General features: G+C 43.1%; 1 protein-coding gene across 1 annotated transcript; it reads right to left on the bottom strand.

The window, feature by feature from the left end:
* Positions 1-30,726: 30,726 nt before the first annotated feature.
* On the bottom strand, positions 30,727-138,632 carry LOC147669106 (kelch-like protein 33). The gene is made up of 5 exons (XM_086948224.1): positions 138,495-138,632; positions 71,170-71,721; positions 40,219-41,164; positions 32,307-32,483; positions 30,727-31,723 (listed from the first exon to the last, which is right to left on the bottom strand). The coding sequence occupies exons 2-5, from the start codon at positions 71,681-71,683 to the stop codon at positions 31,132-31,134; spliced, it is 2,229 nt and encodes a 742-aa protein (XP_086804350.1). The 5' UTR covers positions 71,684-71,721; positions 138,495-138,632; the 3' UTR covers positions 30,727-31,131.
* Between the last annotated feature and the right edge of the window lie 5,547 nt (positions 138,633-144,179).

Below are 144,179 nucleotides of genomic sequence, written 5' to 3'. Positions count from 1 at the left end.
TCCACCCTTCCCCTCTTCATCCATCCATCCACCCTTTCCCTTATCATCCATCCTTTCACCCACCCCCTCATCAACCATCCATCCATCCCCTCATCCATCCATCCATCCTTCCCCTCATCCATCCATCCTTCCCCTCATCCATCCATCCTTCCCCTCCATCCATCCATCCTTCTCCTCATCCATCATCCTTCCCCTCATCCATCTTTCCCCTCATCCATCATCCAGCTACCCTTCCACCCATACATCCAGCTATTTACATTTTCTCTCCATCCGTCCCCTCTCATCAATCCATCCATACTCTCTCATTGTCCATTTATTCAATCTTTCATTCATCCATTCACCCTTTCACTAATTCATCCAGCCATTCACCCATCCCTTCACTTACTTACTCACCGACCTTTCCATATTAATCTTGAGCTGAGCCCTTTTGAGAAGAGGCCCATCAAGAACTTCACCCTCGCTGCAGGGGCCGTTCCAGGACTGGGACAGAAGCCACCCAGGGCGGAGACAGGATCCACCACAGGGGGGGACAAGAGCCATCACAGGTGTAGGTGGACTGGAGCCACAACATGGGGGGACAGGAGCCATCACAGGCAGGGGATGGACTGGAGCCACCACATGGGGGGACAGGAGCCATCACTGAGGGGAGGGCAGGAGCCATCACAAGAGAGGGAACAGGATCCAACAGGGTGGGCACAGGGGTGGGCATGCAGTATTCTAGTATCATCTTGGGCTCCTCACCCCCTCCTGCACAAGACAACGAGAAGACAGGCTCTCTGTCCAAAATGCCATCCCCCACTGTGATGTACAGTACTTACAGGAGATACTCTAAGAGAACTGATTGAACTGATTGTCCACCATACTTTGTTAATCAGTGTGGGTGCGATTGTGCCATTTCTTTATTTTCTTACATTATAGACTGCATGTTGAAGAACCGAGGTTTGCTTACAATTTAGTGACAGAAATTACGCTCTGTGAAGAGAACCACGTGCTGCCTCGGTGTAATCAGGGGTGTAATCTGTCCGAGCCTCGGATGTTTGGGGCCCTGGGTAGAAATGGAATGTGCGAGCCCCCTCCAAATAGCAGAGACATGATGCATTCAGGGCTGTTTGCATGTGAATAGATGTCGCTGCTCCTGAGCCTGCAGCCCCTCCCTCTCAGTCACCTTCGCAGCGCCTCTTAACAGGTCAGCAAGGGCTGGAGGTGTCAGGACTGCCCCCCCCCCTCTTCTCAGTCACCTTCGAAGCACCTCTTAACAGGTCATCAAGGGCTGGAGGTGTGAGGGTTGCCACCCCGCTGTGCCTCTCCAATGCTGCTGAGTATCTTGGCTGCTAGCCCAATTCACAGGCGATAGCCACATAAAGCAGACCCCCCCAGGATATAGCGAAAAATGCCGCGATTTCTACAAAAAATGCCGATTTCGCGGGCATGTTTGTAAAAATCGCGGCATTTTTTAAAAAGGGCCGATTTCGCGGCAAATCGCGAAATCGCGAAATCGCGATATCCTGGAGGGTCTGACTGAGCAATACGGATTAACTTAGGAGACAGGCATGAAAAGCATTTAAAACCACCAATACAGTAACTAAGTAAGACAAAACACAAAAAAATCCAACATCATTTATGAAAATAGGAAATATTTTAATTTTTTAAATGACACTAAAAGAACCAGACTCGTATGTAGGGAATGAGAGATATTAATTTTGAAAGAATAAACACTTTTTAATGCTTAGAAATCAATAGCTCCACTTCTGGACCGCTGGCCGTGCTTGACCGGGACAAAGTCAAAGTTTGAGGCTGACTGCAATGAAGCCCTGCTTGGATTCTCTACGCAGGAGGCTTCGGTCAAAAATGTAACATCGCACTTAAAAACATTTCTGGAGCTTCTTGCGCTGAGGGCTCTGGCTGCTCTCCACCAGTCCAGATTCCCTAAGGGTTCACCGGTTTGACTTTCAGGGAGCTCCCTGTCAAATTCTGGAAGTGGGAACTCCAGAGCTCATCAGTGGGATGAACCTGGAATCTGGGCCAGTTCGCGGTTGAAGGTAGCCTTTTTTGATTTCGAGGTCAGGTCGGGCACTGTATGAAACCTTTCCAAAAAAGTTTCCCAAACTTCTCGAGGTTCTTCCAGAAGGTCTCCTGGGGGGTTACAAGTGTCCAAAACACAAAGCCACATGTTTGGAATCTCCTAGATGGTCCTTGGCAGGCCGGGACTTCACTTCCCACCGTGTACTGGGTCAATCCCTTAAAACTCCACTTGACACACTCCAGGAGGTGGACTATGGATGGAGGAGGGTTAGCTAGGCTCTGTTAACCTGTAGGCTGCAGGGAGTCCACTCCTTACTCCTTCTAGAATAAGGCCAAGTCCTGTGAGGTGTAGCACTAGATAGTGCAGCAGGTGAAGTCTTCACCAGACTGGCTTATGGTTGCGTGTTATAACTTCTTTTTGGTACAAGTTATGATAAATTCAACAAGAGCAATCTGTTTGATTGATCAATACCATTCTGTTAAGTCTTTGAATTATATTTATACTTTCTTAGCAATAGTTTGCGTCCATAGCATATCGCCATGTTAGCCTATGAGGCCATGTATCTACAATGAGGACATTGAAATGTGCAATTCCTCCCTCACCAGGGTTTATGGAACATCTTGTATAAGGGGCCTGTCCATAATTACAGGACCCCCCAGCCCCCTGGGACACCTAGGGGAGACCTGGGGGTTGCCTAATATCAAAAAATGATGTAGATTGATACTTCACAGTGCCCACAGTACCAAAGCCGACTTTCCACTGGGTTTCCTACAAGTGGAGAAAAATAAATTAGGCAGTTTTCCCTCACCAGGGTTTATAAAACATCTGTTATAGGTACCCTGCCCCCCACCCCTGGAACACCTAGGGGAGACTTGGGGGTACTTGATATGTAACAATAATGTAAATTAGCACTTTTATAGTACCCCTGCCACCAAAGTCGAGCTTGTAGTGAATTTACTTTTGAAAAGCAGTGCTGCCTCAGGCTCGCAGCGCACACATGCAAGTGCAAAAAAGGATGCTGGCCCTTAAACTGCCGGGCCCTATTATATACCATGGACTAATAATAAGTTTCATCCCCTTACCCTATCATCTACCTGGGACCAATAGGGTAGGTCATGCCAGTTATAAGTGTGCATCAATGCAAATGTGTGTTTAACAGAGCATTGGCCATGGCCCTAACTGGCAGGTCTCGGGGCTTGGGGCTCAGGACACAGTCAGAGTCAGGTGCCATTAGTAACAGTCAGCACACAAAAAGATGGGCTGAACAGGCTAAAAGGGTGTTTTTCTAACATATAGGCATGTCTGTGCAGTGCTGTTGTTTTTACCCTTAATCTGGTGCTGCTTTTTGGTATCCTTTATAGGTATTAAAACGCACGCTGATAAGGAAGGCCACTGTGTCATGGTCGAAAGTATGTTGAGCATGTGGATACACTATTAGTAAGGCACCAGCCCTTAGATTCATATTTTCTGTCTGTTATGGCAGGGTCATCACATATGAGGCATTATAATAGTCTTGTGATGTGATGAGTACAAGTTTTAAAAACTATCTCACTCCTCTGGATTGGCTGATTCTTGCAGATTATGTTACTGTGCTGATAGGGACTATTCATATTTATCTTAAGTACATGATTTTCATATAAGCCTAGTTAAATGTTCTGCACTGAACATTTAAGTACATTGTCATATTTGCAAAACATTCTTGTAAAAGCATTTCAGATCACAGTTGGATGTGTCTCTCTCTACAGGGCCACCCTCAAACCTTTTTTTTGGTACATCTGCTTCTTGTATCTTGAGGATAATGGTTGGATGCCAGTTGCTGGGCACACGCGTGGAAATGCAAATTATAGAGCACAAACACACATTTGGGGGCCAGTTATGATGTAGCCCGGAAAGGCTCCAACTTCAGGTCAGAGCCCTCTGTGTGGCATCATAAATAGCCCCTCGGCCGCCGCATTTCAATTCTGGCGGTCGGAAACTAAAATGGCCGGTCAGTCCAGCTGGCTTCCAACGGGCTCAAGGAACCAGTCGGCCGGTTCGGAATCAGCTCGTATTCTCGTAATCCCAAGGGGTGGACCTTTCCGCCCTTGGGATTACCATACATGGTTTCCGGCACGGTTTCCATGCCTGCCTGGAGCATGTGTTATGGCCTGTTTATTGCCTTAATGTATGCTCCCATAGGGAAATGTAAGAATGCAACCAAACCGTGTGCGGTTGCATCCTAATTCGGCGGTCGGGACCGTTGACCAGAGGTCGGTCGGTCCCAGGACCAAGACGGGGTCATGCGGATTGACCTCGTAATTTGACCCTTAAGGTTTATATATGAAACTAAATTATGTATTTTTATTGTTTTTAAAATCAAAGTTTATTACACTGCAGAGTTTGGTAAAGTATTATGGTAGAACATTGCTTGCAGTGTGAGGTAATCGTTGAAAGCTTGAAAATGTTTGGATGGTATTACCTTAAAATCCATCACTGTTAAAGATATTTGGCTAATTTCTGTACTTTTCCATTTTCATGATGTCAAGCAATGTCTTAAAACATGATATTATAATTGTGTCTTCAGATTGATGGTATAAAAAGTGTTTTGTGAGCGGGCCATTTTTGTATTAGAATAGCAGGCTTTTGGAGCTTGTCAGACGCACTGTTAATGCATAATAGCGTGCAACAGCTTTTTCTTGAATTAAACGTCTTTTCAAAATATCACAAAACGTTCAATGTAATGTATTCAATAGAACATATTAAGGTCTGATATCTGGGTGGGTAAATCAACATTGATAAACACTCTATAGCTCCTGCAGTCAGTAGGATTTTGAAGGCAGACAAAAATACGTGGGGCTGTATTTCAAAATAGGAGGCACCATTTATAAGGCTTTGTAGTTTGGATAGTTGGCTTTTGGGGCACAATAGAAGCATTCTAAATATTCTCTGTGTGCCATATGCTTTCATTCAAGTATTTTGGGTTTGCAAAATAGCATTCAAAGAGACTATGCAATGTATTGAATTGAAGATGATAAGGCCTGCTTCCTGTGCCACCAAGACAGAGTTGTAAATCTGTTTCACTATTGGGGCTGTCAATAAAATAGAATGACACCTATTTTAGCCGCTATGGTCAGCAAGATCGTGAAGCAAGATTACATTCTTTGGACATGTGCTTCCAACATGGAGCACTGGAGTGTGTCAAAGGGACTCTAAACATATTTATTGCTTTGGGCAGTTTTTTTTGTTTCTTCCTAGACTCCTTAACAATGCAAGAAGTGTTGGAATATCGTGTCTGTAATCAGGTAGAAAATAAGATGTATAACTTAAAAAAAATGCTGAATATAATTGATAACAAAGATGCAGAGACATGGTTTTCACACCATTTATGCATTGCTAGAATATAATTTGTGCCCCTGCAGGAAGCGTTTCTGGGTGCTTCTTTAATTATGAATCACCTTTTTAAAATAGGTTAAATGATAAATATAAGTTGGAAAAATAAAGCTGAAACAGCACTTCTTATGTTAGTGAGTCACTTGTTTGAAACATTTCACAGTTTTTGTTTAAGAAAAAAATCATTTTAAGAGCTATCGGATATTAAAGATGCAATTAGGGGTGGGTGATATATTCTGCTCTGAGTTTTTGCCTCTCCGCATTACAAGTTTTTTTAACATACTTTATTAATGACCGTAATATCAAAGTCAGTGCACGGACCATCATGAAGAGACAGTCGTTTTGTACTTACAGTAATTACAGCATTTACATATCATGAATCCGCCCTAATCCTTTCGTAATGTTTAACAGGAAATGGAGGATAAATGGTATCAATAGGCAATGTAATTAGCCAGCCATTGCAGATATGACGGATAAATGCACAGCATAAAGTAGTTACATTTCCAGTCAATATGAACAACAGATTCAACCCTGTTCCCACCCCCCCTAACCCACCCCATCCCTGGTCCTGGTTGGTCGATGTCTTCATTGGTCATTAGGATCTGAAAGGGGATGCCATCAACACAGTGCTAGGGGAGTTCGCAGTGAACGAGTCGTATTCTGACTCTGTGTGTTATGGAGTCGGGGCATCCCCTGGGGGCAGTAAATCAAGTGATTGAAACTCATTTAGCATGATCTCCCAGTCCATGGAACTGGGTTGTTTTCGAAGGCCCCTTACTTCTTCGCTCCGGAGGGCTGCACCTTCGGCCTTTCTCCATTGTATCATGTCATCTTGCCAGCTGGATAATGCTGGGCATCTAGGGTGTTTCCACCTCATGGTGAGGGCTCCAATTGCTAATATGAGGGCCAGGTCTGTGACCTTCTGGACCTTCAAACGTCTGCGGAGGCCCACGAGGTAGGACAGGGCGTCCTCCGATATAGGAATATGTGTGACTTCAGACAGGGATTGACAAACCCCCTCCCAGTAATCCTAGAGGCGAGGGAAGAACCACAGCATGTGGAGGAAGTCAGCCTCCTCTCCTTGACATCGGGGACAACGGTGTGAGGCTTCAGGGAACATGCAGTGAATCCGCTTGAGGGTGAGATACGATCTGTGAAGAACCATAGTCTGGATGTATTTTAGTTTGGCATTACGGGAAACTCCTCTAGGGTGCTCGAGCATGGTCTGCTATTTTCTGTCTGTAATTTCCGTAGCGGGGCCCTAAAACCACTGTCCTCCAAGTGAGGTAAGTGTAATAGCGGCGGATAACCAATGTACCAGGCCCCCCCTACCCATGTAGTATAAGAGATGTACCAGGTCATGCTGTGGGGGGTTCACTGCGTTGTGGGGCCCATGTGTTTTTTATGTAGTAGGATACAGTAGCGTGTAGTAAGTATAGTCGTGCTGGTGCGCCCGTACTCTGCAGGAAGGAGTCGTGGTCTAACAGGCCACCATCACCAAAGAACGCCCCCATGTCCTCCACCCCTACCTCTAACCAGTCAAGTATCTGGGCCTTCGTGAGTCTACCTTGCAGGGTGGGTATGCCTAGAAGGGGGATATCCTACGAGTAGGGGACTACCTGGGATTTATAACACAGTGCCTTCTTCCAGCATTGCAGGGCCGTCTGTAATAAGGGGGACTGTCCCTGGGAATTTTGACCTTGGGTAAAAGCAAGGAGTGCAGTGCGCTGTGGTCCAGATCCCTAGGTGTGAGCCCAACCTCTTGTAAGTTTCTCCCCGCAGTCCAGAAAGACAGCCATTGGAGTTAACTAGCATAGTTATAGGCTATGAAGTCAGGTACTCCGAGTCCACCACTGCCCGCCCCTAGTTGAAGTTTCCGTAGGCTTATTTCTCTCCGGCCCTTTCGCCAGATAAGATCTACCAGCATTGTATCCAATGTTTTAAAGATAGACTGTGGGATCACAACCGCTAGGATCACAAAGGAACATTACCATCTTTGAGATGGCGATACAGCCCATCACAGTCAACGGCAGGGAGGACCAGAAGGCCGCACTAGCACGGAGGGCCGTTATGGCTCAAACTATGTTACCTTCGATTTGATCCCCCTATGTTCTGTAGATTTGAATCCCTAAGTATTTGAAGGTGATAGGAGCCACTGGCAAGGCCTATTCGCCAAACCATAAATTATTTGGGTAGTGTGCATCCTGGAAAAAGAATGTCACAGATTTCCCTGGGTTTATGGCCAGACCAGAGAAGCGCTCAAAGGTGTTGAAAATATCGAGAAGAGGAGCATTATCGGCCGCCAAGTCCCGTAAATACAATAGAATGTCGTCAGCATATATAGACATTAAGTGAGTCGCACCATCGATAGGTTTGTCCAGCAATTATGCCGACTCTCTGAGCGCTATTGCCAAGGGTTTCAGTGCAAGAACAAACAAAAGTGGGGATAACTGGCATCCCCGTCGCATGCCCCTATGGATTGTGTATTGCTTAGAGATGTACCCTCCTGTTCGGGTTCTGGCTGTGCGGGATGTATATAATAGGCGTACCCATTTGAGAAATGTTCCTGGAAACCCAAAATGTTGTAGAGCTGTGAGCATATAGTCCCATGAGAGGGAATCAATGGCCTGTCGGAGGTAAAGTGCTTTGCAACCCGCGGACTGATAAGCCCTCGGTGTGGCCTTCATTACATGATGTAATTGCCTGGTGTTGAGACATGTGCTTTGGTGCAACAGAAATCTGCACTGGTCAGTGTGTATGAGTGTAGTGAGGTAGAGCTGTATGTGATTGGGGAGAGCCTTACTTAAAATTTTGTATTCGGTAGCCAGTAGGGGGAGGGGTCTGTAATTAGGCAAGTCCTGGCTGTCACGGCCCGGCTTAGGTATGGATGTGAGCAGTGCTTGCATGGTGGTGTGTGGAAGATGTCCAGCCTCAAAAGCAGCTTTATATACTAATTGTAGCGTGTGTACCAGGGTCTCCGAGTATGTGTGGTAGAACTCAATGGGTAGCCCATGTATCCCAGGTGCTTTATTAAGATTTAGCCCTTTTATCGCAGCTCGGATTTCTGGTTGAGTTATAGGACCGTCCAACCCTTTTTGTATCTCATCAGGAAGTACCGGAATGGGTAAATTCGGCAAGAATTCCGTAATGGAGGAGTGTTCCACCGGTGTAGGCACAGCATAGAGTGTATTAAGGTAATCGTGGAAGGCCAAGTTTATTTCTTGGTGAGTATGGACTATATGTCCGTTAGGTGTACGAATGCTAAGGATCCGGTGGATTGGGCATATCCCGGAAGATGCGGGCTAGCAGCGTGCCGGACCTGTCTGCCTCAGTGTGTTTGTGTTGCAGGAATGCCCTATAATCAATTGTTCTCAGTGTTTCCAGCATTTCGGTGTGTTCAAATAGGGCGGTCCGCAGCTCTTCTGCTTTGCCTGGGTTCACCACTACTTCCTGTTCTAGTGTGGTCAGCCGCTGTTCGACTCTGAGTAATTTATGGTGTGTTTCCTGCTGTGCCCCCACTAATTGACCTATAGATGCTCCCATAACCACCAACTTCAGTGCATCCCATTCGATCAGGTTAGAAGAGGTCGTGTTCCAATTTTCGGCTATGTAAGTAGTGATAGTATTATAGAGGGCTGTCCGAAATGGGGTATCCTCTAATAATTGCCGGTGCAACTTCCAAGTGGGCACTGGAGTAGGTACCTTCCCCCAATCAAGTGTGAGCTCTAAGGGGCCGTGGTCGGTGAAAGTTTTAGCTAGGTATGTGGATTGGCAGGCCTGTGGTATACAGGATCAGGAGCAAAGGAATCTGTAAATTCATGTATGAAGACCATGTACTGGGGAGTAGAAGGAGTATTCTTTGTGAGTAGGGTGGAGATATCACCACGCATCAGACAGCACCCAACCATCAGCCCAGGTAGCAAATATTTCAGTCAGTTTACTGGCAGTCATGCCATGAAGGGGGGATGAGATCTGTCTAGGGTGATGTCCGTTACAGCATTCCAGTCTCCTCCCAACACCCAGGGGATACCCTCCCAGTCTACCAGCACCTCACCTAACCATTGCAAGAAGCGGTCCTGTTCAAAGTTAGGGACATAAACACTGCCCAGGATCACCAGGTATCCATCCAGTGTGCCTTTTAACAGTATGTACTTCCCCTGATCATCAACCCGGCATTCCAGTTCAACAAAGGGGACCCTGTGATGTATTCAAATAGTTGTTCCTTTGGCGAATCCTGAATAATTAAAGGAATTTATCTGACCCCACCATTTTTTGCGAGTTTTTTATGTCACCGATTCAGTTAGGTCGGAGTCCTGCAAGAATACTATGTGTGCCCTATGCCTAAGAAGGAAGGAATGCATGTACGCGATGATGCTTCTGGACTGCACCCAACCTACAAACCTTCCATGTGTTTAGGTTGTAAGACTCTAAGGTGAGATTAGTACTTGGCATGGCCCTGCATATATAAAGCAGCTCCCAGGTGTATGGAGCTGAAATATCGATACCGACCTGGAGTCCCATTCCCCATTAACATAAACAATACATGGCTCAGCGCCTGAACTACACTTGGCCCAACAACAAGTCACAAGAATCATAGAACTAATAACAGTGCATACGCTTTTAGGGGGGTTGTCGCCATTTTTCATAGTCCCATATACATTAAGGTCGGCTGCCTGGTGGCTCTGTGGGACCCGCAGAGGAGGGGTGTTATTAGATATGTCAGAGACAGCTTTCCCATAGTTATTGATTCTATATACTCTAGTCTCTGAGCTCCTGCAACTCTAAGTCTACATGTCTGCCGAGAAAGGCAGTCCAGGTATACAATCTTAACTATGCCCTCGACTCACCACATCCCAACAATGGTTAGAAACATGACATTGCTCAAATGTAGACATACAGAGTAAAAGGATATGAGGAATGCAGGGGACTGCAGTCCATGCCATCTGCATTAGCACTTCTCTAAACTCAGTTCTGGAAGTGTGCCAAGCTCGCCGGTTGGTCCTGCCATCTTTCAATTATCGATTATATCGTCTGCCGCCCAGGGAGTAATCATTGGGAAAAGCGTTATACTATGTTCAGAATCTGAGTTCAGGGTGCTGTCCTCCGAATCAGTTGGCATTTTGTTGGAGTCTTCACGAAAGGCCCCCGCAACGGCAAGAGCTCCCTCCTGGTCCCATCGTTGTTGTTCATCTGATGGTCCTGTGCCTCCTTTTCCCCGAGAAGAAGTCTGGAATTGGCTGGATCCTGGATTCGAGGGCCCGCCGGAGCTCTGAGAGGAGAGGTCTCAGTGGCTGCGCTGGCTGGTTCCAAGGCACATAACTTCAAGCCATTCCTCAGCATCCGCGGGGCTCTCGAAGAAGAGAGTTTCCTTGTCATAAATAACCTTCAGCCTGGCCGGAAACAGGAGCGCATATTTGAGTTGCGACTTCTGGAGTTTCTTCTTGACAGCTTGGTTGAACGATCTTTGCCTCTGAACCATGCTGGTGTAGTCAGGGTACAACGAGATGTGGTGGTTCTCAAACTGGATCAGTGATTTTCCTTTGCCTTCTGTAGCAGCGTGTCACGGTCCCTATAATTCACGATTTTCACTATTAACAGACGAGTTGGTGCCCCTTGGTTTAAATGGTCCGGTTGGTATCCTGTGGGCCCGTTCGATACAAAAGTATGGGGAGAGTCCCTCTGGTGCCACATTGTCCCTGAGCCAAGCCTCCATGAAGTCTACCGCCTTGGCACCCTCACTGCATTCCAGCAAACCAATGACGCAGATGGTGTTGCGTCTATTTCTGCCTTCCGCATCTTCCACTCTATCAAGGAGGCCAGTCACCTGTTGCTGCAGTTGACCTATCGTCGCTGAGTTCGCTAAGACTCGAGGATCCAGGTCCGTGAGGGACTGTCCGTGGTCTTTGACTGTGTCGGCCAATTTCCCGTGGTCCACTCTGAGTAGGGTAAGGTCAGTGGTGAGCAAGCCAATTTATAGTTCAAGTGCCGCCCTGGAATCTCAAATTTCTTTGAGAATTTGGTCCAATTTATCGGGAGCGCCCTCCAGAACCCCTGAAGATACAGCCCCGGATGAGGATGGCTGACCGGAGAGGCCCATCGGGGCGGAGGGAGGTCCCATGCCCTGTTGGCCCTCCAGTGTTTTGGCCCTGTTTCTGCCCATGGCGCAGGTCACCGTGTTGGGGCTGGGTGCTTTCTCCTAGGTAGGTGGTTAGTCGGGTGTTGGTGGAATTCCGAGTGGTTATGGGGAGAGGTTTGAGCCGGCCACTGGTAGGTCGAGACCAGGTGCCGCCGCCGGAATTGCGCCGCTGAGAGCGGGGTCGTCAACTGGAGGGTCCCACGCTGTTGTCGGTGAAGATGTAGAACAATGAGAGACCCTAGCACAGCAGATGATGCAAATTCCTCTATTTATTTACACAGCATTCTACAGACAAAACATAAGGCATTGTTACATGGCCTCAATTGCAAGATTGGCAAACTGATTAGTGGGCCCTATTATCAAACCAAAAAGTTGGCCTTATTTCACAAAGGTAAATTTACAATTCTTAATTTACTCAAATATAAATTGACCCTTGCACTTAGATACTATTCATTATTTCTGAGTACAGATTTACACATCTAAGAGTAAAATTAATAATAGTAACTTTTCACACGTAGGTAAAGTCTTCAACCACTGTGGTGGAGTCCTCCCTATGGGAAAGTACAGGGACAATCATTAAAGATACTGTTCTTTAACAGCACGTTAACAGCATGTCACCTCATTAAACGTTAACTCATTAAATTAAATAAATTAAATACATTTTGTACTAAAACATCAATATTTAAATGTGTTAAATATTTAAATTAGGGGTGGGCGGAATTTGCGTAATCGCGTTACGCAAATCTCTGCTAAACGGTAAAAAATGTCTGCGAACACGCAGAGATTCTGCGAACATGCAGAATTTCTTGTTCGTGATGCTTTATTACTGTTCACAATCACTGTTTGCATGCTTGGGGGAAAAAACACGCGAACACGCTTTTTGAGAACACGAGAAAGCAAAAAATTTCGCGAAGTCGCGGAACGCTGAATTATGGGCAATTTCGCATTCTCCGTGGAGCGCAAAATTACACAAACTCCGCAAATTCCGTGAACGGAATAGATTTTTCCGCCCAGGCCTAATTTAAATACTATTTCTTAAAGGATAATTTAAAAATCCCAACACAGTAACATTTTATTTTTATATACGGCATATTCATGTTTTTCAAAGGTTGTGACAAATTAATTCACAGATTTAAAAGTGTTTTCAACAGTTTGATTTGATTTTTTTAATTAGGTTGATTGCATTTTAAAATAGTGAAATAATTGTTTGCTTAATAATTTTGTAGCTTTACAGATTAGCATTAAACTATAGATAGATAGATAGATAGATAGATAGATAGATAGATAGATAGATAGATAGATAGATAGATAGATAGATAGATAGATAGATAGATAGATAGAATTCATAATATTTTACAACAATATTTCCTAAGAAATGTTACTTTAAGTCCCTACCTCCATGTTTGCTATAGGTGTGAGGCCTTGTGTGATGCTTAACTTACTCCAAGGCTGGGCTGGCATGCTTTTACTACTGGTTTGGCACCACTAGGGCCGTACGAAATTTGGAAGTGTAGTTTGTGACTAACACTGTACTTGTTTGCAGGTAGGTGATTGATGTAGCCTGCCTACACTCCTCCCATTTAGTAGTAAGTGTGCCCCATTTCCCCCCCCCAGTCCCTCCTACATTTACTTCAAAGAAGTAAACGTACATGTGTGGAGATCCCCCCATAGAAAAGGTAGGAGAGGTAGAGGGGACAATTTCCACTCATATGTTTGATAATAGCTTTTTTTCAGTTAAGTAGTATTAGTGTTGTGCTACTTATTGCAATAGAAATTGTAGTATGTATTTTGTGGCCTGTGCGTCTATGTGCTTGTCCACACCAGGGACCCTTAATCACTGTAAGCTCCACCCCCCCCCCAAAACAACACTTCTAGTAAAAGAATCGTGATATATTGATGTAGTTCATATCACCCTCAGATTCTATGATTATATCTAGAAGGATTCAGGAACAGACATGTATGACGTTGCCACAAACCAGAGCACCCCAGTAGCCTAAACCACATGCTGAGGAAACAATTAATGGATGAATCCATTGCAGGACCTCCACAAAGAAATGTTCTTCACACACTGATAAACCATTTGTGCTTTATGAATTGTAACATTAATAAATTCCTTCATATAAGCAATTCATTTTCTTCCCAAGAATTAAAATGTTTCTATTCATTAAGCATGTTAATAAAAAGAGAAACATGTTATCAAGCATTTTCATGAATTTATATGTTCTGGTTGTTTAAACCCTAGTTCATGTCCATGTACACACTGACGGTGCAATGGTACAGAATAATCTGAAGACGTCATCAAGCTGAAAGGGCAAGATGACAGTGCTCCAAAACCAAAAACAACCACTGATCTCCAGTTCTGGGCCTATAAAAGGCGGTCTATTAACTCCAAAAATTGTAATAGACATCACATGCATTTTTCAACTCTTGGAAGAGGTCTGTGATCCTAATCCAAATTCCATATATATTACCCTGAACCTTAGCCCTGACTTGTGTTGTGATGTAGACTTCAAGATGTACTTAGCAATTGTCACTATTTCCCCTCTTAACCTATGCACAGAAATACAGCTCTTAGGGCTAGATGCAGGTCGCCCAATACTGGTCAATCACGGCCAAAATTACCGAATTTTGGCCGTTACGAAACGGTATTTGGCATTTGGAATGTAGGTGGCATGATTGTAGGATTCTGTATCTTACCGAATCAGTAACTTAAGGAATCGGTAAATTACTGAATTCTTAACATATTGATTCGGTAAATTACCGAATCCGTAATGTAGGGAGCACTCAAGTTAGTGCTTTTCTGAGTTAAGGATTCGTTATTTACCACCTACTACAAGTTGGCGGTAAATATCGGAAACCTTAGAAAAAGCACATTCTTTGCTTTTACAACAGTGTGATGTAGCAAACATATATGCCCTTAGGTCATGTATGTGTGCCACATGTGCACACATGCACGATTCAGGGGTGCAACAGGTTGTCAATATGACACCCTGCCACCCCGAATCGGTAATAGTGAATGGGAATTACCGAATCGGTAAATACTGATTCTTAAATACCGAATTGTACTGATTCAGTAATATTTACTGATTTTTTTCCTACATACCATTTACTGATTCTGAAATACCGAATCAGTAAAATTCGGTATTCAAGAATTGGTAAATAGAGATTACCTACATATGGCCCCTAATAACTTAAAATCTGAGGGGCATATTTACAAAAAAGTCGTGAAGCGTATTTTGTTAAGCCAAATAAGCTAATGACATGCTCAGTCACTTTAGAAACCCATGGCTGCATCATATTTACATGAACATGGTTCAGCCATGCATTTCCCCCTGTGATTGTGGTACATTTAGCAGCCTTGCGCCAACGCATTGCAACATAGGGCAAGGGTGTCTGCATTGAGGGGAATATTGTTTATGTGCAAGAAGATCTCCCTTGACTTTTTGTAACTTTTATATGTGCTGTTTAATGCAGCACATGCAGAAGTTGCAAAATATCAATTTTCAAAATGATTGTTTATATGTAGGAAGGGAGACCTTCAGGCACATAAACAATCATTGGCATGTTGCTGTTTCCATGTGTGCTGCATCACACATGGAAAAACCACAGCGTCACTAAAAGTGACGCTGTGGTGGCGAAAGGGGCTTGTAAATATGCCCCTGGGTTTTGATGTAGCCCTCAAAAATCACTCAGAACCATTCACCCTCTAAACCTTTACATTAAACCAGATTTTACTAATCAATCTCTTGCTTTTGCTTCTTTGTTTAGAGCCTCTGTTTTTCTTGATGATCTAGGTGTGGTCACAGCAATATCTTGAGATTATCTTGAGAAATTCCCATAAATCCGGCTTTAGATGTAGATCGCGAAGATCTCCCAGAACCCTACCCTGACCCAAAACTATCTGATTTGTCTTCTCTTTTGGCTGAGCAGATAATGTGTGCTAGAAGCCATATCTGCTCATGACCCATACACTCTTCCCCATGATTTCAACTTGTGATGTAGATTTTAAGGCTTTACCTGAACCACATAAGAACACTACTGTGACATCTGAGAGCAAAACCATATGAAATATCGGATTTAAGCCACATTTACAAACAGAATGTCCCAAAAGGGTTAGCTTAGCAATTGGATAAAGCACCTCAAACACTTCTGCAAAAGGTGCAGGAGAAGATGACTAGCCAATGGATAGGCCCCTGAACGATAATATTGAGGGTGGGATGAGAGCAGCTCTCAGTTAGGTTGTAGCACATATACACCCAACTCCGTTCCCAGTCACAATGTCCAATAAGGTGCTAGTAAATTGGTACAAATTGTGCAACCAGTTTGTAAACAGGCAAACATGTTAACTTCTCGTGTTTTAGCCTTCTGATGCTTAGATGCATCAGGAAGGTAGAATCAAACTGCATACCTGTACTCGAAAAGAAACATAGTAATGAGAACTTCCCCCCTTACCACAAAAAGTCATTAAATGGTTAGAACATTACACAATAGTTTAGATGCGATTTTAAATGCTGCCTTATCATCAGCCCCAGCTTGGAATGATATTGCAGACTGATGCCAAAAAAGCATTCCCCTCTTGAGCAGGGTCAAGGGATATAAAAAGACTGTTAATCAGCACCTGGCTATACCTTTACAATATGACCGACAAGGAAACACTACATCACCCCCTGACCCCCAACCTACAGATTCAGAGGTTGTGCTAAAAGAGAGCATAACAAGGTTCCAGAGAATTGTTTAAGATTTTGTACAACAGAGTTTATGAAGAATTTACGGTTTGTCAACTTGGTGTGCATAAGATCTAGGGATCACCCCCTTATAACTATTCCTCAAGCCCTACATGGTCTTATAAAGCACATTTAAGGGATGCAGTGTAAAATTATACGGCTCATTTTCAATGTGCAGGGTCTTGACAGACCTTTGTTCACAAGACGTTCCCCAGGAGAGGTTTTTGATGCTTGGGATTTTTGTTAAACCTTTACAAAGTAAAGTAAAAGTCAGTACAATGCCACCTTCAGAATAATGTCTCTCTTTGTTTGTGAAAGCATACAATTTACAGATAAATCATTACACAAAACAGCGCTGGTTACTTAACTTTAACCATAGCGAGACTAACATATGTCTTTCAGCAAGCATCAGTGGACTGGCCGCAAAATGTAGCACCACTGTTGCGCTTGTACTAACCATTGCATCCCAAGTCCACATCGATCTTGAAATACCCCCAACCAACTTATAGACCTTGAGGAACTGGGCATCTTCCTTGAAAATTGATTTGGTGTACCCATTACAGTTCTGTACAACAGGACAGCCCTTCATGGATTTGTTTTATATACAGAAAAAAATATATAAAAACTAAGCTTGTTACATTGTGCACAACAGCAACAATTTGTACAGCATCTTAAACCTAAAGGAGTTTTTTTAGGGATGAAATATGTTTGCACCCATTGCAACAATTCATTCAACGCAAAATCTGTTCATTAATGCATTAGACAGACTGGTACATTGTAGACCCTGACCGCAAAGTGAAATGGCTATGCCGTAATCTATTCTGCATTCACAAAACTGTTCAATGAAATAAAGACAGATAACACGCACGGGTTTTGAGTTCATCCCTGGAACTGATTGTTTATTATGCGTCTGATACAACAGTACTGCCCACGACTGGAAAGCGATGAAATGCCTACATTATAGCATGCATTTTCCTGCAAGAAAAGAACATAAATGTTACTTGACTAAAGACCAGAATGAGACAAAAACAGGAAAATATATTGTTAGAATGCTATGTAAATAAACTTTAATTGAAAGGCTGTACAGTGTTGGCACATAACCTATACTGTTGATGAAACCTGGCTTTCATATTGGTAAAAAAAACTTGCTATTCTACCCTTCCACTCAATGGAAACATTTTTATTCAGCAAACCTTTTAGGCTGGGGAATTTTGGGTGGTGCTATGTTTCTTAGACAGACACTTTTTAGCACACCGCTAACTGCCTTTGAAAACAATGAGTATTTCTCTCATGGTTATACCCCGTGCTACATACCATATCAGTTTATTTAGTTTGTCATGTACCAAACATGAGCCTCAGCCCACCAGACTGTTAAAGCATCATTATGTTGAGAACCACAGTATCTTTATGAAATCTTTACTGGAGCATGAGGGATTAGTCATTGTAAAATCAAATAAAGTACTTTTGTCATGCATGAAGGATGTGGATTTGCCTGATACTCATGAGTTCCACAGTACCTTTTTTAGAAGTGTACTAATCCTATGAAGCTATACAAGACCCTGTATCTATATGCGAACAAGATTAAACTGTACCCCCACGATGACTGAGCAGCTGTATAGGGAATTTAAAGACCTTAACATATATTTTTGATTGATTAAATGTGAGTACTACATATCAGGAGGCTTTATCTTTCCACACAGAGTTGAGGGATGATCAATGTTTAGTCTAGGCCAAACCTGCACTGACAGCAAGCAGACTAGCTAGTCCAGACACTTGATGAGTAAAGGCAAACCACTTGGCACATTGTATACCACAGAGGTACAAAATAACTTGAGGAAGGCTCAAGATTTGAAAATTACATATGTGCCACTTCGAGCCAAATCGGATTGAATAATTTTGTAAGTATAATAAATTATTTATCAGAGATAATGTGGATGCATCAGGCTTTCTGGAATGGTTGCAAAGCAACATTATATTGATGATTACCACATTTACAAATGGAAGCGAGACAGGAATGCATAAAAGTTAACCCTGCCAGACTTAGCTTAACTCCACCTCAGTTCTATTCAGCTGACAAACTTACCGAATGCTAAAATCATCACACATCTTGATCATGAGTAGAAAAAGAATTGGAGAGGAATAAGGAGGGATTTAGGGAGGGTTAGGTGGTTGTTTAGGGAGGGACATGCATCCACGCACAAGAGTAAACCCATTGCTAGTCACAAACTGCACATCTAAAGTTTCTGCTGCGATAAAGTATCCGAAACAGTAGTAAATATACTCCATCTCACCTCTGGAGTAGGCACAGCACCAACCACCAGTACTTCAACACCCTCTATAGAATATAATGGAGCTTAGGACTTAAAACAAAACCCTATAGGAAATAGTGTTAAATAAAATTGCATTATTTAAACTAGTTACAAATATAAATAATAAATGTAATTTAATTTTAAAATGTAATGGTAAAAACATTATCTAGATGTAATATATATTCTTTTGTTTTGAAATATTCCAATTACCTTTTTGAATTTTAATACTGATGTAACTTTTTTATTAAAACATAAATAAATTGTAATTAACTATATATTTCTCTTTAAATAATATTAATAGATAATAACAAAATATAATGTGTTTACTTTAGGTGGGATTTTTAATTTAATCTATTCAAATTTAATACATTTTATATTAAAGTTAAGGTAATAGTGCTGTCTGTAGATTTTTCTTTTGTTATATATTCAACATAAATATAAAAAATACATTGAAACATAGTACCCTAAATGTAATAACACAAAAATAAGGTGAACAATCTCAAGGGTCACATGATTTCCAAGGAGTCTCTTTCTTTATATATAAACACTATCCCTGACATTTTGCGGCATGCTTCTGTATAGGGTTAGTATCTCATCCTCAATATTTTCAACTAGAATGGGCCCAATCACAATGGGCGAGCTCTTCATAGCATATACTGGAATTGAAAATCATAAAAAAGAAATAAGATTGTCTTGAGATATATACACTGTTTTCTTGATTGGATACATTTTTAGCAAATAACAATATTCCCTTACATTTGGGGAATAGATCAGATGTAGCAAGTGTAATTTTACACAAAAAATGTCACCAGTTTTTGACACCTCATTCACAGTACAGTAGGGAAAGTTTAGGGTAAAATTGCTTTGCATCCTCCTGATGGAAGCAATTGACCAAAATGTGGCAGGCATATATGGCTGAAACAAAATCAGATGCAGGGACGACTACATTCTCATTGTCTCACTTTCTATTTTTAATCTTGTCTAAAGTATGCAATCTGGTGTTAAATGTACAAGAAAAAGCAATACTATGTGTAGATAGTCCAAAAAGAGTGCATGTAAAGTTATTGTGTTTGTTAATTGTTCATGCTGCAAAATGTAATACTTTCATTGTGCTTTTAGAAATACTGATAAGTCTAGACATGATTTTTACATGTAATAGTAATTTTTACATTTAGTTTTACCTTACAGTAAATGCTTTTTCACGAGCAACATGTGTCCTCACGTAATGCATCTGGTGCTATGTAAAGCAGTCTGATACCTGATTCGGGTTCAAGTTCGGGCTATGTAAATCTGTTGAAAAAACAACAAAAAAACATTGTTCTGCTTTTTTGCCTGAGGACCTACAAATTTTTTTCATACACCATTCCATAACTTATGTAAGCTGTACAGTCTACCATTCCCTCATCACAACAAATGTGTTAAATATTCATAGGCTTTGAATCCTCCAACAAAGGAGGATACTGCTCAGCTTTGAATATGCCAGTTCCACCCCAAATAAAGCCCTACTTTCAATGATGAAGTGTTATGGCCTTACTGATCATGTCAGATTTATCAAAAGGGTGTTCTGACCTATTGCCAGTGTCTTGGACCATCAGATATAACAGTTGTGATGTTCTGACCCACTGCCAGTGATTGTGGCTATTATCTTTAATGACACAGAGAGGCATATTTACAAGAGACTGGCAGAAGGCGGTGTTGCATCAAAATTGGTAACGCTGTGCTGCGAATGCATTACCCCTAGCGCTGGCACTAAAAAAGCTGCCTAGTGCCATTTTGCTAGGTTGCCGCACTGCATGGACAATTGTTTATGTGCAGGAAGGGACAGCTTCCTGCACATAAATGATCTTTACAGGCGATTTGCTCTATGTATGTGTGCACACTTGGAAAGAGCAAAATACGAGAAGAAATATAATATTTCTCCTCGCATCCCCTGCTTAAGAACAGGTATTCCCTGATGGTATTTTGGGAGCTGCCCCATACCTTTGAAATATGGGGCAGCATCAAAAAGAAATTGGTGTTGCAGCGGAAAACCCCCTGCAACACCCACTACATGTCCCTTTCACTCTATGTGCTGCCTGAATAGGGGCGTTATATACAAGATCACTTATGCCACTTAACGTGGCTTAGTGCCAGCTTGTAAATAAGGCAACGGAGTTAACACCACCAGAACATTGGAAAAGGTGATGTAATGGTGGCAAAAACTCCTTCCAAACATTCCCCAGAGTTCATACTGCTCCCAGTTTGTGGGACCCTCACGTTTTAAGTAGAAGTGTATTGGTCCCATGCCAATAAATGCACCTATAGAGTTAATGAGTGTGGGATTCTGGAGTTCTCTTATGGTCTAGAGCTCTGAAGAGGTGTTGTGTAGTCACTCCACAGGAGGAATCAAATACCCATGAACCTAGTGCCTGCAGGGCCATATGATACTCCAGAGGCTGTGGGAGTTTCTAGATGAAAGGGCAATGAAGCAAGTTGCTCGCCAGAATTCCAGTCAAGCCAAGCCCTAGATGTTTCAAACTTGAACCGGTGAGGCTAAAAGCAATATTGCTGTCAGCCCCCTGACTTGCATTCTTATACAGAATGTGAGCCGGGAGCTTATTTTTTCACAAATTAAGCTCTAACAAAGTTAGAGGCAAGATATTTTGATCAGGATTTGGATTTGTAAATATAACAGTGCAATTGATGGAGCGAGGTGGCAAACACAACATTTTATGTACCCCTCATGAAATCAATGTCCCATAACTATAATGTTTAATAATTGCATGTGTTGTGAAAATAACCAACCATAGAATAAGATGCACACGTTATTTTTATTTTTGTTTTAAATTACACACGGGAAATACTAATATTGCTTATATGCTGCAATAATACTAGCTATAATGTATTGTTGTTGTGTTGTGGATTAATGCATAGATTTAGTATAAATAAAATGCTATTTAAATGTGCTTTTGTATATGTTTTGTGAAAGGAGAGGGTCGATTATGTAAGTATAAAATGCATTTGTGTGGCATATTGCTAGGTAACGACTAAAGGGAAACATTAGCATGGGGGGAGGTAAACAGAATGGGTTTCATTATTAAAATTAACATGGATTTCTGTTTGTTTTATGATAGTTCCGAATGTGGCCTGTGAGGCCTAGTGAGAAAATGGTCGTTCTGAGCTACTGCGAGTGGGTATTGGTCTGCGCAGGCGCGCCACAGATTTCTGCCAGCGCAAGTGAGCTGACTGTGCTTGAGGGAGAAGTGCACGGTTTCAGTACCCAGAACCTAGGATGGGTGCCAAGCATGAATAAGAGCATAACCAAGCCATGGGAAAGAAGGGCAATGTTGCTAAAATGCAATGTGCCTAGGCCACGGACTTCTTAAACAATGGACGGTGAGACAGGTGAGAATGTTCCTGGGAATGGTAGCCTATTGCAGACAGACAGTGGATAAGTGGATTGTCATTAATTGCAAAACCATTGCAGAGACTGACAAAGGCAGATATCAGAGACCCACTTGTTCTGACCAAGACAGAGATGGAAGCATTTGAGCAATTAAAAAACAAACTGTGTGAAGCACCAACATTAGGAATGCCTGATTATGAAAAAGAGTTTGAACTGTACTGCAGTGAGCGGGAAGGATGTGCTTTGTCAGTATTGATCCAAAGACATGGGAGAATGAGAAAACCGATTGGGTATTTCTCAGCTGTTTTGGACCCTGTTGCAAAAGCTTTGCCAGGATGTCTGAAAGCAGTAGCAGCTACAAGTGTAAGTCTGGAACAAAGTGAAGGAATTGTGATGGGATTTCCTGTGAGGGTGTATGTACCTCATTCAGTAGAGATTCTCCTCACAAGAGCGAAAACACAGTACATGACTAACAGCAGATTGACACATTTTGAGAAAGTGATTTTAGGAGCTGAAAATGTGACAATTGCAAGATGTGTGAATGTAAACCCATCTACATTGTTACCTGCAACCATTGAAGCAGAAGTGAAAGGTGAGCTTGATCACAAGTGTTTGGACATTTTCGAATACTGTACCAAACCTCGCCCTGATATTAAGGATGAGCCCTTGATTGAATCAGATTATGTAATGTTTGTGGATGGATCATGTTTAAGAACAGAAAGTGATGTTCTAAGCGCTGCATATGCTGTTTGTACAGTAGCAGAAGTGTTGGAAGCATCTTGTCTGAAAGGAATTCATTCTGCTCAGATAGCGGAATTGATTGCTTTGATACGAGCATGTGAGTTGGGAAAAGAGGTGAGAGTAACCAAAGTGACAGATAGTCAATATGGTTACGGAGTTGTTCATGATTATGGGCAGCTCTGGTCCCAAATAGGCATGAGCGGATTTTGCGGATTGGCAATCCGCGAATTTGCGGATTTGCGAACTCGCAATCCGCAAAATCCGCGAATTCCCGCGAATTTGCGGATTTTTTTTTTTTTTTGTGTTCGCCCGTGTTTCTGCCAGTTCGCGAGGGTTTTTACAATTTCGCAATTTGCGAACTTACCTGTCGGGTCGCAAGTTTTGCGAACTTGTTGTTTCTACGTGTCCAACCTGTTTGGGACACTCTTCTTCATCACTGCCACTCTCTGTCACCACTGCCACTCTCTGACTACTCATGCCACCCTCTGGCCCACCCATGCCACCCTCTGTTTCATCACCACACCCTCTGGTTGTCCAGTGTACATTATTTTCGGCAAAGCAAAGCACACCTTCCCTGCCTCAAGTGACCTGAATTAATTTGGGGCTGATTAATGTGTCACAGAATATTTTTTTAGCTGGCACCTGCTTCCTTAGTGCGCCCTGATTAGTGATCTTTTGCACTTGCTAAGTGCTTTCATTGTTGCAAAATTAGTTACAACACCTGCCCTGCCCCAACTGACAATAATGAATTAGGGGCTGATTAATGGATTTTAACTTCCAGCCTGGCTCCTGCTTGTCTCCCTTAGCTGTAATTCATGACCTTTGTGGCATATGTGTAACTATTCTGAGGTTCAGAGCAGGGTCACATAATAGTTTCAACTGGCAACTGAACTCTGGAGGGGCCCCTCAGGAAGCACTACAGGAAATGGCTACTAATGATGTGCCTGAACTTTTGAACCTGGTAAGTAGTTACTTTCAGTTTTGCTTAGATCGTATTTCTGCAATTTCGCACTTATTCGCGGGGCGCGAACTCACGCGAACAGTGCGAGCAGTGCGAGCAAAATCCGCTGCTCGCGGATTTGCGGATTTTGCAGGAAATTCGCAAATCTCGCGGATTGCGGATTTCCCGAAAATCCGCAAAATCCGCGAGCGGAACGGATTTTCCGCCCATGCCTAGTCCCAAAGAGGTTATTTGACCTCTGCAGGAACACCAATACGGAATGCAGAATGTGTGAAGACATTGATAGATGTGATTCAATTGCCTAAGAAACTGGCTGTGGTAAAATGTTCTGCTCATAAAAAGGTGATGATTATATAACCCGAGGAAACAACTACGCAGATGCAATTGGCTGAAGAACATGTTCCAAGTCCTTTGATGCTAACCACTGTAGTTGAGACCTGGCAGGAAGTGAAACAGATGCAGGAAGAGGCAGGAATAGAGGAGAAAGATGTCTGGATAAAATCAGGATGGGGACAGAGGGAAGAAGATGAAATTTGGGTTTACAAAGATGAAAGACCAGTAATGCCCGATAGCATGATTTCAGATATGGCCCGAATGTCCCATGGTCAGGCCCATATTGGAAGAGATGACATGATTCATCTTTTTAGACAGACTTAGTATAATCCCAAATTTAGAATGATTGCTGAAAGTTTGTGCCAAAGGTGTTTAGTATGCCAACAATTTAACCCAAACAGAAAAACTGTTGTAAGTCTGGGAACCATAGGACGGGAGGGTGGCCCATTCACAAGAGTTCAGATGAATTTTATTGAGCTACCTCCATGTAACAGACTCCGATATGTTCTTGTGATAATCTGTTTGTTTTCACGATGGATTGAAGCTTTTCCTACACGGAGAAATGATGGAATTACTGTTGCAAAACTGTTCTTACGCGAGATAATACCACGGTTCGGGTTTCCGGTCACAATTGACAGAGGCCCGCATTTCCAGAATGAACTTCTGCAGATGATCTGTGAAGCTGTGGATATTCGCCAGAAACTGCATTGTGCATATAGACCTGAGGCTTCAGGGGTAGTTGAGCAAGTGAATGGAACAGTTAAGAATAGAATTGCAAAAATGTGTTTGGCAACAGGAATGAAATGGCCAGACGCATTGCCGCTTGTTTTGATGACATTGAGGAGCATACCTGACAGAAAAACTGGATTAAGCCAAGAATCTATCTGATGTGGTAACTTCTGTGCTCCAGCAGGTGGGAACTGAAGCACATTCCAAAAAGAAAATGGGTAAGAGTGAAAGTTCACCGTAGGAGGAATTGTTTGGTACCAAGGTGGCAAAGACCACTTCAAGTTATCTTGGTCAGTACTACTGCAGTCAAGTGTGCTGGACTGAAGAGGTGGGTTCATGCGAGTCACACAATCTGTGTGCCAGAACCTGAATACCCATACAACGGTGAAAGTACAACTGATTCTGAAGGTGAACCAGACAAGGATCCAGATACTGAAGATCGAAAAGAACGTCGAAATCTAGAAGTATCAGAAGCCAGTTCTGCGTCTGAAGGTGAAGGTGACAGGGAGATTGTTGAAATACCAGATTCAGAAGATCAACTTGAAAATCGAGAATTGGTAAAAGCAAGCACCAGTAAAGATGCAACAGAAAGTGAAAAGAAAGTTGCTGAATAGGAGAAAACTGAACCGCAAACTGAAGACTCAGGAAGCAGGAACGAAAATCCTGAAACAGGGGAAGAGGAATAACTCCTGATGAAAATGAGATTCCAAGTACCAGTTATGAAGGTGTTCCTAACAGAGTAACAGTAGAGAAAACTAAATCTAATGAAGATCAAGACATTGTGAAAATCATAATTAATGATACAGTAAAAGACACTGAAAGTGAAATTGATGACTGTGCAGACGAGTCTCCATTAAGAAAAAGCACAAGAAAAAGAGCTTGGAGAGTGGAGCATAATATAACAGAGCCGAAAACTAAGAAAGTCTGCAAAGGAGACAACTGGCCTAAAGGAGCTGGAGGATTGAGATTCAAAATAGTGAATACAGCAAAAGACCAAGAAGATCAAGTGAACAAGATTACCAGTCAAAAAGAAACACTGGGAAAGAAAATAGAGACTATTCAAAGGCCAAAAAGAGTGAGACGTCCAAATCAGAAGTACAAATCAGCTGAGTGGACATACATTGTCCTGCCACCAATTGTTGAAGTAAATAGTAGTCAAGAAATCTGTACGACCCAAAGTCAATTGGGAAAAGTGAGTATAAAGGTTGGTTAAGAAATAAAATTATAGATGCTCAAAGTATATGATATTAAAGTAAAAAGCCTGAAGTCCTGTGAGACGGATTTGTAAATAATAGAAAGGGTCAGAGTTGACACAAGGTCGAAGAAAAACTTGTTAGAAAACTTAAATATAACTTAGTTTGGAATAAGAACTGACACAAGGTCGAAGAAAATTTGTTAGAGTGCTGAGTAGTGTGAAACTTATAGGTGACATAAGGTCGAAGAAACGTTGTTAGGGAAAATTGCAATGAATAACCACCGTACGAAATGTTCTATTTTTAGAAAATGGTGTAGGTGTTTTACTATTTGTATGAGTTTGTTAGTGGTAATATGGACAATATTAGCTATTGTGATTCCTTTTCAAACTAATTTGACAAAATTAAAACCGAATGCAAGCTCAAGTAAGCAAGTTGAGAAAGAAAAGGTACCTGAGACTCATGTATACAATCCAGAATTGCATCAAGATAGATCTATTAGTGATTATAGTAAAAACAGTTTTTCGGAATTACTGCTTGAATATATTAAAACTATGAATGTAGATGACTGCTATGTGTGTGTAAAATTACCAGCATCAGTGTCAGAAGGGGTGACCTATCACCATCTTCCTCTTACATATGGAGTAACTTGTAGTGTAATTGCAAGCTTGTTTTATAAAACTGGAAAGCTGTAATATCAACATTCCAATGTGGATGAAATATTTGCAAAGTTAAAGATTGATAATAAATTGAATAAGGGAAAGAATGCAGAGGTGATGGGAGAATATTTCCTAGAAGTAGATGAATTAACACATGAATATGCTTTTGCTCATAATTTAACATGTAAAATGAGAGTTGAAGAGAACTTTTTTAGGCATGGTTGAGGAAAAAAGAATTGCTTATAAACGAAAAGAGAAAATGGAGCATGAAAAATCAAAATATTACATGTTTGATGAGGAGAATATTGAGGATAAAAATGTGAATGTAGCAATAAATATAGATGCGCCAATGATGGGAACATTTTGTATCAGAAGAGATAACACCATGTATGACAATTATTTTGTGGGTGCAAGTCAATGTGAAGACACTTATAGAATTTTAGGGGGTTGGGGATTTAAAGGAGGAAATGATCCTTTTTTTCCTGGAATTTATTGTATTTGTGGGAACAGAGCCTATTATAGGTTGCCTAACCACTGGTATGGGACATGTTATGTGGGTTTGGTCTTTCCTAAACTTTTTCAAGTAGATAGAGGTACTAACGGAAAGCATGAGATAGGTAAAGTTCTAAGTCGAAAAAGAAGAGAAACTGTGTTAGAAATAATAGGTGATGTGTTTGGAGCACTGACACCAGCAGTGGGAATTTCGTTCAATGCAAATAGAGTTAGAAAATTGTCCACAATTGTTGATCGTTTATCAACAGACACTACAGGAGGATTCCTGATGGTGAATACTGAAATGATTGCTATGAGAACTATGGTTTTGCAAAATAGACTTGCTATTGATATAATTTTAGCAAAAGAAGGAGGAGTCTGTGGGATTTTGAAAGTTCAACATTGTTGTACTTATATCCAAGATAAAAGTCAGAATATTGAAAAATATATTTTGAACATTACAGATTTGCATGGAGAAATCGAACCACTGGAGGTTGAGGGTGTCCTTGAAAAACTGGGTAAAAGTTTAACAGCAATCAAACATTGGTTTCAAGAAATAGGTAGTTCAATTATAGGTTAAATACTAATTCCAATAACAGTCATAGTAATAGTGATTTCTATGATAAGATTGTGCTGTATATATAAAGGTAGACAAGATTTTAGAAGGTCAATAAAGAAAAGAAATGAAGCACAGCAGGCAAGAATGAGAGAAAAGAACTAAATAGAAATGGAAGAAATAAAGGAAAGGTTTTTCAAAGATTCAAAAGAGAAAGAGACAAAAGTATAGATGATATTAACAAGAAAGGCAACTGAAACATGTTCAAGTAAATTTTACAACATTTTGGGAGGTATTTGGTGATAAAATCACCAGATGAGGGAATTGATGGAGCAAGGTGGCAAACACAAAATTTTGTGTATCCCTCATGAAATCAATGTCCCATAACTATAATGTTTACTAATTGCATGTGTTATGAAAATAAACAACCATAGAATAAGGTGCACACGTTATTTTTATTTTTGTTTTAAATTACACACAGGAAATACTAATTTTGCTTATATGTTGCAATAATACTAGCTAATAATGTATTGTTGTTGTGTTGTAGATTAACCCCTCCCCTGCGGATGACGGAACCGCTCCGTCATCAGCCGCGGTGGCGCTGTGCTGATGACGGAGCGGTTCCGTCATGGCCCGCCCGACGCTCCTGTGTGGCGCGAATTCCGTGCCTGCGCTGAGCGTTCTATTGAGCGGGCGGGGCCATGACGGAACCGCTCCGTCCTAAGCACAGCGCAACCGACGCTGGTGACGGAGCGGTTCCGTCACCAGCATGCGCCCGCTGCATTTCCGCTCCGCCCCCTTAGCACTGCGGCGGAATATCCGCCGCAGTGAAGGGGTTAATGCATAGCTTTTTTTAAATAAAATGCTATTTAAATGTGCTTTTTTATATGTTTTGTGAAAGGAGAGGATCGATTATGTAAGTATAAAACGCATTTGTGTGGCATATTGCTAGGTAACGACTAATGGGAAACATTAGCATGGGGGAGGTAAACAGAATGGGTTTCATTATTAAAATTAACATCTATTTCTGTTTGTTTTATGAAAGTTCCGAATGTGGCCTGTGAGGCCTAGTGAGAAAATGGCCGTTATGAGCTACTGCGAATGGGTATTGGTCTGCGCAGGCGCGCCAAAGATTTCTGCCAGCGCAAGTGAGCTGACTGTGCTTGAGGGAGAAGTTCAAGGGTTAAGTATCTGGAACCTAGGATGGGTGCCAAGCATGAATAAGAGCATAACCAAGCCATGGGAAAGAAGGGCAATGTTGCTAAAATGCAATGTGCCTAGGCCACGGACTGCTTAAACAATGGACGCTTATTTAATTGTCTGAATCATGTGAATAACAAATGCTGTAATGGTGAGGAAGTGCACATCCACTCGAATATATCCAATCAGAACACAAGATGGTGATGTTAGTTACTTTTCTAGATAGATTAAGTTGAGAATTAGGGTATAAAAACCCCTGGAATTGTAAGATTGGGGTCGCTTTTTCCATTTCTATCGGAGATGCTGCCCGTTTGCTGACCGATTCCTGGATGTAAGAACTTTCATGAATTTCTTATTTGTTTGCTTTGCAGGACTGTTAGGATAAGATGAGGGTGTTAGTCAGGGATGTTAGGAGAGACTGAATTTGGAACTATCTGGTCTTTGCTAAACTTTACTGAATTCTATAATAAAGCGATTGTCTGAGCTCTTAATAAAATGATCATGTTTTGAAATAAAGTCTAAGAAATATTGAATAAAGAATAAATAAATGCATAATGTCGGACATACTAAAAGTTTGCTTTGAATAAAAATTAGATAAATGAAAAATTAAAAGCTGGTCTTATTTTCTTCCTACGCCTAATTTTCGTTCTAGCAGATCCATTGCCATTATGGTGGTGTGTCTGAATATAAATGTTTAATATGAAACCATGGTAAACTGTTTTGAACTTTTAGTGTAAATATTAAATAGGTTTTTAGACGCTCCACTAAATGTTACATCATTTCTCCATTGCGATTCGCCAGAAGCCTTGAAGCCAAGTGTAAGTGAGCAGGGTAAATGCGCAGTGTTATGGGCCCCACTGGTGCATGTTATGAGTGTTTAAAGGTTTCAGGGAAATGGTGAGGAAAATGATTTGAAATAATTTCTGGAGCCGCGCTGTAGCACAAATTAAACTGAAAGGAACTCTAAACTTTACATTTAAAAAATATCCTCTAAAATGTACTGCTCTTATCTTTTTAAGCCTTGATCTAATCTTGCCCTTTTCGTATGTGCAAGCTGTTGCTGGGGCAGTTTCATGATGTTGAGGTAATCTAATTGATATTTGGGCTCTGACTGACTGTAGAGTTTCCTACTCCCTCTCAGGTTTGTTTGTTCTCTGCAAAGAAAAGCCACATGCATTTCTTTACTAATAATTTCCCTTACAGACAACTTCACTTGAAAGTATTTCTAATGAAAACAAGCTTGCGTGAGGCATGATTCCTTTGACGTCTGCTGATGTTTAATGACTTATCAAGTGAAACTCGAGGGATGGTGGTAAATAAGGCATATACCTGCTGCAAAGGGTAATACCCCCGAAGGTGCTGAAAAAATGGAAGGATTTAGAAACATTGGTCCTTATTTACAAGGCCCTTCCGCCACCTTTGCATCATTTTTAACTTGGGAAAGGTGACGCAAAAGTAGCGCAAGGGGTATGTAAATAATCCCCATTGTGTGAAGTAAGAGATTAATATCCCAAACTACAAAGGCATACAGTATATTATCACAGAATCTTCTTGCTAAGAAAATCAGGAAGGAAGGTTAGGTCTAAAGGCATACAGTATATTATCACAGAAACTTCTTGCTAAGAAAATCAGGAAGGAAGGTTAGGTCTAAAGGGAGGCAAGATAGGAGCTAGATCTTTGCATTATGACATTGAAAATCCTCAAAATGGCTTCAATCATGGTTAGACCACAAATTGAGAAAGACGAGTCTGGAAATGTCTTGTAAGGGTTATAATGTGCAGACAAACTGATGATGTTTTGTTGTCACTGCTGCACTTCACTGGTAAATTTTCATCTGAAGTAATAATGCCCTGCAGATCTTTTCCTAAGGGTGTATCACAAATCTAAAAGCATAAAGACAGATGAAGACACTCAACTGCGGCAAGAAAAAGGCAACATGGTTTATTGTAGAATCCATTTAAAAAGAAATGCTAGATGAAAGCATTCATACAGTAGAAGAACAGAGGCATAGCCTGCATATAATAGAGGCAGTCACATACTACAAGATGCAAGAGATTTTATGTGGCCCAGAACTCCTGTACTGGTAGTTCATCTCTGACGACAGAAGAAAGTGCGGGGAAGCTCAATTCATACATTACGAATTCTTTGCTCACAAAAATTGCAGTTAATGCACAGAAATGACTCCCAAGAAAAGTGCTGAACCAAAATATGTATGAAGAAGTGAAGAAACAGATGTAGAAGTGCCGGCTCTCCGTGTCCAGAGTAGGCTGTTGGGTAGGCAGACATGATGGCCATTTATGTTTCTATGGAAACCCTTGTTATCATGTAGCCGAACAAGCATATGAAGCAACTGTTGGATCTGCTCGTGCAGTAATTGGAGGGTGGACAGTGCTTGTCTGCCTCTGGTGATAAGGAACGGAGAGGACACAAGCTTTGATGTCAGCAGAGGCATATGGCATTGTGCCCAGGTTGACCCACCTGTCAGTTACAGGGTTATAACAGTGGACCATGTGGGAATCTTGGTAGGTTTCTTGGGAGTAGCCACCAAGGATATACAGCTCGTCATGTAACACAGCTGAAGCAGCAACAACATGAGGCTGTGTGAGACGTGCAAACTGGGTCCAGCAGTCTGTAGCGGGGCTGTACACTTCACACATGTACTGATCGTCAAAACCCCACACACCTTGTCCAAGCCCCCCTGCCACATATAACTTCTCTCTGATGGTTTCCATTACATGGCCAGCTCTGATCGCATTCATTGCTGAGAGATATGTTGCATTCTTCACCGGGTGATAGAGATAGAAAGAATTAAGGCATTGGTAGCTGCTGTCACAGCCTCCAGAAACATAAATCTTGCCATCGCAAACAGCTGCACCATGCCCACAAAGAGGCTGAGGAAGTGGGTGTGCATACCTGCAATCATAAAAAAGTAGTTAGTGACAAGAGTCAAGTGCAGACAAACAATAACACCACAGACTTCTGCAATGCTATTCTCCGGCTTCAGATATCTTGTAGTGGCACCATTTAATTTAGTTTTGGTTGATTTTTGACTTTCTGATGGTAGAGGGCTTCCTCAGATAGAATACAACTGCCTTCATATTTCATCAAGTTTAGGTTTGGCTTTAATTGCATACTTATAACAGGGGTTACATTAAGGTGGCTGTAGTCACCATGACTGAAATAAATGGCCCACAAATAGCCTATTGCTAAAGTGGGGCATACCAAAAACTAAAATATTTCCTTTGATAGATGCTCCAAAAATCCTTGCCCTGGACTTGGGGGTACTAGTGCCATTCAGGGCAAATTCGTTCTCTTTGAAAGTAAATCACGAATGGGCTTCTCAGAAATGGAAAATGATTTAAATCCTCTTTCTGTTCAGATCGGCGTATTGCATGGTGGCTTTTTGACGGGTGGAATTAGATAGTGGACATGCAACTAACAGAAATTTCCCAAGTCTACAGGTCACTACTTGAGAGGAAGAGTCTCCATAACTTACTTCCAGGTGTTATTGGCTGGATTGTAGCACTCCACAGAATCCAGGCACTCTGTATTAGTGATGTCTGTATTTCCCCCAAGAATATATATCAGGCCATCTAGGCACACTAAAGGGAAGTAGCTGTGGCATTCTTTCATTTCCGCTAAAGTGTCCCATGTATTCATCTGAGGGTTGTACCTAGCGAGAGAAGAGAAAAACACCTCAAAGTCAAGAAATACAGACAGTACCAAGATCCTCAGTTCGGCTCACATGCACCCATTTCTACTAATGATGCCTTCTAAAACTACAACTGGCTATTTTGTAAACCTTCTAAAACATTGGATTTCCAAGTTTATTGCAAGTCTATTAGCTCATCTCTGATGAGACCGAGAAACGCATTGCTAGAATTACAACCGCTCGACGAGCTTTTGGTGAATGATGTTCCTAGTCATAAAAGTAAACCAAATTTCCTCTTTTTTTGTATTCCAGTTATTCACAACGGGATTTACGGTAGGCACAAGTCCATTTATTAAGGCTGAAATTATTTATGATTGAAGAGAACTCTGTACTTGTGATCCCACTCAAGGGGTAGGAAGTCGACATTTAAGTTATGTGGTTTGCCAAGGACATTTCGGAACACCCACCCACATAAGTCTATGGGCATTCCAAAACTCAGTTTTCTCCCCTTTCCTAGAAAAGTTTGTAAATGTACTACTGAACAAGATTCTATTTCCTCTGTTCAGAGTTTGAACTATGGAGAACACCACAAAGCGCAAATAGTATTTTCTGCAGACTTGTCCGCAAACTTTTTGCCTTCCTCCTGAATTTTTTGGTCCCTCTTTTTTTGGCGTTAGGACTCTGAGCACTTTACCACTGATATTCAGTGCTAAAGTGCATGTTCTCTCTCCTTCAAACATGGCTCCTTGTGAGCTTGCAGAGCTGTTTGCACCTCCAGCAAAAGTAGCCTTTCAAACCTCTCTCAGGCCTGGCACTACAAGGCCTGCATGCTTTGTTTACTGCCACATTGACTTGGCATTTAAAGTTACTTGCCAAGCCTGAAGCTCCCATTTAACTACATATAGGTCACCCCTAAACTAGGCCCAAGGTAACCCTATGGTATGTTTGGAATAGTGGTGATAAATCCTGTTATTGGTGTGTGTAGACTTTTCATTACTAGTGCAAAAATACAATTTTGAGAAAGTCGAAATGTCTCTATACTTATGACTTTTTGTGCATTGCAGCCCAACTCCAATCCACATCTAGTGTATAACAACAGCTACACTTTGTGCATAGTTTCCAGACAGTCATCACACAGGGATGGTTGGGGTGTAACAGGGTTATATCTGCATGCTGAATGGTCTTCCTGGGCTGGGAGAGAGGGAGGCAGGGCATGCTTACATTTGTTTAGGATGTGTCTGGCCCTCACACAAATGACTCTTTTTCCCCCTACTGTACTCCTGGAGCAAGGGCTAAGTTGAAAAGGGGTGTTGTGCACTTCTAAGGCTTCTCTTGAAGTTGGCTCCACATCAAAGACATTTTGAGAGTAAGTACACATCTTGAGACAATGCATGTGACTTGCAACCAGACATTGCTGGCTCTGCATCCTGCAGGAGAGGACTGCTGTGCTGCCAGAGAAGATCACCACTTGGACTATTTTTGTTCTGTTGTGCTGACCTGCTTGCCTGCTTGGCTGCTAGAGACTTTGCTAAAGCCAGTGCTGGTCTGTTACCTATCTGCTTGTGCCTCGTGTGCCTCATTGTTCTCAAGGGTTCTAGTAGCAGCCCTCATCTGGCCCTGGGACGTGGAGTCCAGCCGCCTAAAATCTTCAAGCTCAGCACGTGGAAAGTGATGCATGAGGCCCTGTGCTTTCCCACGGCGTGTGGGTAGTGCCTATCTCAGGGATACCAGCTCTTGTTGCTGAACTGTGCCATTAGGGCATGTCACGAGCTTTCCCTTTGTTGTCCCAGGATCTTTGATGTACTTGTTGTTTCCATGCATCACAGCTTCAATGAGAGAGAGCCGTTGATAGTGAAGGAAGACCCCAGGGAGGAGCACCTTGGTCAAGGCTGAAGCACTGTGCAGAAACCCCACCTACCCCTGTTAGCCACTTATCAGTGCAACTCCTATTATAGCAATGCAGGTGTTAAACAAGCAGGTGACTGATTTCTACCTCAGCGCAGTCAGGAGAGACCGAGGCAGGTCTCTTGCGCTGGCAGCATGCCCAAATCCTTGCAACCCTGAGTCATTACCACCCGCGACCAGTAGAGGTCATGACCTACATCCGCAAGGACTCAAAGAAGTCCCAGACATCTGAGGTGGTCAGAGGGGCTTCAAAGGTCAGCCCGTTGCCTTGATTTTGTCAGCAGCACCACATGTTTGTGGGCAGGCATTTTTCACTGTTTCGTGCGCAGGGGGTCCAGCGAGGATTCCCTGCCTGAAGTCAGCAGTGTTCTACCTTTGTACCTCTTCCCCACATTAAATACATACCTTGGGAGATTTGCCCACCATGCTGGTGGTCGGAGGGGATGAGCCCTCGAAGAAGGCCCCCCTAGGGATTTGCTCTGATCAGGAATTCGGAGATTACTGTAATCAATCTCATAGGTGTGCAGGTGTTCCTGTGCCCTACGCTTAGGAAGATTTACTGTATTACACCAGAAAGGAGGGCAGATGCGCTGAAGCCTTCGGGTTTATGGTGAGAGCTGGTGATTTCTGTGCTTCACACTAGCCTGATCTACATTCTATGCCCTAAAGTAATTACCACAGTTACTGAGGTGTTTATGAGGTACAGAATGGATTCATGTGTTTGTTTCATTACATGCTGCATGTTATGTTCACGGTGATATGTTGATTTATGCCTTGCACTGTCAGTGTAACGAGTAACATAGAATGTGACTGTATAATGTGCACAGTAATGGCATTTTGGTGACTTGCAAGTGCAACCTGAAAATCTTTCTTTCATTGCACGCATTGTGATGTTTTTTCACTTGCCTAGTTGGCAACACTGATTTATGATGTTTTTGTCTATGGTTTATGTATATTATATCTGCCTTCTCCTCACTGTCTACGATTCAGTAGTTGCTGCAGTGATGCCTGGTTTTATCCTGAGAGAGCTGACACCACCCCCCCCCCCCCCCCGCCCCCCCCCATCCTTGGAGGTAGAGTACGTCATGGCCCTACAATAGAGTTTGAGCCACGATTGGCGCAGCACAGCAACCTGCAGTTTTATGCACGGTCCTGCCTCTAACTTACTAGCAATTTCCTGTTTGCCTCAATTAGTCATTAATCCAAAGAAGCGCTGGCAAAGCCGATAAATCAGGAATTTACTGAACACATTTGGCTTGATCAGCGCTTGTTTTGTCATTTTTTTGTAAAACTTCATTGTTGGGGGTATTGCTTAGTCCTTACCAGTACAAAAAAGATAACATTGACTTAAAGCAAACGTTTTTTTGCCTCAAATTGCCACAGTGCCATAGTATTTCCTGGCACTTAATCAAACGACTTCATCTGCGGATGTGCTCCTTATGAAAGAGCTGAATGTTGTCATTACAGTGAAGTTTTCCACTGACTGAAGTAGGTTGACAGATTGCAGAATGCTGAATGCTGTTGTGAATTAAAAACAATAAGATGGATGAAGAGGGCTGGCTGAAAGGCCCTTTATGTAAATAATGTACATATATAAAATGAAAAGGTCTTCTTGGCTAACCCTAGACCTTCGAATCATTTTGTAAATGGGCTTGTTTGAAGAGCATGGAAAGGAATGTTCATCTATACTGTGTGAATGTTCTGTCTATGTTCCCATTTCACCTTATTTATGTTTGTCTTGACCAAAGATGACATAGCCGACAATCGGCCCCATGACATGTTTGAAACTTTTACAAAGTCAGGCTTTTCAGTCAACATCACTTTAAAATCTAGTTTTTTTTGGTCAATATTTACAATGTTAAGTTTTTAATTACAATTCCAAAAATGCCACATTTTGCTAAAAAGCTAGGATTGGCTGAATGGGAAGCTAAAGACATCTGGCCAGCCACATGGCAACAATGGTGGATCTTACTGTGCCACTACCCTGCTTTGTCCCTATCAAGTTTGGGTGGCACAACATTACCCTCGAGCTATATGCTGAGTAGCTGGCATAAGTATTGTCTCCACAGATATATCCTCTCCACCAGAATAGATGTAGAGTTATATGTGATGTTAATAAAGACTCCTGGCAGCATTAGCACTGACAATGGGTTATGGACTCTTAAGAAAAATGGTGGACCCTGAGAAACCATCTTGAAGCTAATTTGAAAATATGACTTGAGAAGTAAACCTCTAAAGAGATATCTGGATTTCCAGATCTGATCTTTCAAACCCCCAGCTTATCTAAGGTATGCCTGTGCTTGTTCCTCTTTTCGTAGCATTGCTTCTTATGTATACACACCTCTCATTTCAGAAATTTCAGAAAAAAATAATATGGAATGTTGGGTGAACCCTTCTCTTCTGCCGGCCATCTTTAATCCGGTATTGCTAATTTTTATTGCAAGAATTTACAGCAGTGTCTTTACTCTCACTTTCTGCATACAACTTCTTTACCAACAATTAGCAGTTACAATTTCCAATCATGCATATGATGCATAATGCTCGTAGTCGACACTAAGCATCAACCGCAAATCACAAATGTAACAAAAATGTGCTACACAACCCTTAAACTCTCAGTATGGATTAGGACCCCTTTTCGAGAGAGTTCCAGCAAAACCTAAATTGTTGTGGTACCTCAATGGTTTGCCTTATTACAACAACTAAGGGGAGCCAAGTTTCTGAGTGGGGTAAATCTACATCTACACTACTATTATAAAGAGAGAACTGTGTCGTTTGAGCCAGGTAAACTCGAAAAGTACACCACCAATTGCAACACCCAATACACCGTTGGAAAGTGGAGGTCCAGTAGATGGACATAGGCTATAAATAAAAAAAATATATACGTTATTTAAAAAATTTACAATACAAAAAATGTAGTCCCTTCGAAGTAGCGCCGGCCGTGTGCGCTAACCACGTACGTGCTGACATTATCATCGGAGGACAGGAGCGCGAGGAGGAGCGGCGGACAGGACCGCAGGGAGGAGCGGCGGACAACAGCGAGGGGAGGAGCGGAGAACTTAGCCACACTGGAGCGGCCTGAGGTACGTGAACCACAGGGAGGAGCGGTAAGTAAGGAGGACTGGACTGCAGTGGTGGCGGACAACAGCGCGGGGAGGAGCGGAGAACTTAGCCACACTGGAGCGGCCTGAGGTACGTGAACCGCGGGGAGGAGAGGTGAAGTAAGGCGGACTGGAGCGGGATGACAGGTAAAGTTTAGCGCTGCATCGGGGCGTGTATACTGGCTTTGTTCTTTTGCAGCCTCGGATGCGTGGCCACAGTGTTAGGGAGCAGGGCGTGTGCGGATGATTGGGGGCACTGAAGGTGGCGGTGAACTTGGGCTGAGGAGTTGGTTGGGGGCCTGGGTTTCGGTGACTGCGAGCAAGCCTGATTGCCCCCGGACAACGTGGGAATGGAAGTGAGCCTGGAGTTAAGCAGAGTTAAGAATAAGTACCAGCGCCCAAAAGTCTGCTTAAAAGTACGGGACCAGTGCAATTACATGTCGGCGGGTGGAATACCAGCAAGCCTGATTGCCCCCGGACAACGTCGTAGCGGGCTGCTAGTGGATAAATATTTGTATGTGCAACTGCCTTAATGACAGCATATTAAGGAGGTAAACATAATTCTTTTCTCTTAAAGGAGATTTGATACCCTGGCTTGCCTTATACTTTGGGAAACGTGCAAACTTCTACTGCCTTACAGTTTCACCATCTACCGAATCGCCCATTCACCAAAAACCTGCAGGTTGCTTGCTGCTTGGAACAGTGGCTAGTAAGGTTTGTGTGAAATTGGGTAAACAACACCTCGTTTCTCATGGGACAGGCTGTAGGATTATGCATCCTCCAGTGGTTAGTGTGTAAACCTGCTCTCATATGTACACATGTTTTTTCGCTTGCTACTCTTAGATAACTAGGAACATGTGTTTATGCCAATATTACAGGAGTATCTTCACAGCTAGCTTCCTCTTTTAAAACCCCATTGGCGCTATGTACAGACAGATTATTTTTTAGGTCTGGTGAAACTAGTTTATTGTGTTTAATACACAGAGAGTGGCATTTGGGTCACCCTTTCTTTGAACCGTTAGTCTTGCTTGGGTGAAACCCCCTCAGCTACTGGATTGAGACATTGTAAACCACCTCATGGATGAAGACAGGACGTATTTTAGTCTCAGTGTCAACCTACAGGCTATTTGGGTGTCTCCTTCTATCTACCTCATGGGATGTTTTCCATTGTAATTTATAAGGGACTGTTTGATATCTGAGAGCACGCAGTCATCACATTTTTGTCACATTCAGTTCTTTATCTCATGAATACATTTTACAGAACATCAATCCTTTCTTGGCATGTTTCACCGCAAGAAAACATTAATTTTGCAGCACACAAATTAGTTTCTGTGAACGTTCCACTCATGGTTTCCATTAGACGAACAAACGTTTTCTGTCCCTTGCAAAATCCGGCGGCAACTAGGCCACTGGAAAGATTCGGCGTGCCCAGCACCTCCACTGCTTCTACCTCTGTCCTGTTGGTGACTTACAAACACAGTGCGTCTAGTGGCTTTGGCAAAGCCTATATGTTTGGCTTGGAATACAAAATGCAAAGCTAAGTTAGTGGCTTTGCCAGTGATGTTATGTTTGTATTGCATGTTGCGGTTAACAATAGCATTGGTGCTACTGTAGGGTAGGCACATACACAAAGCTTCAGATTTGTTGCATACTCACAGAGTGCACCCATTGTTACGCATTATGTCACAGTGGAGTATGAAACGTGCACTGAACTGGGCAATAGCGAATGCACTAATGGTGCTATGAATGCAACTAGTTATTACATTAAGGACTATAACCTGATATAAGTTCAACTATTAACTAGCCTAGACTAGCAGGCAAAGATTTAAAAAAAATATATATGTAAGAACAGAAAAAATATAACGCTGACCAACACATGCAATTTTGCGATTCCTTAAATGCTATGTATGTAGCATTTTAGAATTGCGAATTTTGGTTAAGAAATCGCAAATTACCACCAACTTGTAGTTGATGTTAATTTGCGAATTCTTTTAAAAATGCACAATTTGGCATTTTTGAAGGTGGCATGTGACGCACACACATGGCCATAGGGCATGTATGTGTGCCATATGCACACACATGTAGATTTCAGGGGTGCAGCAGGGTGTCTTTGAGACACCCCTGCACCCTTGAAGTTATTCTCAATTTGAGGTTAGCAAATTGCAAATCGCAAATTGAGAATATTTTCACAATCATTCCTATGGCCTCCTGGCCCATAGGAATGCATGGGAAATTATTCCTTAATTGCGAATTCTCAAAAAGCTAATTCGCAAATAAGGAAGACTAAGAAATCGCTAAAATATAGCGATTTTCTACATACATTCCATTTTGCGATTTCTAAATAGCGATTCCTTAGAAATCGCTATTTAGAAATCGCAAAATGGAATCTTGATACATCTGCCCCCTGGTTTCAACCCATTTGTGGTAACCTGTTTGTGGCTTTCATGTCTTTAGTACCACAGAGGCAGGGTAGCTCTCGAGTCCAATACAAATTCTGAAAACAACTTGTACCCTTTGTAATAAATTCCATTCTGGTACTAAAGCAAAGAAAGGAATTATTTTCCATACTTTCAAAGAGACATTGATACCTGATTGTTTACCATAAATGTTCAACCATCTGGCTGATCACATAGAGAGAGAGAGAATTTCTAGACTGTAGCAAACTATATCTCACTTTCAGTCAGTGCTACAGTGTGACAGGCACAGGTCCTTGGGGGCTGGTGGCCATCTGTAACCTCACAAGTTTGGCTTACCTGATAGCTGTCTTCAGGACATCTTGTTGGCCATAGTAAAAATTGCCCCCAAAAACATAGATATTATTATTCAGCGTAACCACCCCATGCCGAAAACGTGGCATTTCGGGAAGAGAAATCAGCTTGCGCCACTCAATGTACTTCACAAGACCAATTCCCGTGATGAACTTGTGTGCAAACCATAATTCCTTGTTGGGTTTTCTATTGGAGAGATCATCATTGAGGCTATCCCCTCCAATAATGACCAGAACCTTGTCTGGGAACCGTACGCGGCAAGGAAGCTGACTCATCAAAGAGGGTCCTCTGGGGACACTCAGAAGGGAGGCCTCCAGGACTCGATAGCACCTTCCTGATGGGGCCATCAAATCAATAGCTAGTATCTGCTTCAGCTCCTTGTTGGTCATTAGCGGAAACCTCACACACTTCATGACCCGTGCCGCTTGGGACAGGCGCTGCATGCGGTCTGTGTTGATCCACTGGACCACTGATAAGAAGACCTCCAGCTCTGTGGTTGTGTAAAGAGCATCTTTGCTGAGGAAGGTCACAAGCTGATCAGCTGTAAGGTCCTGGTATTTTGGCACTGCCCCCACCTGCTTGAAGTTCCTCAGGATGAACTCCTCTGTGAAGCACTTGAGATCTTGCAAACCATACGCTTCAGCCAGGGACATCACGTCCAAGCTAAACTCAGGACTCATCTCTTCTCGCAGGAATTGGAAGCACAGGTTTAGTATGCTTTGCATCTGATATTTCATGGCAGCTTCTGTAGTTTCAAAGATACTGTCCCAGTTTACCTGAATGAGACCAGAATAGATAAAGTCAATGAACAGACGAAGTTCTGCAACAGAGAGAGTCTTCAGCTCAATTGTTTCCTGCTTTGCTTCTCTCATTTCACTGGTCAACATGCCATGGAAGAAGTCACTCCCAGCCGCTAGAGCTGCACGGTGCACTGGAAAAATACAGGGAAAGAATTAGAAATCATTTTGATCAAACTAAAATGGTAAACTTGAAATAAGGCTCATACAGCACTTAGATGAAATATGGTTACATGCTCGAGTTGAGGACAGTCAGCTTGAGACAATGGGGTGAGGAGTGAAAGGGGATTCAATTGATTAATGTCTTGACACTGAATTGAGTGGTAGACTGTAACAGGAAAAGCCTGTTCAACAGACTCATTTTAGGAGAGCATATAATAGGATGCCATTTCAAGGTATCACACTTTAACCTTTAAATAAAAGTCAATGAATTAATTGTGAATCAGAATGTGTCTTGCAATATAAAAAGATTTTTCTGAAGGTTTAGGGCTGGGATGCAGCATGGTATGTGACTGCAATATACTGTCATTTGAAATAGAGTGGTGTGTGCAGTAAGACTGTGTGCACAGTGCATTATTCTTTGTGGGTCACACAAACTAATAGTACACTAATAGTGCAACGGAAAGAGTGTTATCCACTAACTCTAGACGTAAGCCCATCCTCTGAGTCATACTATCATTTCACATTTTTACACTGGTGAAACTCTGTGCACCAGTATTGTGGGAAAGAACTCTATGTTGCTGCCCTCCCTTGAGAGTCAAGGATAGATTCTTAAGCTGACAAAGAAATCTTGATTTTGGAGAGTACTGAATGAAATGAGGAAGGCTGGCCTGTATGCAAATGGCCTGTTCTAACTCAATTCAAGATGTGTAGACTGAGCAGCTTCCATCTCTGCTTTGATGACCAACCTTCCCAAGCATCATATCTGCTGCTGCTATGGAGCCTACACTATCTGACTTGTTCCAAGATGGAGAATTCTTTTCTGATCCCCTCTCTTCGCTTTACCTGCAAGTGAAAGGCAGCTCATGTGTTGAAAACCAGAAGTAGAAAAGAAACATTTTGATAACCTCTAAGGTAATCCAATACCTCTGGCGGGTTTCTTCAAAGCTCTGTACTTCCCTTTTGGTTTGTTCCACATTTTGTTTCAGCTGCTCTGGTGTGCATTGGTCATACAACACTGTGCATTTGCCACAGCTATCACTCAGCCTGACCAGGACGGTCTCATCGTGCCACACCAGAATCCGTAAACTGTGACCCTCCCCTTTTCATGACTCAGTTGTCATGTCACCAGACTTGCTAAGAATATGACCGTGAGCCACAGCTGAGACTGTTATGTATATTCTTTGTAGCATTATTCCAGTCGAGAATAACGTCCTCAGATGCACATTGCACAATGAAATTTCCTTTATACTTTGTACTTTCAAATAAAGTTTTATTGAAACATTCAATTTAGTTGCTTTTCAACGTTATTTTTCACAATGTCATTCTGTTCAAATATCCAAATTATACTTGGCCCAATGCATTTCGGGCATTATGCCCTTCGTCAGGGGAATTAACTCACTGTCAAGGGAAATAAACACAACTGGCATATATTCATTAACATATCTACACTTGATTTGATTTTCAAAATGAAGTACATTTACGAAAAAGCCTTATATCCCTTTTTAAGTCATTCTGAATTATAGTGCAAGAAGCTCCATGGCACGTAAAAAATCTATTGAATCACCCATTTTATGAATTCATGTGATTTAAACTAGAAAAACAAACACACAATTATTGTGTGTACATTTTAACCTCCATTCTTGAAAAACACCGCATTTCATCATTTAATAAATTATAGGTCATACCTTCTAAAACTGTCCAGTCTTAGAAAGAACACTTGATATTGCCAATTTGGATGAGTTTGAAAACACGAGTTTGATCTGAAAAAAATGTTTATCGCAATCTTAGTTTACTGCGTTCTAGTTTGTATACAGTGATGAAAATTACCGATATGGTGATTACAAGCATACCTGGTGTTTTAAAAGCCTGTGCCAGGTCAAAAGAGGTTTGCGGTGTTATCCGGGTTCACAGACCGCATTCTGAACCAAGAAAGAACCCAGCTGTAACTAAGTGTCGATTTCAAACCGTGTGGACTCAAATTAATCGAAAACGGCGTTCTCAGCGAAGTATCGTCAAAGACGAGATTGCACTGACCGAGGTCGGTCGGTATCATCGGGCGGCAGCACGAATCACTGTGCCGCTACTCCGGAAAAGTGGTGTGCGGAGTTTTCGAGGGTGCCCGGTCTTAACGCTACTGACCCGGAAGTAATGTGCAAGGTTCCGAATGGATGGTGTGACGTGTGAAAGTAAGGGTAAAAATGAAAGAGATACTATGTGTTGATACATCACTTCAGAAATCGGATGAACTCGAGCGAACTCGAGTAAACCCTTGTGGAAAAATTACTTAAAAAACGATGAATGAGCGATACTACGGAAATTAATTAACTCGTGTGGTTTCTTTTTAAAAAATGTGCCTGAAGCCTGTGTTATTTGTATAAATTTTCCTTGTATGTCAAATACACATAGTCAATTAGAAAACAATTCAAAAGCATATCAAAAACACTCCCAGTACAAATGTTATTTAAAGTTGATATAGGCTGAAGGGTACACGAGAGATGTTCAAAACGTCATAAAGTGTGACTGTGTTCACAATTATTCATACAATTCTCAATTTTCCTTGACAGTGAGTTAATTCCCCTGACGAAGGGCATACTGCCCGAAATGCATTGGGCCAAGTATAATTTGGATATTTGAAAAGAATGACATTGTGAAAAATAACGACGAAAAGCAACTAAATTGAATTTTTCACTAAAACTTTATTTGAAAGTACAAAGTATAAAGGAAATTTCATTGTGCAGTGTGCATCTGAGGACGTTATTCCCGACTGGAATTTTAGCAACCAAGTGTATTATCGATTAGTCTTCAGCATACCACTATATTTTGTTAAAGGAGGAGAGCAAACAATTTACTGAATTTGTCACCCCAGTGGGCTGTTTCCAATATAAAAGAATGCCCTTTGGTTTATCATCAGTGGCAGTAATTTTTCAGAGGCGCATGCACCAACTTTTGGGAAGCACTCTAAGGTGTTGTGTTTTCAAGATGACATTTTGGTTTTTGGAAAAGGTAAAGCTGAACATGATAATGGATTATAGGAGGTCCTGGGCATTTTAGAGGAGAGAGGTTTAACAGTAGATCATTCAAAGTGTAAGTTTTGGTAGAAATCTGTGACTTATTTGGGGGCATGTTTTGTGCAGTGAGGATGTTGCCATCAAGCCACAGTTGGTTGATGTCATTAAGAATGCCCTTCATCCTACCAATAAATATGAAGGTAGGTAATTTCTTGGCATAGTAGAGTTCTATGCCAGGTTTGTTGAGGGGTTTTCAAGCAAGGTATTTAACATCAGACAGTTATTAAAAAACAATGTTAAATTCGATTGGTCAGACCTATGCAAAAGAGAATTTGCGTACATTAAGGGAGGTAATTATTCATACTCCTGTTTTGAGTTGTTTTGATGTCGGAAGTAAGTATGTGGTCACCGTGGACGCAAGCAATAAGGGTTTGGGGGGTGTGTTGTCCCAAATAAATGAGTGTGGCAAAGAATCTATCATTGCCTATGCTTCGAGAGCATTATCCCCAGCTGAAGGTGAATTCTCAGTTATTGAGAAGGAGACTTTAGCCTGCGTTTATGCTTTAGAGCATTTTCAAATTTTTGTGTGGAGAAGGGAGTGTGCTGTTAGAAGCCACCACAAACCCCTTGTCAAATTACTTTCCACTGAAGGTCTGTATAAAACTTCAGCCAGGATCGCAAGGATGTCCATGCGATTGAAGGACTCCACCTGTAGCGTGGAGTACATACCTGGCAAAAGCAACGTTTTGGCAGATTTTCTTTCTTGTATGCCGTTAGATTTACAAGAGTGCAAGATGAATGAATGGGATACCTTGCAGGTGACTCTGATTCATGATGAAGGATCCTCTTCTATGGAGGAAAAGAAGAGGAAGGAGGAATATTTAAAGGAGGAGAATTTACAATACCTCATTACGTATGTGGTTCACGGCAGGTCTGAGAAGACTAAGTTGTCATTTAAATTGAAAACATTTTAGGAAATAAAGAATGAGTTAGCTAAAGCCATGGAACTGTTTTTCGGTGGGATAAAGCCGTACAGCCCACTTCTTTGAGAGAACCAATCATGAAGATGTGCCACGACCACCATTGCGATATAGTAAAGACTAAGCAAAGCGTTAAAAGATGGTACTGGTGGCCCGGTATGGATGTTTGTGTTGAAAGGAATTTAAGGGATTGTGTTGTCTATGCCAATTCAGACAAATCTCTGAAAACATTTAGACCTGATATGTATGAACCCATCATTCCGGAAGGTCCATTGCACACAGGAGCCATAGACATCATGGGTCCTATTGGTACCCCGGGAAAGTAAATAATCTCCATGATTGTTGTGTTTTCCAGGTGGCCAATTATCAAGGTTGTAGATAAAATCGACTCTGGCGCTGTGTTGAAATTTATTGACAGAGTTTTTGTGGATGAGGGTATACCGGTTCAAATTTTAAGTGAAGATGGTGTACAATTCATGTCAAATTTAGCCCAAAGCTATTTTGAGAGGATTGGAGTGTGACACAGAACCACATCCCTTTACAATCCCAGTTTTAATGGTATGTGTGAATGATTTAATAGAGTTTTGAAAAACATCATTCAAATTGCTGATATGAAGATTTAACAATGGGAATTACAGGTATATACAACGTTGTGAACCTATAGGACAAATGTACATGAGACTTTAACCGCATCGCTGCTGCGGTGATTTTTGCGCTGTGCAGCTTTTTTCTGAAAACCGCGTTACATGACGAGCTCAGCTCGTCATCCGCACACGTCACCCGTGGCTGATGACGAGCTGAGCTCGTCATCAGCATCGAAGGGGTTGAAGATGTCCCTGCTTGAACTCCAGAGATGGCGCACTGCTAGAACCAAATGCAACCCTGAATAGCTGGTTAACGATGCTGGTGTAGATATTTCCACTAAACGGTTAGGAAGAGTATTTTTGAAAAGCATCTACAGTACAAACACATTTTTGGTTATAAGTTTTGATTGGGTAAAGCGGATATTAAAGTTCGTATGTGGGTGAAGGTTAAAAAACCTTGGAAATTCTGGAAAGGTGAGAATCAGTATTCGGAGCCCCTACGGGTCAGCAAACTGTTATGCAATGCTGTGCTTCTGAGTGATAGAAAGGTTTGGAATATTAGAAGAATTGCGATCCTTAAAGGTAACTATGATTTAACCAAGAATGATGAGGAGACCTTCTTTTCTTCTTCCTCTGGTCTTGAAAATGTGGAGGAGATCCCATTGGTGTGGATAATGGCTGTGGCATTAGCCCCAATCCAGATAGCCACAGACTGGATGGTGTGCATGAGTTTGGTGCAGAGGGGGAGATTGAACACTGTGAGTAAGGATGTGGTATTGAAGGGGAACAGGTGGTGGGAGATTTCACTGATAATGACGTTTCTGACGGGTCTGGGAAGGAAGAAGAGTGGAAGGAGGACGTCAGGCAAGATAGAAAACCAGTTGTGTAAATTGAAGTGCATAACAAAAGAGTGAGCGTCAAGCCTAATTGGATTACAGATTTTCTATGCCACATAGTTGAGTTTTGCAATGCCATTTTTTTGAGCAAATGTAATTGTGTTTTATTCTTTCATGTGTATTCAGGATTTTTTGTAATTTGTGTTTTTTTTTTTACGGGGGTAGATCTGTTATGTATCTTGACATGCTTTATTATTTTTTGTTCACCCTTAAAACCCTTTCCTTCTTGAGCTCTCTAGTGTAGGGTTCCAGATTCCTTTCTGGAGCCTTGGGAAGGAGCTGTTGCCTGGAGGAGACCTGTACAAGTTGCTTCCTCCTGTAGTTCCCTGCTCTCTTGGTGTTTCAACAATAAAGCTATTAACTTAAAAGTGAAGCCTTCTACTTTACAGAGACCCATCCCAATAACATCCATTCCTGCTCTGGAACATCAGCCAGGTTCCACTAATTCTTCCATCTGGCTCTCAGAATGTAAGTGCCTGAAACTTAGCAACATGGCCACTGGGTCTCGGATTGCTAGATGGCAACAACAAATCACAGTTAAAAGAGCATGCTGATAATTAATCTACACCTGAAAAAGAGAGTGCAGAGCTATCAAGAAACGTTGAGCTACCACATCCTACTGAAGAACTGAGTTTTATTTCTTAAAAAATGTTAATTTCATTTTTGGGCTAACTGTGAGTATAGTTCATACTGATACCTATAGAAAACCCCATTAATTGTCTCCCAAATGTCCTGAATTGCTCCGTCTTTATTCAGTATATATATTACACTTTTCTGCTTGATGTCCCTCTTCAGCAGCCAAACTAAAAATGTTCCTGGTGTATTATCCTTTGTATTGAGTCTTTCTGTTTATGACTTGTATGAATAAATGGCGGGTCGTGTACACAAATCACCTAGGTGGCATTTCAGGGCTCTAACTGCAGAACCGTTTCTTGGGCCCATAACAGCGTCACTGTTTCTTGGGACCTGTAGCAAACCTCTTTTCAGCTGAACTATCTTCTTGTGGCATAATGTATTACTGTATTTGATAGCTCACTCCATAAGTTTTGCCTAGTGCAGGACCAGCACACTGAATCCATCCCATACTGTTGCTTTGCTGTTAGTCGAGTCCCAGTTCGTGTCAAAATATCCATTGCGTGTTTCTGTAATGGATTGCTGGAACAACTATCCCTGAAGAAGAAGGTGAGGCCATGAGGAATACGTCATAAGGGCAGTGGTCACGGCTGGCTCCAAAGGTAATTGGATGTCCTTTCAATAAACTATAACACTGAGTAGACATACAATCGATTGTACAGTGCTCCTATCTGGAGGTATGTATGGCAACGGACACATTTGGACTAACATGGTTAAAAATAGGGTGTTTGTGATGGAAAGTAGCATGACAGCTATCACTAAAGTTGTCAAGAAACTGGGCAGAATACCTATAAAGGTTGTAAGAGTATATGTAATGTTAAGACAATCCGAGCCACTACTTATGGAGCAGAGGTTTAAGGGATGTCTCCAATTAAGCAGTTACAGAACCTGGAGGATACATTTTTAAAGCAGTGCTTTCTCTCCCGGCATCATGTTCCAATTTTAAATGTCAATTTGTTGGCGATTCAGTAAGGTTTGCGCAAATAGCATTATGGCACTCAATTTGGAGGAAGAACACTGTATTTTTAACCCAATCCATTATAAAGGATTGCCTTAAATTAGACAATGTACAAACAATAAAATGGCTGCATCATGTTCATCAATCATCAGTTAATATGTAAAGCGCACTACTCACCCGTTAGGGTCTCAAGGCGCTGGGGGGTGGGGGGGGGGGGCTGCAGCTAGTGGTCGAAGAGCCAGGTCTTGAGTAGTCTCCTGAAGGCCGGGAGGTCTGTGGTCTGTCGTAGGTGTAAGGGGAGAGCGTTCCAGGTGACAGCGGCGCGGTGGGAGAAGGATCTGCCCCCGGAGGTGGCTCTGTGGATGCGTGGGACGGTGGCCAGGGATAGGTCGGCGGAGCGGAGCCTCCTGTTGGGTATGTATAGGGAGAGTCTGCTGTTGAGGTAGGCTGGGCCGGCCTTGTGGAGTGCTTTGTGTGCATGGATCATGAGTTTTAAAGTGATTCTTTTGTCGACGGGGAGCCAGTGCAGGTCTCTCAGGTGCGGGGTGATGTGGTCTCTGCTTGGGACGTCTAGGACCAGGTGTGCAGAGGCGTTCTGGATTCTTTGGAGTCTGCTGATGAGTTTTGACGGAGCTCCGTCGTTGAGGGCGTTTCCGTAGTCGAATCGGCTGCTGATGAGGGCGTGGGTGACTGTTTTCCACGTGTTAGTTGGGATCCATCTGTAGATCTTGCGGAGCATATGGAGGGTGTGGAAGCATGACGAGGAGACTGCGTTGACTTGGTTGGTCATGCTGAGCTTGGAGTCAAGGATGACCCCCAGGTTGCGTGCGTAGTTGGTTGGTGCCGGGGGGTTCCCAGGGATTGAGGCCACCAGGAGTCGTCCCACAACAAGGGGTTGGACCCGAGGATGAGGATCTCCGTCTTATCCGTCTTCAGCTTGAGCCGACTTGCCTCCATCCAGTCGGCGACCGCCGTCATACCCAGGTGAAGGTTGGATTTGGCGGTGAGGGAGTCCTTGGTGAGGGAGAGGATCAGCTGGGTGTCGTCGGCGTAGGAGATTATGTTGAGGTCGTGTAGTCTAGCGATGCGTGCGAGGGGAGCCATGTAGACATTGAACAGCGTCGGGCTAAGGGAGGATCCCTGCGGGACGCCGCAGAAGGTTTTGGTGGTTCCAGATTGGAACGGGGGGAGGCGGACTCTCTGGGTTCTGTCGGTGAGGAAGGAGGTGGTCCAGTCCAGGGCCTTTTTTTCAGATCCCTGCGTCGTAGAGGCGTGTGCGAAGTGTGTGGTGGCAGACGGTGTCAAAGGCGGCGGAGAGGTCCAAGAGGATGAGGGCGGCTGTCTCGCCGTTGTCGAGTAGGATTCTGATGTCGTCTGTGGCGGCTATGAGGGCAGTCTCGGTGCTGAGGTTGCTGCGGAAACCAGACTGGGAGGTGTCCAGGATGCCGTTGTCTTCTAGGTTTTGGGTGAGCTGGGTGTTGACGGTCTTTTCGATGACTTTTGCTGGGAACGGAAGCAGGGAGATGGGCTGGAAGTTCTTGAGGACACTCGGGTCCACCTTGGGCTTTTTTAGTAGGGCCTTGATCTCGGCGTGCTTCCAGCTCTCAGGAAAGGTGGCGGTTTCGAAGGAGAGGTTGATGATGTTGCACAGGTGGGGTGCGATGAGGCTATTGGCTTTGTTGGCGATGTGGTGGAGGAGAGGGTCCGATGGGGAGCCTGAGTGGATGGTGCTCATGGTCTTGATTATGTCTTCGGTGCTCACGTTGGTCCATGTGGTCAGAAGGTCGTGGTCGGTGGGGTTGGATGAGTTCGTCATAGTGGGGTCCGTTGGGTTCATCCGGGAGTTGAAGCTGTTGTGGATGTTGGTGATTTTGTGGTGGAAGAAGGAGACGAGGGCGTCGCACAGGGGTTGCGACGGCGGGATGTCGATGGTGCAGAAGCTGGGACTGGAGAGTTCCTTTACGATGTTGAAGAGATCAACTTTGAATTATTTAGGATAGGAGGACTTGTTTAGAAATCAAATCCTAGCGCATGCCATCAATTATCCAATAAGGACTTAAAGGAAAATATTTTGGCAAAGGTGGCGCATGATCGAATAGAGATAAATAAAGACAAATCAACAGTAAGGATATACCATCGCCTCCCGGCTTTAGCAGAGAGAGAATATCTTTACCTAGAGGAAATTCAAAATTCACAGCATCGATATATTTAGTAAGGTTTCGCATGAATTTGATCCCTCTGATGGTGGGCTATCCGGGGAAAATTTGAGCCCTCTTACTTGACTGTTTGCCCTTGTGATGGTGGCTTGGAACAATCAGAACTTCATATCATCTTATTTTGTGATTTATACAAAATGGAAAGAGCAAGATATATTTTACCGATTCAAAGACATTATAATTTTAGACAATGTAGAGTGGCTTTTAGTTTTCTTTAAAAATGTAGTAATCAGTTTATTAGCTTTGCAATAGCTAGTTTCCTTTGGCCTTGTATGAGAAAAACGAAAATTATTCTCTGGTCACTTTAAGCATGAATATGATGAAAATTTGATATTTGTATTTCACTTCCCTTTCCCCCGTTTTTCCTTCCATATACTTGGAGTTTAGGCAGCAGTTTGAGGATTGTACCATGTGGTATGTTCAAGTTTGGTTAAGACGCTCCAGGTATATGTTTTGTAAGGTATGCAGCCATGTGGGGTAGATCATTTTTTAACATTAGTGATGTTATCTTTTAAGTATTAAATATTTGTAATATAGTTTGAGTGAAATTACTGCTTGCTTAACCTGCAAATTTTAAGGAAATGTTATGCTCTGTGATATCGATGTACAGTACTTTTAATATCTTTTTCATTTAAGATCAAATACAGTTTTTATGATGATGATGGTTGCACAGTGCTGATGTGGTAACTATGTATTAGATTCAAAACATTAACCACCTGAAAGAGGAAGGGATTTTTTTTATTGAGCAGAAGAATTAAAAACATCGACTAGTTGCTTTAAATAAAACAAACAAATTACATGGATCATATACGTATACCAATTCATGCCAATTGATCTTGATTGTTTAACCCTTTAGAGTCTAATAACCGCAGGGCATTGACATGGCGCGTAGTTATGGGAAATGGCTGTACTATTAAGAAAATCTATGAGCTCTATGTAAAGCTTATGTCTCCTTTAGTTGATGGTAACACTAACAGCACTCCCTTTTTAGAGGTGCATGAAAAACTGATACGGGGGCTCAGTGAAATAATCACCAAAGTAATCAAACGGGCATGCACCGGGTAAAGTATCCCCTCAAAGGATGGAATATGGTATGATAAAGCATGCCGTCAGGCTAAAGAGGAACTGATAACAGCTGTAAAAGGGAAGGACATACTAACTGTAAGAGAAAAAATGAAGCAATACAATAGACCAATAGTAATGGCAAAAAAGGGTTGGGATGAAAAAGTTTGGTCAGAATTACTAGAAGCATGCAAACTAAAAGATGAGTCTACGTTTTTGGGTCTTTTAGCCAGGGGAAAGAAAGAAGAGACACCGTCCAAGGACTCGTTCATAGAGGCAAATGTTTGGGTAAAACATTTTTCCACGTTATATTCATGTGGTGGACACGAGCAAAGGTGTATTGAAGAAGATTCAGGATTGAATTTAAGTACGACACCCTTATCATTTAGTAAGATAGCCACTGAAACAGCCATCAATGCAATCAAATTGGGGAAAGCACCAGGTCCAGATAAAATTCCTGGGGACCTTTGGAAGCTCGAGAACATGTTGTGGCCCGTATATCAACCTTCTTAGTAATGAAATTGCAAGTGGTGCCTCAATTCCCGAGACCTGGAGGGGTGCTGAAATTGTGACTATTTTTAAAAAGGGAGACAGACTTAACCCAGCACATTACAGACCTATCAGTCTGATGGATTTTCTTCAAAAGGTCTTTGCTCGTCAAGTGCTTAGCAAGTTAAATGCTTGGATTGAAGAAAATTCTATTTTAACTAAATACCAGGCTGGTTTTAGAGGGAAAATTAGCACTGTCGATCAAGTTTTTAGATTTTTATGTTTAACATGGAAATACATTATTATTAGGAATTCTCACCTTTACGTGGCTTTTGTGGACCTCAGAGCGGCCTTTGATCTTGTCCCTAGGGGAAAGTTGTGGATAAGACTAAGGGATCAGAGTATCCCGGGGAAATCCTCCAACAAATCATTAGGCTGCACGAGGATAACTACGCAAGGGTGAGGTGGGGTCATAACGGAGAGCTTTCGGAATGTATAGATATAAAGAGAGGCGTCAGGCAAGGATGCGGGCTGGCGCAGACTCTTTTCTCTTTGGTCAAGCAGTGCCGGCTCTGCTATTTGCAGACGATACCATTTTAATCTCCCAGACCCCAAGAGGACTATAGAACTTGTTTAATAAATTCCAATCTTACTGTGTGGATAAGAAGCTGGAGATTAATTAGTCTAAAACAAAATATATGACAATTAGTCCCCACAAGAGTTCTAATAAAGTAATTACTGTTAATAATGAAATGATCGAGCATGTGCATAGTTTTAAATACCTGGGCATTACACTTGATACAAAAATGAACTGTAAGCCACAAATTGAAAAATCCAAATTAATTTTAACTCAAAACCTAGCACCTATAGCCAGAAGGCACAGAAATAGTTATACCAGAGCCGTATAGCCCGCAATTGAGCTGTTTAAGTATAAAGCTCAATCCGCCACACTTTACGGGGCAGAACTGTGGGGCCATGTTGCTAAACATGCTTTTTCAGTACATGAAAATAGATTTTTTAGACAACTACTAGCAGTACCACATTGCACCCCCTTAATCCCTTTTTTCTTAGACTTGAACATACATCGTTCCGATGACCATGCTATTCTACGTCCATTGCTATATTGGATTCGTCTGTGGTCAACGGACGAATTAGTGGACTATAGAGAAGCATTAAAAGAAACTATGGATATAAGGAACACAACTCGGTTGGCATGGCTGACCCACATTGAAAACTGGCTCCTTAAGTTGGGATTATACCATTACTGGACAGACCCCGGCTCTCTGACCCTATCTTGTAAAAAACTATTGTGGGAAAGGTTCTGGGAATCTGTCCTAAATTCCACAATACAGAACCCAAAAATTGGAACTCTTACTCTTAAATTCTTTGATGTGAAAGTAGAAAGTAAATTTGAGAGTTTCTTGGAGGAAATCTTACCAAACATAGCAAAATCATTGTATCTAAAGTTTCGTTATGACGTTCTACAAGTAAAGGCTAACACATCAAAATGGGCATGTAATAAGGGTCCTACAGAGAATGTCTTGTTAGAGAGTTGCGAACTGTGTGATATTGGCGCAAGGGAGGATGAGGCTCATGTTCTATTCTTATGCCTGGCATATCTTCATATTAGGAAAAAGTAGCTAAAGCCTATTTGCCGCCTCTTAGGCTTCAGACATGTTAAGGAAGCAGAAAGAGTGTTTAAAGGTGACACAACAGAGACCATCGTATTCAGTTTAAGTCGATTCCTCCTTGCAGTGGCAATAGTACGAAGAAGGCGAGGTTTAAAATTGTAATTGTATGTACTTGCCCAGTAAGGATGCAATATTAGGCACTTCAACAATTTTGAAGGAAAAAGGTTATGTGTTGAGTGGCGGGCTCAGTATCGAAAAATCACTCTAGTTCGCTATATGTAATGGATGTAATACCCTCTAAATTGTACATGATTTTATCGTTTAAAAAAAATTCTAGCGAGATTAATTATTAACAGCACCTATTACTTACTATTATCATTATTTATTACTATTTATTGTCCCACATTTTTTAATATTGCATTCTTTCTTGCACTATATAAATTAGAATGGACCAACTGTAATAGTGCGCTTGTAACTGAAAATGTCTGGCACTACCCTCTCTTTTAGAGAAATTGTTGTATTGATGTCCATGGCTTTCTATGATCTGTTTTTATTTGGAAATTGATATTGTTTGAGCTTGGTGGTTGTTGTTAGGAGATTGTATTGTTTTTATGCTTATGACTCTTTTATGGTTTGTTTTAACCAAAATAAAGATTTTGAATTTGAATTGAATTGACTGTTTAAATATGATGATAAAGAAAGTGCTTTGAGTGCATAAAAAGTGGAATGATTATTAAAGTGCAACCATACTACTCAAACATATTTTGAATTACTGAATGTTTTCTCAATAAAGTACATTAATTCTTAACGGAAAGTGCCTTGTGCATAAAGTGCATTAGTGTATAGAAGGTACACAGCAGAGTGCTTAGCAGATAAGATAAAACCAGATTCTGATTTTTTTTAATATAGCACTACCCCCAATTTTCCTAGACTCTTGTCTGATGTTCTTTCATTGATGGTCTAAACTAGTATCCCGACTTACTATATTAATGAAGGGGTCCATGGTAAATGGCAGAGCTTTAACAATAACCATGATCTTATTTTAGATATTGCCAAATGGCCTTAAACCTTTTGAGTTCCCCCACATGCTTTTTGTATGGCTCCTCAAATTTCATAGTACGACAAGGAAAGCTCTTTCAGCAATCTGTACCAATTCCCTTTTCCAAGCAATATGTTCTTCAACAGAGCTACAGAGCTCTACTGAATGAATGAGGGTCATTATTCACTTTTTAGTGTGACCTTCAGAAAATATTTGATCTGGTTAAAACTTAGAAAATTTTGCGTACATTGTGAACCACTCCTTGCTACTAGTTCTACCCAGGAGATAGATTTGCCTTTGACAAAAAAGTTGGCATAGGTCTTGAAGCCTATGGAGATCCAGAATCTCACCTCACCATCTGCTAAAAGGAGCCCCAGGTATCTACCCTCCTGCAGCAACAAAGTCAATCCATCAAAGGCATCATAAGGTTTTCTTAGGGCACTCGTCTGCCCATAAATATCCTGTAAAAATGTGTGTCTGCTCTTTTTCGGTAGTTTAGCGACTTTAATGAAAAGTTGTTAACTGATTTCTGATTCCTGAATCATCTTGTTGATAAAAAATGTATCTAATGATCTGCACCCATTTAAATACTGGAGAGAATATTCATCAAAGCGGCCTGATAATAACTTTGCATATTGTGCAATGCCAATCCTCCTTGCAACTTCTGAAGTTGTAGTATCCCCAACGTCCCCTAGATGATTTTTTTATTCCAGTTAAAGCTTCTAAAAAGCGTGTGTAGTTTTTGAAGAAAACTGTTTAGGATTTTTATTGGAATATTAGAAAAAAGAAATGTTATCAATGGTAGCATAAACATTTTTATCATAGAAACACGCCCTGTTATTGCAAAGGGGAGCAGTGACCAGCTATTGAGCATTGCCTCTATCTTTTGCAGCATTTTTTCATATTTCAGATGCAACAGACTTGAGAAATTTGTCACTGATATCCCCAGGTATGTTATTTGAGGCTGCATCCTTGCTTGAGGTTGTAATAAGATCAAAAGGTCGGCAGCTGTTAGGTTAAAAAGCAATAGTTTGGTTTTGGTATGATTAATCTTATATCTTCCTTTTTAGGTCTCGTAGAGAGACCTATTGGGGTGAAACCAAAAAGCTAAACCAGCGGATTTCTAGAAGTGCACGTCCTCGTGCATGAGCTTGCCCGAGCCTTCCAGCAGCATTTCTCCTCCCCTTACCATTTGCTCCTGCCTCTGAGAGCTTCAAAAGGATACGCTTCCCCGCCCACTGCTTCACACTTCACGGCCACAGGCCATGACTTGCATTTCTCCTTCCTTCGTGCCCAGCCCCCCTCCCAGCGCTGCCTTGAAGGCTTTCCCCACCCTTCATCCTTACCTCCAAAAAGTTATAACGAAGTTATAACTGTGTGTGAGCTCAGTTTCACTCTTATCACATTGCCCTTTGAACTTTTACTGGGCACTTGTATAATATGTACATGCAATCATACCCATGGCACAAACTCACCTGATGTCACCTACCAGTAAAGTTCTACTAATTTTGCATGAATTACCCATACAGCATTTAGACGTTTTTTTCGCTTTGTGTATTTCTGCTACCTCAAACGCGCCTTACACACATGTGCATTAGTGCAATGTTTCACGAATAGGGCTTAAAATGTATCTGAAGCTTCCCCCAGCGTGCGCTCTGCCTCAGGCTGGCATTTCTCCTCCCCTAATTATTCATTGCCCACGGCCGGCCGGCACATCAAAGGCTGCTGCTCCCCGTGCTACCTCACATGCGCCTTACACACATGTGCATTAGTGCAATGTTTCACCAATGGGGCTTAAAATGTTGAAACATGGAGTTAGTTTCATTTGGTGAACATTGCATTTGATATTTAGTCCAGTCTCTGCCGCCCTCTTGCGGTGAAAGACTGGCAGTGAACTTTTCATACTAATTCAACCTGAGAAATCCATAGGTACAAAGGCTTTAAGTAAAGCACACGACATTCCCGGCTGCCCACTAATGTTGTTTAGTGAGATATACGTTTTGTGGCAGCAGGTTGAATAAAATAGGTTCCTTAATTCATCCCAGCTATTATCATAAACCAGCAGAGCAAGCACTTGGGAGGAGGACTTTGCAAAAATGTTAATGCCTGCTCCGCCCTCTCACCCGGGTCTCTATTTAACCCGATATAAGGTTTGTCAATGTACAAGCGAATCAACTAATTTATGTTTTCTAGTAGATTGCAAGAACATACTTTGCGGTAGAAGTAATCTGCCTAAAACCTTTTCTCTGAATAGCTGTCCTTACTCTCACCACTCTCCACTCCCTCTCTCACCTCCCTCTCACCTCAATCTCCCCTCTCCTCACTATCCTCACTATCTCCACTCTCCCCTCTCACCACTCTCCTCTCACCACTCTCCCCTCTCTCCCCCTCAGTCCCCTCTCCCCTCCCTCTCCCCTCTCCTCACTCTCCAATCCCTCTCTCCCCTCCCTCTCTTTCCCCTCGCTCCCCACTCCCTCTGTCCTCACTACCCTGTCTCTTCACTCCCCTTTCTCCTCACTCCCTCTCTCCTCTCCATCTCCCCTCTCCTCACTCTCCCCTCTCCTCAATCAACCCTCTCCTCACTCAACCCTCTCCTCACTCTCCTCTCTCCTTACTCTCCTCTCTCCCCTCTCTTATTCTTTCTCACCTCTCTTCTCCTATCTACTCTCTACCCTCCTACCTCTCTCCTCTCCATCTCCCCTCTCCTCACTCTCCCCTCTCCTCAATCAACCCTCTGCTCACTCAACCCTCTCCTCACTCTCCTCTCTCCTTACTCTCCTCTCTCCCCTCTCTTATTCTTTCTCACCTCTCTTCTCCTATCTACTCTCTACCCTCTTACCTCTCTCCTCTCATCCCGCTCCCCTCTCCTCTCTCTCCTCACCCTCCCCTCTCACCACTCGCCCCTCTCACGACTCTCCCCTCTCACCACTCTCCTCTCACCGCAACCACAGCATCACTCAGCGCAACCACAACATCACTCAGCGCAACCACAGCATCACTCAGCACCACCACAGCATCACTGGTTCAAATATGTTCTTTCAATGTTTCATTCTGTTTTCAAGCTTTCAAACGTTATTACAAATCACAAAAAGATGTTAATATTTCACTTCTGTTTTTGGATTTTCGTCACAATAAAAAACCCTGAACATAATCTTCCCAAAAGTTATTTACAAAAGTTTAAGCTATTGCCATTACAAATTAAATACATTATTTAAGTATTCATTATTTAAAAAAATTAAAATCTATTGTTATTTGTAATATCAATACATCTAAGTCTGTTAAACTCGTTTTCCCTTGTTTTTCTGCCCTTCTGCCCTCTGTTAGCCTCGTTAGTTGTGACTTTCTGGCCTCTGCATCACCACATCATCACTCAGCGCTACCCCAGCATCACTCAGCACCACCACATTATCACTCAGCACCACCACAGCCCCACTCAGCACCACCACATTATCAGTCAGCACCACCACATTATCACTCAGCACCACCACAGCACCACCACATTATCACTCAGCACCACCACAGTACCACTCAGCACCACCACAGCACCACTCAGCACCACCACAGCACCACTCAGCACCACCACAACATCACTCAGCACCACCACAACATCACCACCACAGCACCACCACAGTACCACTCAGCACCACCACAGCACCACTCAGCACCACCACAGCACCACTCAGCGCAACCACAGCATCACTCAGCACCACCACAGCATCACTGGTTCAAATATGTTCTTTCAATGTTTCATGCTGTTTTCAAGCTTTCAAACGTTATTACAAATCACAAAAAGATGTTAATATTTCACTTCTGTTTTTGGATTTTCGTCACAATAAAAAACCCTGAACATAATCTTCCCAAAAGTTATTTACAAAAGTTTAAGCTATTGCCATTACAAATTAAATACATTATTTAAGTATTCATTATTTAAAAAAATTAAAATCTATTGTTATTTGTAATATCAATACATCTAAGTCTGTTAAACTCGTTTTCCCTTGTTTTTCTGCCCTTCTGCCCTCTGTTAGCCTCGTTAGTTGTGACTTTCTGGCCTCTGCATCACCACATCATCACTCAGCGCTACCCCAGCATCACTCAGCACCACCACATTATCACTCAGCACCACCACAGCCCCACTCAGCACCACCACATTATCAGTCAGCACCACCACATTATCACTCAGCACCACCACAGCACCACCACATTATCACTCAGCACCACCACAGTACCACTCAGCACCACCACAGCACCACCACAGCACCACTCAGCACCACCACAACATCACTCAGCACCACCACAACATCACCACCACAGCACCACCACAGTACCACTCAGCACCACCACAGCACCACTCAGCACCACCACAGCACCACTCAGCACAACCACAGCATCACTCAGCGTAACCACAGCATAACTCAGCGCAACCACAGCATCACTCAACGCAACCACAGCATCACTAAGCACCACTACAGCATCACTGGTTCAAATATGTTCTCTCAATGTTTCAAGCTTTATTACAAATGTCACAAAAAGATGTTAATATTTCACTTCTGTTCTTGGATTTTCGTCACTGAACATAATCTTCACAAAAGTTATATACAAAAGTTTAAGCTATTGCCATTATAAATTACAATCATTTTTATTTAAGTATTAATTATTTAAAAAAATTAAAAGCCATTGTTATTTGTAATATCAATACATCTAAGTCACGTCAATACAAAACATGTTGCATTACAAATGCTATAGCTGTCATATTTGCGAAAGTTATAACTATTGGCGTTGTAAATGACAAAGCTATTAATTTAGCTATTTTCAAAAACAACCCATTAATAACAAAATTGTCATTTACAAAACCAATAGCTCAAACTTTCCTAATACGAGACCTATTGCATTGCAAATGCTTGTTTAGTAACGTCAGTTACTGTCTGCATTACACTGCTAATGTTGACCCGTTCAGGCTGAAGATACCAGACAATATTGCATGCAAATAATCTGAGCCTAGCCATCCCTTCTATGGGTGCCCTTATTGTGTCTTTGTGGAGTTCTACCGCTAAGGGTTCAATAAAAAATTTAAATGAGATGGGGGAAAGGGTACACTCTTGCTGGGTACCCCATTTGATTGTTATTGAACCAGCCATCTCAGAATTGACCATCACCTTAGCTTGCACCCCGTTATATAAATTCAAAGAGAATTCCAATAAACTGAGGAGGAAAATGACATTTTTGAAAACTATAAAACAATGCAACGCAGTTCACCAAAATGAATGTCTTTTCTGCATCGATCGTCATAATTAGGGCTTTTGTGTTATTCGTAGAGAGGTAATCTATTGCCTGATTTAAAGAATTTTTATTAGCCATCATTAAGCGGCCCACCACAAAGACACTTTGTTCTTCATGGATTTACTGTTATTCTGTTGGCTTTATATGGGTCGTCCAGGTTTTCATCAATAATTTATAGTCTGTATTAACCCCTTCGGGGCTGATGACGAGCTGGGCTCATCATGGCGTAGCCTCCTCGCACGCTGATGACGAGCCCAGCTCGTCACATAACATGCGATTTAGAAAATCTCCGTGTAGGAGCGGAATTGCGCTAGCGCGCATGTGGTTAAGTAGCCTAATCGGTCTATATGAGTGAACCGATTTTTATTCTCCTTTAAAAATTAAACAACCATGTATTCTTGAAAGAATCTCCTTCAATATAGCTAAAAAGATCCACTAAAGATGGCATGAGTTCACCGGAGAAAGTCTTAAAACGTCTGTGGGTAGGCCACCATCTCCACATGCAGTTGCATTTGGCATTTTTGAGTTCCAGTTGACTGTCAGTGCACATTATAGGCTTCAGTAAGGATTGAGAAAGGGAATTATATAGACTGAGAAGTTGAATAGTAGCAGAATATTACCCATCTCAGACCCTCTGCTGTGTGGTTTACGGAGGATCTTCAGCTGGCTAAGAGGGCATGCAAGCGCTTGGAATGCAATTGGCAAGAGTTATTGCTCTCTAGACAAAGAGATCTACCAGCTTGCGCTAAAGGAATATCATTAGCAGGTCACGTTTTTGCAGACTCAATTCTTTACACAAAAGATGGATGAGGCAAAAAATGCTCCTTGTGAGATTTTTAGAATAGTTAAATCTTTAACATCACAGGACGCAGTGTCAGCTGTTATAGCACCTAGTCCGAGTAGCTGCAATGATATTGACCACTTTTTCTTGGACAAAATCTCATCCCTCTATGCCTTCTTTCCTGAATCGGCTAATAATAATGGTTTCCCCCAGCTATTTAGGAGAATCCCTCCCTAGTAGTTCCTTTATGATTAAGAGCATCTTAGTGGATAACCTTTGCTCCCTGGTGGCTAAAATTAAATCTTGCTCTCTGTTAGACCCGGCACCCCTGGCTATTGTGCAAAATGGTATCGCTCTTGCTCCCACACTATGCACCGTGCTTAATTTATCTTTTGAAGCTGGTCTGTTCTGAGCTGAGAGAAAACACACAATGGCGATTCCCCTCCAAAAAAACGTACTCTCAACCCTTTTAAACTAGAGAACTTTCACCAAATCTCTCTGCTTTAACTCATAGCGAAAATGGCTCAAAAGCATGTCAAATCTCAGCTGATGGAGTTAATTGGGGAGCCCAGCATCCTTCATGAGACTCAATTTGGATTTCGGCCACATTATTGCACGGAATCCGCCTTGCTTCTAGCCTCTGAGACACTGCGAAGAGTGGCTGATGAAGGGGATACAACTGCTCTTGTTATGCTGGACCTAAGTGCAGCATTTGACAGTCTTGCATGCTGTGCTGTTAGAACTGCTGTGAAAATTGCAAAAAACACAGTTGATGGAAACTGTGTTTTTTGCAATTTTCACTCCGAGTGTGCTGGGTATACTCAGACGTGAGTCCCAGGCTCTCCACACCACTGGGGTCAAGCTATCCAGGCTGATGAAGGCTGATAGCCAGAAACCGGTCCTTGGATGCTTGATTCCGGTCTGGGAAAGACATGGCTTGGTAGTTCGGACTGGACTGTTCCCATGAGGCACAGGGTCAGAGCTGATTTGCATATAGCCAGTGTCTAACCCAGGGTGGTGTGGAGTGCAAAAAAAACGATGGATTTAGGCCCAGATCCTTGTACTGGGGTGAATGTATGACATTGTTCTACATTCTGTCCATCAACTGTGTTTTTTGCAATTTTCATCCCGAGTGTGCTGGGTATACTCAGACGTGAGTCCCAGGCTCTCCAAACCACTGGAGTCACGCTATCCAGGCTGATGAAGGCTGATAGCCAGAAACCGGTCCTTGGATGCTTGATTCTGGTCTGGGAAAGACATGGCTTGGTAGTTCGGACTGGACTGTTCCCATGAGGCACAGGGTCAGAGCTGATTTGCATATAGCCAGTGTCTAACCCAGGGTGGTGTGGAGTGCAAAAAAAACGATGGATTTAGGCCCAGATCCTTGTACTGGGGTGAATGTATGACATTGTTCTACATTCTGTCCATCAACTGTGTTTTTTGCAATTTTCTCTCTGATGTCTGACATCAGCGCCCACACCTCGAGTCGAAACCCCTCCACACCTCCCAGTTCATCAAGATCCAGCCTCTTCTTCTCTGCTCCCCAGCTGCTACATGGGGGCATGGGGGAAGACGACTACTGTATAGAATTTGGTGAGGGGCAGCTCTGTGTTTGGGGGACCTAAGCGACACTGCCAGAGGTCCAGTTTGACCGTACAGAGAGGCAGCACATCAAGCAGCCGCTGAGATGTCAGCAGCCTGTTCTCACATATTTCTATCTTTGCTTATTAGTGAGTATAATAGGGCTCTTGGCTTCTTTAATGCAAGCAGTTAATCCTGTAACGCTTCAGAGGATAAAAATCTGACATATTAGGAAAGGTCTAATGTATTCATATTTTGTTCATTTAGATGCGGAGAAGAAGCAAGTTGGTGGTTAGATGATCCCCATGCTTGGAATGGATTATTAAGGTTCCATTTTACTCCAGATATGTGCATAATTATTTAGAATTTCTTGCAGGCTGTTTTGGAATTTAGACTTTTTCAAAACATGATGCTAATTGTTCAGTTCTTCTCAGAATGGACAAACTAACAGTGGTGAGATACATTAGTCATCTGGGAGACACTCATTCCAAATTTCTTCCAATATACAGTGAGACAATTTAGAGAATTCTGCCTTCAGCACCAAATTTCAATCACAGCAGAATATCTCACCAATCACCTGAACTCAGTAGAAGATTGGCATTCTCATCGTCTCAGAGACTCCTGACATTGGATTCTTCACACTCAGATTTTCAACTTCTTCAGACATTGTGGGGCCCATTCTTGATAGACATGTTCATATCCAGCCTGAATGTCCATCTTCCTCAAATTTAAAGCTTGACAGCAGATCCTGTGGAACTAGAACAGACACATTCCTGCAACCTTGGACTAAAGGCTTTCACGAATCCTTTCCCCCATTTCTCCTGATTTCCCATTGTCTATCCAAAGTCAGAAAGGAATCGTTTCAGTTAGTTAACTCATTTTCCTAAATCTGGTTCATGAACTCTTTCCATCCGAAATCTGGATTCCTAATAGCTTTCAGATGTAAATTCCCACAATCGAGACAAGACCAATTGAGTCATATTTACAATCTGTTTCTTTCAAGCAGTCTACAATTATGGGCCAGTTTAGAAGATATTAAAAGAGTGGCTTGTTGCTCTTCAGTCTCCACTTTCAGAGCATTTTTATTGAAAACACAGTGTGCATGTTTCACTGACTGTTGCAAATCCCTTCAAACAACTATATTAGTTCCCAGTTTTAAGATAAAATATAATTTTCCAATTGTTAATAAAGGACGGTCCTAATTTTATTAAAGACACGGAGGTATTATCCCACCACTAATGCAGAGAATAATTTTTATTTTATATTTCATATTTGTTTTTCTTCCCTTCATGAGATTAAATATTATTATTTTAGCTCTTCCGTGGCTCCAGCAACAGTTTATTAATCATCCAGAGTGACTGTGAGATGATGAGCAGTGGATTGTGGAAATATTCAGATCATCTTCTGCATTTTTCTCATCATTCTGCTATTTCTTCATCATTTCAACTGAGTCACAATAAATATGAAGAAATGCTAGTTGTCTTGGGGGACTATTTATAGATCACTGATAAAACACCTGGGGACTTACATTTGAAGTTCTTTGGCAAGGTCTTTCCTGCAGTGTAGTTTTCTGTCTTTGATTACTCGTGTTTTTCCTGTAGTTACTAACGGGCTCCTACATAAAAAATAAACAGCAGTAGGACGCTGAATGCTCGCCTGTGTATCTTTAATAAAATGAGGGCTTTACTACATTAACTTTTAGAAAATGTGCATTCCTTTCTAAGATAATGAAAACGAATGTTTCTGAGCAAAACACTCATGATCCACAACAGTGAGAAACTCTTAGTTAAACCCACACAGTCCACCACGCACAGACTCTCACAACTTGGTGAGTTCTAAAAATTCCCAAGCCCTCTATTCTTTGAGGTGCCAACCCAGATATACCAGCAAAACGTAAACATTTCTACATCACACAAATAGTCTTTCTTCTTTCCTTCTTCCGTTATCCTCTGAATCTTGCTTCTGTTGTTAGCAGTTATCCATATTTTTGCATATATAATCTAACCCACATGAATGTCATGGGGGTCACCAGGGTTACAGTTGCAACCCCGTGGGGTTTCCTTGTGACCTCTCGCACTTCCTTAGCCATTCCTGGCCTCAGAGGAGGCAAAATCAGGGAAAAGGATACAGGGCAAACTCCACATTCATCATTAGTTTTATTAATTGTAAACAATATTATATTGTTCACTATTATTGTAATAAAAATGGAGCTCATTTAGGACCTTTGGTAGCAGCGGTGGTAAGTTAAAAAATGTTAAATGTATATTCTATGCAGGCTTATGGGTGACAGTGTGTTTAAGTGTTAAATTGAGCGTTTGTGTGAACAAGCGTGTCTGTGTTTGTAAGCATTTATTTATTTTTATTTGTTTAATAATATGAAAAGTTTTATATAGCACTGGCTAGACCCGGAGGTATCAGAGCGCTTTACATGAGGATGTACAAATGCTTCAAAACATAGTTATATAGTTACAACAGTTTCAGGTACATAGTTACGGGGATACATGAGTGACAAAGGCATTGCTCAGGTATGGGGAAGGGAAAGCAGGCCAGGAGAGAGAGAGAGAAGGAATAGAAGAGGACGATGAAGAGTGAGGGAGGAAAGAGGTGAGTGGGAGAAGGGAACACAATAGGGCGAATGTCTGACAAAATATCGAAATCAAAAATATCGAAATACAAAAATATCGGAACAAAAATATCGAAGTCAAAAATATAGGAATCCTATCCCTAACAAGGTAAGTACAAAAATATCGAAAAAATAATATCGTAGTACAAAAATATCGAAATTAAAAATATCGTTTTTTTAAATGTATTAATAATAATGTAAAAATAATTATAAAATACATATAATGTTACAAATATTAAATAAAAATATTAAAACATAATTAAAAAATTAAAACTAATACATATACATTTAAAATAAATTAAAAACTTAATAATTTAATGTAATTTTATATTTTTTTATTTCATTTAATTGATTTAATTTAAATTTATTTTATTTTTACCCTGTACGACTGTACCCCAAAAACCCAAAACTGACCCTGAACCCTAAAAATACCCCTTTACCCAAAAACCCAAAACTGACCCTGAACCCTAAAAATATCCCTGTACCCCAAAACCCCAAAACTGACCCTAAACCCTAAAAATACCCCTTTACCCAAAAACTGAAAACTGACCCTGAACCCTAAAAATACCCCTTTACCCAAAAACTGAAAACTGACCCTGAACCCTAAAAATACCCCTTTACCCATGAACTGAAAACTGACCCTGAGCCCTAAAAATACCCCTGTACCCATGAACTGAAAACTGACCCTGAACCCTAAAAATACCCCTTTACCCAAAAACTGAAAACTGACCCTTAACCCTAAAAATACCCCTTTACCCAAAAACTGAAAACTGACCCTGAACCCTAAAAATACCCCTGTACCCATGAACTGAAAACTGACCCTGAACCCTAAAAATACCCCTGTACCCATGAACTGAAAACTGACCCTGAACCCTAAAAATATCCCTGTACCCATGAACTGAAAACTGACCCTGAACCCTAAAAATACCCCTTTACCCAAAAACTGAAAACTGACCCTGAACCCTAAAAATACCCCTGTACCCATGAACTGAAATCTGACCCTGAACCCTAAAAATACCCCTGTACCCAAAATTAATTAATATTATTTAATTACCAATTAATTATTAATTAACAATAACAATAAAGTAAATATATTAGCACATTTGCTGTAATTAATTTAATTTAATAATTAATATTATTTTGCACAATTACTTAATTAAGAATTACAATAAATTATATATATAAAAAAATTACTATAATTAATGTAATTAAATAATTAATAATAATTAATTACCAACTAATTAATAATTATAAATATGTAAAAAATTATAATAATTAGTTAACTAATTAATAGAAATTAATTACTAATTAATTATTAATTAAAATATGTACAAACATATATCAATTAAGTAATTATTATTAAATTACTTACCACCCTATTCCCCTATAAACCCATAACCCGCTACAGAACATATTTATCAATTAATAAATTAATTAAAAATATTTAAAAATTAATTCTCAATTAATTAATTAATAATTCCTACTATTTAATAATTAATTTAACATAATTAAATTACTTCCCACCCTATTCCCCTATAAACCCACAACCCGCTACAGTAGTAAAAGACAATATTTAATAAAATAACATTAAAAATAAATAATAAAACATAATAAATACAATATAATATACACTAAATTTATTTAAAAATTGATATTAGTAACATCAAAGTTATTAATTTCGATATTATTAACATCGATATTTACAACTTCGATATTACTGATATCATACCAATATCGATATTTAGACTGTCGATATTACTTACCTTCGATATTTTTGTATTTCGATATTTAAACTTCGATATTTTTGCATATCGATATTTAAAAATCGATATTTTGTCTGTGTACCCAATAGGGCAATGAGAAAAGAAACAGTGGCTGACGATCGGTGGGTAGGTGAGGGCAAGGGGGGAAATCAGAGCAAAACTCCTCAATAGCTACATAGGGCAACTCCATCGGTCATCGGCCAAAGGTTGTTCGGTCACCAAGGGTTAAAGTGTCAGCCTAGGGGAGATCATCAAAAGGTTTCAAAGAGAGCGCCTTTAACGGTGTACGGTGCTGAGTTCCCAGCGATAATGGGAACATTCCCGAACCTCTGATATGTGTGAAACCCTTAACACTCTGGACTCTTTCAGAGGGATATCTAAGACTCCAGGCCATACATGCTGGATCCCTCCCCAAAAAGGGGAGAAGGAGTGCTTTGGCAAGGGGCACATTAAAGCAGGTCATTTAAGGCCATTTTCCGCTATGTGTGAATCCTTTAACACAGTGGACTCTCTCAGAGGGGAATCTGAGACTCCGGGGCAAAAATGCTGGATCACTCCCCAACAAGGGGATAGGGAGTGCTTTGGCAAAGGGCGTAAACAAGGAGGCAGTTACGGGACGGTGGAGTGGTAGGGTAGGACCTACACAGTAGAATGGGGGTAAGAGAGTAGGTACGCTGGTACAGACACCTACTGCCCTAGAGCAACTAACGTTGAAGGTAGTAGGAAAAAGCAAAGAAAATAAAGTGAGTAGTCGGCAAAGAGAACGTAACTAATCAAAATTAGTTACACTAATGGTCAAAAAAGGGAGGGCTAGCTGTAAAAAGCGAGTTAAAGGGTGAAGAGAGCATAGGCATAATATGGAGATCGCAGGAACATTGGGAACAAATGATTGCGGAGGGAAAGGGAAGAAGTGTCCCAGGAGGAGAGTTTGGCCGCCATTTTAAGGTCAGGCGGTTACTGGCAGAATCACATATTAAGGTCAGGCCAGTACAGGGATGGTCACCGGGGGTGCTGGAACAGTACAGAGTTACTACATAACATCTGATTCAAAAACAAAGACAAGGCAAAACTAAACATAGAAACAGTCCTACGGAGCATCGAAGGAAGTGGGCAAGGCGAAGAGGCGGCAGCATGAGGGGTAAAGAGGGAATGGGGAAGGATAAGTAATGGGGGAAAGGGGAGCAGATCAGGACAGAAACATGACTTGCAGAGGATCAATAGTCATTGTATCCCAAGAAATAGGTGAGAGGGATGAAAGAGGGAGGGGTGTAGGGAGTTGGGGTCATTGGTCTCAACAACCAGTAAACTGAGACCGTAGAAGGTGAGAGGGGATTAGAAGACCTAGGGGGTAAAAAAGAGAGCGTCAATCCATTGTGGTGGAGCAGTTCAACGGAGGAGGCAGCATTTAAGATGGCATCCAGAGGAAAGGAGGAACAGACAATGGATGCAAAAATGGCGGATCTGGGTCCTGGGCACTGAAAATAACTAAATAAAGTAAACCAAAATGGTGAGGTGCGTACAAACATCCCAAGTCCAAAGACCATATTAGTTGGATCCACAGGAGGTGCAGGTAGGGGGAAGCAGCCAGGGTGTCAAGGGGGAGGCGGACTGGAGATCATGGAAACAAGAGGAAATGCCAGCCGCGATCATAGGCGCATGGCTGAGGGGTCAGCAGTGACGCCGATCAGTTCTCTTCCTCGATTAGGGGAACTCGGTCGGACCAGGGTCCGAGGTCGCGATTTGAAGGCCACAGACCTGGGATCGGTTGTAGTGTGGAGCAAATCATTGGTTTGGAATTTAGACAGCAAAAAAGCTAAGAGGTAGTTAATGCCGGTGGTCGAGCTTTGGGCTGGAAAGCAGGTCAGCAAAGCAAGACTGCAAAATGGCATTGCAATACAAAATGGTGCTACAGATCAAATTCCAACCAATGTCACTATGTTGGTTCCAAGGGAAGGCTCCGGGTGAGCGACAAGGGCATCCAGACTTGCACCGCGATGCGGGACAGCGCAGGGCAGCTGAGCTCCGGACCTGAAAGGCTGTGTTATTGCGTTGAGTGGTACCATCAATTTAACTGCAACCGACCTTGCAATGATAGTTCCGGAGGGCAGGCTCTGGCCGAATGGAGAATCCGGGGTACCCGGGTCAATTGAGCCAGCAATTACTGCCGGGCAGCCGAGTTCCGGGCCTGACCAAAGAGCAGTGAGTGGGTGCCAGAGACGGGACAGTGAATCACAGCCCCTCCGCAGGAGAGAGGGGGGCACGGCAAAGCTCCGGAGATCAGGTGTTGGATGCAGGACTCCATTCATGCCTTTGGGACAAGGGACGAAGGCAGCAGGGGTCTACAACTCGCCACTGGGCTCTAAGGGCAGGCAGCCCCTGAGCTCCTCAGGTCAGCAGGCGAGTTCCTTATAATGTCGATTGCACAATGTGTAACTCCCCAGTGCCGGGAGATCTCGACAAACCGGCCAGGCATGGGAGCCGGGAGAGCCACCACAGTTAATCCAGGTCTTGCTAGCATGGCAGCCGTCTTCCTGCATCAGATCAGCAAGGGAGCTGGCTGCTGAGATCCGTTTCAGTGGTCTGGTTCGGAGGGGTCCGCCATCTGGTCCAGGAGGCAGGCGGGTGGGGGGCCGGAGAGGTGGTTTTTGTGGGTATAACTACCAATTGATAATCCTCAAACCGGGAGCTCACCCTGGAAGCTCCTAATCGGCAGCCATCTTGTCAGACTTGCCCTGTGTGTGTGATAGATAGTCAAGTGGCAGTGAGTGATAGTTGGTCCAGATATTCTATTCTTTGATGCAAAGCAACACTGCACAAATGTTGATGTGCTGCCCTGCATCAAAGAGAGAGAGAAAACATTAGTGGATATCTAATAAGATATGGCAATCTGTTTTCTCTCACCATGTACTAGTGCACTTTTAGCAGCCATGCGCCAATGGCACACACCCATGGATCACTGTGCAATGGAGTGTGCATTCTCTGAAGCATATGTTTTGCACTGAAAGTGGTGCCTTGCAGTACAAAAACTATGGTGTAAGGCTTACTCCAATGTTTTTGGGCTGTGCAATGCAGCATACATGAAAAGTTGTAATGATTAAGAGAAATTTAAAAATTCTTCTTGTCACGCCTACCTCGAAGAGGAGCAAGATTTGTGTGTAAATTCCTGTCTATCAATGTTTGTAGTTAGGAATTTACACCAAAAACCATGAGTATTGCCTGGGAACACCCACACACCATTCATGGTACACCCCTTGATCCAAAATAATGCAATGCAGCTCATAGCACAACTCTGCGTTACTCTGGGATACTATCCAATGCAAATCCGTAATTGTTCTGATGTTAGGGTCACTATGTGACACATCTTCCTGATGAAAGATCGGTGTCAGGGTTCATATGATATCATTTCCTCAGATGCCATTAAGGTCAAAGCGTATGTGATGTCAGTCCACTACCCCAGGAAATTTGGTGAATCGACATCCATGCTAACTAAATATAAATGTGCTTCTCATATCACCATCTCAAAATAGATAATTCAACCTATGTCAGGTCGGTATTGTTTTAGGTGTCTAATTAGCAAACACCCAAAATCTAATTTCCTCTGAATCTAGTCACACAACTCCTTACTCTGAATTATGCATAATTGTGTGAGAAGCCTAATCCAGCATTTAGCGTTATTTTCTTAGGTCAAAATGCACTGGCACTGCAAAAATGAGAGAGAAGAGGCATTTTTGTGCTAGGAATTTGGCAGTAAATGCTATAGAAAACTAAAAACAGTAGCCAGGAGTCACTTACCCTCTTTTAGTTATTTGTTCCTGTGCTCCTGCAGTAGGATATTTGCCCCAAATTACTCTTAAATACTCAAGCTGGAATAATCACAAAATGTGGGTAATTTCACATCACCAATTACTCTAACGTAATTAAAATTTCGACCAGGCCTAGTATCTGCACAGAGGAATAGATGTTGAGGGAATATTGAATGTCCCATATCTTTCCTTCCACTTAAAAGCAATGTTTTCAGTGGAATTTGACTCTACCCATGTGTGTTCTGTCATGACCTTAGGACATTTTTATCTCTGCTTTGCACAATGGGCTCATTGTCTTTTGGAAATAAATCCCTGAGGTCTTACCTGCTTGAGAAATGTACATGTTATGGCACACATAGCACCAGTGTCTTGTGAGTAACATGTCTACCTGTTTCCCATTTATTGACCATGTTATGAGAAGAAAGGATTTTTTCTTCATTCCGCATATAAGACACTTCTCATTATGCTTCACACAGCATAGTCTTGTCTATTATGGAATGACTTTCCATTGTTCAGGCCCTTAAATACACCATCTGGATCTTATGTATATGACTACCTGAGGTACAGAACAGACTCCTGTATACCTTTGCTGGACATATGATGGGTATGATTTAGTCACAGTTAGAGTTTGCAAGGGGAAAAAAATCACCTACCCCAAAATGTGTTGTCATTCACCTGAAGATGAACATCACAACAAATTCCCTTTTTGTAGAGGTCCTGTATGCAGCACAAGGTCTCATATTTCTCATCATCAGCTGCTGTGGTCATGTGCTGTGTCTTTGGAGGTGAAGGATTCTGAAACCTCTGGCAGGCAGCTACCAAGCGAGGCACTTGCAGAAACTCAGCTGCCAGAAGGATCTCATCAGTTGATGTCTTGTGGAGTTGGACAGTTCCATAGTAAGCAAAGTCCAGAATGGCTTCCCAGCCCCTCACAGTGATTTTCCCATCTAAGTTCGCAGTGTACAATGGCTTCTTCTCTTCCATAAGTGAGTAGAAGTATGAACTAACAGCTGCCAGGATGAAGCTGTGGAGATCATACAGTGTTCCGCCCACGGTCACAGATAGATCAATTAGGAGCCCATCTTCTCTGAGCTTGGACAAATTGTTGAAGAAGGTATCAGGGTACTCCTTGTTTTGCAGCTTCTTGTCTGCGTCATTGGACTCCATCTTAGTCGCCTTCAGTTTTTTAAGCAATCACATTTGATCTGAAAGCAAATTTCAAAGATTTACATTATTGGCTAGGATACATAAACGTACACACAGGACACATGAACAAGATACAATTCTGGCTAATAAGTAAAAACGCACAAACATGACAGTCAGGGAAGGAAAGAAACATAGTTCCATTTTAAAAGATTTATGTATCAGAACATTCTTCACCACTATAACATTTTTGAAAAACAGTGTCTTTGTTGCAATATAAATATCTTCTATTGTTTTTTAACCTCTTCGGTGCTCAGGATGAGCCTAACTCGTGATGAGTCACAATGAACCTGCGCTCATGATGAGCCGGGCTTGTCATAACGGCTCTGTGCCGCCAACGCGCAATTGATTCCCCACCTGTGCGGGCGAATTAATCAGTGGGCGGGGTTGTGACGAGCCCAGCTCGTCATGAGCACAGCTCCAATGTGACTCATGAAGAGCTGCGCTCATCAAGTGCACTGTGGCGACGTGCTCACCCCCTGCCCCCCGCACCGTGGGCGACTTACCCCCGCAGCGAAGGGGTTAAATAGGCATAGGTATTGATGTAAACATGGCAACAGATCACTTGATAAACATCTGTTTGCATGTGTTAGCACATTATAACCAGAATAGCTAGCTTTGCTAATGCTTGTTGTATTAACCATGCAGAGATCACCCATTACTCAAATCACTCTCAAAGCTCACACTACAAGTGGCAGTGCTGTATAAAAATATGCCATGTAATCACACCCCAGCAATTGTCATTGTCTAAGAGTAGCCACCAATTTAGCCATAAAAGTTCATGTGTGAGTGCACCATCCCAAACATAAAACACATACACTCACCACAAACACCAGCAAGTTATGGAACGCAAAAACACATAAAAACACACACTAAATAATGTATAGAGTACTACGTAGGTTTGAGGAGCCACTTCAAAGGTACACATCTATATTCAGATACACAATGCAGTCACACAATGCCAGAGATCACCATCATCACCCCCATTAAATCTCTTAAGAATTCATTATCATCACCACATCTGCTTCAAACATGCAGCCCACACATCTCCATGTTTCATGTGCTCCCAAATGATTGGACCTCAAGGGCACCAGGGAGATCAATCAAGATGTTCCCAGTTTTATGTCGAGTAGACCTGAACCTGAGACTTTAGCAGTAGAGCTGGACCCTACTGCAATAGATGACTCACATTAGATTGACTGCCTATAAGAGGTTTGGCTCCTAAATTACCTAAATACATTGATGTGTGCACAAATATTTGAATCAATGCCCGACTACATTTCATATTTGCTAGTGTGGAATCCAGATGCTTGTGATTTGTCCCATTCTCCAGAATTCAGGTCTTCTAAACAACACCACAATTAGCCTCAGGAATGTGGATCCAGATATTTTTGGCGAAGAACTGTAATTCCTAGCAGGAGGAATTGCTGAATTACAGCAGCCACCTCGTTTTTTGCCAGATATAGTATTTCACTGAATACTGCTGTAGCATGTTTGAATTCCTGTTCTGATATCAAATAAATAAATAAATCCAGGATTTGTAAACCACAGCAAATCGTGTGAGGGTCTCAAGGCACTGAATTGGAGGCATGAGAAATCGGCAGCTCTGGCAATTTTGCCACATCCTCCCCCATAATAAAAACAAGAGAACCCTGGGTGTTTGGTTCAGTTGTTTGATCATCGACAGCTCCAGATTCCTAAATAATATGTCCAGCCAAAAAGTTTACAATCACCTCAGCATTTCTTGTGTTCTCTTTCAAAAACAGGAAATCTAAGGCAGGTGGTATGACAATTACATTTCATTGTAAGTAAATGTTTAGTCTTTACCACAGGCGATAGATAGTAGAATGTCTCATGCAGGAGATAGTCAAGACCTGTGGCTTAGATTTGTGGAGAAAGCCCCTCAGCCCTGAAACTTAAGAATCCTCAAACATGAACAAGGAATAGTCTTGCATACTCTAGTTTCGAGCACTCATAGGTAAACTAAACAAGCATTGTCATAGCCAATAGGTCTTGCTTTTGGGACCTTATAAGTATTTAGTTATGCAGCACAATATCCTTGGTGCAACAACATCAACTATTGCATGGCTAAGCACTTATAAGGTCCCAAAGGCGAGACCTATTGGCTATGCCAGTGCTTGTTTCTGTTCTCCATGAACACATAGGGGCAGATTTATGTTAACTGGCGCATCCCCAGGGACGCGCCAGTTAACATGCGTCACAGTGCGCCACAGCTCCGCCAGCCATGGTGCGCCGCATTTATAATGCGGCGCACCATGGTGCAAAAACGGCACAGATGCGTGACGCATCTGTGCCGGAAATGTGTCGCATTGCTGGAGTTGCGTCGCAAGCGCGACGCAGCTCCAGCAAGGCTCGGGGGTGCCCCATTTTAACAATGCTGGGTCAAGACCTACGCCTGCTTCTAGCAGGCGCAGGTTTTTGACGCAGCATCGGCTTAAAAGTGACTGAGTGAAATCTCATAGATTTCACTCAGCCACTTTTGCGAGGCGCACCTGCCCCGGAATGCCCACCCTGCGCCGGAACGCCCACAAGCGGCGCAGGGATTTACAACGTGACGCATCTGCCTAGATGCGTCACGTTGTAAATCGTTCGTAGGGATGTGCCACGTTTACGCCGCCTTGCGTGACGCAACAGCGGCGTAAACGTGGCGCAAGGGCCTCATAAATCTGCCCCTAAGTCTGTAGGCTATTTTCTATTTGCACCTCACTTCTCAACAGTATGATCCCATGCATGACATCATTGACCTATGTAAATGTTTACATATCAAAGCCTTTGTCATACAAGCCTAGCTAAATGAGGCAACTATGGTCACAATAACCTAACAAACAAACGTTCTACTGCACAGGCACACTGGCCAAGTAGTTCTTGTGTTTTATGTTGATGACACTTCACAAGACGACCTTTGGAATGATCAGAGATGATGCAGTAGTTTACTCTTGTGGATCTTTTACAGGTTATAAATAGATGATGCTATTTGGGATTACATTTCTTGTTGAATTAAGGCCTAAAATATGCCTATTACTTTGAAATAAAATGTTTATGAATCTGGTGGTTTTGTTGGGACATTTTAGCTAACTATACAGTACTCCTGAGCTGGAGTGTGCCAAAAAAGTGCACAATCAAGCATCCTAGGTCTAAAGCACTGACAGGAACCCCAGGTTGGATCAATGTTCGACTGACATGTTGATTCACAAAACATGCATCGTCCATGCCGTTCACCTGGTGTAGTGATTCACATGGTCTGTGCATTATTTCCGAGTGCAACCTGGTAATTCCACTGTGCTCAGGAAGGGAAGGATGGACAGGACAGGAGGATCTGTAGATGGACCAGAACGAGCGCGCCCAAGCACCAAAAAGCAGCCCGAGTCAGAATCTAGCGGCCGTTTGCTGTCTGTGTGCAGAAGCTCTAGTTGTGCCAGAACCACATGCCTCATTAGGTCATTAAAATTAAAAGAACTCTGGTAGTCAACACGCACCGCGTTCCAAACAACACCCAAGACTAGTGAGGGAGAACTCATGTGCATGCCTCCTCCAAGTCACCCGCCTCTGATAACAATGCATCCTAGTCTGCCAAGGCCTTCTCTGCGTGAGGGAGCACTCTCACAGAGGCAAAGGAAGGCACCCTGGAGCGTGCGTGGGTCACGCATGGTAACTTGCTGAGCAGACTCCACAACGCTGTGTTCAAGTTCGTTTGAAAAATCGTGCAACGTGTCTTCATGCGACCCTCTGTGGCAATGGAAGTTTCTGTGGTCGGAGTTTGTGTAACAAGGACCCTTTAAGTGCTGCATCAAACTGATGCGCAAGGAACAGCACCTCTATCACACAGAAAAACTGTAATGGAAGCTGGAATAGACTCGAAGAGAGGGCAGCGTGGGTTCTGCTCTACTGTAAACGGAAAGGAACCCAATTGCCGTAATGTCCTCGAGTCAGCAGCTCCCATCAAGGTAGTTTTTTTTTAATATTTTATTTTTAACTAGCAGTTCTGAAGAAAAGATAGATGGCGGTATAATGCAAAACGTGAATATACCAGGCTCAAGTGGCAATACTATTCATTATTGCCAGACACACTTTAAATGCACTAACCTCACAAGTAATATACACACACGTTTTTCTTGTACACATATAAAACAAGAGTACACAATTAGAAGTACATATTGACACATATTCAACAACACACATTTTCGTAAATCCAAGTAGACATTTTCCCACGCCCATCTGATGCACTCGACCATGTTGTTGTCATCTCTAGGCGCCCTGTTTGGGGCATATAGAGCTCAATTTAAGGGCCATACGTCTGCTCTATCCTATTCTATCACCACATGAGGCTGAAAGGGGGTTGGATGGATCTAGAATTGTAGGAATTGTGCTTCGCACAGAAGTCATAAAGAGTCATGTCTGGTGCTCCCATCCCACTCGGTGCAAGCAGTTGTGTGAGTATTTCCCATGAAATTAGGGGCTGTTTCAATGACCATACGAAGGATATCAAATTGGAGCAGATCCGTCACAGAAAAGCGCCCGTTAGTGGCAAAGGAAGGTTTGGGAAATATAGAAATGTAGGTAGCACTATCATTTTGGCTATAGCAATGCGGCTTGCCATTGAGAGAAGTATCTGGTTTCCTGTCCTACAGCCACTCCATCGCCTGGCTGATATTCGCCGACCACAATTCTTGCATATCCCGACTTAGCCATATTCAAAAGTAATGCACTGGGCAGGTCGCCCACCTCAAAGGGTATCCAGTATGGAGTTTGTGGGTTTGGTCTGGAAGGGTGAGAGCGTGGATTATGACCAGTTAATAGTTATGCCTGGAGGCATCCGAAGTGCACCACATCCCATATTATCTGGTTTAGGTTAGAGAACTGATCTTTTATATATAGTGTAACATCATCGGTATAAAGGGAGATTATTAGCCCCCTGGAAGAGAACCCAGGGGCATATTATCAAGGGGGTTTATCTCCGCTTTTTTGGCTTTAAAAGCCAAGAAAGCGGAGATAAAATTATCTCCCTATTACCTAGCTGCCGCTAACACCAGTTAGCAACAGCTAGTAGGAGATAGCGACCATCTTGGGCCCCACTTTGCATGTCAGTGATATTTATCACTAATGAGATGCAAAGTGGGCGTGCCAAGATGTTAGCGACTGAAAACAGTCGCTAACATCGCTATCTCCTATTACCAACTTTTGGAGATATTCGAGCTAGGCGGGAATATCTCCAAAAGCTAACACCTGCCCTGAGCAGTTCTTAGCCATGTTATCCAATGGGAGGTGGATAACATGGCTAAGAGCATTAGCTCGCTAATGCATGAATATCGCGGACTTTTCAGCGATATTCATGCTTTGCGACGATTTTTACCGCATTTGCGTTAAACCTTGGTAATACCAAGGTTTATTTGCGGTAAAATCGCCGCAGCGCTGCGGTAAATTTTTGTCTCTAACCAAGCAATAGCGATAATTATCGCTATTGCTTGGTAATATGCCCCCCAATTCCTTGCCGTGTATGGTGCAGCCTAAGTCTGGCAGCCAGGAGTTTCTATTGCTATCGCAAACAATAGCAGCAAAATTGGGCATCCCTGTTGTGTGCCTCGAGTAATTGGTATAGACTTAGAGATGAGCCCATTCATATATATGCTTGCTGTGGGGAGCGTGTATAACACTTTTATGTATCAAAGAAAAGTGGAACTGAGGCCCAGTTGTTGGAGCAGTGGGGAGAAAATTACACTCCAGGGAGTCGAACCCCTTAGTGGCATCCAACCGGGTGGCCATTGCCTGCACATGTGGGTCTAGATGATCCATGACTGTGAAGAGTGTTCGGAGGATGTGGGAGGTTGAGTGACCTGGAATAATCCTGCCTGGTCTGGCCGCATCATCCTGTCAGAAATGGTAGTGTGCGATTTGCCAGGGTTTTGGCCAATATTTTTTTGTCTGTTTTTTACGTTATGGTTTATTGCCTATATGAATCACAATGAGTGGCAGGTTTATTTGGCTTCAGGATGAAAATGATTACTGCCTGGCTAAGCCTGGGATGGAGAACTCCCGCCTTAAGAGAGTCCTCAAACATGGCCAGCCAATAGGGGGGCTAGAGGAGTGGCAAATTCCTATTAGAAGGAGGTGCCTAGTCTGTCTAGGCCCGGTGCCTTGTCACCTGGAAGGGAGCTAAAGGTCCGTGTAATTTCCTGTCATAATGAGCATATCTAGGAACTCCCTGTGTGCATTTTCCAGCCAGATTAATTGCAATGTGTCTAAGTCTCCTTTTAGGGATGAGGAGGAGGTTTAGAGCTTGACATAAAACTTTGACATGGTGTCCAAGATCCCTGTGGGTGTATCCTGAATATGATCGCCTTCATCCAGTAGTTCCAGTATGTAAGTTGAGGAACGCGATATTCTAAGAAGATTTGCCAGTGTCTTTCCAAGTCTATCCTCTGTGTATTCAGCTATTTTCTCATGAATGACTTCCAGTATGTTTGGGTCATTAGACCAATGATAATCTGACTCAGAATTTTGTATTGTTCCTTCAAGTTTAGTTAATTGTGTGCAAATTGCTCTGAGTACCCCTGTCTGTTTAGAGATACATGCACCGCATATTACTGCCTTAAACGCATCTCAGCGAGTCGAAGATTTCACCATCCCCTTGAATTGTTCAAAATAAGCAATGATGTCTTCTCAAATCTCCCCCCAGAACAGAACATTCAGCAATGCCCCTGAGGGCAAGCATCATGAGAACGCATCCAAGGGGACCTGAGGGATTGCGAGTTCCAAAGGAATGGGGGTATAGTCCGACAGCGTGCGAGCTAAGTGTGTAGGCTTTTGCATCCCTCTTTTTTTAACTCTTGAGATATGAGCCAATAGTCTATTCTTGACCACGTGATGTGATGAGTGGAGGCACACTTACCTTCCCTTTGCTCTCCCTGTGACCATCTCCATATGTCTAGCAGGTAGTTGTCCTTTATATTCATGTTGAGTGTGGATGCTGTGCCGGGGTGTGGATGATGAGATAGACCAGACCTACAGTAGCTGGCATCTAGGACCACATTGAAGTCCCCACCCCAAAGTGTCACACCATGTCCTCTCCTCCCTATCAATCTCCACAGCTCAGCAAAGAAACCGGGATCATCAGTTTTTAGGTCCATATACAACCACACATATTGCCCCTTTTTTACAAGCTTTTTATATTGGCTCTAGGGTGGCAATATATTTTCTCACATGTAATCCATGTCAAGTTGCTAACTAGCTGCTAGAAGATGGCCCACACACTTTAGGTGATATCTGCAGGAATCAGTCCTCTCTTTCTTTAGTTCTACCTGCAATATCTCTTTACTGATTTTTAGCACTCCATGTTAAAACTGTCCCATTCTTTATTTATATGTGAGTGGTTGGTGCATACTTGAGTAGTTGTATGGTTTTTACCCCCCCCCCCAGTTTGTAGTACGATCCTTGGTACACATTAGTCGCTTCAAGATGGCCACCGCACTTTATTTGGTATTGTGATCTGGAGGGGGTCAATCCCACACCAACCTCCATGCATTCAATAGCAATTGTGGGAGCAGTTTAGGAGCGAGTGTACAGTTGTGGATTAGTAAGTACACTGACACACGAAAGCTTTGCAGGTTGTACCATTTGTTACTATGGCATTATTGTTTATAGAGGCTGTGGTTTACTTTTTTCAGATTGATTTAACTGACTGACAGAGCTTATTGGGTAAGTGATGGATAATTTTTTGCATGTATCAATATATATATATTCACTGTAAAAACCAAAGGTTACAGGGACGTTATAGTTAGGAAATTTAATAAAATAGACCTTAGAAATTCACTGAAAGAAATAAAGGTTATAGGGATGTTATAGTTAGGCTCAGGTGTTATTCATACAAAACCAGTGAGACTCAGCAGTTATAGTTAGCTGAGCTAACTATAACTCACGTCCCCACAATGCACTGCTTATAATCTCACATATTACATCACTCATGACATTGTCAATGACATAACTGATGACATCACTCATGATATCTCAAATGACATCACTGATGACATCATCTGTGACTGTGAGTGTTTTAAAAAAGCTTATGAGTGTTAAATATATATATACAATCAACAAGAGAGAAAGGGCTCACAAGGCCACTCTTATACCCCTTATGAGTACTGAATAAGAATCAACAAAAGAGTGACAAAAAAGATAGTCGGTTGCCATTTGTCTTCATTGGGTTCTTTTTAGAAAGTAGTGATTTAGTGAGTTAAAAGAAGTGTGGACTACTCCCCAAATTTCAGAAAAATTATTTTATTAAGTGGGTAGCTCTAACTTTGTTAAAATCTAAGTGAAAAGTTGGACAGATTGGTGAATATGTTAATTTGAACCACCCAGTCCTAAACGGGCCGCGGACGTGGCAAAAATCAGGTTTAAACCCGGAGAGCTGACGGGAGTCTGATTTCCAGGCGTGAAGAATTTTCCTCTGCCGTGAGCCTATGGTGCACTGCTCACTAGAGGCACATACAAAAATCCCTCACATACAGGAGGAGAAGCACTAGGGAGTTCCAGTGCTGTGGATACACACATGGTCGTAATCCTTTTACTTTCTTCTACCTCAGGTGGCAGTGATGCCTTAGTGTGCTTCACCCATGTGACGTAGTTTTGTATGGCCCTGATGAACGCTGAGCCGATCTTTGGCTCTTAACAGCAGAAACATGTCGACCTATATTGTTCTATGTTTAGGACTCAGGCTGTGCACCAAATGTTTAGAGATCATGGCTTAACTGATGTATGGGGAGCGCTTAAATATCCAGATCCTAGATTAACATTTTTCTCTTATACCCCATAATAAGCTGGTTCACCTGGATCGTAATAATTTAATCTTTCTTGAGGTTCTTTTCAGACCACAATCCACTAGTACTCAGCTGTGCATTAGCGGGGCTGAAAAGGCAATCTAGAGCCTGGAAATTTAATTGAATTGATTGAATTAAATTTATTATCGGACACGTATGTGTAAGTGGCTGAGGGATTTTTTGTTGTTGGTAAACCAGGAAACTTCAGCTCCTGGAATGGCCTGGGATTTTCTAAAAGCAGAAGTAAGAGGGAAGACGATAAACTTCAATATTTTTAAACAAAGCAAAATCGTGTTCAGCTGCAGGAAATTTATGAAGGGCTTTCAAACAATGAGGCTGAGTTAGCTAATACAATAAAGCAAGGGTTGGATAGTGGAGACATTATACAGAAAATAGTGGTAAATAAAGTAGAATCAACGAACAATACAATAAGGTGGTGGCCACTAAATATCAAAGCTGAAGGGCGGTGTGTTAAAAATATGGAGAGAATACTAGCAGGATGCTGGCACACTGCACACGGAAAAAGGAGGTTGAAAGAGGGGTCGAGGCTATCTGTGATAAACTGGGGAGGAGGATAAATGTCCCTGCCAAGATAGTGGAAGTATTCCATAAATACTATTTAGAATTATATGCAGAGGATTTTTTTCCACAACCAAATTGCTATAGTGATTTCCTTTGCCCAGTCAAGGGGAGTATATTGAATGAGGAAGAGGCAGCTTCCCTAGATCAACCTATGGGCTCTGACGAGGTGGCAATGGCAGTGAAAGCTTTGCCAAGCGGCAAGGCTGCATGACCAGATAAAATTCCATTGGAATTTTTGCGGTATTTCTCCCTGAGCTCTTAGAAAGCCATGTCCTTCCCCTTTTTGACTGCACAGTTAGAGGGTGAGGGGGATACCCTATCATTGGAAAATACTAATATCGTAGTATTTAAGCCCGGGTCATATAGGCCCATCTCGCTGATAAACGCAGATGCCAAAATTTATTTGAAGATTTTAGCAAGTAGAATGGGGAAGGGTATTACTAAGTATAACTAAGCTTCTTTCAACTTGTCAACATGACTTGATCCCAGACCGGCACACTACTGATCATGTCCGCAGGGTAATCGTGCTCTTGGATATAGCAGTGGTTACTAAATCACCTATGGGCTTGGGGCTAGATGCACGACCCTACCAATTTGCAATTTCCAAATTGTGTTGTTTTGCGACTCCAAGTAGAAATGTTCAACAGTGTCTCAGACACTGTTGGTGATTCCTAATGGGGTCACAAATTGCCTGCCTCATTATTATTCATGAGGCAGGTGAAATTTGTGACCCCATTGGAAATAGTTAAGACTCCCAAGGATGGTGGACTGCTGGGGTCAGCAGACCACCATGTCTCCGACTGATTTTGAAATAAAGCATTTTTTTTAATTAAATGCCTGTTTTCTTTAAAAGAAAACGGGATTAATTTATAAAAGAAAAATGAAACATTACTGTTTCCTTTTTTGAGACTAGGCAGTGGTCCGTGGGTATGAATGTGAGTGTGGGTGCACCAGAGGGGGGAGATATGGGAGAGGTGGTGGTGGGAAATAGGGAAAAAAAGAAATAATAACAGTGAAAATGGTAGTAGTGCTGAGGGTGAGGCGGGGAGTACCAAAGCAAAGCTAAGTACGGGGAATTATTAAAATGTGTAGATATTGCAAGTGGAAAAGGGAGAAGGAGAGAAGATCGAGGAGAGAGTGTATCAAAAGGGTGAAAATGAGAGTGAGGGGCATATTATGGTGGCTTCTAGAGCACCTGTGGCACGCAATGCATTCAATCACCAGAGAATGTTGTGGACACATCTCCATCCATGTCTGGCACCTCTATGCTCAGAAAGGGTATCCATACCTCCAGGAAAGTCTCTGACTGATCCTCTCGTGTGAGGCCTCATGAATCATAACTGTCAGTCAGGACTCTTGTGTCTGGCGTTCACAGCCCTCCATTAGCGCAGTATGCAGAGTTTGCCCATGACCAAAGCTGTATGAAAGAGGCGGAGTTGCGGTCTGGATAGGTCCGGGAACCTTAGCAAGTCATGCAGTAGAACATCAGGGGGGTAAGCGGTAGGCAAAGTGGCATGGTGGTACTCGGGGTCTGTCCCATGTACTCCCAAAAAGCCTGCACTGAGGGGCATTCACAGATGATATGTGCTATGTCACATCAGGAGTTGGGACACCTCCAGCAAATGGCATGGGGGAGGAGACCCGCTCTGTGCAATTTCTTCGGCATCCAGTACAAGCCTTGCAGATCTTTAAAGAGGCAGAACTTCATCCTCGCCTCCCTTGCGCCTTTGTCCAGGGCTTCTACTATATCCGACCAGTCGCCTTCTTCGTATGTGGTCGCCAACCGTTCGAGAAGCGGTGTGTCAATAGCACCCCATGCAGACCAGACATGACCCCTTTGGCCCTTCCCTAGACGAGAAGAAATGACAGCACCAGAGATGAAGCCAGGCTCCAGGGGGTAGGCCTTAAACACTGCCGCAAACAGTGTTGTAGCTGGGTATATCTCCAGGACTGCGATGCGGGGAGACTGTACTCCTCCCCTAGCAGTGCCAGCAGTTTCACACCTGCCACCTCAAGTTCTTCCCCTATACGGATAGCTTTGTTTCCCCAAAGTGGAGTATTCTTATGCAGACGTGAATGTGCCCCCAGCAGCTTCTGTGCCCGGTGCCAAGCCATGCGCGTGGCGGATATGATCGGGTGTGCTGTACAGCTGTCCCCCGGCTTCGTTATATATAGGGTTGATAGTCCACCCACAGCTGAGAGTAGGCCGAATTCTAGAGAATGCCATAGTGGCGGGTCAGGGAAGTCTGGTAGGAAGCATGAGATTTGGGAGAGATGCAATACCAGTGCATTGAGTTCCACCGATGGGAGGCCAAGTCCCCTGTGGTTGCGGCGAGCTTGTATCTTGGACACAGCTATTCGCGGCTTTACATACAAACATCTTTATCTTGGAGTTTATCTGTCACAAGTTTGTGAGAAGCGCTTGCATCGGCAGCATCCCCAGGGTGTAATTGAAGGGTGTTAGCAATACCATGCGAACTGCCTGCACCCTACCCCACAGCGAAAGTCCCAAGGCCTTCCATTTTTTGAAGTCTCACTGAATCTGGGTGATAAGTGGGTTCAGGTTGTCCTGGATCACCTGTTCTAAGCATTTATTAACAAGAACCCCCAGATACTTAATGCGCAAGTGTTGCCATCTGAAAGGGAATCCATGTATAGCAGCTTTCATGGTACATCTGAAAGGGGAAGTACTTCACTTTTGCCCCAGCTGATCTTATACCCAAGAGGAAGGAAAAATCGTCAATAATTTGGAGCAGGGACAGCAGAGAGTGGGGCAGGTCCATGAGGGTTAACAAGATGTAATCCACGTAGGGATGCAGTTTGGATTCGCCTGGTGGAAGCGGAACTCCTGCGATAGCAGCTGAAGTGTGCATGGTGGCGGCCAGTGGCTCCATGGCCAGGAGGAATAGAAGTGAAGAGAGGGGACATCCCTTGCACGTCCCCCTACATATGGGCAGCAGCGGCCGCTCCCTGCTTTCTCGCAAAGCGTGAAACAGAGAATAAAATGGTATTTTAAATACCATTTAATTTCTGCATCTCGAGCTGCAAGAAAGCAGACAACAGGGGTGTGTCTGGTTGAGGGTGGGTGGGAGCGTGTGCCTGGTTGGGGGCCGTCGGGTGGGTGGGTCTTAAGAACCGGGTTATAGAACCCAGCGGCACCAGGGATAACGCCCGATGTCTTCGGATTCCCCTGCCTTGGCAAACAGAGACACAGGACACTTCTTGATGACGTCAAAGACCAAGTTTTATTGGCTGCAACCAGGAACAGAGGTCTACGAAGCACAACACGGGTGATTCGCTAGAGACTGCACAAATTCATGGAGCAGAGCATCGTCTTTTATGCTAAAAATCACATTCCTGGCTAGCATCAATTACATACAAACTGACCAATAGTAGGGTGACATTTCAAACATATCGCATGACAACAATCCCACTTTCCGTTTTCCAGCCCATCAGAAATGACCAGGCAAAATCCAACATTCCTGTTTGAACAGGCCGGAGAAACCCATCGTAAAGACCTCAACCCAAATCAATGATTAAGCCATAAAGGAAGGAACAGAAGCAGATGAGAAGCAAGAAAGAAGGGTGTGTGCATGTACCATAAACTCAGCAATGTCCTGCTCTTTGATCTCTATCTGACCAGCTGCTTAACAAGGAACTGGCTCAGCGAGGTCAGCCTTGGGCAAGGTAGTGAGTTTGGCCAGGTCACACAGAAGTCAGCTAAAGGTGTACGTGTCCCAAAGACTCGTTCGGCCATAGTCATCGGCCTAAGTGAGGGCAACCACACAAAATGGCTGCCGCACACAAAATGGAACCTGAGGGTTCAAACGAAATCCCTGAATACGTAGTGTTCTCATTGATCGATTATGGCGAAAACACTTGTACACACCGCACTCGTCATTTGCGGTCCGCTGATACCAAAATCGTCTTTATCCGACGACTTTCATTGAACAGGTTCGGAATCTCTGAACCTCAGTACCGCAGAACCACAGAACCACAGAACCACAGAGCCTTCTTTCGCCCTTACATAGGCAATAAACCCAAACCAATGTCAGTCTGAATCCAGGTCTTTATTCATCAGATCATCAAGATGTTGCTGTAGCATCATCCTAGTACTTAGCAACTCTCTCTGGACAGGTCTCCTCGCACACGAAGTAGCACAAAGGCCACATATAGGAGGAGCACACTGTACACAGAGACAGAACAGGAAAAGGATAGCTAAGACCATCCCAATGACCATCAGAATTTTCCATCCCCATGTGGATAACAATCCCCAAAACCATCCCATCAACGACCAATCTCCCTCGTCTATATGTACAGACTCGGAGATCTTATGTAGCTTGGAAATGGCCTGGAAAACTGTCGGAGCGTTGTCTGGAATGAAAATGCAGCAGCTCGATTGAATCAGCTTACACACTCCACCTCTATCTGCAAGTATGACATCAAGCGCAACTCTGTTCTGAAGAGTCATAAGTCGATCCGACTGGAGCTTAGCAGTCAAGTTACTAAGGGCACCAGCAGTTTCAACTATGGTGGACTCAACCACTCTCGTCAACAGTCGAATGTTCCTGCTGTTAGCCATAGGTCCCCAGAACGGCAGAAAACCCTGAAAGAAATCTCCCAATTCCTGCCCTGCGGTATCTTCCTTACTGAAGACACCTCTAGCAACTCTGGTCTTATGGTAATCTGCCGCAGCTGTAAAAGTGGGAGGCAACAGGAACAAAACAAAACATGTGCCCGAGAAGTCAGGGGGCAACCATGTGTATGCTTTATCATAGCAGATGAAATAGGTACCCTTAGCTGCTAGGAACGCCGGGGAAGTCTGAGACGCAAATACATATGTCTCAGTACAGACACTCTTCCCCAACTGAGCTCTCGGATTCTTGCCATTACCTTGCAGACAATACTGACCCTGATGGGGCACTATCCAAATCGGTGGAGAACTTTTCACTCACTGGTTAACACTCAGATTAACTCCATATCCAGTAACGTTCCAACCAATGCATGCTTGTGTCTCATCTCTTGGGATAGTCTCATAGGAACAAATTCCTCTAATCATATCGACTATACCCTTGACCAGAGCACTAGTCTTCGGACTATCTTTCACAGAACGTTGGGGATAGACTCCATGAGCATAAATGAACATCGTTCTGCATGCCCAAATAGAACCATTGTAGCTAAAAAGGCAAATCCAGGTAAGGAATACCTTTATCGGTCGTATGGGGCATAAGGCCACAAACCCAACAATTAGTCGTGTTCATTACTAGCTGGTGTTGATGCAGGAGTTGAATAAAGGAATTATTAGCAAATTCCAATCTTCTGACAATTTCATGTTCGGGCAGAGGGTGAAAAGAATGAGAAGAAACAGTAGGAGGAGGTATAGGTTGCATAGTGGGCATGAACATCACTTGAAAAGAAAATGTCACATATCCAATTAAAAACATCATTAATCTAAGCAACATAAACAAACACAATATTAAAAAACATTTTCGGCTCATCAATTTACAAATTGTGCTCTTAAAGCTTATTCTTTCAACAGGTCTCTCCATCTCAAAAAACTCCATCCTCTCTAATTTGCTGCTCGCGGTGGTAGGGTGTTCTATGCTAAGGAATGCTTCTTTCAGTCCAGGACAACTCCCTTAGACCAACCAGAACCGTCGACCTAACGTCTTTGGCTTGCACTCCAAAGACGTGGCAACCGCGACCCTACAGCTGAACCCAGATGGCGGTTCGAAAAACAAAAATCAAAGTAGTTCCTCGGAGGAGCGTTAACCTTAGAAAATAAGTAAAAGAAAACGTTTGTTTTTTATTCGTCCCGCGACTCTCGGTCGCAAATTATAACACTCTTTGCCAGGCAATGTCTGTTCACGGAAAAGTAAATCAGGTTCAACAGTGTTCAAACGGTTCAATGGAGGCACAGCTTCTTGAAGAAGATCGTCACTTTCTTGCTCAGTGTTCATTCCAATCAAACGGGCATCGTTGAAAGGCAGAAAACGAGGCACGGTCTCAGTCTCAGAATCAGGAAGTCCTGTCTGGACCCGCCGGTCGTACGGCAGAGGCAAAGGAGCCCTCTTACAATGTACGCCGTGGATCCAGTTCTTTTTACCAAGCACTTGCACTGCAGAACGGGTAGACAATAACACTAGATATGGTGCCGTCCAGCGGGGCTGCTCGTTCTTGGTCCGCTGAAAGTTCTTGACGAGGACCCAGGATCCAGGTTCAATGGCGTGTCCTGGATCTTCAGAAGCTTGTGGCAATGTATTGTGAACCTGTTGATGCAAAACACGCAATTTAACCGTCAATTCATACAGGTAGTCAAGCAACACAGGATGTTCTACTTCGCTAAACTTTGTCGGCCGCGGTACTCCCCAAACGTTTGCCGGGCGACCAAAAATTACCACGTATGGACTCAAACCGATTCGTGAATGCACAGTCATTCTAGTAGACAAAAGGGCTAGAGGCAAGGCATCTGGCCATTGTAAACCAGAGCTCGCTTGAATTTTGACTAATTTCAGTTTAAGAGTGCCATTGGAGCACTCGACTAGACCAGCTGATTGGGGGTGATTTGCAGCGTGAAACTTCTGCCGAATTCCTAACCCATCACATACTCTCTTCATCACTTGACCCACAAATTCACTTCCATTGTCACTCCAGATCATTCTCGGCAAACCATACCTAGGGAAGAATTCCTTAATAAGGGCTTTCGCTGTGGACAAGGCAGTGTTGTCCTTCAAAGGGTAGGATTTCACCCATCTAGAAAAAGAGCAAACAACCACTAACCCGTACTTTAGGTTGTTGCACCTCTCCATGTGGATGAAATCTAGCTGCAAAGCCTCAAACTGATACGTTGGAGGAGCAAAATAACCAGCTGGAGTTGGAATTCCCTTACCAGGATTGTACATCAAGCACACCATACAGCCAAACAGGAGCCAACAACTTACAAATCCCTTTCACGCTAATATGAGCCAATCCATGAGCCATTGTAACCACTGGAAGTACATACACATTAGGTAACAACCATCTCTGATTCTCTGACAAATCAATCCAACAACCATTCGAATCCAATTTACCCTTGCTCTCTCTCCATTCATTCAACTCTTTCTCTGTAGCTTCAGCTTGGATGGATTTCACACTCTCAATCGTATCTTCACACATACTTCCATCTGGAACCCATCTCGCCGGACCTGCAACATACATTTGACTCATCACATCTCTCGCAGTTTCTTTCGCAACTTCATCTGCAAACGCATTACCACGACCAACATCATCCGTAACTTTCTTATGCACACTGCATTTCACAATTGCTACTTGCAATGGCAAAGTGAGAGATTCAAGAAGTTCATTCACTAACTGACCATGCTGGATCTTTGTTCCATGCGAAGTCAGGAACCCACGCTCTCTCCACAAACGTCCAAAACTATGAGCCACACCGAATGCATACTGCCTATCGGTATACACAGTCACTCGTTTTCCTTTCGCAAACACACACGCTCTCGTTAATGCAATCAACTCTGCTGCTTGCACTGAATTATGTGGGATACGTGCAGCTTCAACAATCATATGCAAAGTCGTAACAGGATATGCCGCAGTCGTATCACCATTCAGAAGCTTAAAGCACGAACCATCAACCCATAAGGTACCATCACATTCTGAAAGAGGAGTATCCCTAACATCTATCCTCCCTTTCGTTTCTTCCTCAGTCCTAAGGAAACAATCATGCAGTTCAGTAACATCTATCTCAGTTGAAATCGGCAACAACGTAGCTGGATTCAAGGTGTTGCATCTCTTTATAAGCACATGACTCGCTAACAAGGTCAATTCGTAACCCGACAACCGAGCACTAGTTAAGTGCTGTGTCTTGGTACAATTCAACAAGGTATCCACTGCATGTGGAACCATCACAAACAGTGTATTGTCCATCACTAAGCCAGCAGACTGTCAGATCGAGACAGCCGCTGCAGCTGTAGCTCTCAAACAACTCGGCAATGCTCTAGCTACCAGATCCAAAGTCGACGAAAAATAAGCACATGGACGCTGCTTATCACCAAACTGTTGAGTCAAAACTGACAATGCACATCCCTCTCTCTCGTCGACATACAATGTGAAAGGCTTGCTGTAGTCGGGGCTACACAACACAGGAGCCGAACACAACGCATCACGTAATTCTGAAAAGCTCTTCTGACATTCGTCAGTCCAAGGAATAGGATTAGGAGTATCCTTAACAGTAAGAGCTATCAAAGGCTTCGCAAGCAATGAAAAATTAGGGATCCACTGTCTACAGTATGATGTAATACCTAGAAAAGCACGTACTTCTCTCTGTGTCGTAGGCACACTCATTTTCGCAATTGCTTGCATTCTTTCTGGGGTTAGTTTCCTTCCCTCCTTCGATAAGAGGTAACCTAAGTAGGTAACTTCTTGTCGACAATATTGCAATTTCGAAAGAGAAACCTTATGATGGAATTCAGACAAGTGACGTAACAAGGATAAAGTAGCCTCTTTACAGATCTCTTCATTATCAGCAGCAACTAACAGATCGTCAACATACTGAATAAGAGCAGCACCATCAGGTGAAACCAACAAATCAAGTTGCGTCTTCAAAGCTTGACTATAGATCGATGGACTCTCACAATAGCCTTGAGGAGCACGCTTAAACCGGAAACTTCGTCCTCCTAAAGAGAAGCCAAAGATATCTCTACTCTCCACGGCAATTGGGATGCTGAAGAAAGCATTCTTCAAGTCAATCACCGAAAACCATGTGGCTGTAGCCGGGATCAAAGTCAGTAAAATGGTGATATCAGGTACAACAGGAACTACAATCTTATTCACCTCGCGGAGATCGATCACAAACCTATATACAGGAGGTTTTGAAGAATCAGTTCTCTTCAAGACAGGCAAAACAGGACTATTGCACACATTACCTCTCGTTTCCTCAATCACACCTTTCTCAATCAGATCATAGATGATCGCCAAAAGTGCTCTTTCACCATCACTGGAAATGCGATGTTGCGGAATGCGTGGCAATCTAGCATTCGCTTTCAATGTCACAACATATGGCGGAACCTCTAGGAGACCCACATCGTTAGGACCAGTAGCTCAAAGAGAATCAGGGAGAGAAGACAATTCAGGTGGAAGCCGATCTTTAGATAAATACATCGGAGAGATCACTCTCTTACCCAATGTAAGGTGTACTCCTGACGGAGAACAATATAGCATCGCATACAATCTCTTTAACAAGTCCAGTCCCAACAAGTTCTCACCACAACCAGTCGTCAGAATGAGGGGTGCTTCGAACTCACAAGGTCCAACAGAAATAGACAACGGACTAGAAATCGGATTCGTAACCGGGGCGCCAATAAAACCTACTGAAACATTCTTTAAGCCAGACAAAGGTGCACCAGGGAGTTTAGAGTGCTTGACAGAACTCTTTGCAGCACCAGTATCCAACAGAAAAGGCTCTGACACACTTGATAAAATCACTTCAACATAGGGTCCACTCTGATCCACTGGAACTGAAACAACTTCCTCTCTTTGGCCATGGCTGTCCTAGCAATCATTACCATCCACATTCTCACCTTCGGCGTAGTAATCGTCCGCATAGTACTGTGCCCTCCTACCAGACACAATATTCTGCTGATCAAAGCTATTCATAGAATTCTGTGGAGTCAAAAGACGCGCATTTTTACCACAACGTCCACCTCTAGGAGCTTGTTGAACACCTCGACCTCTCACATAAGAACCACCATTCGTGCGCTGTAACAAAACCGGACAATTACATTTGAAATGACCCTCTTCCTTGCAATACGCACATTGGTTAGGGCCTACGGGAAAACACGGTTGAGAAGACTCAAACCTTTGCGAGTTTCTCTGATATTGCTGAGGCTGCTGATAATCGCGCTGATTATTACGAGGCGGATAAGCTTGCTGTAGAAGAACTTTAGTCTTCAATTCCTTAGTCTTCCTATCCGCTTTCTCTATCTCATCCTTGTTCCTATTCTCATAGTACTGGGCAGTAGCCAAAATCTGCGCTGACTTAGAAACAGCCCAAGCACTCTCTGAATCCTTCAGCTTATTGCACAATTCTGGAAGCAAATTATGAACAAATTTGTCAACGAACAACCGTTGACCACCTTCTGTACTCATGTCCTGAGCACTGTGGTCTACAAAGGTCTCTTCAAATCTAGTGAAAAAGTCGGACACAGTTTTGTCTTTCTTCTGCTTGCATGCAGACAATTTGTCCAAATTAACACACAAAGCAGGCATCAAAGTCTTCATACAATCAATAATCCTACCAGGTAGTTCAGTAATCACATCCTCAGGTTTAGCACCACCTACTTGTCTAGTATCTGCAGCTCTAAGATTATCCCATGTATCACCTAATTCATGCGCATGATCCGTGTAACAAATCTTTCCCCATATAGGCTGTGGAACAACATTCCCAAACAACATACCTATATCGGCTAGATTCATAATACATGAATCCGCAGTTTGAGATAGCTCCTTATAAAACCCTGCTGGATTTTTACGCGGATCAGGCAAAGTCTGCTTAAGAGCTAAAACTTCAGCACGCTTCCATGGAACATGTACCCAGACTCGCTGAAAGTGTGGAAGAATAGGTGGTTGAGCAGCTGCATCACCAGGTCTCCAAACTGGGGGAACTTCATGCATCGGATATTGACGTGCCTTTCTCCTAACTGAAGAAACAGGCTCAAACAATCGCTGAGAAGGAGATTCACTCCTAAACGACAAGAATGTCGCAACTGCTTTCTAAACTCCAAGACCCACAACAGTCCCTTTCGCAAACTCAGAATGTATACGATACAACTCAGGCGGAGTTTGAACTACTTCACCATCTTCCCATTGTTCACGAAGGAAAGAACACATCATATCGAAAACATATCTTTATTTCAGTGCTTCCCATTGATGGAAAACATCCATAACACCCTTGAGATCATAAAGCGAAGGATACGTAACCCATTTACGCGCTAAGTGATCTAACACTGTACGTTCATCAGGACTAGGCAACTGACTACGCAATTTCTTACGCTCTACAACAGGAGGCATACCCAATGAGCCAAAAAAAGGAGAAATGAGACCAGCAACAGCATCGGTCATTCTCTGTCGAGCAAAAGGAGAAGTTGACAGAAGAACAGGAGACGGAGCAGAATGAGAGGAAACCAAAGTCGGAACAGTAACAGAAGGAACAGACAACACAGGTGTAGGAGTAGCAGACGAGGGAGGTAGCAAAGTCGGCGGCCCTTGAGAAGGCTGCGCCAAAAGAATAGGAGCCAACGGAGGAAGAGCTGGCTGTTGAGGAATCACAGGTGGCAAAGCAACCGGAGGTTGCGCAACTACAGGTGGTGGTGGTGCTGTAAGGGGGTCGCGAACTCAATGAATGCGACATTAAAGGATCTTTCACAAGATCTATCTTCTCTTCTTGCTGTTGAAGTGGCAAAGCTGGATTGCACTTGTCTACCGCAAGTTTACGTTGCCTAAGTATCTGTTCGCTTTCTTGTTCTTTTTCATTATCCCTAAACTGCATAGCAGCTTGCACTATTGATATACCTCGTTCTCGTTTATTTTTCTTCGCTAACTTAATTTCTTACTGTTTGGCTTCCTTTCGCCATAAGCGGAAAGAGTCAAACATCACGGCCGGGCTTTCTTCTTAAACAGTTTAACTTCGAGATTGTCTAAAATCTCAGTTTCAAAGCTACCATAATGGGGCAACTGTAGGACACCGCCTTTCCTAGTATATTTAACCCATATTTCATTATACGCAATGGGGCCCACTCCATGTTTCACGTAGAGCTCATAGGTCGGAGTTCCAATCGGAGGAACCGGACACGAATCCTCCAATCGGGAATCCCTAGTACAACCACAACCAAATATCTTTCCAAGTCTGCTGAGACCAGGCATCTTCGCTCACTAGTCTAGCTTCAAACTTCAAGGGAAATCTCAAAACGATAGTTTCGTGAATACACAAGTCCCTCGGCTGTGGGGCCTGCAGGTACCAAATCGAAGCGATCCCGAAGGATACCAAAACAAAACTAAGGACTGGGAGACGCTCCACTCATACTTAACTGAAATGTCGATGGCGTCACCAGAAGACCCGCCAATTGTCTCGCTCTACAAATCGTCTAATGGCTCCAAGACAGGGCGACAGTCAGGGCAGCAGTCCTTCGTAGCTGTTGGAAAGCGGGGAAACTCGCAGCAAAGACTTTCGGACCACCACGACATACAGGGGTCAATGAAGTGGCAGGCCTTCCTCCAGAATTGTCACACAAAGCTCCTCACGATCTTCAGGCTTGGACCGGTACCGCTGAAGTCGCCCGACGTTGGGCGCCAACTGAAGAACCGGGTTATAGAACCCAACGGCGCCAGGGATAACGCATGATGTCTTTGGATTCCCCTGCCTTGGCAAACAGAGACACAGGACACTTCTTGATGACGTCAAAGACCAAGTTTTATTGGCTGCAACCAGGAACAGAGTTCTACGAAGCACAATACGGGTGGTTCACTAGAGACTGCACAAATTCATGGAGCGGAGCATCATCTTTTATGCTAAAAATCACATTCCTGGCTAGCATCAATTACATACAAACTGACCAATAGAAGGGTGACATTTCAAACATATCGCATGACGACAATCCCACTTTCCGGTGTCCAGCCCACCAGAAATGACCAGGCAAAATCCAACATTCCTGTTTGAACAGGCCGGACAAACCCATCGTAAAGACCTCAACCCAAATCAATGATTAAGCCATAAAGGAAGGAACAGAAGCAGATGAGAAGAAAGATTGAAGGGTGTGTGCATGTACCAGAAACTCAGCAATGTCCTGCTCTTTGATCTCTATCTGACCAGCTGCTTAACAAGGAACTGGCTCAGCAAGGTCAGCCTCGGGCAAGGGAGTCAGTTCGGCCAGGTCACACAGAAGTCAGCTAAAGGTGTACGTGTCCCAAAGACTCGTTCGGCCATAGTCATCAGCCTATGTGAGGGCAACCACACAAAATGGCTGCCGCACACAAAATGGAACCCGAGGGTTCAAACGAAATCCCTGAATACGTAGTGTTCTCATTGATCGATTATGACGAAAACACTCGTACACACCTCACTCGTCATTTGCGGTCCGCTGATACCAAAATCGTCTATATCTGACGACTTTCATTGAACAGGTTCGGAATCTCGGAACCTCAGTACCGCAGAACCACAGAACCACAGAACCACAGAACCACAGAACCCCAGGTCGGGGAGGAGTGGCTTTCACCACTCTGAGTGCTGTGGCTGCTTGGTCGGCCCTGGGGGCCGACCAAAGCAGTCATGCACTCTCTACATTTTCTCTATGTAGGCTGCTGCAGCCTACATAGAGAAAATGGCGTCCCTGCTAATGCCCGGCTGGGCACCGCCCGGGCGTTTGCAACGTGGTGATTGGTCACAGACATAAAGGAGGGGAGGGAGCTTCCTGTTCAGGAGCAGCGCAGGACCCGACCGGAGTAAAGGTGGTACGAACCTTTTCATATAAGTTTAAAATGTATCATTATTTAAACATTGTCAACCCCCGCCTCCCCGGTAACCCACCCACGAATCCCTCCCGCAAACACCCCCCCCCAAACCCCCCAACCCCCATGTGTATTGCGAGCTGTGATTCAGTTTGCCATTTATAATCGGTTCCTTATCCCGTAATTGCACTCAGAAAGAAAGACAAGACCCTCTGGAACTGTCTAAAGAAGAACAATTAAGAAACGAAAACAGCTTTGTTTACTGGCTTTGCTAAAAATATCATTGGTAAGAGGCCACTTTTGCTGTGTACTTTCTGGTTTGTTTCATGCATCGTGCACATTGGAAGATTTGAACTACTTGTGTGGTTTGGTCGTCCCGAAAAAGGAATGCAATTACACCGACTGCGCCTCCCCATTTTCACTTAACTGTATTTAGAGCATGAGTTCTGGGGAGACGCGGTTTCTTGATCTCAGAGAAATTAACAAGGAACTGCTGGGGGGTGTGGCTTGCGCGCCGACACAGATGGCGGCGTGAAACCGGAACTCCGGAGCCGACCCTTCTTTGAACGCGATTTACGGCGTTCTTTCAAACAAATGAGCCCAGCCATACACTTCATTTGTCACCGGAATGTGAGGTGAGCCCAGCGCCCCCACTCCCGTGCCTTTTCATGCCATTTTGACAGAGTTGCTCGTTCCGGCCGGAGGATTTGCTCCGACCGCCATTTTGAGAGCGTCGCGCACTTTCCTGCCTGCAATGACAGCGTTCTTCCTCATGCTTCTCAACCTTCTATGTGACTGAAACAGCGCATTTCTTCTATCGGTGTGTCTCCCAGGCTGGTGGCTGTGTGGTATGTGCCTCATGTTCTCCTCTTTTGATGTCAAATCTACACATGCTTCGACAACCGCCATTTTGTGACGCGCTGATGCCTTATGTCTTAACAATGCATCTCTCTCTTGGTCTCTTTGGCTTGGACCTCCTACCTAGGTTCCAGTGTTAAATGATGATTTGCGCTTCTACATGTACCTATACTTGCGTGCTTTTGAACTTTTCTTCACCTCAACCATATTTCACGCAGTCCTGTCATCCTTCCTCTCAGCATTTGTTCCTGCTCTTGCCAATTTGACTACATGGTTTTTGGAATTTCCACTCATGTCTTGAATTTATACCAGCAATTTTTCTCCTGGTGTCACAGGGTGGCTGATATGGCAGGCGCTTTCATGTCTTTTTGCTTCCCCCAGATTTTCTTCTGGATTGCAGTGCTTTCCGCATAAGAGTAAGACTTGTTGGGATATCGGCTGAGTCACTTTTGTCCTTTTGAGACCTTCATTGGGGTGCTTACTTCTAGTTTGCCCCGCTCACGTTCCTTGCATATTAAACTGAACTATCATTTTCATTCAGGCACTTCCTGTCTCATTTCACTGCTGTGTTGACCTCATCTTCTATGGGGACAATTCGCAACTTGAAAGTTGCTACATTAACTAAGTTACCATCTGGTTCGGACTCTGACTCTCCTCTTCAGGATTTCGACACAGCCACAATGTCAAAATCTGATGCACCAACTGGGGCCATCCCCAAGACACAGAAGGGCGGGAAAACGCCCTCTGCTTTAGTATCTTCCAAACGTCTCAAGAAAGATCCACCATCTCCCGATAATGGCTCCTCTCCTTCGTCCATGGATATTATCTTAGAGGAGATTCGTGCTCTCAAACCCTTCATGGAGGCTACCACTCAGAACATGCAGGCTATGCAAGATAAATGGACTTCTCTAAATTCCCATGTTCTCCTCTTGGAACAGTCTTCAGAATCACTTCACTCCTCCTGCTCTTGTATCTCTTCATTGGAGCTGAGGTTCTTCTCCTTAAAAAAACAACAGAGGATTTGGAAAATAGGAACCGTAGGAACAACCTTCGCCTTTACGGACTTCCTGAACTAACGGAGGGGCCCAACCATACTTCTCTTCTTTCAAACTTTCCTCTCAAAAGTCCTAGACGCCCGGGCCCTGGCCTCCATCAATATAGAGAGAGCTCACAGCCTCGGTCCTAGAGTCTCTTCAAACCTAAAGGGGTTATCAGGCTGTTCCTTCAGTATACTGATCTTCTGCAAGTTCTCTCAGCTGCAAAAGTTAAAAAACAAATCATTTGGCAAGGTCACCGCCTCTATTTGTCTCAAGATGTCTCCAAGGCCACTGCAGACAGACGGAAAAAGTTCCTGGATATGCGCCCGCAACTCAGATCTCTCAATGCTTGTTATGGTCTTCTTCATCCATGTCTTTTCAAGGTCACCTATAAGGACAAAACTACCACCTATGAAGATCCTGCTGTCCTTCAAGAATTCCTTCGTCAGGACAGCACTGATGTCATGGGCGTCTCCAGGCCGCCTTGAATGAACTTTTTATCTTATGTGTTACTCCATTCTGATATTGTTCTTTGTTCATTGTATTCTATGACTCTTTGATTGTGTCATTTACCCCCTTGTATATTTACATTTGTTTATTTCTACTCTACATCATGTTTTCCTCAGATCTTATCCATTTACTCCGTTTTCTTCTCTTATATTTACGGATGTCGCTTTCTTCCTCTCCTCCTTCCCGATGTACCCATCCTGTTTGTATACCACCCTTCGAATATGTGGTTTTTGTGGTCTGGCATCAATTCCTGGTGTTACCGACGTCATCTCCTCGACACCTCCACCCCCATCTCCGTTTGCGTTTTTGTTTTCGTAGGTATGCCTTACAGTTGTTCGCTATTGACGTGTACTGTCTTTTTGATTCTTCTTCTCCCTGTCCCTTTTCTCCTTTTCTCCTTTTCTGATTTTCTTTCTTTGACTCCTTCCTTCTTTCTTCTTTTCTTATCCACTATTTCTCTTTTCTGCGCCTTCTGGACTAATTTTTCCTCTCTTAGTCTTTCTCTATTATCTATTTTATCTTTTCCTTACATCATTCTACCAGTTTCTTTCTCAATTTCCTTAATTTATTTCTTCTGCATTAATAAGCATGTTGTTGCTAGTTGTTTTTCTCTATTGTTCCACTATCTTTATAACAATCTCTCTAATTTTTTCTCACATCTTTATTTCTCCTCTTCATTTTCTCTCCTTCTTCTTTCTTCATCACTATTTTTCAATTTTCTCCAATGTATTTCTTATGCATTCATAAGCATGTTGCGCTTAGTTATTTTTCTAAACTGTTCCGTTCTGTGTAACGACATGGAATGTTAAGGGATTAAATAATCCCATTGAAAGACAGAGGGTTCTCTCACATTTGGCAAGACCTAAAACTGACGTTGCCCTCCTCCAGGAGTCTAATCTTGCTGAGCCGGATGCCTTAAAACTTAAGCGTTGTTGGGTGGGTCATGTTATTTGCTCTCCTATGACCTCTAGGAAGAATGGTGTTGTAATTTTGTTGCATAAAAATTTAAATGTTTCCTCAAATACTCATGAATGTGATGATGATGGTCGTGGGCTTATTGTTACTTGTCTCATCGATAACATCCCACTCACTCTTTTTAATGTATATGCTCCTACTGGGATTGATAGATCCTTTTGGCCTTCTATCTCTACCAAGTTGTCCTCTCTCTCTGGAGATTATATACTGCTCGGTGGAGACTGTAATCAGATTGTTGACCCCTTCCTTGACCGCCATTCAAAAGTCACTTTTGTTCCCTCTAGAAAGCACACTCAGTTTGTGAACTCTTTTCAAAACAATGCCATAGTAGATATGTGGAGATTGTGCAATCCTGATGTTAGAGAATATAGGGCCAGATGTAGGTAAATCACATTTACCGATTTTGAAATACCGAATATTACCGAATTTTACCGATTCGGTATTTCAAAATCGGTAAATGGGATGTAGGTACCAACATCTGGATTTATTACCGATTCCTTAAAAATTCGGTATTTACCGATTCGGTAAATACCGAATTGGTATTTGCTATTGAATCCTATGGGCCTTGAAGCCCATAGGATTCAATTCAATTCAATACCGAATTTGTCAAGGGTGCAGGGGGTGTCACTTTGACACCCTCTAGCACCCCCAAAACGGGCATGTGTGCAATGTGGCACACAGACATGCCCTAAGGGCACGTCTGTCTGTCACATGGCACATGTGTAGATGCACAGATGTGCATGTACACAGGAACCAGTATTTTACCATGGATTTGTATTCCATGGTAAAATACCGATTCTGAAAGCCATGTGCCAATGGAAAATTGGCTACCCACATTTCAATCTTGCATTTTCGGTAAAATTACTGAATCGGTAAAATTACCGATTCGGTGAAATTACCGATTCGGTAAAATTACCGAAAATGCAACATTTAAGGGCCCCTACATGTCAATGGCCATTTACCGGTCGGTAACGGCCGAATTCGGCGGTTACCGATCGGTAAATGGCTATTTTTGGCCACCTACATCTGGCCCAATGTTTTTTCTCTCCTCCTCACCAATTCCAATCTCACATTGAGCATATTTTTCTCAGTAAATCTTTGTCCCAAAACGCTATCCATTCTGAAATTGTCTCCATCTTACTTTCCGACCATGCTCCAGTTTTTGTAGATCTTGACCTACTCCGATTCTCTCCCCACTCTGGCAGATAGCAATTTAAAAATGCTTTGCTTTTGGAAGCCACCTTCTCTACCGAATTCACTGCCTTTGCCAAGGAATTTTTCCTATTGAATCAATCCCGACTCCCCTTTTGTTACGGTTTAGGATTCATTTAAAACAGCCTCTAGAGGTTTTATTCTTAACTTTGTGTCTCGACGGAAGAAACTTCGAGAGGCCAAGTCGGAGAACATTTTGGCTGACATTAAAGCTTTAGAACTTGCCTATTATACTTCTAAATCTGATTCTTCTCTTAAGGCACTTATTGAAGTGAAAATCTCCTTTAATAAATTCACAACCAACGCTGCCTCTAATATTCTGTTAAAATGTAATTCCCGATATTCTGGAGGTAAGAATAAAATGGGGAAGCTTTGGCCAATTATTTAAAGATTCATGAGGAATGCACAAAAATTCAATCTATTAAAACTTCTTCTGGCAAATCCACATTTAAAGATAAAGATATCCTCACTGAATTTGTCAAATTTTACGATACCCTTTATACACCAGAACAGGTTCCGACGTCTGATGATCTCATCTCTTACTTTCATTCTCTCCCATCTCCCCCGATTTCACTTGTTGACATCCATTCCCTGGAACAGGATATATCACTCTCTGAAATCTCCCATGCTGTATCTAAACTTCGTCATGGCAATTCTCCAGGCCCTTATAGGTTTACTATCGAATTTTACAGCCATTTCGCTTCTCTCCTTCTTCCTAAACTTTTTCTCTTATTTCAATCTTTCTCTGATGCTGGTTCCTCTAGCGGTTCTTTTCAACAAGCCTTAATTTGCCTAATTCCCAAGGAGGACAAGGATCACTCCTTATGCAAAAATTATAGACCAATATCTTTGGTTAACACTGATTATAAAATCCTAGCAAAGATATTAGCACTACGCATGGACCCACTTTTACCAGAACTAATTGGCCCAGAACAATACGGTTTTGTCAAGGGGCGCTTTTCCTCCGATAACTCCCGAGTTTTTCTTAAGGCATCTTCTTTGACTCTTCCTTTCGCAGCTATCTCCCTAGATGCGGAGAAAGCTTTTGATAGGATTGGGTGGGATTTTATGTTTCAGGCTTTACGTTGGATTGGTATACCTCCCAAATTCATTTCTATTGTTTCTTTACTTTATTCCGATCCTCCAGCTTCTATTTTTGTTAACGGGATGTCCTTGGACTATTTTTCTTTACATAGAGCGGTTAGACAAGGTTGCCCCTTATCTCCATTACTTTTTGTTTTAGCCTTAGAACCCTTCCTTACTAAAATTCGCTTAGATGACACTATCTCTGGTTTTCAATTTGGTCCCCAACAAGTCAAAATCTCGGTTTATGCCAATGATATTCTTTTTTTACTGCTCCTATCCTATTACCTCTATTCCTTCTTTTCTTCAACAGGTCTCCTACTTCTCTGCAGTTTCTGGCTATCGCTTCAACGCCGACAAATGTGAAATCTTGCCTCCGAATTCTCTTTGCCAGAAATATATTTTTTCTTCTACGGGTTTCTCTTGGCAACCATCTAAAATCAAATACCTAGGGGTTTGGTTTGCACCTCTACTATCTGATACTCTCAAACTAAACTTTGATTATATTTACAAGAAAATGGACACGGCTATTACTCGTTGGCATCCGCTCTTTTTGTCCTGGTGGGGTAGACTTCACTCTATAAAGATGATATACTATTCCATGCTTCCTCTACACATTCCTCTTTCTTTCTTTAAAAAGATTGACTCTTTAATATTGAAATTTTTATGGAACAGTAAGCGTCCTCAAATCGCTCTTGCCTCTCTGCGTAGGGACAAGGCTCAATCAGGAGTACGTTTTCCTGATTTTAAACAATACCACCGTGCTTTTTCCTTGAAACAATCAATTTGCGGGTTTTCGTCTAATTTACCTCATTATCCTCCAGTCTGGCTAAGTATGGAATCCTCTTTTATTTCCCCTTTTACCTTCCAGAATTCTTATCCTTCTCGTCTTCTTTAACTCGTGTTCGCATGCCCATTAGTTCACCTTCTCGTAATCTTCTTTCTCCCTACTTATCTTCATCTTATCCCTCTCTCCTTTCCACTCATGAACAACCGATCTGGAATAACCCCCTTCTCAAAATCCGTAATTGTACCATTTATTGGAAAACTTGGCACTCCAGAGGATTATGTTGGATTTCTCAACTACTTTCTGAGGATACCCCTCTCTCCGTCCAGGAACTTCAATCTCTTTTCTCTTTGTCTGCCCCTGCCCGATCGCAATACACTGCTCTTTATCCAGTCTTGGTCTCCTATCTTTAATCTCTTTCACCTTCCAACGATATTCCTTTAGAATGCAGATCCGCTTCCATCTTACTGGAGACTTCTCCTTCTGCATCCCCTTTGTATAATTCTTTTCGTTTTACCAATGACAGACTGAAGTCGCGCATTGAGCTTGCTTGGGAGTTGGCCTGTAGTTTTTTGGGATAAAATTTGGACTAAACTTCATAAAACCTCTAGAGCTGCTAACACTACCCAAACTTTATACTTCATTTATCACAGAACTTTATTTACTCCACTTGCTTTATCCCGTTTTTCACTAGATACCCCCTCTACCTGCTGGTCTTGTCCTTGCCCCTCTGCTGATCTCAAACATATGCTGTTTGATTGTTCCTCTACTGCCCAGTTCTGGCGGATGGTTTGGCGGCAAATACAAAAAATCTTCCAGTTTCAGGTCCCCTTCTCACCCTCACTAGTTTTTCTAGGCTCCCTTTCATCAGACCTCCCTCATTCTTCCAGCCATTACCCATTACTTGACCTTTTCATTGCTGTAGCTTTTCATATCATCACTTCTAACTGGAAACAGGCGGCAAATATTTCATATCAGTCCTGGTGGAATGCAGTCTGCTTTAATCACTGCCTAGATACCAATTATGTATCCCCCATCTCCCTAGCTATCAAACGTGACCTGATTTGGCTTCCTTTGGTAACGTACCTTTCTTCCTATGCCCCTGCACATCCCTCTCCTGATTTTGCAACAGTTGAAGTACGCAAGCCTCCGTGATCTCTTATTACCTGTTCTTTCTTTATATTTAAATGCTATAATTAGTACGTCTCAATACAATGTATTTCATTTATTGTATTTATATATAATGTATTTCACTTATTGTATTTAGATTCATATGATGTGTTCATAATTCTTCATGCTTGCAATGCCTACTTTTTATGAACCTACTATTGTATTGCTTTTTTCATTCATCTGTTCATTGTCACTCTTCTACCCCTCCCCCCCTTTTCTATTCCTAAATAAATCAAACTTTAAAAAAAACAAGGAACTGCTGCTGGGAACCTCGCAAATATGTGTGCTTGACATCACCATTTTGAACCTGAGTGACATCAGTATCGTCTCTGAAGGGAAAAAGCAGTTCTTCCAGTAAATATGAAAAACGGTTTGCTACTGATTGCAGATCATATTGAAGGGGAGGACATGTGCGAGAAGATCTCTGTTTGCAACTTACATTTAAATTCTGTGATTGACAACGCTCTGAAAATGCACAGCCTGGAGATAGCTGTAATGGATAGAAATGGAAATTAGCCTGCCTTTCTTGAAAACGAAACACGTTTTCACATTATGAAGCCAGCCGTGACTCAAATCATATTTCTATTTAATTAAATGTTAAAGTCTTGTGTTGGTGTAGTGTCAGCCTTTACAAACCCCTTGATATCTCTGCGGAGTGAATCCAATGTTTATAATCAAGCATATAAAAAGCAGTGTCCTAAAAGTGCTCTACTAACATTCCCATATAATGATTCACGTCCGGGCTGCTTCGAGATTTATAAACAGGAAGATTCATGTTAAAATAAGCAACCACTCATCACACGTTGGCAACATTTATGTATGTTTCCCCTTTTGCTCGCTGCTTGTCATACCTCATTTGTTATTTATGTTATATATTGACTTGCATGGAAGAAACCTTTTATGAATTGTATAGACCAGTGCATCAAATGGAAAAATAAAGGTGCAGGTACTCTGTACCAGAGTACCCGCTTGTTTCTGAGAAGTGCCCGGTACTCTCCAATTAAAGGTATTGCATTTCTCTTGAGAAGTGCCGGTACTCTCCTCCTCAAAATAAAAAAGTGCAGGTATTCGGTACTGGATAGTACTGGCCAATTTAAAGCACTGGTATAGCCTACAATTCAAAAGTAAATAACAATCAATTTATATACACGCCAGATTAGAGCTGCCCCACTTATCAAAGGAGTTGTGCAAGAATACTTCAAATAAGCAGGCTGCAGCTCGAATAAGCGAGCACTGAAAGGGGACGCTGAGGGGATCTCTGGAAAATCCTGCTTTCGGTGCGGGAAGGGCAAGGTATGTGTGCTCCCTTTAGGAGGCGCACTTGAGGTACTTGGTTGATACTAAGGTGGGATTAGTGTTGGTACATACATACATAGCAGAATCCGGTGAATGTGAGGTGCAGGGCAGAAGGGCAGAGAGATGCAGAAAGGAGAGAGGTAAAAAAGTTAGCCGGGAAAGTGCACCATTTACCCATTTTTTTTTTCAAAATGTTCCCCTTAAGATGTTCAGGCTCGCTCACTTGCTGCGCTTGCTCCCCATGGTGCACTCCGACAGAAAGTTTACACCTCACCACTTTCAAATGTCACCAGCCACCACTGCATATGGGGAAGGGGTAAGATAGGAATCCGCCACAGTTCACTTACGCAGTGGGGTTCCCGTATAGAAGGTCTTTTTAGCCATAAATTGAGCCCCAATTTCATAATGTTCTATCACTCGGAAGAGGTATTCCCACTCAACCCCGGTCGCATGCCTTTTCCACATCAAGGGAGAGGGCAATGTTGTCTGCAGGGGGACTCTTGGATGACCACAGGGCATGGGCGAGAGTACGCAGATGATTCCTGGAGGGTTGGCATGGTACGAAGCCCACCTGTGAGGCGTGTACAAGGGATGGCATGACTTTGCGGAGGCATGCGGCTAGTATACTTGCCAGTATCTTTATATTGCACTTCAATAGCGAAATAGGCTGATAGCTCTAGCATTCCAGGGGTCCTTCCTGGGTTTGGATATAACAGCTATGACAGTGTTATTGGAAATAATCCCCAGGGAAGCTGACTGTTCTGCTTCACAAAACGCGGCCTGCAGTGTAGTAACCGCTGGGTAGCTATCTTCATCTGAGGCTTTATGGTAGGGCAGTTTCGCTAATGCTGAGGAGATTTCCTCATTGCTTATCTCCCCTTCTAATAGCTCCATTCCTTTGTCTAAGAGGCAGGTGTGTTTCGCTTGCCGCAGGAATTAAGTCAATCTTTCTACCTCTATCAGCGGGCCTGGGGTGTACAGGGTCTTATAGAAGGAGGTGAATTTGTTTGGTATGTCCTGGGGCCAGGCAAGAGTATCACCAATCGTTGATCTGATGGCTGGAATAGCCATTGACGCCTCATGTTGGTGGGGTTTACCTGCCAATAGCCTCCCCATGATCATAGTGCCTCCCCTTCATTCTCTGCAAAGCGTATTCCACTTTGGTAGTGAAAAGGCTATTTAAAGCCATCTTTTCCTGCTCTAGAGATTTGCGATGTTTTGGCGTCGGAAGTACAGAATAGAGGCGAGTATACCTCCTGATGTCGACTTCCAGCGCTCTTTGGTTGTCTCTGTTTTGCTTGTTAGCTTGAGCCGAATCTCTCATGAGTCTGCCACGGATAGTGGCCTTTCCGCCGCCCATAGAGTTCAGCTGCAGTTGACAGATCTCTGATTGTCCGTTAGGAACTCTGTGACATGTTTCCGAAAGGGGGATTTACCAGTGGGGCCCGGTAGCACTGGATATTCAGTTGCCAGGGCTTATGGCCAAGACTTGACAGTCCTAGTTCCAGTGTGAGAAGGACAGGGGAGAGGTCCGAGAAGGCCACCTCTAAAACTTGGGACTCTTGGGTGAGCTGTACTACCCTGCGGGAAGTAAGAAAATAATCCATGCGGGATAGTGTGCCGTGCACCTGAGAGGCAAATGTGTATTCCGTGTCTGTGGGGTGACTCAAGCACCAGAGATCTATCAGGCCGTTATCTTGCATCACGTCCTTCAGTAATGCTCTAACAGCTGCATTTCTCCTGTTCAGCAGGGAGGTCCTATCTAGAATTGTGTTTCTCGCTAGGTTCCAATCCCTGCTTATGAGGAATTGGCGGGCGCCTATTTCTGACAGGACTCTACTTAACTGCAAGAAGAACGATTTTTTCGCCCCTGATGGAGCGTAGACCGACCCCACACATATATAATGATCACCTAACTTGAGCTGTGCGAAAATGTACCGTCCATCAGAATCCGTCCATGTCTTTGTCACTGTTGCCAGAAGGGATTTCCGGAGGAGAATTGCTACCCCACACTTGCGGGCTGGGAACTCAATTGCAGGAACCCCAGCCTGCACAGTGCTATGTATCACTTTCCATACCCAGTCTCGCTGCAGCTTATCTGATTCTACTGCATCTAGGTGTGTTTCCTGCAGCAAAGCTACAATTGCCGTTTGGATTGCAGGTACGCCAAGATCTTTTTCTGTTTTATGTAGTGCATTTGGCCGTGAACGTTCCATGTGACCACTCACAGTGAGCATGGGGAGGTCATAATGCTTAACGCAGTAAGTGCAGATCAGGGGGGCCGGCGCTATGCAGTGAATAGTGAACCCTGCGGGGATTGGATGCAATGTGTAGGATTCAGATAAGTGGGAGTGGGGGGGGTCGTCGATCTTCCCAAAAGATTACAAAGTTTGCTAGGTAGAATTATGGGCAAGGTTGCGTTTTAAAAAGGAAGGGAGAGACAGCCTGATTAAAGGGGCTCAAGGGAAAGAGAATGAGAGTGGGAACAAAAGAGAGGAGAAAAGAAGAGAAAAAATAGGAGGTGAGACGGGAAACAGATAAAGGAGAGGGGGGGCTTGGGTACCCTCTAGCACTCCCTTGATGGTTTGGGTCAGTTAGGTCTCTAGGGCTGTCGCTGGGCAATAAGGGGTCCTTTATAGCAGAGTGTGCTGTAAGGGCGTCTCAGTCAGTGGGGAGGTGCAGTAGAAAGGTGCTTAGCTTCTCGCAGTGAGTGTGCGTGGTTTCTGACTGAAATGTGCCGTAAGGAAGGGGGAAATGGCAGAAATGGAAGGGGAAGGGTAAGGAAAGAACAATGGTACACCGGAGGTAGGGGTTACCTTCTCGACCTTCACTCACTGTGATCACTAATATGCTACCGCAGGTCTACACTCAGCAGATTGGCACTCAGAGGGGGCACCGATCTCCCGCAGCGGGATGAGCCACTGCTGTGGAGAGTATCTTAAATATATATAGTGAACGGGTCCAAGAAAAAGAAAGCGATTGGCGGCCCAAGGTGTGGGATGAGGAGGTATGACCCCTGTTTCGCGGTGGGACACTACGTGGCTCCTACATGTGGTGATGTTGCGGAGGCAGAGAGGCTTGCAATCCGCATGAGACCCTGTTGGACATGAATATGGAAGCTGAGGTAATAAGGGCGCATCCTCATAAGGAACCGTCTGTATCAGGTGTGGGGCTGCAAACGCTTGCGATGTGCATGGGAGAGGGAGGCGGAGTGGTAAAAAAAAAACAACATCAGTGGATGGAAGCGGCCCTACTTAAAAACGCTATTACACATACAGTGAAAACTACAATCTTTGAGGTGCAATACAAAGACACAGCTATAAACTTCCGTAACTCAGGTATAAAATGTAAGTGAGTGAGGTGGAATAGTGTAATCTTCCAGGGCCTAAGATGCCCTGCAATACAGTAGAGTGTATCTAATACTGAGCTGTCTGTTGGTTAGATATCTTCCCACTGCGCCGTAGGCCGCATAACCAGCTGTAGTAGGGCTCATCATCCTGGGCCCTCCAGGATGGGCCCTCTGCGCCCCTGATCTTGCTCAGTTCTTGGTTTCAAAGGCGATCGAGATTTGTTCCTCTGAGGCTCATGGGCAAAGGTGGCCATATCATTTAGCGTGGAGGCTCTATTCTCACGCATACTTGCTGTTCTGTACAGGCCTCTCCCACATTGCCATATGTTTCCCTGGGATCGTCTCCTGTTCCCCATTGACTTGGATAGGCCAGATGATTGGGAAAGTTCTGAGTCACCGGTGTGAGTGCCCATGTCCTGACTTGTTGCATTGTCGAGAAACACGTAGAGGTCCTCTGGGTCTTAAAGTCCTTGCAATTACCATCCTTGGTGATACGGAGTCTCGCTGGTTCAAAGAGGCCATAATTAATGTTCAGCTGGTGGGGCCTAAAAGATAGGAAGGATTTGGGGTGGTCGTTCATTTATTTAGAGAAATCAGCGGCCAATCCAAAGATGCGGACATTATCCCTCTGTCTGTGGTCCTCCAAGTCAACAAGCTTGCTGCAGAGGAAGAGGATTTCTTGATCCCGTTCTGGTATGGTGTTCAGCTGGCCCTCCACTGCCGTCAGCCTCTGTTCCAGTGCCTCCGCACAAGAGTGGAACCCAGCCAGGTCTGCCCGTATTGATTTGGCTTCATCCGCCAGTTTGAAAATATTAGAGTCCATTCCCTCCAATTTGCGACTAACTGAGGAGATCTCTGGTAAAATGCAGTCTATAGTGACTTGCTCTGCCGGGGCGGCGAGGGGGGCTGGGGCACTTGCTGTTGTGTCGTGTCGCCAGTTTACTTGGCCATTGTATGTGGTTGTTGCTTCAGCACCTCCATGAAAAAGAGCTACCTGGTGGTCTTGCTCCCTTGTTTTGTCATGGTCATTCATGCCCCTGTACCGCGTTTTGCTATCATCAGCCTGAGGGGGGGTGGCAAGGTGGGGGTGTTCATCCCCATCCACAGGGATATGCAGGTGCTTCTTAGGGGGTCCTCCTCTCTAATATGGGGAGCTTTGGTTTTACCTCCAGAAGCTCATAGGTGCAGCCCCAGGGCATCAGGATCACGTTGCTGTAGTGGGAAGTGAGGCTGGGCAGTCACGCACTGGACTGAAACAGTGTTCTGGGGGCCACCTCTGCTATAGCCGTCGAGATGTGTCCCTCTTCAGAGAGGTATTCCTCTCCCTCTGGTAGGCAGTCCACCACAGATCTCATAACTTCTTTGCCCTACACAGCAAAGCACTGCGAAGAGAAGATCCCTGTGCCTGTGCCAGATGGGGACATGGGACTATGGTGCACTCTCTTTGGCTGGTGTAGCAGACATCTGTAAGTGCAAATGGCACCTGTCACTCATGCCGGGGGGAGGCCATCCGTGCTGTGGTGTAAGGAAGGTGCTCCTGCATCTCTGTTAGGTGTTCACCACCATTCTCCCTCTTTTTATACCCTCCATCAAAAGAAAAAGAGACCACTGTACCAGATGGGGGCCGGGGGTATTGTGGCGCAGACACTGTTTCAGGCAGGAGGGTGCTTCAAAGCATGAGAGGCGCCTGTCTCTTGCCAGTGAGGAGGAGGTAATCTATGTAGTAGTGTGGCATAGAGTGTGCCGGGTGCCAGAATCAGTCTCAGCTCAGCAGGGTCCCATTGCTGAAATGGGAGGTGGGGCTGGGCACCCACTTAAGACCGAGGCTGCAGGTCTGCTTCTAGGCCCAGGAATCGTTCGGAGCTCCACCACCCCATACGAACGCTCCCCAGACGTGGTGATGGGATCAGAGCGGAGGGGAAAGGTGCCCTCCGCGGCTGCGGAGGGCATTGCCAGGTTCAGGGAGCAGCCCCGGACCCTCAGGGCCTCACAGTTAAGTCAAGAGGCAGGGCCAGGTAGCAACTCGGGCCGAGGCTAAGCGCACGTCACAAGGCCCGTGAATCCTCTGCATAGGTGCTGTCCCCACCCCCAACTCCCCAGATGTGGTGATCCTACCAGAATGGAAGGGAGACCGTTTATGCAGCAGCAGAGGGGGCCTCCAGGCTCAGGGAGTATCCCTGGCTCTTCCAAATCCCACAGCAAGGAAAGGAGGCGGGGTTGAGCAATCACTCGAGGCCGAGGCTGATGACATGCCTCCAGGCACGAGAGTCTTCAGCGACGACGACACCAGAGCATCCAGGAGGGCATCCACGTCTAAAGGAGTGGTATCAGGGTGCCACCTCCAGAATGCTGCATTCCCTGCCCAGAGTCATCCTCATAGCGGAGCTCATCTCCTAGGTGACCAACTTCCTCTGCTGCCCAAACCACGCCCCCAACCCTGCAGCTCAGTTTTTTAAATTGCTTTCCCCTTGTCTCAATGTTCCCCTGAACCAGATCTGGAATCCCTCCCTGGCAATTGGTATCTGCCCAGCTGCATGGCAGCAGGTGAACCCACTGCCAATCCTTAAGAAACCAGATGCTGACCTAGCAGAACAAAAACACTTTAGGCCCATTTCCCTTTTACCCTCACCAGCTAAAAGTCTTGAGAAGGAAATACAGATACAACTTTCTGAATTCCTTGAATCAAACAATCGGTTCCATGATTCTCAATCTGGGTTTAGAACGGGATATAGCACGGATACAGCACTTCTGGAAGTTGCCGAAACCATGTGAGAGGCTGTAGTCCAGGAAAGCGCAGCAATGCTGGTGCTGCTGGACCTGTCTGCAACATTCGACAGTTTAGTCCAATCGATTCTCGTGGAGAGACTGAAACACCTAGGAGTTTGGGGTACTACTTTGTCCTGGCTCCAATCGTTCTTGGAGAACGCTCACAATGAGTGTTTCTACGCCCTTATGTTTCCTCCCAGAAACCTCTTGTGTGCAGGGCCCCTTACTGTTTAATGTATATATTGTTTCCCTTGCGACATTGGTCGAGACATCGAGTGTGAGTGATCTCCCAAGCTGATGACACTCAGCTGGTGTTCTCGTTCATAGAACACTCAGAGGCGGCCTTTGCCAATTGTAAGCAATGCCTGAATAACATCTCGGCCTGGATGACTGAGAATTGTTTAAAACTTAACACTTAACCAAGTGACTCCTCCACCATCTAAGCTTTGGTGGCGTTCAGAGCTGAACCCTGCACCAAGTCCTGTGGATTTGGCCAGAAATCTAAGGATTACATTTGATGATGACCACTCCGACAAGACCCAGATCTGTCAGGTCTCCTCCTCATGCTTTTGAAAGCTGCAAACTTTGAGGAAAGTCCTTCACTTTAGTCTGATGGATTGCAGGAAGACAGTGGTCCACGCATTGGTAACATCCTGCCTGGACTATTCGAATAGTCTCTATCTAGGACTATCAGCCTACCTGGTCCGCAGTCTGCAAATAATTTAAAACGCTGTGCCAGATTAATTAGGAATATGCTGTTTCACCAACGCATCTCCCCACTTTTGTGGAGCCTCCACTACCCATCAGTAGGAGGATTGAGTTCAAGGCGCTTACTCTGGCCTACAGGGCCACCATGGAATGGGACCTGGACTATCTGAGACATAGATTGCAAAACTACCAAAAAGACTGGGTGCTGAGATCAAATCAAATGAAATTGCTCAGGGCCAGGATAAGCAGTAGAGCATTCCCGGTTAGAGCTGCAAAGCCCTAGAATGTCATACCCCTCGACCTCTGCATGACAGATCCAGAACCGGCCTTCAGGAGAGCTCTAAAAACCAAGCTCTTTAACCTCTCATAGTTCTTCTTCTTGTTTTTCTCGCTGTGATTCTGCAACCCAGCGCCGGGACACCTCAGTTGAAGATAGCAGCGCACTTTATGCATGTTATTTATTATTGTTATGATTATACTGTGGTTTATATTATTTAATCTAATATTATAAGCGTTAAACCCCGCCCCTCTTTTGAAGTACATATGATGTCTGTTTACGACGTTCAATTGTTATACAAAGAGATCTTTTTAATTCTTTTCACAAGTACAGATAAAGAATTTAATTTCGCTCAACACACAGTTACCACAATAGTACATTTGTTTTCATATTGTGACAAGGAATCAAATTTCCAATCCAATTTGAGGCAAACAATGTTCAGTGAAGAAAACCAACAGCCGACACGTGTTCTGTCACAGAGGTGACTTTTTCAAGGCTTCAAAGAAACAGGATGTCTCAGCATTAAAGGTATACTGGAGAACGAAATGTATGGTGTGGCCAAAGAAGAGTTTCACCCGACTTTTCTTGATACCAGTCTTGAGTAATTCAAACTATGTGATTCAAATGCTATCCAAAATTTCTTAATTCCCCCATAATAGTGATGGTAAGGTTGCACATCTGGCAGTCTGCTATGCGTACTACCTCCAAATACAATTTTTGTCGAAATTATTTCTCACAAGTCAGTAAATACTGCAATCTGCGAAAGTGAAGTATTTAGATTGCACTCTTCAGGTAGTAGTAGACCATAATCCATTCAAAGTCTCAATTTGTTCTACTTACCAGGAATTAGATATTTGAAAGGTGGGATGAGTGCACAGCCTTGTTTGGTGATTGTATTTTTGGTTCTGGGTGCTCCGTAGGTGGCGGCCAACGTCCCTGGGCGCCTAATTAACAGATTCGATTGTGTGTTCTTAATGGAACATTAAGGACATCCCTGCGGGAACACCCACTTCTCCTCCCTTGGTACAAGAGGATTCCACACACTGTTATTCCATTGTTATAATATCTGTGTTTATTTATCTTCTTATTTTCTTTTCATTGAACATGTTTTGTAAATTCTGATTTACTTTGTCATCATATTCACATCAACGACACAATTATATTTATTCCAATGCATTTCGGGCGTTACCATATCGCTCTTCATCAGGGAATCAACGCTATAAGCAAAAAAATTAAAAAATAAAAATTATTACATTCAAGAGTCTAATTATGTCGTGTTTTGTGCATGTTTGAAAATGACATGTAGCACATAGTAACCAAATACATCTAGTTCTTAACACCTCATTATCCTTCTCAACCCATTAGAACATAGTTTCACATGTAGTCACTTACGTGTCGCTGTAATCCACTATTACTTGAAACTCTGTGACAAAAAAGTATAACAAAGCATAGTAAGTACTCTCCCTAGACTGTTCCGTTCCAACTAGCATTTAACTTAAACGATTTAAAATATCGCATTCTCCTAATACTGAAACTGACCTGATTCACTCTCACTCGGCGTTTGTTCTCGTACTTCACCGCGTCTCGTTTTCCGCCTTACGAACGGTAGTCAAGGTAACTAAAAAGACTCCTTCCTATATGCTGCTGCTCCGATCACATGACTGTGAAACTAGATGAAATACTACGCTGCACTGTTGAAAAAATCCGGTCGTGAGCCACTTATTTTTCTGTTGTTAACTCACCAAACTACTACTCTATCTTTGTCCCCCTCATAATCAAATAAAAGTGCTAAGTCAACCTCATAATTGCCAAAAAAATTATTATTACACTAGCCTACTACAAAAGGCTCGAACCCCTATGTGTCGATAATAAAATCCATCGCTCTAACGGGTGTGCTATGGTGTAGGTGCGATTTGTTCAGTCACTAGGAATTACATGGTGAATTCATAATAGACTCTTGGTTAAAAAAAACATAAAAAATGAATAACATAGAACCTTATGCTTAGTGATCTAATCATTTCGCAGGTCTCCTTTCCAGTGTAAGGAAAACAACAACACATGCTTCCAGTCTATTTACAAATAGCCTGATAGTTTACTTCGTTCATTGAGCCCGTTTGGGCTCTGAGTGCCCAACTTATGTATCCAATAATTCTCTCGCTGTAACATAAATTTGGTATTGTCTCTTCCTTCTGTTCTCTGAACTGTCTCCAAAATTATGAATTTTAATTGAGAGATGTTATGCTGTGCTTCCATGAAATGGGTAGCCACTGTGAATTTGCTGTTTTTCATCCATATATTTGACTTGTGTTCTGTGAGTCTAGTTTTTATGCTTCTTTTAGTCTTTCCAATATATAGTTTTCCGCATGGACATTTTAATTCGTATATTACATTCTTAGTATTGCATGTCGCATTCACTCTTATTTTAATTTTGTTTCCTTTCATTGGATGGTTTATCACATTGCCTCGGATGATGCTGTTGCAACTTCCGCAACTTAAACATGGTTTAGTACCTTTGAATTCTTTGGTTACAGGTTGGCGATGTTTTAGAATTTCTCCCATATTTTGTGGTCTTGTGTGAGCGAAAATAGGAACTTGATTAAAAGAATGTTGGAAATCTGGTTCCAGCTTGAGCATTTTCCAATGTTTAGTAATTATTCTTTTGAAATTGTGACTTTGTGTTGAATATTTTGATACCTCTACTATACGTGCTTCCTCATGTTTTTCAGTCGGTTTCAAAAGATCCTTTCTATCAATGGAGTTCACTCTTTTTAAGGTGTTGTCTATGATCTCTTTAGGATAGCCTCTATTTACAAATCTCATTGACATTTCTTCCAGTGTGATATTCAATTTTGTGCTGTCAGATGTGATTCTTTTGACTCTCGTCAACTGTGAATAAGGTAAATGCTTTTTTAAACTTGGTTGGTGAAAGCTAGCAAAATGCAACAAATTGTTTTTGTCCGTTGCTTTTCGATATATGCTTGTTTCAAAGCCTTTATTTGTTATGCTAATCCTCACATCCAAAAAGGTTACTGTAGAATCTGATATATCCCAGGTCATTAAACTCACAGAGAGCTTGTTTCAACAAGTCTTTTGAAGATTTCCAAATTATAAAAATGTAATCAATGTAGCGTACCATGAATTTCAAATTATCATTCCATATAGGTTTTGAAAACACATTTTTTTCTTCGTAGTTTGCATAAAAATATTGGCGTATACCGCCGCCGCCGAATTGCCCATGGCTGTTCCTGTGAGTTGTTGGTACCATTGGTCCCCATATCTGAAATAGCTTTGATATAAAGTGAAAGTTATGAGTTCCATAAGGAATACCTGTAGGTCATGCTTCAAGTCAGTATTCAATAGAGCTCTTTCTATTGCTTCCATCCCTAGGTGATGTGGTATTGATGTGTATAGAGAACGTACGTCTGCTGTACACATGATTATGGGTTCTTTTGGATGTATGGTGATTTTTCCTAGTTTCACTAAGAAATCCGTTGTGTCCTTAACATACGTCCTCATGTTTTTGACTGTGGGTTGAAGATGTTTGTCTATAAGTTGACCGATGGGCTCATGTAAACTTCCTCGGGTCGAAACAATTGGCCGCAAAGGTGGATCCATCAAGTTTTTATGGATTTTAGGTATCATGTAGAATACCGGACTTTTAGGATTTGATTTCTTTAGAAAGTTCTTGGTTTTGATGTTAATGATGCCCATTTCGTATGTTCTATTGATGATATTTCCTAGTGTGTTCGAAAACTCCATTGTGGGATTTCCATTCAGTTGTAAATAGGTATTTGTGTCTGAGATGTGCTCTAAGACCTTCTCCTCATACATAGAGTTATTCATAATAACTAGGGCACCTCCCTTATCTGCCTTGGAGAGTCTTTGGTTAGTGTTAGTAGCCAATTTCTTAAGAGTTTCCAGATCCTTTTGTGTCATGTTTCTTTTGGTGTGTTTATCACATTTTAGTTGAGATAGGTCCTGTTTTACCATTTTTTCGAACAGATCCAAAGTTTTATGACTTGTTGGTGCCTGAAAAGTACTAGTTGTCCGTAATCTACACAGTTGATCATCCGGTTCTTTGTCTGATTGAGGAAGGATGTTGTCAAACAAATTTCGTAGTCTAAGTTTTCTCATGAGTTTAAAAAAACTCACTTCTAGTTCCAATGAATCCATGTTAGTTGTCGGTACAAATGAAGTGCCTCTCTGTAGTAAGTTGAGCTCATGTTTACTTAGTTGGTAATCACTGATATTGATGACCAATTGGTTCATGTTTGTGTCTTTTTCTTGTCCTTGTCCTTTTTCGGTATCGTAGTGCTTCTCGTGTTGGGATGCTCCTTCTCTTTGTCTTTTTCCTTTGTTTTGTCCTCTCTGGGGTCGCCTTTTTGGGCCTGGCCTTATTCTAAAAAAGGATTTACTGTTGTTGGAATACTTGTCGTTGGTTGTTCCATTTGAATATCATCTTGTGTCCTTCCTACTTGTTGACGTCTTAGTTCCACCTGGGTTTGCTCACGTTGTTTAGAGCTTGGCTGTGGTCTTTGAGTTCTTTCTGAGGTATCACTTCCTGTGGAAGATGTATCCGTATTTGGTGAATATGGGCAATTTCTTCTCTTTTGGGCATAGATGTCGGCCCATGTGTATACTTCCCCTAACTTATAGTCAAGGGTATCCCTTTTGAATTTTCTAATTTTTCTTTCGTTAATGTCTTTTGTATGTTTTTCCATTTGTTCTTTTATGTCCTTAAGTGTTTGTGATAGCTCTTCCTCAGTGAGCATTTTTGATAGTTCCGTTGATACCTCAGCAATTTCTTTTGTTAATTCTTCTAGTATTCCAGATAGTTCCTCTATTATCAGTAAAATAAGGTCCAATGAACATTTATTAAGAATAGCGAACCATTTGTCCTGGAATTGTTTGGAATTTTTGCAAAGTGAAGGTTTAAGGGAGATCCTTAGGCCTCTCGGTATGCGCTGGGCTCGGTGATATTTAATCAATGTACTTGCGTGAAGCTTTTGATTTATTTGTCTTTTGGTCAAGTAAATTAGTTGTCTGACATTTTGTTCCTTACCCCGGGTAGAGGGTTCCTGCGAAAGTTCTTCCCTTATCAAGGCATATATGCGATATGCTTCTGTTTCTTTAAAGGCAAAAGTTTCTGCCCTGGCTTCTGTACTCTTTGTTATCTCTTCATAGTTACTCATGTTTGTTGTGCGTGCTACTGGTTCCCGGGGACTGACTCTAAATTAGATATTTGAAAGGTGGGATGAGTGCACAGCCTTGTTTTGTGATTGTATTTTTGGTTCTGGGTGCTCCGTAGGTGGCGGCCAACGTCCCTGGGCGCCTAATTAACAGATTTGATTGTGTGTTCCTAATGGAACATTAAGGACATCCCTGCGGGCACACCCACTTCTCCTCCCTTGGTACAAGAGGATTCCACACACTGTTATTCCATTGTTATAGTATCTGTGTTTATTTATCTTCTTATTTTCTTTTCATTGAACATGTTTTGTAAATTCTGATTTACTTTGTCATCATATTCACATCAACGACACAATTATATTTATTCCAATGCATTTCGGGCGTTACCATATCGCCCTTCATCAGGGAATAAACGCTATAAGCAAAAAAATGAAAAATAAAAATTATTACATTCAAGAGTCTAATGATGTCGTGTTTTGTGCATGTTTGAAAATGACATGTAGCACATAGTAACCAAATACATCTAGTTCTTAACACCTCATTATCCTTCTCAACCCATTAGAACATAGTTTCACATGTAGTCACTTACGTGTCGCTGTAATCTACTATTACTTGAAACTCTGTGACAAAAAAGTATAACAAAGCATAGTAAGTACTCTCCCTAGACTGTTCCATTCCAACTAGCATTTAACTTAAACGATTTAAAATATCGCAGTCTCCTAATACTGAAACTGACCTGATTCACTCTCACTCGGCGTTTGTTCTCGTACTTCACCGCGTCTCGTTTTCCGCCTTACGAACGGTAGTCAAGGTAACTAAAAAGACTCCTTCCTATATGCTGCTGCTCTGATCACATGACCGTGAAACTAGATGAAATACTACGCTGCACTGTTGAAAAAATCCGGTCGTGAGCCACTTATTTTTCTGTTGTTAACTCACCTAACTACTACTCTATCTTTGTCCCCCTCATAATCAAATAAAAGTGCTAAGTCAACCTCATAATTGCCAAAAAAATTATTATTACACTAGCCGACTACAAAAGGCTCGAACCCCTATGTGTCGATAATAAAATCCATCGCTCTAACGGGTGTGCTATGGTGTAGGTGCGATTTGTTCAGTCACTAGGAATTACATGGTGAATTCATAATAGACTCTTGGTTAAAAAAAACATAAAAAATGAATAACATAGAACCTTATGCTTAGTGATCTAATCATTTCGCAGGTCTCCTTTCTAGTGTAAGGAAAACAACAACACATGGTTCCAGTCTATTTACAAATAGCCTGATAGTTCACTTCATTCATTGAGCCCGTTTGGGCTCTGAGTGCCCAACTTATGTATCCAATGATTCTCTCGCTGTAACATAAATTTGGTATTGTCTCTTCCTTCTGTTCTCTGAACTGTCTCCAAAATTATGAATTTTAATTGAGAGATATTATGCTGTGCTTCCATAAAATGGGTAGCCACTGTGAATTTGCTGTTTTTCATCCATATATTTGACTTGTGTACTGTGAGTCTAGTTTTTATGCTTCTTTTAGTCTTTCCAATATATAGTTTTCCGCATGGACATTTTAATGCGTATATTACATTCTTAGTATTGCATGTCGCATTCACTCTTATTTTAATTTCGTTTCCTTTCATTGGATGGTTTATCACATTGCCTCGGATGATGCTGTTGCAACTTCCGCAACTTAAACATGGTTTAGTACCTTTGAATTCTTTGGTTACAGGTTGGCGATGTTTTAGAATTTCTCCCATATTTTGTGCTCTTGTGTGAGCGAAAATAGGAACTTGATCGAAAGAATGTTGAAAATCTGGTTCCAGCTTGAGCATTTTCCAATGTTTAGTAATTATTCTTTTGAAATTGTGACTTTGTGTTGAATATTTTGATACCTCTACTATACGCGCTTCCTCATGTTTTTCAGTCGGTTTCAAAAGATCCTTTCTATCAATGGAGTTCACTCTTTTTAAGGTGTTGTCTATGATCTCTTTAGGATAGCCTATATTTACAAATCTCATTGACATTTCTTCCAGTGTGATATTCAATTTTGTGCTGTCAGATGTAATTCTTTTGACTCTCGTCAACTGTGAATAAGGTAAATGCTTTTTTAAACTTGGTTGGTGAAAGCTAGCAAAATGCAACACATTGTTTTTTACCGTTGCTTTTCGATATATGCTTGTTTCAAAGCCTTTATTTGTTATGCTAATCCTCACATCCAAAAAGGTTACTGTAGAATCTGATATATCCCAGCTCATTAAACTCACAGAGAGCTTGTTTCAACAAGTCTTTTGAAGATTTCCAAATTATAAAAATGTCATCAATGTAGCGTACCATGAATTTCAAATTATCATTCCATATAGGTTTTGAAAACACATTTTTTTCTTCGTAGTTTGCATAAAAATATTGGCGTATACCGCCGCCGCCGAATTACCCATGGCTGTTCCTGTGAGTTGTTGGTACCATTGGTCCCCATATCTGAAATAGCTTTGATATAAAGTGAAAGTCATGAGTTCCATAAGGAATACCTGTAGGTCATGCTTCAAGTCAGTATTCAATAGAGCTCTTTCTATTGCTTCCATCCCTAGGTGATGTGGTATTGATGTGTATAGAGAGCGTACGTCTGCTGTACACATGATTATGGGTTCTTTTGGATCTATGGTGATTTTTCCTAGTTTCACTAAGAAATCCGTTGTGTCCTTAACATACGTCCTCATGTTTTTGACTGTGGGTTGAAGATGTTTGTCTATAAGTTGACCGATGGGCTCATGTAAACTTCCTCGGGTCGTGTGTTCGAAAACTCCATTGTGGGATTTCCATTCAGTTGTAAATAGGTATTTGTGTCTGAGATGTGCTCTAAGACCTTCTCCTCATACATAGAGTTATTCATAATAACTAGGGCACCTCCCTTATCTGCCTTGGAGAGTCTTTGGTTAGTGTTAGTAGCCAATTTCTTAAGAGTTTCCAGATCCTTTTGTGTCATGTTTCTTTTGGTGTGTTTATCACATTGTAGTTGAGATAGGTCCTGTTTTACCATTTTTTCGAACAGATCCAAAGTTTTATGACTTGTTGGTGCCTGAAAAGTACTAGTTGTCCGTAATCCACACAGTTGATCATCCGGTTCTTTGTCTGATTGAGGAAGGATGTTGTCAAACAAATTTCGTAGTCTAAATTTTCTCATGAGTTTAAAAAAACTCACTTCTAGTTCCAATGAATCACTGTTAGTTGTCGGTACAAATGAAGTGCCTCTCTGTAGTAAGTTGAGCTCATGTTTACTTAGTTGGTAATCACTGATATTGATGACCAATTGGTTCATGTTTGTGTCTTTTTCTTGTCCTTGTCCTTTTTCGGTATCGTAGTGCTTCTCGTGTTGGGATGCTCCTTCTCTTTGTCTTTTTCCTTTGTTTTGTCCTCTCTGGGGTCGCCTTTTTGGGCCTGGCCTTGTTCTAAAAAAGGATTTACTGTTGTTGGAATACTTGTCGTTGGTTGTTCCATTTGAATATCATCTTGTGTCCTTCCTACTTGTTGACGTCTTAGTTCCACCTGGGTTTGCTCACGTTGTTTAGAGCTTGGCTGTGGTCTTTGGGTTCTTTGTGAGGTATCACTTCCTGTGGAAGATGTATCCGTATTTGGTGAATATGGGCGATTTCTTCTCTTTTGGGCATAGATGTCGGCCCATGTGTATACTTCCCCTAACTTATAGTCAAGGGTATACCTTTTGAATTTTCTAATTTTACTTTCGTTAAGTTCCTATTTTCGCTCACACTAGAGCACAAAATATGGGAGAAATTCTAAATTATCGCCAACCTGTAACCAAAGAATTCAAAGGTACTAAACCATGTTTAAGTTGCGGAAGTTGCAACAGCATCATCCGAGGCAATGTGATAAACCATCCAATGAAAGGAAACAAAATTAAAATAAGAGTGAATGCGACATGCAATACTAAGAATGTAATATATGCATTAAAATGTTTTGTTTAACCAAGAGTCTATTATGAATTCACCATGTAATTCCTAGTGACTGAACAAATCACACCTACACCATAGCACACCCGTTAGAGCGATAGATTTTATTATCGACACATAGGAGTTCGAGCCTTTTGTAGTCGGCTAGTGTAATAATAATTTTTTGGGCAATTATTAGGTTGACTTAGCACTTTTATTTGATTATGAGGGGGACAAAGATAAAGTAGTAGTTTGGTGAGTTAACAACAGAAAAATACGTGGCTCACGACCGAATTTTTTCAACAGTGCAGCGTAGTATTTCATCTAGTTTCACGGTCATGTGATCGGAGCAGCAGCATATAGGAAGGAGTCTTTTTAGTTACCTTGACTACCGTTCGTAAGGCGGAAAACGAGACGCGGTGAAGTACGAGAACAAACGCCGAGTGAGAGTGAATCAGGTCAGTTTCAGTATAAGGAGACCGCCATATTTTAAATCGTTTAAGTTATATTGCTAGTTGGAACGGAACAGTCTAGGGAGAGTACTTACTATGCTTTGTTATACTTTTTTGTCACAGAGTTTCAAGTAATAGTGGATTACAGCGACACGTAAGTGACTACATGTGAAACTATGTTCTAATGGGTTGAGAAGGATAATGAGGTGTTAAGAACTAGATGTATTTGGTTACTATGTGCTACATGTCATTTTCAAACATGCACAAAACACGACATCATTAGACTCTTGCATGTAATAATTTTTATTTTTCATTTTTTTGCTTACAGCGTTAAATCCCTGATGAAGGGCGATATGGTAACGCCCGAAATGCATTGGAATAAATATAATTGTGTCGTTGATGTGAATATGATGACAAAGTAAATCAGAATTTACAAAACATGTTCAATGAAAAGAAAATAAGAAGATAAATAAACACAGATATTATAACAATGGAATAACAGTGTGTGGAATCCTCTTGTTCCAAGGGAGGAGAAGTGGGTGTGCCCGCAGGGATGTCCTTAATGTTCCATTAAGAACACACAATCGAATCTACTTACCAAGAACACATTAATTCCCTGTTTTGTGACTGCCTGTGGCATATGTGATTAAAATTATTATTATGATTGTGTTACATGGTGAGGTCTAACCCCTACCTCACATAATACTTTCCTTTCCTACATGCACCAACTAAAATATTCATAGATTTCAACTTTGATTCAAAACACACATGGTCCAAATCTATTGAAACACATACTATTTCAATTATAACTGAGCCTAATTGCAGCAACTTAAAAAACAATTTGTAATAGCATTTGCACCACCTAAAGAAATAACACGATATTAAGACTTCCTGCCCTACGTCTTACGAAGTAAGTGAAGACAAACTATCCCCATGCCTTGATTAGAATACCTGTGTGGGTCGAGTCCACAACTCTGTAACCCTATGCTAGATCAAGTTCAACATGTATGGCATCCTAAAGAAACAATGGAGCAGAAGGGTGACAAAACTAATTTCAAACCACAATTGGCAGACCCATCAAATTATACACAAATTCATGGAAATACTACAAAAAAAACACATTTATCAAACCTTACAAATTCAACAATCAGTTTCAGAAACACTAAGAGCAAGACTAAACAAAATAATACAAGACATGGATGAAATTCTCTGGAAAAAGGTAAACTACAACACCTAGACCACCTAGACTCCATAGCATACATATATACTGCTAGGAATAAAAATAAAAATAAAACCCAACGAATGAATGCAACCATTTTTTCCAACTCTGCATCTAAAATATTTTGCACTTAACCAAAATAGTAACTTTCAACAAATTAAGTCATGTACACATATATTTGTAGGCAAATCATTTCATAATCCAAATCGATGTAAACAAAATAATAAAAACAACATGCAAAAATAAAACATTCACACCTTAAAAAAAATGTAAATAATACTCACAATTCAGTAGCCCTAGGCAGCATTCACAGTCCTATCACACCAATAGAATTTCACACAATATAACCCAAAAAGAGGCAAAAGTCACCTGAAATAAGGTCATAAAAATAACTTCACAAATAATAAACCGTAATGCAGTTGTAAAAATCACAAAAACATCCTGAAGAAATTGCTATAAAGAATGCACCAATGAATGAGTAACAAAAATATAAAACATTAGACGTGAAAATATATCTCTTAAATTTATAACCAAAACATTAACCAAAATAGAAAACCTTAAATTAATGCATCTCCTCTCTTGTAAAAGAAAAAGCATACAATTACCACCCATGTAACATAACAGCATATAAAATTAAATATAAAAGTAGCATAAGCATACACATAATCAACATTTAGGGGCCAATTACGATGTTGGTTGGAAAGGCTCCGAAAGTCAGTCTGATTCTCCTAAACCGTGTTGGAACCCTTGTTTCGACCATCTTGGAAACATTTCTGAACACCATATTACACTGTAACGGTAACCGTTGGCCAGTCTGAATAGGTTCCAAACGGCATTTGGAGTCAGTCGCGGCCAAATTGTACACCTCTGTGGACCACGTTTCTGACCGACGTATTACGATGTCGTATTTGTATAGCCTTTCAGACTCGGTCTTTCGGACACGGAATGGCTGCGGAGACTGACTTTGGTGGCCCATAACAGGCCCCCTCACCTGGGGACCTCTGGTTGGGGCCCATGGGGGTACCGATGTGACCCTCTTTGCAATATGCACAGTGTGGCAGATACCATGGGGTACCCACCACAGGGTGCAAGGCTTTCCGCAACCACCCCATTCTTCAATGGAAGCCTGTGTTGTCAGTTGGAACAGAGGTTCCCATTGAAGTCCGACTGAACGGTGTTCGAACCATCTTCATCGGTCGGTCGGACTCCACAAACATTAGTCGGTAGGAAACGATTCCGACAAGGAGTCGGTCGGAGTGCTTTCCGACCGACATCGTAATGAACCTCTTAATGTACATTGTGAATATAATAAAAACATGATAGTAACCAGACCATCAAAAAAATCCACAAAACCATTAAAACCTTATACCTAACCAATCACAAACCAAACAATAGCAAATAAACATAACATGTTAACCTCACAAGTTAAAAACATTTAAAACAACAACCGTCTGAATACCCAGTAGTTCCCATTGTTGCCAGGCCCCATCCACACTCCAGTTTGGTAGATACCCTGAGTTCCATAACGGGGTATACTTATTAATCTTGGGGATATGAAGTAGTTTCTGCACCTTTTTCCATAGATCCCAGGCACAGAGCAACCCTTTACGTTGGGATTTAAAAAAAAATCTGTGGCTAGTTTTTCTCAGCAATGCCCCTACGGCCTCCTTGCCCATCAGTAGCTCGTAAATTGATGGTCGTTCGTATACGTCAGATGTCGGATCATATGAGTACCTTCTAGTGGGTGATGGTATAAATAGTATAGACATCTGCGTCAGCAAGCAAGCCCAATGATAGAATCTTATATTTGGGGCTGCTAGACCTCCTCGTTCCCGTGGGAGGGTCATATACCTGGCTGCTCCCCTGACTTTACCATACAGCCAGAGAAAGCTGTTAAAGATAGACTTTTTTAACAACCCTTCCTCAATTAAAAAAGGTATGCATCTAAACAAATAAAGAAGTTTGGGTAACATGGTCATCTTTAGTACATTAGTTCTCCCTATCAAAGATAAGTGCAGTGAATCCATCCGCTTCAAGTCTGCCTCGATTTTTTTTTAAAGTGGAACATGGTTATCCTGAATAATAGAGTCTGTTTCTGCATTAATTACTATCCCAAGATAGGTCGCCGAATCTACATATCTTTCATCAGCTTTAACGACCTCATTTGAGAAAATTACCTGAGTTTTTGACTCATTCAGTCGGTACCCCGAGAACTCTCCAAACTCCCTGGTGAGTTCCATCAATATCCGCATGGCCTCAACTGGCTCTGGAGTAGTAACTGCCAGATCATCGGCATACACCAATATTTCGCTTTCAAAACCATTTGTTACTACTGGCGGAATTCCCACGTTCCCCAAAATTTGCCTGATCAGTGGATCAATGTATAGTGCAAACAGGATCGGTGAACAGGGGCAACCCTGACGGGTGCCCCTGCTAATCCTGATCCTGTCAGAGCACTGACCCATCATCTGAATGCGGGCCGTTGGGTTTCGATACATCGCCTCCATGGCCATCCGGAATTTTAGACCAAAGTCTCTGTCTATCAGGACATCCCACAGATATAGCCACCTGATGAGGTCGAACGCCTTTTCCGCATCAAGGAGGATCATGGCGACCCCCCTCCCCCCAGCAGCATAGGCCTCAAACAATGAAATTGCTCTCCTAACGTGATCCGTCGTTCCCCGGCCAGGGATGAACCCATGCTGCCAGGGTGAGACGAGCCCCCCAATGATCCTCCCTAACCTTGCGGCCAAAATCTTTGCATACAGCTTATTGTCTGAGTAAATCAGAGATATAGGCCTGTAGGACCCAGGATTCTCCCTTGGCTTTCCCTTTTTATGAAAGACTATGATGGTGGTGTCTTTCCATGTTTCTGGGATCTTACCCATACATATAATGCCGTTGAATAAGTTCAGCAAAATTGGAGCCAGCTCGCCTGAGAGACACTTGTACAACTCAAGGGGGATGCTGTCTGGCCCGGAAGCCTTTCCGGAGGCCAGTTCAGACAGTGCCCCGCGGATCTCTTCCAGTGTTATGTCCAGCTCCAACCTCTGTCCTCTGGTCCCACTCTGAGCCCATTGTCCGGATATCTGCCAAGTGGGCACACCCCACCCGTTTCTTCCTTATACAGGGTTTGATAGAAATTTGCAAAGACTGCAAGGATACCCTGAGGTTCCACAACCTCCCTTCCATTCTCTTGAATGCTAGTTATTGTATTTTGAGTATAGCCTTGCCTGACCCTTAACGCCAGCTCCTTCCCCACCTGCTCACCTGTCTCATACACTCTCTTCCTATATGTCCAATATTCTTCTGCCGCTTTCTCTGCCAGTTGTTTTTGTATTTCCGCTTTAATTAGGCAGATACTGGTTTGACTCTCTTTTCCTTCCTTTCCTTGTGATAAATCTTGGCAATGCCGTTCCTCTGCCTTTACTAAATCTACCATGAGCCTATTTCTATTGGCTTGAACTTTTTTCCTGGAATGAGCGGTATAGCTAATAACCTCCCCCCTCAGTTCTGCCTTGAATGAGTTTAAGCATGGGCGAATGTTGCGGATCTCGCGTTCGCGGATTTTGCGGATTTGCGAACTCGCAATCCGCAAAATCCGCGAATTCTCGCGAATTTGCGGATTTTTTTTTTATGTTCGCACGGGTTTCTGCAAGTTCGCGAGGGTTTTGTACAATTTCGCAAATTGCGAAATTGTACAAAACGCGTGCGAACTTGCAGCAACCCGTGCGAACACAATAATATGAAGAGAAAGAAGCTCCTGGTCACAGGAACAGCACGGGGATTGCGCTCATGAAAGTCAAGGATGCAAAGGCCTCTACCCAGCATCACAGCTGACTTTCCACGGTAGATTTGGGAAGAGGCACACCTGTCCAGCCTCGAAGACGCTCATGATTGTTTTTGGACTAATGAATGAGTCACTGAATTTGAGCATCAACTAGTTCGAGCGACCATGTGTGTGTTACTATGCAATCGCCCTGAAGGGCGCAGGGGTCCCTTGAGTGAGCTGTCCATCATAGTGGGTGAATGGCGGGAAGACGGTGCAAACCGCGAGTGTGTGCGCGGGGCCAAACGTGCGGGGCTTCCATGCGAGTTCACATGCCTCTTGTGTGCATAAAAGGTCAGAGAAAGATCAGTTCAGCAGATGAAGAGAAAAAGCTCCACAGGAAGGGTCACAGGAAGGGCATTTGTAAATATTTTAGGATGGCGCCGGCAAGCTGCCAGCGCCATCCTAAAATACTTACTAAATTAGCTTCAACAGGAAGCTCTAATAGATAAAATAAAGCAGTTGCGAGCACCTGCTTTATTTTATCTATTAGAGCTTCCTGTTGAAGCTAACTTAGTAACTATTTTAGGATGGCGCTGGCAGCTTGCCGGCGCCATCCTAAAATAGTTACAACAGGGCAGGCTTGAACTTTTGCCCCCGGAAAAATCCGCCGCTCGTGGATTTGCGGATTTTCGTTAAATTCGCTGGAGTTCGCGGATTGCGAATTTACCAAAAATCCGCAAAATCCGCGAGCGGAACGGATTTTCCGCCCATGCTTAAATGAGTTCCACACACAGTTTCTTGATGCGCTATATCGATTGGCATCAAAGTATTCTATGATCCATTTTTGCATATATTCCACAAACTGTGCGTCTGACAGGAGTTTTCGATTGAATGTCCAAGCCCTGCAGTTCCTAACCAATGCTATGCCATTGTATGAGATTGCAAGCGGGCTATGATCCTAGAGGACCTTGGGGAGTTTCCTGATACTAATCTTACTAATTTCCATTAGGCCAGGGGATTACATCATAGACCGAAGAGCCGTAGATACCCTGGGTTTTCTACCAGCATACAAACTCCCTGCAGAAAGGTCTATAGAAATATTGAAATTCCTGCAAACGAGGATGCCAATTAGCCAATTCCTCTTCCAATATTTCAAAAACCTCTGGGTCATCCTGATTTGAACCATAAATGCTGCAGATTGTGAGGCCACACTCCAACTCCGCCAGGGCCCATCTACCATGAGCATCAGACTTAGCCCGTTTTAACGCCCCCAGCATAGTTCTCCCCAGAATCACAACCCCTCTTACTGTTGAGGTTTGAGTTGAGCATGCCACTATATTGAACCCCTCAAGCCTGAGGAGCTGTTTCTTAGTACATGGTAGGTGGGTTTCCTGTAGGCATAGAATGTCAATAGGTTCAGTTTTGACAAACTGTGCCAATCTTGCTCTCGTCCTCCAATCGTTCAACCCACTTATATTTATTGAATATACACTAAGGCTCGCCATACTCATTACAAAAAAGGCATCCTACTTTTGCCTGCAAAAAATATAACATGAAGATTTTTTCCGTACCATATATGTCATTTCCTGAGAGTACGAAAACTACAAAGATCGCTCTATCATAAATTCTTGTTTTATTTTGCTTTTTACCCCCTCGCCCCCCAAACCCGTGACCCTCCCCCCACACCTCGAATTACCCTCCCAGCTCCCCCTTACTACCCCCCTCCCACTGGAAGCACTCAGACCTTGGTCTGAGCTGATGATGGTTGAGTACAGCAGCACCGAGCGTGGGCGCAGCAATTGATTAAACCAAAACAATCAAGTGAACCATATGTTACCCCCCATACCCCCTGAGAGAAAAAAAACAGATAAAAAAGAAAAATCAAAAGAGCGAAGCTAGGCTAAGAAATATAATATCTAGCCCTAAGCATAAATCCTTCTAAATCCTTATACCAAAGGTCATACTATAAAACTAGACAAATCTAAACAAGCAAAAAAAGGAGCAATCACGTTATGCATTTTTAAAACCCTCAACAGACTAAGTCCTCCGCTATTGAAGCTTATTCAAGTTACAAAGAGTCTAAAAACTCCCTTGCTTTTACTTCTGACGAGAAGTAGAGAGTCCTTCCATCCTTGATTATCTTTAACTGCGCTGGATTCACTAAGTAGACCTGGAGATGTTTATCCTGAACGTGCTTAATCAACTGGCGGAGTCTCCAGCGCCTCTCGACCGTTGTATGGCAAAAGTCCAGTCTCACAAAAAAGGTCACTCCCTCGCTAGATCTTTTTGCATCAGGGCGGGCCTTTTCAGAGACAAGCTGTCAAAGGACAAAGTTCCCAAAGAAAATTAAGACTGCCCTTGGCTTGTCGCTGCTTCCAGCTCCCGGGCGAGGTCTAAACGGAGTGCGATGTATTCTTTGCATTTCCGCCGCCCAATTCCACTCCGATAATTCGGGGAATGATGATTTAAAAAGGTTGATCATATAGGCCCTGATGTCCGAACCCTCTGCCCCTTCCGGAACCCCCAGAACTCGCAGGTTATTGTGCCTTAACTGATTTTCCATGTCCTCCAGTTTCCACTGAATGTCAATAACCTGGGCGCTCTGGGAGTCTACCTTAGATGATGCTGCTAATCCCATAATCATGATCTTTAGGGTTCAGTTGAACGTTTCAACCAGCCCATTTCCTTGGGGGTAGTAAGGAGTGGTGAACTTGTAGGTTTCACCGTACTCCTGCCACAGGGACTTCATATACTTGGAAATGAAGTTGTTTCCCCGGTTAGACACTACCTTGCGAGGGAATACCACTCTGGAGAAAATTCCCATCAGTACTCATCCCACCATGGGGGCCGTCACTGTCCTCAGAGGTATGGCCTCTGGGTACCGGGTGGCAAGGTCCACCAAGACCAGGATGAACCTGTTGCCCATGGCTGTCTTGGGGTCCATTGGCCCCACAATGTCAATCCCCCCCTGGTCAAAGGAGGTACTGACCACAGGGAATGGCTGGAGAGGAGCCTTGTGCTTCCTCCCACTCTTTCCACTTGCTTGGCAAGTCTGACAAGTTCTGCCATGAGTAACTGAACACAAATGGGGCCAATGAAAGTGGGCAACAAGCCTTTCAAAGGTCTTTTCCTTCCCCAAATGTCCTGCTAATGGCACATCATGAGCCAGCCCCAGTAGGAAGGCTCTGAACTTCTGGGGTACCACCAGCACACGGGCTGACTAAGGTTCAGCAACCTTAGGCTCACTATACAGGAGACCATTCTCCCAGTAAATCAAGTGTGACCCTGACTGATCACCTGCTGCCTGGCTTGCAGCCTGTTGCTGCAAGCCCACAAGAGAAGGGCACTCTCTCTGCTGTTTGCAAATTTTTCCTGGAGGGGCCTCCTTCTTGCTGCCAATAGGTCAGCTCAGGTGGGTGCCCCAGTTCAGCTTTTTGCTCCCCGGTAGGCTCCAGGGCATCCCCCTCAGGGTCTACCTCCTCCTGGGCCGCGGGAACTTCGGGGTCCGGTTTCCCGGGCCCCCGCCACTTCTATCTTCGGCAGGTTCCAGGGCCTCCCTCTCAGGCTCCAGGTCCTCTTTAGAACCCCTACTGGCTGACATTGACCGGGTGGTCACACACGCCCATTCAGGCTTGCGACAGCAGCAGCAGCACCGGCGACATGCTTCTTTTTTGTTGCGGCACACTTTTCTCTGATGCAGTGCACTGCGACTGTTCCAGCGGCTACACCTTCCTTCGGAGTTGCGACGGCAGGCCCAGCGATGGCAACACGCTTCTTCTCGTTGAGTCGTGCTTCCAGCTCCTTATGACACGCAGTCCCTCAGAAGGCCCAAAACAGCAGCAGGCACTTCCAAAGAACTCTGGGGAGCTGGGGGTTGAAGCCTGTTGTCCCTGAGACTTCAGCAGACGGCAAGCTCTTTACCAAGACCTTGGAGATCCTTCACAATTTGAAAGCAAAGTACACAAAGTTCCTCTCTCCTTCCTTTGGCAGTAAGGCAACCACTGCAGGCAAAACCCCCAAGCAGCACTTTAGCTTGGGAATAGTCTCTACTCAGTTTCTTCAGGTTCCTCTCCTCAGTAAAGGTTTCTTCTGGTAGTCCAAAAGTGATCTAATTTCATGGGATCATGGTCCCAATATTTATACCCCAAAATTCTTTGTTCCCTAAGGGAAGAGGGGCCTTTGCCCAGTCCAAACCAGTTCTGAAGCACTCTGTTTACCAGACTTCTCCTTTCCATTCACATTACAGGGCAGGCTCAGCAGACGCCCCACAGGAGTTTGAGCCAGCATTGTGGAAGGCAAGTACAGTCCTGGAGCACTTTGTTTACAGGACTCCTTCTCTTCTTTCAGTGTGCAGGGCAGAGACATCAGCCGCTCCCCGGGGGGTGGAGCCAGCATTGTGGAAGGCAGGCAGAGCCCTATTCAAGGTTCAGGTGCAACTCCTCCCTCCCATCTAGATGCAGATCTCTCCATTCACCACTGGTTAACTCCTCCTGTCTCTTGGAATTCCCCAGCCCTGTCCCTCACAAAACCAGACAAAGGAATACACAACATATCAGAGGTAGGCTTGAAAGGTTAGGAAAGCAAATACCTACTTTCTAAAAGTGGTATTTGCAAACACAGAATATTAAAATAAACTTCACTAAAAGATGTATTTTATTATTCTGAGTTCCGGCATAATAAGCTCAAATTTCTACCATGTTCTCTGAGACAGTTAGGATTATAAACATGTAATAATCTAACAGCCATTCTGGCCTATGAAGAACAGGTAGCCTTGCAATAGTGAAAATGGCTGTAATTCACTATTAGAACATGCCACACACACAAGGGCTTGTCCTACCTCATACTTACAATGCACCCTGCCCTTGGGCCTACCATAGGGGTGACTGATATGAAGAAAAGGGATGTTTTAGGGACTGGCAAATGGGTGAACTTCCCCAGACAGCATTACAGTGCCAGACTGCATGCAGGCTCTGCAATGGCAGACCTCAGACACATTTTACAAGGCTGCTTTTGTGGGTGACACAACCAGACTGCGGGCCCACCAGCAGCATTTGGATTGACATGCCCTGGGTACACTCAGTGCACTATACTAGGGTCTGACAAGTAAACCAAATAGCCAAACATGGAACCACTGATTCACACTGCAATATACAATAGGGATCACTTGCACTGTGGCACTGGATAGCAGTGGCACAGTGCCCAAAGCATCTAACACCAGCGAAAATACATGAAGGCAACAGCAAAAATGGAAGGGAGACCCAAGCCAGTGGTGCCAGGTCTAACACATTGCAAACTCCAAAAACATGGCTAACTACTCTAGAATACAGTTGCACGCTAAATACTAACGATAAACCTTAACAGTAAAATTCAACAACTGTAACCTTACACAACAAAACCCTTTGAATTTTGTTACACTATTGTATATAATTTAAAACAGGTGTAGCAAAACTTTCTAGATATCATATACGTTAATAAAAATAAAAATGGAATTTATAATGTTTGAATGGTATGAAAAATATTAGTTAAGATTAATGTATTATAAATGTTTTTACATTTCATATATATGTTTATTTTAATGTGAAAAAAACTAAATGTATAAAAAATAAAACCATGAAAAACCACATTTATCATTACAAAAACAACTTAACTTTCATTAAGGAAGTCTTTGACTCAGAGGAGATCAGAATTACTATTTTCACTCCAACTTACCCTATATTGGGGAAAGTGATGGACATTGATGGATTTGGATATACTTTTCCCTCTCAAACCTAAGTTACACTAGGGAAAATGTTCAAAATTGACGGGTTTAGATTTTCTATTCCCACACTAACCTAAGGTACATTGAGGAAACATTTATACATTGTGGGGTTTACATTTAATATTCCTACTCCAGCCTAAGGGCCTGATTATGAGTTTTACAGTGTTACAGCGGGCCACCATGCCAACCTCCCGCTGCAACACTGCAAACTCATAGTCAGTTCAACCGCCTTATTCTAACTTGAATACAGGTCATACGGTCCTGTGGTGGCGATCCCACAGCAGTGCCTGTCTATGTTTCATAGGAGAGCCTTAGAACAGCACTGCTGTAGGAGCACTGCAGCCCGTTCATGCATGGACTGAAATGCACATTTGGTTCCGTGCAGGCACAGGGTTGTATACAGACAGCGTACACCATGTGCCCCCCGGCATGCACCCCCATGCACAGAGGCATCCTTAGTTTCTTCACTGTCACCCTTTTCATGGCAGGCTTACCCCACTCCACTCTAAGCAAAATAGTGTGAAGTATTGGACACTGAGGAGTGTACATTCATTACCCACTCCAATATAACTTAGATTGGGGAAAGTGTTGCATGCTGAGGGGTTTAGATTTACTATACCAATGCCAACCTAACTTACAAAGAGGTATGCACTTGACATAGAGGGGTTACATTTACTGTTTTCATTTCAAAATAATCTATATTGGGGGAAATATTACCCCTAAGGGGGGTTTGGATTTACTCTTCCCACTCCAATCCAAGCTACATAGGAGAAGATTCTGGGACATTGAAGAGTTTAGATGTACTATTCCTAAACCCAACCTAACCTGCATTGGGGAAGGTTTTTGACATTAGAGGGATCCAGATTGACTATTTTCACTTCAAACTATTCTACATTGGAGAAGTGTTTGGACATTGTGGGGTTTAGATTTGCTCCTCCCACTTGAACCCAACCTTCCCTCTGGAAAATATCTGACATTGCGAGGTCGAGATTTACTATTTCCACTCCAACCAAAGCTTCATTGAAGAAAGTGACTATGGCTAAAGGATTTTAAGTCAGTATTTCCACTCTATTTAAACAATTTTATATTTACAAACACAACATTAAAAAAACAATATCAACATAAATCCATTCCAAAAACAAATAAAATACAATTTATGAAAATATCCAATCAAGAAAATTATAATACATTAAATATAATATTTGATATCACAACCTGAAATATGTATTTTTATTTCAAATAAACTATAAATTATAATTAATGTGTTTTAATTTTTATTAACATATTTACTATTCAATTTATGAAATACAAATAGTTCAAAATAAACACAAATTGAAAATGTAAAAATATAATTTAAAGATACCAGAGTATTTGCTTTTTATTTTTAATTTTTAACTAAATTATACTAGATAGATTATTTCAATATTAAAAACAATATAATAGATTATACACAAACATTTAAATTATTTGTAAAATATTTTCAAAGTTAAAATTCCAATTATTTTTTAAATATATAAAACAGGTATGCTATTTGTTTATTTAAAATATATATTTAACCCCTTCCATGCTCATGATGGAATGGTTCCGTCATGAGCATTGGTGCTCCTGTGCTGATGAGGAACCATTCCGTCATGAGGCCAGGGGCACGAAATCCCTCTGCTGCAGACAGCAGAGGGATTTCCTTTTCACGCCTCTGACCTTGGGAGCTGGGGAAGAGCTTCCCCAGCTCCAGAGGCCCCTTCCCTGGTTTCTGTTTAATGACGATCAGCGCACGTCGCGCTGTCGTCATTGAACACAAACCGAAAGTAAAATGAGCCTTTAGGCTCATTTCAGTTTCAATTTCTACATGCTCAGTGGGCTATCTCAGCCCCCTGAGCACGTAGAAAGACGGGAGAGGTATCATTGGAAAGGGGAGAATCTCCCCTTTCCAGTGGTACCTCTCCCAAGTGGATCCCTGCTTGGGGATCACCCCAGGAGGGCGATCCCCAAGCAGGGATCCACCCACTAGACACCAGGGAGGGGGGAGCGGCCCCTTGGGCAAGGGCCTTCACTCCCCCATAAATAAATGTATAGTATTTAGTCTTTATGAAAGAACCCCAATATGCCCCTCCAGGGGGGCAGAAAGCCCCCTATACACCAGGGAATTTTTTGGGGCACTTATGTTAGGGTGGGGGCTGCCCGAAATGGGTGCGCCAATGCCCCCACCCCCTGGCACCATTACAGCCTTTCCACCCCCCCGGGGGGCAAATGGGAGCAGTAGCCCCAAATTGCTCCCTGGGGGGCAGAAAGCCCACTATGCACCAGGGATTTATTTTTGTGCACTTTATTTTACGGTGGGAGCTGCCAAAAACTGGCACACCAATGCCCGCCCCCCACCACCATTACAGACTTTCTGCCCCCCCTGGGGGACAGATGGGGGCATTAGCCCCCAATCTGCCCCCCGGGGGGGCAGAAAGCCCACTATGCACCAGGGATTTTTTTTGTGCACTTTTTTTTAGGGTGGGGGCTGCCCAAAACGGGCAAGCCAATGCCCCCAACCCCCACCACCATTACGGACTTTCTGTCCGCCCCTGGGGGACAGATGGGGCAGTAGCCCCTAATTTGCCCCCCACGGGGGCAGAAAGCCCACTATGCACCAGGGATTTTTTTGTGTGCAATTTTTTATTTTAGGGTGGGGCCTTCCCCAAAACGGGAAAGCCAATGCCCCCACCCCCACCACTGTTACAGATTTTCTGCCCCCCGTGGGGGCAGATGGAGGCAGTAGCCCCCAATCTGCACCCTCGGAGGGGCAAAAAGCCCACTAGACGTCAGGGATATTTTGGGGGAAATCTGAATTAGGGTGGGGGCTGCCTAAAATAGGCATGCCAATGCCCCTACCCCTCCTCCACAACATTTTTATTAAGTTGGGGGCATTGGCATGCCCGTTTTGGGCAGACTCCACCCTAAATAAAATTTGCCCCAAAAACTCCCTGGCGTCTAGTGGACTTTCTGACCCCCCTGGGGGTGGATGGGAGCATTACCCCACAATCTGCCCTGCCGGGGGGGGCAAAAAGCCCACTAGATGCCAGGGATTTTTTTGGGGGGGAAATTTGAAATACGGTGGGGCTGCCCAAAACTGGCATGCCCATGCCCCACCCCCTCCCCCGCTAAAATTACAGCCTTCCTGCCCCTCCCGGGGACAGATGGGTCAGAATCCCCAATCTGCCCCCCCGGGGGGGGCAAAAAAACCACCAGACACACAGGATTTTTGGGCACATTTTTCTTAGGTTGGGGGCTGCCCAAAACGGGCATGCCAATGCCCCCACCCGCAACAATGACAGCCTTTCTGCCCCCCCTGGAGGGAGGATGGGGGCAGTAGCCCCGAATCTACCCCTCGGGTGGGCAAAAAGCCCACTTGATGCCAACGATTACGCTGGCTTTTTTATGTGTGGCCCCACCCCCCAAAATATATAGCCACAATGTTTCTGCCCCCCTTGTGGGCATATCGGGGCAAACCCAGCCCTGAAATCTTCCCCCCAGGGCAGCAGAAAGCCGACTAGGCACGGATTTGTTTTTAGCAATATGCCTACTTGTGGATTTTGGGCCCTAGCGCAGCTGCCACATAGGAAAACCTAGCAACCCTGTACATTTTCGAAAACTAGACACCCAGGGGAATTCAGGATGGGGTGACACGACTGCCTCCCACCAGGTTCTGTTCCCCAGAATCCCTTGCAAACCTTACAAATTGACAAAAAAAAACTCATTTTCCTCAAATTTCTGTGGTGGAAAGTTCTGGAATCTACGTGGATCAATGAATTTCCACCAGGTCTCCCGGAAAAAATGGTACCTCACTTGCGTGGGTAGGCATAGTGGCTGCAACAGGAAAAGGCCCAAATCGTACAGTGGAGAATTTAAAATAACCTATAGCAAAGCTACCTTCTTTTTGGGAGGGGGCACCTGAGTTTTTGGCCCGGGGCTCGGCGTCAAACTTGTGAAACTACCAAATCCAAACAGTTCTGAAAACTAGACACCCAGGGGAGTCCAGGGAGGTATGGCATGCATGTGTCCCCCAATGTTTTCCTACCCAGAATTCCTTATAAACCTTAAATTTAGGTTAAAAAATCACTTTTCCAAACTTTTTTGCGTTGGATCTCCATGCCGGCACAAATGTCCTACCACCCAGCATTCCCCTTGTTCTCCCGAGTAAAATGATACCTCATTTGTGTGGGTGGGCCAAAGGCCTGTGACTAAGGTGAGGTGCTTAATTTCTCAATCCCAAACACTACAATTTTTTAAAATTCATTTTTAGCCTGTTCTTCTTTGGGGCACCCACACAAGTGAGGTATCATTTTACTCAGGAGAAAAAGGGGAACACTGGGCTGTAGGACATTTGTGCCGGCACGGAGATCCCACGCAAAAATGTATGAAAACGTGTTTTTTTAACCTAATTTTAGGGTTTGCAGGGAATTTTAGGTAGGTAAACCTTGGGGGACCCACGCATGCCATACCTCTCTGGACTTCCCCAGGTGTCTAGTTTCTAGAAATATGTGGGCTAGGTAGGTTTCCCTAAATGGCCTGCCGAGCTCCTGGCCAATAACTCATGGGAACCCCCTTGCAAAACCCGGTTGTTTAGTGATAGGTTATTTTGATGTCGCCTCCTTAGGTTTGGGGCCCTTGCCTGTCGCGCGTCCTTGAGCCACCCACACAAGTGAGGTACCATTTTTATCGGGAGACCTGGGGAAAGGCTGGGTGGGAGGAAATTTGTGTGAGCCCAGTGATGCCACGCTTTCCCACACCAAAATGTGTGAAAAATCTGATTTTTTTCAGCTAAAATCAAGGTTTGCAAGCAATTCTGGGTAAAGGAACGTTGGAGGATCCACGCAAGCCATACCTCCTTGGAAGCCCCCGGGTGTCTACTTTTCAAAAATGTGTGGGTTTGGTTTCCTACCACCCAGCGTTTCCCTTGTTCTCCCAAGTAAAATGATACCTCACTTGTGTGGGTGGGCCAAAGGCCTGTGACTAAGGTGGGCTGCTCTTGCAAAAGCTGGTGGTTTTGACATTGTCACCATTGTCAAAACCACCAGCTTTTGCAAGAGGAGTTACCTGGGTTTTTGGCCCGTGCTAGACGGCCATCGAGGGAAACCTACCAAACCCACACATTTCTAAAAAGTAGACACCCGGGGGCTTCCAGGGAGGTATGGCTTGCATGAATCCTCCAACGTTCCTTTACCCAGAATCCCTTGCAAACCTCGATTCTAGCTTAAAAAATCAGTTTTTTCACACTTTTTTGTTTGGGAAAGCGTGGCATCACTGGGCTGACACAAATTACCTCCCACCCAGCGTTCCCCCAGGTCTCCCAATAAAAATGCTACCTCACTTACGTGGGTAGGCATAGTGGCTGCAATAGGAAAAGGCCCAATTTGTACAGTGGAGACTTAAAAATTACCTGTAGCAAAAGTATCTTATTTTTTGAGGGGGTCACCTGAGCTTTTGACCCGGGGCTTGGCGGACATCTTTGGAAACTACCAAACCCAAACAATTCTGAAAACTAGACACCCAGAGGGGTCCAGGGAGGTATGGCATGCGTGGGTCCCCCAATGTTTTCCTACCCAGAAATCCCTGCACACCTTAAATTTAGGTTAAAAAAAACACTTTTCCATACATTTTTGGGTGGGATCTCCCTGCCGCCACAAATGTCCTACCACCCAGCGTTCCCCTTGATCTCCCGAGTAAAATGATACCTCACTTGTGTGGGTGGGCCAAAGGCCTGTGACTAAGGTGGGTTGCTTAATTTGTCAAACCTAAATACTACATTTTTTATTTATTCATTTTTAGCCTGTTCTGCTTAGGGGCACCCACACAAGTGAGGTATCGTTTTACTCGGGAAAACAAGGGGAACGCTTGGTGGTAGGACATTTTTGCCGGCACGGAGATCACACGCAAAAAAGTTTGGAAAAGTGATTGTTTTACCAAATTTTAAGGTTTGCAAGGAATTCTGGGTAGGAAAACATTGAAAGTCAAAGACACCTGAGTCTAATTGACTGAAATATGGGTGGTTGAGACCACTGGTTAACAATAAATCCAACACCTTGTGAAAGGTGCTGAAGCATAACAAAACTGCCAAACCTGAGCTATCCTAAATGTTGTCACTCCTCTCCCCCAATGCCAAAGCAAACCACCACCCCCGACAGCAACACAGAGGCTGCAAGGACTTAGATTATGCCCCTGAGACCAACATATTGGGAGCATGGAGACCGCACCAAAACAGAGAGAGAAACACCAGGATAGCACACTTGGGATCAGGGGTTTCTGTAAACTGATAGGTAGAAAGATGACATCAACACCCTGGGAAACATGATTCTCGGGCCAGAAAACGATTGAGCAATTGACTGCGATTAAAACATACTGAAGCCAAAGCATGACAGAGCAGCAGTAAGTACAAGCAATAACTCGAAGCAGAGCCGCAGTAAGTACAAGCAGTAACTCAAAGCAGAGCAGCATTAAGTACAAGTAATAACTCAAAGCAGAGCAGCAGTAAGTACAAGCAGTAACTCAAAGCAGAACAGCAGTAAGTACAAGTAATACCTCAAAGCAGAGCCGCAGTAAGTACAAGCAGTAACTCAAAGCAGAGCAGCAGTAAGTACAAGCAGTACCTCAAAGCAGAACAGCAGTAAGTACAAGCAGTAATTCAAAGCAGAGCAGCAGTAAGTGCAAAGCAGCAGTAAGTACAAGCAGTAACGCAGAGCAGCAGTAAGTACAAAGCAGCAGTAAGTACAAGCAGGAACTCAGAGCAGCAGTAAGTACAAGCAGTAACTCAAAGCAGAGCAGTAAGTACAAGCAGTAACTCAAAGCAGAAGCTAGATAGGTCTACAGCCCTGGGATCAACTCTCATGGGACTAAGAGACTGATGCCAGCACAATGAGGACATGATGCTGTCTTTCGTGAGACGTTTCCTCAGGGTTTTATAACTATTTTCGAACCTCTTGCCTGTAATTAGAGGGTGGTCCTCTTATTGACTCCTGTTCGCTTTACCTATAGAGGCGGTCTTGGGTGTTCGATATTCGCTGCAAAATCTCTCTCTCTCTCTCTCTCTCTCTCTCTCTCTCTCTCTCCTTATCTCTCTCCCTCTCGTTATCTCTCTCGCTCTCTTTATCTCTCTCTCGCTTTGTGGCTCTCTCTCTTGATCCCTCTCTCGCTCTTTAGCTCTCTCTCTCTCATCCTTCCGGCTGCTCCTCTGATACAAAGGTCAGTCAGAACGAGTGTCAGGTGTTACATCTGCATCTCTACTAGTTCTTAAAGCCCGCCAGAGAGAGGTGTTCACGGGTCTGCACTTTACTTGTAACCTCGGATATTTCCTTGTAGTATCTGGCAGACAGGACTCAGGGCTGCGCCTCTGGCCTGTGGAGCCATGTTTGAGCTGCGTGAATAGTAGAACTAAATCTGCTCCTTTGACCAAGACAGACCTTGCCGGTGTAGTGTGGGAGCTGGCTTGCATTCCGATCTTTAACATCCATGCTGAATGTCACTCACCTGCGACAGGTGACCTCCGGACTGCGGCTCACTCTGGCACGTGTCTGACGCCTACCTGTGGCAGGTGCGTTGTGTCTGCTGTGACGCCTGGGCGGTCGCTTTTAAAACCCAGCTGTCTTCGTCATCCCTTGGTGTGCGTTCTGACAAAGGTTTTTGGCTCCCACGCCCTGTATGCAGTTAATTATAGCGACGGCCCTGAATGCTCCGAGTAATGTGAACATTGAATGTTCTGAAATTACAGATGTATAACCCTGTCGGAAACAGTGCCCTTCATACCTCCTGCAAGTCAATAAACAGAAGCTTGACGCAGAACAACAGACGGGGACCAACATGACAAACCCAGAGATGTGGTCACTAGGCAGCAAGAAAGAGATTAAAATGCATACCTTTTATATTGTTGTCTGGCCTCCCAGTTCCTCTTACGGCCCCCAGTGTATCATTGTGTAATTAAAGAGTGTCTAAATACATGACGCTTTCAGCGTGAGTTATTCGTGCACTGAACCGTGCTTTCACATTGTTTGATTTCTCTTCGGAAGGCAGCCTCTCAGCTTCACTCATGCGTGTACTTTTGGGTGTAGATTTCACCTTGAAATGTTTAGAACCATGCAACATAATATATGCGAGGAGAGAATCAAAGACCGGGAGGAAATGCTCTCATGCTCCCGTTTGCACCTAAAGCTTTCTGGTAGCTCTGTTTCTTGCCCTGAGTCTGGGGCGTGTGGCACAGAGGCTTCACCACTCAAGGGGCACGGAATCACTTTTAAGCCTATGAATATATATGGGGGAGATGGAAGAATCGGAGACCTCTCATCACTTTCTGCAGAGAGGAGACCATCAATTTGCGCCACGTCACTGCCCTGAGTGACAGACAGTCTAATGCTGGGGACTCCTCTGAATCCCACCATCCGCTCTACAGAGTCAACTCGCCAAAGCTGGTGGCCAGTCCCGGGTGGCACAGGTCTACTGGTGCTGACGTGGTTCCCCTTTGTGAAAGACCCTCGCTCTATACTAGGATTGCAGTGGCTGTAACATGCTTGGAAATGCCCATAAGCATATCAGGCCGATTAATATAAGGGAAGTGACATTGAAACCCACTTTTAACAACGCCGAAATCTGCTGGTCGTGTAAGCACGCTGCATATAGTGACGTCATATGTTTTCTTGGTTACTGAGCCCAAAAGGAGCCTTTGTGCGCTGGTTAGCAAGGACAGAAAATTGGGTTCATTGTCAAAGGTAGTCCGACTGAACGGTGTTCGGAAACATTGTAATTGCTTGGTTGGACTCCTTGAATCCGATTCAGTGCGAAACCATTCAGGGGCGGATTTATGTTAACTGGCGCATCCCCAGGGATGCGCCAGTTAACGTGCGCCACAGCTTCGCCACCCATGGTGCGCCGCATTTATAATGCGGCGCACCATGGTGCAAAAACGGCACAGATGCGTGACGCATCTGTGCCGGAAATGTGGCGCTTTGCTGGAGTTGCGTCGCAAGCGTGACGCAGCTCCATCAAGGCTCGGGGGTACAACATCTGCACAATGCTGCGTCAAGACCTACGTCTGCTTCAAGCAGGCTCAGGGTTTTGACGCAGCATTGCCCTGAAAGTGACGGAGGTAAATCTCATAGATTTCACTCAGCCACTTTCAGGAGGCGTTCCTGCGCAGGAACATCCCCCCCTGCGCAGGAACGCCTCCTTATGGCGCAGTGCTTTACAACGTGACGCATCTCCTAGATGCGTCACGTTGTAAATAGGGCGCATTGTTTGCGCTGCAGTTGCATCAAATAAAGTGACGCAATTGCGGCGCAAAGATGCGCAACGGCCTCATAAATCTGCCCCTCAGAGTCTGAGTCAGTCGGAATGCTTTCTGACCAACAACATCGTAATGAGGCCCTTTCTTGCTATGTTATATTAGGGGATTTATAAAATGAAAGCTGTCCCAAAAACGGGGCTTCCAGTGCTAGACCTTGAAGATGGATAAGCTGTAACCAACGGCCTAGCAGGAAAGGGCAGGCATTAAATGGAGAAGAGTCATGTCCAGGGCTGTAGCCAGCAGTAAATATTTTGTGAGGCACAGATCCCGAGCAATGACTAGGAAGTGCTCAGGGGAGGAGGGACAGGTTGGAAGTGATAGCGTTTGGAAAAGTGTTGTACTAACTTTGATATTCTAAAGCAATTTAAAAATACATTTTATTTTATTTTTTATGCTGTTCTCCCCAGAGATGAAAGCTGGATAAACTGGTGTGCTTTACAGCATATAAATCAAAACATAAATACATATTTGCAAGAGGGGTATGAGGTTTCCTCAAGAAGTAGATTGTGACGATTATGACCAGTGTCGAGCATATACCACAATAGGCAGGTAAACTTGATCAATACTCCCTAAGACGAAGACAGATTTCAAGGGCATTTGGAATTTTTTGTTGGGCCATATGGAACTTCACAAACCCCAATGGAGAACACAGATTAATTAAAATGGGATACAATTTAAATACAACATTAGAGAGGGTTTGAAGATTCTTTGTCCTAAGACTGTTTGAAAATACTATTGCCCATCGTACATTTCAAAATACAATGGGTCAGTAAGGATGTATAATAGTACAACGCGATTATTTTGATCAAGGTACTTTACATTGCAGATTTTACAACGCAAGTCGTTACAACGACTTGCATTGGAGGGCGCGTATTGAGGATTATTAAAATTTTCTATTCTAACACCAGTCCAGGTAACAGTAGGGAAGGTGTTGGAATAGAAAATTACAATATTCCTTAACCAACAGCGCCATCCAGCGCAAGTCGTAGTAACGACTTGCGTTGTAATGGCAGCGTGGTAAAGGTCGTGTGGTGTAAACACCGCGTTGTAAACGACGTTTCCCGTCAGTAACATTGATGACAAACTGATAAATTACAGGATAAATATATTGGTCGGAATAGAAGTTAGTACATCAAGGAATGCAAGAACAAACTATATGCTATATGATATATGTTTATAGCAACTTTAGCGAAAAGACTCAATGCACACTGGATATGGATTAATAATGGTTCTGTGGGGCATGAAAGAAGTAGAGAAAATATTTTTAACAGACAGACAAAAGTACAAGCTCCTGCTGAGGGCTCCTATGTATGTGCTAGGACTTCATCAGTGACCACCATTTGGTCCAGCAGCATACCCAGCAGCTCAGGGGCCTTAATGCAAGGGAGGAAATGGGCTCCCGGACTGCTGTTTCAATTAATAAATACAGCAACAATTAGGGTTCAGTGGACCCTCCATGCCTCTGATCTTCGGACCCCTGTGCCACTGTGAAAATGGAAGTGGAGCCCTTGAATCAGACTGTAAAACCCCATACTGACAGATCATTCTCAGTCCTCACTTATCTCCAAAAATCCAGTCCAATGCCCTTCAGCAACTACAGTTAATATTCTGAGGAAAGTTGGCACTTATCAGACCATTACAGATCAATATATGCAGGTATTTAGAGTATGTCACACTCTAAATACCTGCATCACCATTGTTGAGGGAGGGGAGGAACATCATGAACCACTAACAGTGTTACTTTTCATGAGTCATTAAAACACCCATACTCAACAGTTCTAATAAATGGCAAATGCTTTGTTTACCCTAAGTTGACAGGGTATGCCCAGACGTGGGTCCCTTGCTCACTTTGCCAACACTGGATTCAAGCTAGCCTGGCTGAGAAGGGGTGTTACCTCAAAACCTGTCCCAGGATGCTTGTTTCCGGTTGAGGGAAGACCTGGCTTGTCAGTTCGATCTGGACTGTTCCCATGAGGTACAGGGTCAAGACTGATTTGCATATAGCTGGGTATGAAGTGAGATAAAGAATGAAGATAGATTCAACCCAGATATGTGACTGGGTGTTAGATCTGACATGGTTCATAGCTCCGTCCATCATCTCCTTGTGTTTGTTAAACTAAACCACGCACACACACACTCTCTCTTTTTCTTTCTTCTCAAAAAGAAAGATGAAGGCATTCACAAGCACAAGCAATCTGTGTTTTCATTCCAGTTGATGTGCATCTGAATATGCAGTAATGTAGTAATTGTTACTCTAAAGAACAAATCAGCATTTGAAAATGCAGTCACTTCGACTTGAAACAACTTTTTTCAATTTATGTATTATAAAAAATTAACACATTTTGCAAACAAATGTAAACTTTTCATTTTTTAAACAAAAACTCAATTTACCAAAAGAAAAGCTTATCAGTACATTATTTTTTTCCCTTCAATACAATTTATTTTTTATTTTTAGTAAATGCATGTTTGGTGTCCAAAGAGCAGTCAATCAATCAATCAGTCATTTGTTAAGCGCACTACATACCCCTGAGGGTCTCAAGGCGCTGGGGTGGGAGGTGGGGGCCACTACTGATCGAACAGCCAGATCTTTAGTATCCTCCTGAAGGTCATCAGGTCTTGGGTCTGTCGTAGGCTCAGTGGGAGGGTGTTCCATGTCTTGGCGGCGAGGTGGGAGACGGTCCTCCCGCCGGTGGTTGTTCTTTGATGTCGATTGATGAGCTTGGTTGGGGCTCCCACATAGAGGGCATTTCCGAAGTCGAGTCTGCTGTTGACGAGGGCCTGGGTGACTGTCTTTCTTGTATCTGTCGGGATCCAACTGTAGATCTTGCGGAGCATGCATAGGGTGTTGAAGCAGGAGGAGGAGACGGCGTTGACTTGCTTGGTCATTGAGAGCGTTGAGTCAAGGATCATTCCCAGGTTGCGTGCGTGGTTAGTGGGGGTCAGGGCATCCCCCAGTGCTGTTGGCCACCAGGAGTCGTACCAGGCTGACGGGTTGGAACCGAGGATGAGGACTTCCATCTTGTCCGAGTTCAGCTTCAGATGGGTGATCTTCATCCAGTCGGCGACGGCCTTCATTCCTTGGTGAGGGAGAGGATCAGTTGGGTGTCATCGGCGTAGGAGATTATGTTGAGACCGTGCTGTCTGGTGACGTGTGTGAGCGGGGGCCATGGAAATGTTGAACAGTGTCGGGCTGAGGGAGGATCCTTGGGGTACGCCGCAGATGATCTTGGAGGCTTCGGAACGGAACGGGGGGAGGCGGACGCTCTGGGTTCTGCCGGAGAGGAAGGAGGTGGTCCATTCCAGAGCCTTGTCTTGGATCCCTGCGGCGTGGAGGCGTGCGTGTAGTGTGCGGTGGCAGATGGTGTCGAAGGCTGCGGAGAGGTCTAGGAGGATGAGTGCTGCAGTCTCCCCATTGTCTAGAAGGGTCCTGATGTCGTCCGTGGGGGCGATGAGGGCGTTCCCGGTGCTGTGGTTGCTGCGGAACCCTGACTGGGAAGGGTCCAGGATTCTGTTCGCTTCGAGGTATTGGGTTAGCTGTCTGTTAATGATTTTCTCAATGACCTTGGCCGGGAAGGGGATCAGAGAGATGGGTCAGAAGTTCTTGAGGTCTCTTGGGTCTGCATTGGTTTTTTTTTAGTAGGGTGTTGATCTGGGCGTGTATCCAGCTCTAAGGGAAGGTCACGGTCTCAAGAGAGAGATTGATGACATTGCGTAGGAGGGGTGCGATGGAGCTGCTTGCTTTGCTGAAGACGTGGTGCGGGAATGGGTGTGATGGAGAGCCGGAGTGGATTGTGCTGATGGTCTTGATGGTTCAAAAAAGGGGGTGGTGATGAACAGAGTGTCTGAATTAAGCAGACCACTCTTACCCAATCAAGAGA

Source organism: Lissotriton vulgaris, unplaced genomic scaffold (assembly GCF_964263255.1).
Source record: "Lissotriton vulgaris unplaced genomic scaffold, aLisVul1.2 SCAFFOLD_2460, whole genome shotgun sequence".
In the NCBI taxonomy this organism is placed as follows: domain Eukaryota; kingdom Metazoa; phylum Chordata; class Amphibia; order Caudata; family Salamandridae; genus Lissotriton; species Lissotriton vulgaris.
The sequence above is the reverse complement of the archived record's forward strand: the minus strand, read 5'-3'. Positions and strand labels throughout refer to the sequence as shown.

Bases quoted from the DNA above. Each gene is read 5' to 3' on its own strand.
- LOC147669106 (XM_086948224.1), bottom strand. From the start codon at position 71,683: ATGGAGTCCAATGACGCAGACAAGAAGCTGCAAAACAAGGAGTACCCT. The intron at 32,484-40,218 runs GTAAGCCAAACT...TTCTCTCGCTAG, and splicing joins GTCCTGAAGACAGCTATCAG to GTACAACCCTCAGATGAATA. The intron at 31,724-32,306 runs GTAAGTTATGGA...TTATGATTGCAG, and splicing joins CCAGCCAATAACACCTGGAA to GTATGCACACCCACTTCCTC.